This window comes from Chlamydotis macqueenii, chromosome 1 (assembly GCF_036417535.1).
Source record: "Chlamydotis macqueenii isolate bChlMac1 chromosome 1, bChlMac1.mat, whole genome shotgun sequence".
Taxonomy (NCBI): domain Eukaryota; kingdom Metazoa; phylum Chordata; class Aves; order Otidiformes; family Otididae; genus Chlamydotis; species Chlamydotis macqueenii.
Window position 1 is genome coordinate 53,128,999 of NC_141556.1, and position 140,422 is coordinate 53,269,420.

At 50.8% G+C, this 140,422-nt stretch overlaps 4 protein-coding genes across 4 annotated transcripts; all 4 read right to left on the bottom strand.

Moving 5' to 3' along the window:
- Positions 1 to 1,862: 1,862 nt before the first annotated feature.
- LOC147602060 (uncharacterized) lies at positions 1,863 to 15,183 on the bottom strand. Its single transcript, XM_086745103.1, has 10 exons — positions 14,975 to 15,183; positions 14,082 to 14,196; positions 13,643 to 13,816; positions 13,450 to 13,556; positions 12,862 to 12,999; positions 4,000 to 4,135; positions 3,808 to 3,885; positions 3,181 to 3,333; positions 2,204 to 2,371; positions 1,863 to 2,003 (listed from the first exon to the last, which is right to left on the bottom strand). The coding sequence occupies exons 1-10, from the start codon at positions 15,181 to 15,183 to the stop codon at positions 1,863 to 1,865; spliced, it is 1,419 nt and encodes a 472-aa protein (XP_086601229.1).
- Positions 15,184 to 19,749: 4,566 nt separating this feature from the next.
- Positions 19,750 to 33,044, bottom strand: LOC147602061 (uncharacterized). Its single transcript, XM_086745212.1, has 10 exons — positions 32,836 to 33,044; positions 31,958 to 32,072; positions 31,519 to 31,692; positions 31,326 to 31,432; positions 30,738 to 30,875; positions 21,876 to 22,011; positions 21,684 to 21,761; positions 21,057 to 21,209; positions 20,078 to 20,247; positions 19,750 to 19,888 (listed from the first exon to the last, which is right to left on the bottom strand). The coding sequence occupies exons 1-10, from the start codon at positions 33,042 to 33,044 to the stop codon at positions 19,750 to 19,752; spliced, it is 1,419 nt and encodes a 472-aa protein (XP_086601338.1).
- Positions 33,045 to 33,782: 738 nt separating this feature from the next.
- Positions 33,783 to 51,971, bottom strand: LOC147602062 (uncharacterized). Its single transcript, XM_086745312.1, has 20 exons — positions 51,763 to 51,971; positions 51,216 to 51,330; positions 50,775 to 50,948; positions 50,581 to 50,687; positions 50,036 to 50,130; positions 48,714 to 48,890; positions 48,467 to 48,556; positions 46,553 to 46,700; positions 46,117 to 46,231; positions 45,676 to 45,849; positions 45,482 to 45,588; positions 44,894 to 44,949; positions 43,394 to 43,455; positions 43,142 to 43,244; positions 42,932 to 43,022; positions 42,751 to 42,811; positions 41,562 to 41,714; positions 40,583 to 40,752; positions 40,289 to 40,382; positions 33,783 to 33,896 (listed from the first exon to the last, which is right to left on the bottom strand). The coding sequence occupies exons 1-20, from the start codon at positions 51,969 to 51,971 to the stop codon at positions 33,783 to 33,785; spliced, it is 2,415 nt and encodes an 804-aa protein (XP_086601438.1).
- Positions 51,972 to 59,174: 7,203 nt separating this feature from the next.
- Positions 59,175 to 91,022, bottom strand: LOC147602063 (uncharacterized). Its single transcript, XM_086745428.1, has 19 exons — positions 90,814 to 91,022; positions 89,931 to 90,045; positions 89,492 to 89,665; positions 89,298 to 89,404; positions 88,739 to 88,848; positions 87,564 to 87,731; positions 87,332 to 87,406; positions 84,333 to 84,347; positions 73,995 to 74,142; positions 73,560 to 73,674; positions 73,119 to 73,292; positions 72,925 to 73,031; positions 72,335 to 72,472; positions 71,307 to 71,322; positions 66,426 to 66,436; positions 61,109 to 61,169; positions 60,482 to 60,634; positions 59,503 to 59,672; positions 59,175 to 59,313 (listed from the first exon to the last, which is right to left on the bottom strand). The coding sequence occupies exons 1-19, from the start codon at positions 91,020 to 91,022 to the stop codon at positions 59,175 to 59,177; spliced, it is 2,205 nt and encodes a 734-aa protein (XP_086601554.1).
- Positions 91,023 to 140,422: the final 49,400 nt, after the last annotated feature.

The following is a 140,422-nucleotide window of genomic DNA, read 5'->3' on the forward strand; positions in this document are numbered from 1 at the left end:
GACACAGTTCATTAAATACCAAGCTGCAACAGAACACTTGGAATTAGATGCAGGGCAGTGGTTGCACAAGGTGGAAGGCAAAGGTTTCCAGGCTTCATTCATCTTCCCGTGAGCACTCTGTTTTCGGGCACTGGCACTTCCTCTGCTCCAGCAGCTTCTCCTCACCAACTGCATTGGAGGTTCAGCTGCGACTGGGGAAGGGCAGGAAAAGAGAAGGCTGTGTGTTAGCTTTACAGCAGGCTGGGCCAAAGGCAGCACTGGAAAGTGGATCCTGAAAGTACAGCACTAATGCACAGACCCAAATAACGAGAACCAGTCACTTATACATGTCAACAACAAAGTTCCAGCCCATGGGCAACAGACACACCTGGAAGATTGTGTTACACAGAGATACGGATCAGCTTCTTGCGGTTTTTGCCTTATTCCTTGTCCAGCTCTTTCTCCCGTGTCTCTTCTAGACAGCTCTATTTGGCTGTGACCCACCATGCTAGTCTCATGCCATTGACCTTAGTAGCCCTGCTGGGACTCCTGGCCCATGTCTTTTATTCATCATGCTAACTACATCTGTGTCCATCAACATCATCATCTACTACTGCTACATCAACAGCAGGAGCATCAAGAGAAGCCAATCAATTGCAACATACAGCCAACAGATAATGAGCAACATGGAGAAAAAGTATAGGGGAAGAATCATACAGGTTCCAGCAGAGAAAAATAATCACCTCAGCTCCACCAAACAACCCAGAGCTCACCTTTCTTCTTAGTTTACCAACTTTGTTGGCCACCTCAGAACAGCTCTTTCTTCACCTCTGCCCTGGAAACTGAGCTGAGGCTCTCTCTTTCTCCCAGCATACTTCATCAGAATTGTCTGATATCTCTCCAGAAGCCTCTTCAGCCTGCATGGCAAATTAGTAAGGAAAGCATGAAGCAAAGCAAGTTGGCCTTTCTCACGTACTCTTATGTAAGCAGCACAGTCACGGCCTGCTTCATCTGTAAGGTGCTCGACAGGCCAGGAATTACTGAGAAGAGCCAGCCCTCCAGCATCACTTGGAGGGCCCAAAGTCTACCTGGATGGAGGAAGAAAAGACTCGCTTCCCTCCCAGGGGAACTGCAGGCAGTCTGCATTTGCAAGGCCTTTTGAAGCTTTTTAAAACCATAGGCTCATGCACAGGAGCACTGTGCAGGATCGAATGCGGGGCTTGAATTTGCTCACAGACCGTTACGTACGTGCTTTTACATCAGAGTTCAGTAAAGCTTGACTTCTACTCAACGTGACATTTCTTTAAAGCACTAAAAAGCCATGCCTGCTATGTTCTTCCTCCAGCACAGTGTTCCTTCTCCGCATTTCGTCCAGAAGTGCTTCTGACTGGCATTTCAACTTGACCGCCTGCTTCACTTTCTTGCTTTCACTCTGACATTTTCAAAATAGAAAAGATACATCACACGAGGAGCACAGGAACAGGATCCTTATGCAGAAGGTGCAGACAGTGTTCTCCACAAAGAAGGTAACACGACTCTCCCAAGTCCAGTCTCCTCTTGGAACTCTCAACCACAGATCTGCAACTGAAGGTACCAAATCCCTGGTACTGCATGACTGTCTGAAGTGCTGCCTGAGGTCTCAACCTCACAACTGGTCTAAAGCAGACAATACTTAAGCCGGTGCATTATTGTCAACCCCCTAACAAAGACGGCATGAAGTAGGATTTGTGATAGCATAATGGGACAACTCTCAAAGCCGGAAAGCTGGGGAATGGGCCAGCAGGACTTTCAGAGCAGCCTCTACTCAGTAGAACAGAGGAACTGACCTCTCCTAGGCTTTTCAGGAAAACCTCATCTTACAAATTCCTCACAGGATTATGGAGCTAGGCTCTGTAGCTCATGAAGAGGGAAGGCTCCGACAAGCTTCCTGAGGCAGAGGCTGGCAGCTCTTTCTGAAGGGCTTCAATGGTCTTGGCTTGTTGCCGGACTGTGGCTTCCAGCCTGGCCTTTCCAACTTGGAGCCTGAAAAGGAAGTACAGGACTTATGACGGAAGTCCACCAGAGCACAAATCCCAAAAGAGGAATGTGAAAGGACCTCATCTAAGCCAAAAGCATCTTTGAAAATTGTGTAGTATTGTCTCGCTGCGGCGCAAGAAGAGAGTCCTGTTGTTTTCACACAATGGCAGAAAGCGAAGCCTTGCTCCACTGTGTTGGTTCCTTATCGTTGCCTGCGTTCTTCCAGCTCTTGGACACCCGCAGTTCCACAAGGCGAGGTCAGAAGGCCCTGCATGTTCCTGGAAGTGGTTAGCTCCCTCTCCTTATTCTTTATGGCGTCCTTCAGGGACTCGGCATAACACTCAGTCCAGATACGCCGTTCTTTCAATTCCTGCCGCTGTCAGACCGCAACAAGAATCCTCAGTAGCCAGCTTAGCTTTGATAAAAAGGAGTGGACTGCTTTGACTTTCACGTCAACTGCCAAAAGCCATGTTACTTCTTGACCTTCTACACAGGGGCCCCTGTGCTACATCTACATTGATTTCCTACAGTGCTTCCTAAATGCTGCCCCAACACTCCTTGTCCTCCTCTCTCAAGGGCTCCAAACACTTTGCAGCCCCTTGTTGGCTACTCCAACCCAGTTAGAAGCTCCTTCTGCTCCTGAAGTGACTTTTCAACTCCATAACAATGATGATGTCATGAGGGAATACAAGAAAGCACCGCCACAGCACTCCAGTATGCCTACTCTTTCTCCATCAGCACACACTCTGCTTCGCCAAACCCCAGAGAAGCAAATACATGTGCTCCATGAAACTTGAGAAGCAGCTCTCTGAAAGGAATACACACACCCTTGTCCATTTAAGGACAGAGCCACTTCACGGTTAGTGGCCTTTCTAATCGTAGGCGCCGCGCTTCTAAAACAAGGCGAGTCGCTTACATGTTTCTCAAGCTACTCCTGTTGCAAAGGTGCCCAGGGTACTAAGGCCACCTTAGCGCAGCCCTCCGCTGTTGCTTCCAGCGGTGCAAACAGCCAGGCACCAAAGGCAGCGGTGCTGTTCCCTCCCAGCCCCCTCATCACAGCTAGGCGTGTGCTGAACCAGCCTGGGTTACACCAGACCCCCAGGAATGGATCAGTTCCCCACTCTGGTTTGCTCCCAGAAAGGCCGGGGCCCCTGCAAAGAGCCAAGAGACGGGCTTTGTCCATACCTTAGCTTTAGACCTGTCCAGTTGCTTCTGCAGCTGCAGTTTCTGTTCCTGCAGGTGGCTGCTGTAGCGCTTCTTAGCTTTGAGTGAAGCTTCTGCCAGGGAGTTCTTTCTGAAAGCATTGGTAAGCTCCTGCTGCAGCTGCCTGACCCACGTCTAAAGAAATGGTATTCCCTGAGCACGGAGAGATCAGTAAGAAGATGACAACGTGAGGGATGCTTTAACTCATGGGATGATGTCACTAGATCGGTCTTCAGGGTGGCCTGGAGGCTGAGGGAGGTGGTTCTCCCCTTCTACTCTGCTGTCATGAGACCCCACCTGGAGTACTGCATCCAGCTCTGGGGTGGCCTGCAGAGCTGCTCTTCAAAAGGCATATTTGCTCCATTTTTAAAATATTCATATCGCTCCTGTGTTGGGCAAGGCTTTGGATTAAAATACAGCAGATGTGTCACCGATGTGTCACCGAAGAGTTTTCTCTCTTTATGCAGCTCTTCTGCTTCACAACGCGAACAAGAGGAGGTCCAAAATACACTTCAGGTCCAGAATCACTAAAGTCCTCCTAGCAGCACTTGAAAATGAACTCAGTACGAAGAAAAGCTCTCTGTACAGAGATCGGCCTTTAACAGTCACCTGTCTGTAGCCTCGACAATCTGCCTGAGTTGAAGCATCCTTCTTTAGCTGAAGCTCTTCTCTGCCCGGTGCAGAAATCTGAGCGAACAAGAACAGAGAAAGACCGAGAGGGAGGAAAGGAATCCCCAGCAACACGACAGCATCACAGCGCATTTCAGCACTGGGGCTACAGAAGCGTTACTTCTGCATTACCTGTGGAAGAGAAAGTAACTCATTCTCAGAAGAGGAGTCAAAATCTTCCTCTTGCAGAGCTTCTGCTTCTGGCAAGACACACAAAGAAGAGGTACGAAGCGTGCCTCTTTCACTCTGCTTTTCCCTATCGGCTTCACTCCAGAGAAGCTTACAGAAGCTTACACTTAGTCCCAATAGGAAATTACCATTGCCACATTCCTCTGCAATGGACTGCATACAGGGCTATCAGTGCCACTGTGTTAGGCGTCTCTATTGAGCAGGGCTTTCAAAATGGGCCAAGGTACACCTGCCCAAGATAGAGAGGTAGAGGAGTAGACAGATGGAGCAAAATGTCTAGGCTGTATGCCCCATGGGCAACCGCTTGACACTGACTGGATGTGGAGAAGAGACCTATGTGCTGGCCAAGGAGGCCAACAGCATCCTGGCTTGTATGAGGAATAGTCTGGGCAGCAGGGCTAGGGAAGTGATTGTCCCTTTGGACTCGGCACTTGGGAGGCCACACCTTGAACACTGGGTTTAGTTTTGGGCCCCTCACTGCAAGAGGTGGTGGCGAGGTGGGCGTCGCTCTTTTTGCCCAAGAGGGATTTGATAGCAGCACAGGAAATGGCCTCAAGTTGGGCCAGGGGAGGTTTAGCTGCGATCTTAGGAAAGCCTTCATTGCTGGAAGGCTTATGGAGCACTGGAACAGGCTGGCCAGGGAAGTGGTTGAGTCACCGTCCCCGGAGGTGTTCAGAAGATGCATAGATGTGGTGCTTAGGGACACGGTTTAGGGGTGGGCATGGCAGTGTAACATTTGCGGTTGGACTCAATGATCTTCAGGGACTTTTCCCACCACAATGATTCTGGTTCTAGGATTCTACCTCAGAATCAAAAGAGGAGTCCTCATCTTCCTCTTGTTCTGCTCCCGCCGCTGGCAAGGCACCTACGAAAGAGGAAAGAAGCGCGATGCTGCTGTGAGTGCTTATTTCACTCTGCTTTTCCCTGTCCGCTTCAGTCCAGAGAAGCTTACAAAGGTAACCATTAGTCCACCAGGAAATTACCATTGCTGGGCTCCTCTGCAACTGGCTCCCAGCGGGCTCCATAGTGGACTGCATCAGGAAGCACCATGGTTGTTGGCCCAGTTTTTGGACCTTCAGCATCCGACTGTGTAGATTAAAAGACATGCGTAAAAACTGCCACAGACTCATCCCGAACCCACTTCCACTTGCAAAGCTCTTGCTTCAGCCAACACCCATAACGTTGTATCAGGTGACGGAACGAAGGAGAACGGCAAACAGAAGCAGCGTGTTAGGCATCTCTGTGGAGCAGGGCTTTCAAAAGGAACTGAAGAACACCTGCCCAAGAGACAGAGAGGAAGTAGACAGAGGGAGCAAAGCGTCTAGGCTGTATACCCCATGGGCAACCGCTTGACACGGACTGGATGTGGAGAAGAGACCTATGTGGAGGAAAAACAGCAATCCTCACAGCGCCAGCCTGGTAGGATTTCAGAGGATCATAACTGGTGGGAAGCTTTACTGCTTCAATCCTGTACTACAAGTCCAGCTCAAAGGACAGCTGGTAGGAGAGCCGAGTCATTAGCTTGACCTCCTTCATCCCAGTCCAAACTGAGGAGCTTGCCTGCAGCAGCGGCATGGCAAGGTCCCAGTTTGGAGCATGTGGCGGAGGCAGCAGTAGAGAGAAATGAGACCAAAAGCAAGGGAGGCCAGGGAGACCCCAGGGAGTCCTTCTTAGATAGGGAAGAGTGGCTGCAAAGCTGCCTGGTGGAAAGGGATGTGGGGGTGTTGTTTGACGGGTGCCTGAATATGAGGCGGCAGTGTGGCCAGCTGGCCAAGGAGGCCGACAGCATCCTGGCTTGTATGAGAAACAGTGTGGGCAGCGGGGCTAGCGAAGTGATTGTCCCTTTGGACTCGGCACTTGGGAGGCCACACCTTGAACACTGGGTTTAGTTTTGGGCCCCTCACTCGAAGAAAGACATTGCGGTGCTGTAGTTTGTGTACAGAAGAGCAAGGAAGGTGGTGAAGGGTCTGGAGGACAAGTCCTGTGAGCAGCGCTGCAGGGAAGTGGGGTTGTTTAGTCAGGAGAAAGGGAGGCCGAGGGGAGACCTTCTCGCTCTACAACTACCTGACCGGAAGTGGTAGTGAAGTTGGCATCGCTCTCTTTGCCCAAGAGGGATGTGACAGCAGCATAGGAAATGGCCTCAAGTTGGACCAGGGGAGGTTTAGCTGGGATCTTAGGAAAACTTTATTTGCTGGAAGGCTTATGGAGCACTGGAACAGGCTGGCCAGGGAAGTGGTTGAATCATCATCTCCGGAGGTGTTCAGAAGATGCGTGGATGTGGTGCTTAGGGACACGGTTTAGGGGTGGGCATGGTAGAGTAAGGTTTACGATTGGACTCGATGATCTTCAGGGACTTTTCCCACCACAGTGATTCTGGTTCTATGACTCTTCCTCGAAATCAAAAGAAGAGTCCTCATTTTCCTCTTGTTCTGCTTTCACTGCTGGCAAGGCACCTACAAAGGACGTCAGAAGCTTTTCACTCTGCTTTTCCCTGTCCACTTCAGTCTAGAGAAGGTTCTTCTAGACTTCTAGACTTAGACTTAGACACTTTCTTCGAGACTTCGACACTTCTACACTTCACTACTCTTCACTTCTTTCAACAGAATACACATTCGCCGGAACACACATCCACGGAACCGACATCGAGACGGCCAACACCGGCCGGATCGTTCCCCCATCAAGCGAACTGGACTGTCAGGACGCCGCAGCTCTGTGGCGGTAGCTATTACAACTGAAACTCTTTTCCCTCTTTCCTTCCTTTCTCTCCTTTCTCTTCCATTTACAAACTTCTTATCGGGTTAATAAAGTTACCCGGCACTTGACTCCGTTTTGAGTCTTAATTCTGTTCTCGAGAATACGAACAAAACCACGCTCCGGTGTGTGAGAGGTCGGTCCAGCCGCCCCTAGCCTCCCAGACTCGTCTGAGGTCGGCTAGAACGCAAGGGTGCCTTCCTCTCGTCCGAAATCGGAACGTGACATTATTTAATTGGCGTAGTCGGCAGGATTCTCGGAGAAACAGAAAGTGTCCAGTTGCTTTATTAGAAATTCTAGTGTGTGTGTGTGTATGACTGAGACCTACGTTGGTACAAAGCAAGTGCAAAGTCCGGATCCGCGGTTCTGTTTGTCTGCGAGGAAAAGAGCCGGAGAAGGACAGTGATAGAATTGGGCAAAAGACAAGCCCCTTTTGTGAAATTTGAAAGGTGTGTCCTCCTGAGAGTGTGGAGGGGGAATTGTGGTAAAAAAAATTGTGGTGCAGCCCTCCCAGGACGAAATAACTCCTCTTTTGTGACATAAGTGCTTTCGTGAGAAATTTGAAAGGTGTGTCCTCCTGAAAGTGTATGTTGGGGGGGAATTGTGGTAAAATTATGGTGTGGCCCCCCCCCTTTTGTGAAATTTGAAAGGTGTGCCCTCCTGGGAGTGTGTGGGGGGGGAATTGTGGTTAAAATTGTGGTGCGGCCCTCTCAGGACGAAATAACCCCTCTTTGGTGAGATGGGTGCTGGCAAATGTGCAAATGTTTGTGATGAGATCCCCGCAGAAGAATTGTGGAGAGAAAATGACTCGTGTGGAGAGGTGGAGTTGAAGTTAGAAGATAAGGGAATCAGGCAAATCTACCCTCAGGGGGACTTGCAAAAAGCAAAAGAAATTGTAGAGAACCCCCCTCACATGTATCCCCTAGTTAAAACTGAATATGTGTATGAGGGAGAAACCGATAACCATCCCCAAGTTGTTACTAAAGAGGTCCCGTTTACAGCAACTGAGTTGGCAAAATTAAGGAAGGATTTTGCAAGGACTTCAAAGGAATCGGACACAGAGGATGTCTGGAGAGTGTCGTTGTTGGGGGGGGTGGAATCTTGTTGTCAGAAAAGGAAGCGGTAGGATATTGGTGTCCAGGTGTATTTTTAACTACCGGCAATTATCGGGCCCCATGGTCTTTGACACAGAGGGCAGCATATTGGGCTGGGGGGCTGAACCCTTTGGAGAGGGGAGACCCCCTAGCCATCATGGGCACAGTGGGTCAACTGGTGGAGAGTGTGCAGAAGGCTGCTTGTTTGCAAATGATGTATGATAGAGAGCTCAAACCTAACCAGGGCTCTCCAATGATGATGCCTGTGGATCCCGAACAGATGACTCCTCTAATCTGAGGACTTCCTGATTCCCTGAAACCCATTGGGATCCAGCTACAGGGGAAGATACAAAGTACCCCTGTGGCAGACAGACTTACCGGTGCTCTGGAGGGAACAGTGACCCCTGATCATAGAAGGACAGGGAGGAAAGTGTGGACATGGGGAGAAGTAGCCCAAGAACTCATAAATTTTGGGAGGACATACGGTCCTGTTGGTGGATTCGGGCAAAAAACTGAAACCAGAGCTGTAAGAGCCACAGAAAAAGGTGAAGGCTGGCCAGCACTGGTCAAGAGAAGTCACGATTTTAAGTCGGTCTGACTTACTGATCCTGGGAGAGGGAGACCCCTCGGCCGTCAGGAATGGCAGCAACCGGGACTCCAGACAGGTATTCCCCGAGATTTAATGGATGGGCTTCCAACACAGAAATTAGAGAAACTTGTACAAACAGGATCGGGGCAAAAAGTCCATTTTGGAACAACCCCTAGTGCCCCACCATGGATAGACCTTGGGGAAGAAACTGATGCAGAAAAGAGGGTGATGGGAAACTAGTTCCTCCGTTCCCCGAAGGTGGGGGGGGAAACGGAGGGTGGATGTTTATAAAACAACTCACCTTAAATGTGAAAGGGGATTTGTTGATTACAGTGGCTGTAGGGCCACAGAAAAAAAACAGTAACCTTTTTAATTGACACAGGAGCACAAATCACCGCACTGATGCAGAGTGAGGCGGAGCAATGTGGAATTTTGACTTTGTCGAAAAAACTTCTTCCTTCTAAACAAGCAGAAACAGCCCCCCCCGCCCCCCGCCTTGTATTATACTGTGCCTAATTCAATTAATCCAAAGCGTGGTGACTCGCATGCAAGCGGCCACTGTGACTTCACCTGATGGGGTTAAACATATCAGGTTTGTACGGCAAACCAAACACGTAACTGTTAGAATCATATAACTTTGAAGGCAAACCTGGAAACCTACCTAAAACTTTTTTTTTAGGAAAATATTGGGACTCACGGGGTGGGAAAAATATTATTGATATTTAAATCTATGGTTTTGATGATTACTATAGTCATGGTTAATCTATTAATCTTTATTTGTGTTATATGTATGATTTTGAATAGGTTATTTGACATCATTGGATCTGTGAACATCATATCCACAAATTGCTATATGTGACCTGGATTAAGGTATGTTACCTTGGGGTGGTCGATATTAAAAATGAAGAAACCCCTCAACGTATCATACAACAATAGAAACCCATTTTGTGGCCATACGTATATTATAAGCATAACTAAGTCCCTTCACCCCCCCTTCCCTCTTCTTTTTTTTCCCCCTTCAACCTTGGTGAGCGATGCTGAGCCACAGGGTGGTGATAGAGACTGAAAAGGTTACTTAATGTCTCAACATCGCTAGACGATGGAAAGATATGAGATTTTGTTTGGTTGGGGTTTTTTTTTGTTTGTTTTCTTTTGGTTTGTGGTTTTTTTTTTTCTTTTTGGAACCACCATGGGTCCACGGGGTGATATAAAATTGACAGCAAATTTATAGTGTCATTGTTTATTGACTGTGCTCTGAGTTGGAGGCAGGGAAATCCATTTTCCTGCTGTGTATCCAGACCCCCGTTCCGGTGGGCCAGAATTCCACAGCCACAAGCTCCACGAGGACTTGGTCGCCAGCCTCACCAAAAAGCAAAAACTGAACTGTTTTGCCAAAGAAAAGAAATGGTTGCAGAAGTGAACAAAATGCTTAACATTTTGATGGTGCTTTATCTTGAGGCGTTTATGATGTTGTGCATTGCTATAGTTTTGGTGGTTTATCTTTGTTTATCTTATGATTGTCCTTGTAAACAATTACTTGCTTCTTCTGATCCCCCAGAGCCATAAGCCTCAAACTTGGCCTGGGACAAATTTTTAGTTGTAAGATAAATGTTGATATGTTAATGTTCTGGTTTTGTAATTTACTTAGATAAGATATTGTTAATTAAATCGAAGTATCTAGCATTTATATCTCTTTGTACACTAAATGATAAACAATAATGTTCAGAATTGCATATATCTTTTTTTTTTCTTTTATTCTTCTTCTCTTTTTTATTATTTTCTTTCTCCTTTCCTCTATCATTTATGCCACCATGGAACTCCGTCTCTGAGGCAACAATGTTGAGCCACGGGGTGGTGTAAAAGACTGTGTCAAACATTTGTCTCAACATTGTTGAAACAGCAAACCACCACCCGAGCAATGGCTTCCCGTTATTTCGCAAGGCAACTCCTGTTGTCTTGCAAAACGTGAATGGAGAGCTGGTTCCGAGAAATCTAGCCCTATCCCCCCAACCCACCCCCCCCCTCGTAACCCCCCTCCCACCGCCCGCATGTGTATCGCCCGGTAATGCGCATGTGTTGTTTGACGGGTGCCTGAATATAGGCAGCAGTGTGGCCAGCTGGCCAAGGAGGCCAACAGCATCCTGGCTTGTATGAGAAACAGTGTGGGCAGCGGGGCTAGGGAAGTGATTGTCCCTTTGGACTCGGCACTTGGGAGGCCACACCTTGAACACTGCGTTTAGTTTTGGGCCCCTCACTGCAAGAGGTGGTGGTGAGGTGGGCGTCGCTCTCTTTGCCCAAGAGGGATTTGATAGCAGCATAGGAAATGGCCTCAAGATGGGCCAGGGGAGGTTTAGCTGGGTTCTTAGGAAAGCCTTCATTGCTGGAAGGCTTATGGAGCACTGGAACAGGCTGGCCAGGGAAGTGGTTGAGTCACCGTCCCCAGAGGTGTTCAGAAGATGCATAGATGTGGTACTTAGGGACACGGTTTAGGGGTGGGCATGGCAGTGTAACATTTGTGGTTAGACTCAATGATCTTCAGGGACTTTTCCCACCACAATGATTCTGGGTCTAGGATTCTACCTCAGAATCAAAAGAGGAATCCTCATCTTCCTCTTGTTCTGTTCCCGCCGCTGGCAAGTCACCTACGAAAGAGGAAAGAAACGCGATGCTGCTGTGAGTGCTTATTTCACTCTGCTTTTCGCTGTCCGCTTCAGTCCAGAGAAGCTTACAAAGGTAACCATTAGTCCATCAGGAAATTACCATTGCCGGGCTCCTCTGCAACTGGCTCCCAGCGGGCTCCGTGGTGGACATCCGCTGTAACCATGACAATGGTTGGCCGAATACTTGGACCTTCATCATCTGACTGTGTAAATTAAGACAGGCGTGAAAACCAGCACAGCATGGCAAGGTCCCGGTTCGGAGCGTGCGGAGGAAGCTGAAGCAGAGGGAAATGAGACCAAAAGCAAGGGAGGCCAGTGGGGCCCCACTGCCTTCCCTTCAGAGAAGGTACCTCATAATCAGAAGGGGAATCAAACTGTTCCTCCTGCTGTGCTCCTGCTGCTGGCAAGACTCCTAGAGAGGGTGTAAGAAGCACGTTGCTGCTGTTAGCTGCTATTTCAATCTGCCTTTCCACATCTCTCCACCCCTGCATTCCAGTCAGCGTTTACGCGTTCTCCTGCAGGCCACAGTGCATTGTCGTCATCACCTCCTTCATGGTGAAGGATCCTACCTGCTGTGGCCAGTGCAGGTGCGCCCAAGGGAAATTCAGCAGGCTTCCCAGAGCAAGAGCTGTCAAGTACTGCTGCGCCTTCTGTGCCTCCCGCAGAACAATCTCCCGTCCTTTTGCAGCGCCCATATTCTTCCAGTTGCTTTGCAGTGCTATATACAGAAGGGAAGGAAATGCATTCTGTAAAAACACACCCCCCCACACACTTTCATCCACGCTCTACTGAAAGAGCAACAGGCATTCGTGAGCCATCCTACACATATTCCTAGCCATCTGCAGAGAGTTACACCTCCTCTCCATTTCCAGGGCCAGGAAGCTTAAAAAGTCCCCCGGCAGACAGACATCTAAGAACAAGGCTTCTACCTCAGCAGGACGCTATCCTAACGCTGCAGCAACACTTCGTCACCTTTCAAGCCAGGGTGATGTCTCCTCAAACCCAGTCCTGACTTTGAACGGGTTTGGAAATTCCCATGGTTGGTGTGAGGACCTGAGAGGTTACAGACCTCCTAGGTGGGATATCAAGAGCCCAACAAAGACTGCGGTTGCATTCCAGGCACTGCAGGGGTTCAGTACATTGCAGAGGTGTTATCTTCTAACAACCCTGGCAGAGGGTCAGTTGGGGATCTGGAGAGAGACCACTTTCAGGTTTGCCTCGTAAGCAGAACTAGAAACAAAACAAAAAAACCCCAAACAAACAAGAAAAGAAAATTTAAAAACCGTGCGCCTGACCAAGGCTGCTGTGCAAAGTGGTGCATTAGCACAAGACTGGTACTGTGCCAGAAGCCTGGAGGGAAGGAATGACCATCTTGTTTTGCTACAGCAACCCTCAAACATGCTTGAACTCAGAGGATATCATTTAGATCCCCTCTGAAACAAAAGGCAGGTAGTTGCGAGTCAGTTTGGTGGAGTGAAGCTTGGCAGCACACTTGGGAGAATTCTCAGGGAGAACTGTGGGGGAAAGTTTTCCTCAACCTACAAATCCACTCTTGACAGGGAAAGAGATGCATCAGAAGATGTCACTGAGCCCGGCTTCAACAAAGGTCTCAACACTTCATTCAACCCTGCTGATGGCACCAAAAAGGGCCCTACATCAGCACGGACACTCTGTCAGTGCAGCTGCTCTAACGAGGATGTCAACCACTTACTCAGCATATGGAGATACTGTGGCATAATTCGTAACTGTGCAACCAAACACGTCTTTCTGAGAAGGATCAGCACCATGCCGAAGAAGTAGTCGTATGATATTCATATCCCCAACAACAGCAGCAAGCATAAGAATGGTCCTAAAGCATCCAAGAGATGATAGGAAATACATCAGCTTCTGCAGACATTGCACTGCCATTACTTCAGCCCCTCTTTGCTTCCCAAACAACTCGTTTCCCCTCTCCTAGAGCTGGAGTGAAAGCACAGCCAAACACACGGAAGCATCAGAGAATTCAGGATGCTGGGACCGCAGGAGGTCTCCAGGCCAACCACCTGCCCAGAGCAGACAGGGGAGTCTGTGCATGTGCGTCGGCGGCACCACAGCCAACGCTTTCTTGCAGTCCTCAGTGCGGCAATCGTCCCCTGAGGTGAGAGAGCCGCCGGGCGCGGGCCTGCTTTCACAAGTCACGCAGAAGGAGCTCCTTCTGCGCAGCTCCAGGTTCTTTTGCAAAGCTCATTCCGATGCCTCCCATCAGTCCAGCCTGAACAATGCTAAGGAGTCCCGTGCGCACTTTTGACAAAGCCTTCACCTTTCATGCTTATCTTGAGCGTGCACGTCAGCTCCTTTTTGAAGAAGCAACTCAATCATCTCCTGACAGCGCCTCGTGATCGCAACAGCAAGCGGAGTGTACCCGAACTGAAAGAGATATAATCTCCTTAGAATAACAGAGAAAAGTCAAGCAAGTGTTGAGAAGAGGAGCCTTACGCAAAATCCAAGCTTACATCATCCTTAGCATCGATATGGGCATTGTGCTCAAGTAACAGCTCCACTAGCGACTTGCTAGACATGATGGTAGCCAGGTGAAGGGCAGTGTTGCCGCTGGCACAGTGGAGGTCAGGGTTGGCACCGTGCTCCAGCAGAATAGCTGCGCATTCTTTGTGCCGGTGCTCTACTGCCTGGAAACAAGACAAAGGCAGAATAACTTCCAACGTCTACGTTTCTCTCTGTCAGAACTCCCGCATCTTCCCAACACTGGGAAGTACGAGCGTCTGCAAAGATCAGGCAACATATGCCCCATCCCCGCTGACTACAACCTGCCTGTTTCGTAGAATCACAGGATACAATTCTATGCAGACCTATGTAAAGAGTCACGCGAGGTACGTATCGCTCAGCGCGTAATCGATAAGCCCAACGGACAACAGCATAACACATTCCACGTACCTTCATCAGGGGCGACTTCTTATAGTTGTCGCGAGGGTTTAGCTTGCACTTCTGTCCTACCAGAAAGCGAACGACATCTGCATGGCCGTTCGCACAAGCAAGGTGCAGAGGCGTCCTAGGAATTAAAGATATTCAGTTAGCTGTCACAGAGAGACAGCTGAAGACATGGTTTCAGGCTGTGGAACTCGCCACATGGGGCCACAAAGCTCAGCTGCCAAAAGGAAGCCGAAAGCACGCTTTCTTGTTCAGAGCCGGTGGCAGCAGTTGCACACCCAAAGCCTGGGGCTGTCTAGGAGAAGTCCCCAAGAGGGGACAGTTGAGTCAGGAGGCATTTCCTCAGCTGTGTCACTGAACCTGCCCAAGCAGGCTCTTGTGCCAAGGCCTCCAGCAGGACTGCCCAGCCACCCAGGCCAGCAAAAGGAGACCGCGTCTTGGCAGCCTGAAGTCTACGGAGGCTGCATAAGTCTGCGGAGACTGCGCAAGGCCCTGGGTTTTGCCCGGATCAGTCCCGCGCCAGGCGTGCCCAGAGACGCAGGGGATGGGACCTGTAACAGCAAGGGGAAGCCGTGCCCTGCTCAAACAAGCCACTCAGTCTGGCGACAGGAAAGGAGCCGTCTGTGCCTGGCCGAAGGCCTGCTGAGCCGCACACAAGATTCACTACAGGCACCAGGCGGGCAGGGCAGGGCAGGGCAGGGCAGGGCAGGGCAGGGCAGGGCAGGGCAGGGCGGAGCGGAGCACCCGCCGGCTCCGGTCCCAGCTTGGGCAGGCCTCCGGCAAGGCCAGCGCTGTGGAGCCGGCCCTGCTCCGAGGGCGCTTGCGACCCCGCTGGGCTTTGCCGGCTCTTGCAGCCGGGGTGGGTGGAAGCTTTGCTAGGGGCAGTGCCCGGCCCTTACTGCTTGTTGGCGTCGCGCCCGTTGATGCGGAGTCTCTTCAGCCACCAGGGCCGCTGCAGCTGGGCCAGGTCGCCGTCGGCGGCCGCGCTGTGCAGCCCGCCCCGGCCCCTCTGCCGCTGCTCGGAGGCCCCGGCGGCGCCGGGCGCGGGAGCGCTGCCGGACGGCGGCCGCTGCCGCCCCCTCCTGAAGAGTCCGCGGAGGCTCTGCATGCTGCGGCGGGGACGAGGGCGCGGGCCGGCCCGGCGTGAGCAGCCGCAGCAGGCGGCCGGCGGGCTCTGGCGAGCCCCGGGACGGGAAGGGACGGGGAGAGGGCGGAGAGAGGGCGACAAGAGCCGAGAGGGGAGCCCCGAGCGGCGGCCGCGGCTCGCAGCCCCCGACGCTGCCGGCCCGAGACGCGCTGCCGGTCCCGCCGCGGCGGCGACAGCACTGAGCGGCGGCGGCTGCCGGGGGCGGCTTTCCAGCGGCAGCGGGGGGCGTCACAGAGGGCGCGGCGGGGGCGTCACAGGGTGACAGGCTGGCTGGAGGCTCCGTAAGTGTACGCAGACTGCGGAGTCTACGCTGCCTGCGGCGTCGGGGCGCCCCCGCGGCCGGGGGCTGCGGCAGTCGCCGAAGCGGCCCTCGCCTCGCCCGCTCCGCGTTTGCCCTCAGCGCGTGGCCGCGGAGCCTGGGGCTGCGGGTCCCCAAAAGCGGAGCCGGAGGCGGCCAGCGCCTGGCTCGGGCGGGCGGGGACGTCGGGCGGTCTCTCGCCTGGCTCTCGCCCTCACTCGCAGTGACCCCCCCGTCGGGGCTGGTGTGAACGCGCACCCCGCCGGGACGAGGCGCGCGCGCTGCCCTGGCCACATGTCCTGATACCGGGAATTAACTCTCTGCTAAATATTGCTTGATGTAGGGGAGTAACTGTCTGCATATTGCTTGATTCAGGAGGCTCGCTGTCTGCTGGACAACGCCTAACGATCCTGTTTGCATTGAAACTCGCTTAAGCTTGTCAGGGACCGGTATTTGTCCAGAAACTGGTATTTGTCGAGGACTGATACGTCCAGCAAAGGACAGGATAACGGGAGCTGCAATGTTGGTCAGAAGTCGTTAAGAAACTGCTGAAATCACCCAGTGAAAGGAGAGCGTGGGTGAATGACTGAAGTTGATCTGGAGGAAGATAAGACCCCAGAAGAAGTGAACGACCACCAGACACAGATCTGAAATGCTTACGCAAGTGTTTTTGAATAACCCCGCCTCGCTCATGCATATGTATGTCTGTATTGTGCAATCCTATGAATATGTATACCTGCACCGTATACATTTTTGGTAAAATGTTCTGTCGGTGTGTGTGCTTTTGGAGGAGCGATCCCCCACGCACCCGGCGCCAAATAAACATGCCTGCTTTATAAGGCTCTCCGAGTTGTAGAGTTTGATCCGCGCGTCAGTCCCCCGGCGTGCTCTCCTGCCAGGCGGCTCAGCTCCTGCGATCCCGAGGAAAACGTGCGTCAGCTCCTCGGCACACAGTGCCAGGTGCGTGTAGCACGTGAGCCCTGCCCAGGCTCATTTGCTTCGTGTTGGCCATGGGCAAAGGCACCTTCTTTACACTGACACCAACACCCGAATTAGCCCGGCTGGGAAATTTCAAGTCGGGACGGTACAAAGCTCTGCAGATGACACCACAGGCGTTCCTGTTCACGGTTTCAGGGAAGGCTCCGACAAGCTTCCTGAGGCAGAGGCTGGCAGCTCTTTCTGAAGGGCTTCAATGGTTTTGGCTTGTTGCCGGACTGTGGCTTCCAGCCTGGCCTTTCCAACTTGGAGCCTGAAAAGGAAGTACAGGACTTATGACGGAAGTCCACCAGAGCACAAATCTCAGAAGAAGAGTGTGAAAGGACCTCATCTAAGCCAAAAGCATCTTTGAAAATTGTGTAGCATTGTCTCGCTGGGGCGCAAGAAGAGAGTCCTGTTGTTTTCACACAATGGCACAAAGCGAAGCCTTGCTCCACTGTGTTGGTTCCTTACCGTTGCCTGCGTTCTTCCAGCTCTTGGACACCCGCAGTTCCACAAGGCGAGGTCAGAAGGCCCTGCATGTTCCTGAAAGCGGTTAGCTCCCTCTCCTTATTCTTTGTGGCGTCCTTCAGGGACTTGGCATAACCCTCGCTCCGGATGCGCCCGAGTGCTGAGCTGGAGGCAGCAGTGCCATGTGTGTAGGACAGACAGAACTGGCAGCAGCTGTGGGGGTTGTCAGGATAGCAAGAAAAGAAAATGTTCCCTTGCACTTGATTCCTGTGCTCTGTTCAGCTGTTGCTGCAGAACACAGAGGGTGGCTGGGGCAGTGCTATGCCAAGAAAGTCTCCTGCGTGGAGAAAAGACTCTTGCGCTTCCACCGGCTGCTTCTGGCACTGACACTCGCTCTCTGGGGAGAACCAGTGCAAGACATGCAAACCAAAAATATTGGCGTTTGTTTGGATGTATTGTTCCCTTGTGCCACCTGCTACCAGCTAGAGAAGAGATCCTGAGTCAGACCTTTTGAACTGCTTGTGTGGGAGTTCGGAAGCTACCTAATGCCTAGCAGCTACCTGATGGTGGAGAGGAGGAGGAGCGAGGGCCAGAGCCAGTCTGGTCCTGCCTCATGCTGTCTTGTCACTGGAGCTGTCTCCCCCTGCACCCCAGCAAAATCAGGGCAAGTGCTGCGCTCAGGAGTCTTTGAGTGGACTGCTGAGCAGCCAGATTTCTTCCGCTTACACATCACCACGGAGCTCGCTGCTGCCTTGGGAATCATAGAATAGTTAGGGTTAGAAGGGACCTGTAAAGGTCCCTTTCTTGGGACTTTGCAGCAGTGTTCCTTGGCAGAGCTCTCCTTCTCAAGTATGCGAAGAATGGGTGCGGTTTACTGTTTGAAGACACCTTTGGTGTCCTCCAAAGGCCGTTTTGGTTTTAGAGCCAGGACATCTGTTAACTCACGAGTGTGAAGGGTGTTTGCCTGGAGAGGAGGTGGAGCATTATGTCAGTCTGGTTTTGCCAAGTGCACTTTGTGTATTTGTGAAAGAGTGTCTTGTCAAAGTTGCAATGCCTAGCTCCAGCAGCTTCTCCTCACCAACTGCATTGGAGGTTCAGCTGCGACTGGGGAAGGGCAGGAAAAGAGAAGGCTGTGTGTTAGCTTTACAGCAGGCTGGGCCAAAGGCAGCACTGGAAAGTGGATCGTGAAAGTACAACACTAATGCACAGACCCAGATAACGAGAACCAGTCACTCATACGTGTCAACAACAAAGTTCCAGCCCATGGGCTACAGACACACCTGGAAGATTGTGTTACACAGAGATACGGATCAGCTTCTTGCGGTTTTTGCCTTATTCCTTGTCCAGCTCTTTCTCCCGTATCTCTTTTAGACAGCTCTATTTGGCTGTGACCCACCATGCTAGTCTCATGCCATTGACCTTAGTAGCCCTGCTGGGACTCCTGGCTCATGTCTTTTATTCATCATGCTAACTACATCTGTGTCCATCAACATCATCATCTACTACTGCTACATCAACAGCAGGAGCATCAAGAGAAGCCAATCAATTGCAACATACAGCCAACAGATAATGAGCAACATGGAGAAAAAGTATAGGGGAAGAATCATACATGTTCCAGCAGAGAAAAATAATCACCTCAGCTCCACCAAACAACCCAGAGCTCACCTTTCTTCTTAGTTTACCAACTTTGTTGGCCACCTCAGAACAGCTCTTTCTTCACCTCTGCCCTGGAAACTGAGCTGAGGCTCTCTCTTTCTCCCAGCATACTTCATCAGAATTGTCTGATATCTCTCCAGAAGCCTCTTCAGCCTGCATGGCAAATTAGTAAGGAAAGCATGAAGCAAAGCAAGTTGGCCTTTCTCACGTACTCTTATGTAAGCAGCACAGTCACGGCCTGCTTCATCTGTAAGGTGCTCGACAGGCCAGGAATTACTGAGAAGAGCCAGCCCTCCAGCATCACTTGGAGGGCCCAAAGTCTACCTGGATGAAGGAAGAAAAGACTCGCTTCCCTCCCAGGGGAACTGCAGGCAGTCTGCATTTGCAAGGCCTTTTGAAGCTTTTTAAAACCATAGGCTCATGCACAGGAGCACTGTGCAGGATCGAATGCGGGGCTTGAATTTGCTCACAGACTGTTACGTACGTGCTTTTACATCAGAGTTCAGTAAAGCTTGACTTCTACTCAACGTGACATTTCTTTAAAGCACTAAAAAGCCATGCCTGCTATGTTCTTCCTCCAGCACAGTGTTCCTTCTCCGCATTTCGTCCAGAAGTGCTTCTGACTGGCATTTCAACTTGACCGCCTGCTTCACTTTCTTGCTTTCACTCTGACATTTTCAAAATAGAAAAGATACATCACACACGGAACACAGGAACAGGATCCTTATGCAGAAGGTGCCGACAGTGTTCTCCACAAAGAAGGTAACACGACTCTCCCAAGTCCAGTCTCCTCTTGGAACTCTCAACCACAGATCTGCAACTGAAGGTACCAAATCCCTGGTACATGCATGACTGCATGACTACTGAAGTGCTGCCTGAGGTCTCAACCTCACAACTGGTCTAAAGCAGACAATACTTAAGCCGGTGCATTATTATCAACCCCCTAACAAAGACGGCATGAAGTAGGATTTGTGATAGCGTAATGGGACAACTCTCAAAGCCGGAAAGCTGGGGAATGGGCCAGCAGGACTTTCAGAGCAGCCTCTACTCAGTAGAACAGAGGAACTGACCTCTCCTAGGCTTTTCAGGAAAACCTCATCTTACAAATTCCTCACAGGATTATGGAGCTAGGCTCTGTAGCTCATGAAGAGGGAAGGCTCCGACAAGCTTCCTGAGGCAGAGGATGGCAGCTCTTTCTGAAGGGCTTCAATGGTCTTGGCTTGTTGCCGGACTGTGGCTTCCAGCCTGGCCTTTCCAACTTGGAGCCTGAAAAGGAAGTACAGGACGTCCACCAGAGCACAAATCCCAAAAGAGGAATGTGAAAGGACCTCATCTAAGCCAAAAGCATCTTTGAAAATTGTGTAGTATTGTCTCGCTGGGGCGCAAGAAGAGAGTCCTGTTGTTTTCACACAATGGCAGAAAGCGAAGCCTTGCTCCACTGTGTTGGTTCCTTACCGTTGCCTGCGTTCTTCCAGCTCTTGGACACCCGCAGTTCCACAAGGCGAGGTCAGAAGGCCCTGCATGTTCCTGGAAGTGGTTAGTTCCCTCTCTTTATTCTTTGTGATGTCCTTCAGGGACTCGGCATAACACTCAGTCCAGATACGCCGTTCTTTCAATTCCTGCCGCTGTCAGACCGCAACAAGAATCCTCAGTAGCCAGCTTAGCTTTGATAAAAAGGAGTGGACTGCTTTGACTTTCACGTCAACTGCCAAAAGCCATGTTACTTCTTGACCTTCTACACAGGGGCCCCTGTCCTACATCTACATTGATTTCCTACAGTGCTTCCTAAATGCTGCCCCAACACTCCTTGTCCTCCTCTCTCAAGGGCTCCAAACACTTTGCAGCCCCTTGTTGGCTACTCCAACCCAGTTAGAAGCTCCTTCTGCTCCTGAAGTGACTTTTCAACTCCATAACAATGATGATGTCATGAGGGAATACAAGAAAGCACCGCCACAGCACTCCAGTATGCCTACTCTTTCTCCATCAGCACACACTCTGCTTCGCCAAACCCCAGAGAAGCAAATACATGTGCTCCATGAAACTTGAGAAGCAGCTCTCTGAAAGGAATACACACACCCTTGTCCATTTAAGGACAAAGCCACTTCACGGTTAGTGGCCTTTCTAATCGTAGGCGCCGCGCTTCTAAAACAAGGCGAGTCGCTTACATGTTTCTCAAGCTACTCCTGTTGCAAAGGTGCCCAGGGTACTAAGGCCACCTTAGCACAGCCCTCCGCTGTTGCTTCCAGTGGTGCAAACAGCCAGGCACCAAAGGCAGCGGTGCTGTTCCCTCCCAGCCCCCTCATCACAGCTAGGCGTGTGCTGAACCAGCCTGGGTTACACCAGACCCCCAGGAATGGATCAGTTCCCCACTCTGGTTTGCTCCCAGAAAGGCCGGGGCCCCTGCCAAGAGCCAAGAGACGGGCTTTGTCCATACCTTAGCTTTAGACCTGTCCAGTTGCTTCTGCAGCTGCAGTTTCTGTTCCTGCAGGTGGCTGCTGTAGCGCTTCTTAGCTTTGAGTGAAGCTTCTGCCAGGGAGTTCTTTCTGAAAGCGTTGGTAAGCTCCTGCTGCAGCTGCCTGACCCACGTCTAAAGAAATGGTATTCCCTGAGCACGGAGAGATCAGTAAGAAGATGACAACGTGAGGGATGCTTTAACTCCTGGGATGATGTCACTAGATCGGTCTTCAGGGTGGCCTGGAGGCTGAGGGAGGTGGTTCTCCCCTTCTACTCTGCTGTCATGAGACCCCACCTGGAGTACTGCATCCAGCTCTGGGGTGGCCTGCAGAGCTGCTCTTCAAAAGGCATATTTGCTCCATTTTTAAAATATTCATATCGCTCCTGTGTTGGGCAAGGCTTTGGATTAAAATACAGCAGATGTGTCACCGATGTGTCACCGAAGAGTTTTCTCTCTTTATGCAGCTCTTCTGCTTCACAACGCGAACAAGAGGAGGTCCAAAATACACTTCAGGTCCAGAATCACTAAAGTCCTCCTAGCAGCACTTGAAAATGAACTCAGTACGAAGAAAAGCTCTCTGTACGGAGATCGGCCTTTAACAGTCACCTGTCTGTAGCCTCGACAATCTGCCTGAGTTGAAGCATCCTTCTTTAGCTGAAGCTCTTCTCTGCCCGGTGCAGAAATCTGAGCGAACAAGAACAGAGAAAGACCGAGAGGGAGGAAAGGAATCCCCAGCAACACGACAGCATCACAGCGCATTTCAGCACTGGGGCTACAGAAGCGTTACTTCTGCATTACCTGTGGAAGAGAAAAGAACTCATTCTCAGAAGAGGAGTCAAAATCTTCCTCTTGCAGAGCTTCTGCTTCTGGCAAGACACACAAAGAAGAGGTACGAAGCGTGCCTCTTTCACTCTGCTTTTCCCTATCGGCTTCACTCCAGAGAAGCTTACAGAAGCTTACACTTAGTCCCAACAGAAAGTTACCATTGCCACACTCCTCGGCAATGGACTGCATACAGGGCTATCAGTGCCACTGTGTTAGGCGTCTCTATTGAGCAGGGCTTTCAAAATGGGCCAAGGTACACCTGCCCAAGATAGAGAGGTAGAGGAGTAGACAGATGGAGCAAAATGTCTAGGCTGTATGCCCCATGGGCAACCGCTTGACACTGACTGGATGTGGAGAAGAGACCTATGTGCTGGCCAAGGAGGCCAACAGCATCCTGGCTTGTATGAGGATTAGTCTGGGCAGCAGGGCTAGGGAAGTGATTGTCCCTTTGGACTCGGCACTTGGGAGGCCACACCTTGAAAGCTGGGTTTAGTTTTGGGCCCCACACTGCAAGAGGTGGTGGTGAGGTGGGCGTCGCTGTCTTTGCCCAAGAGGGATTTGATAGCAGCATAGGAAATGGCCTCAAGTTGGGCCAGGGGAGGTTTAGCTGGCATCTTAGGAAAGACTTCATTGCTGGAAGGCTTATGGAGCACTGGAACAGGCTGGCCAGGGAAGTGGTTGAGTCACCGTCCCCGGAGGTGTTCAGAAGATGCCTAGATGTGGTACTTAGGGACACGGTTTAGGGGTGGGCATGGCAGTGTAACATTTGCGGTTGGACTCAATGATCTTCAGGGACTTTTCCCACCACAATGATTCTGGGTCTAGGATTCTACCTCAGAATCAAAAGAGGAATCCTCATCTTCCTCTTGTTCTGCTCCCGCCGCTGGCAAGGCACCTACGAAAGAGGAAAGAAGCGCAATGCTGCTGTGAGTGCTTATTTCACTCTGCTTTTCCCTGTCCGCTTCAGTCCAGAGAAGCTTACAAAGGTAACCATTAGTCCACCAGGAAATTACCATTGCTGGGCTCCTCTGCAACTGGCTCCCAGCGGGCTCCATAGTGGACTGCATCAGGAAGCACCATGGTTGTTGGCCCAGTTTTTGGACCTTCAGCATCCGACTGTGTAGATTAAAAGACATGCGTAAAAACTGCCACAGACTCATCCCGAACCCACTTCCACTTGCAAAGCTCTTGCTTCAGCCAACACCCATAACGTTGTATCAGGTGACGGAAAGGAGAACGGCAAACAGAAGCAGCGTGTTAGGCATCTCTGTGGAGCAGGGCTTTCAAAAGGAACTGAAGAACACCTGCCCAAGAGACAGAGAGGAAGTAGACAGAGGGAGCAAAGCGTCTAGGCTGTATACCCCATGGGCAACCGCTTGACACGGACTGGATGTGGAGAAGAGACCTATGTGGAGGAAAAACAGCAATCCTCACAGCGCCAGCCTGGTAGGATTTCAGAGGATCATAACTGGTGGGAAGCTTTACTGCTTCAATCCTGTACTACAAGTCCAGCTCAAAGGACAGCTGGTAGGAGAGCCGAGTCATTAGCTTGACCTCCTTCATCCCAGTCCAAACTGAGGAGCTTGCCTGCAGCAGCGGCATGGCAAGGTCCCAGTTTGGAGCATGTGGCGGAGGCAGCAGTAGAGAGAAATGAGACCAAAAGCAAGGGAGGCCAGGGAGACCCCAGGGAGTCCTTCTTAGATAGGGAAGAGTGGCTGCAAAGCTGCCTGGTGGAAAGGGATGTGGGGGTGTTGTTTGACGGGTGCCTGAATATGAGGCGGCAGTGTGGCCAGCTGGCCAAGGAGGCCAACAGCATCCTGGCTTGTATGAGAAACAGTGTGGGCAGCGGGGCTAGGGAAGTGATTGTCCCTTTGGACTCGGCACTTGGGAGGCCACACCTTGAACACTGGGTTTAGTTTTGGGCCCCTCACTCAAAGAAAGACATTGCGGTGCTGTAGTTTGTGTACAGAAGAGCAAGGAAGGTGGTGAAGGGTCTGGAGGACAAGTCCTGTGAGCAGCGCTGCAGGGAAGTGGGGTTGTTTAGTCAGGAGAAAGGGAGGCCGAGGGGAGACCTTCTCGCTCTACAACTACCTGACCGGAAGTGGTAGTGAAGTTGGCATCGCTCTCTTTGCCCAAGAGGGATGTGACAGCAGCATAGGAAATGGCCTCAAGTTGGACCAGGGGAGGTTTAGCTGGGATCTTAGGAAAACTTTATTTGCTGGAAGGCTTATGGAGCACTGGAACAGGCTGGCCAGGGAAGTGGTTGAATCATCATCTCCGGAGGTGTTCAGAAGATGCGTGGATGTGGTGCTTAGGGACACGGTTTAGGGGTGGGCATGGTAGAGTAAGGTTTACGATTGGACTCGATGATCTTCAGGGACTTTTCCCACCACAGTGATTCTGGTTCTATGACTCTTCCTCGAAATCAAAAGAAGAGTCCTCATTTTCCTCTTGTTCTGCTTTCACTGCTGGCAAGGCACCTACAAAGGACGTCAGAAGCTTTTCACTCTGCTTTTCCCTGTCCACTTCAGTCTAGAGAAGGTTCTTCTAGACTTCTAGACTTAGACTTAGACACTTTCTTCGAGACTTCGACACTTCTACACTTCACTACTCTTCACTTCATTCAACAGAATACACATTCGCCGGAACACACATCCACGGAACCGACATCGAGACGGCCAACACCGGCCGGATCGTTCCCCCATCAAGCGAACTGGACTGTCAGGACGCCGCAGCTCTGTGGCGGTAGCTATTACAACTGAAACTCTTTTCCCTCTTTCCTTCCTTTCTCTCCTTTCTCTTCCATTTACAAACTTCTTATCGGGTTAATAAAGTTACCCGGCACTTGACTCCGTTTTGAGTCTTAATTCTGTTCTCGAGAATACGAACAAAACCACGCTCCGGTGTGTGAGAGGTCGGTCCAGCCGCCCCTAGCCTCCCAGACTCGTCTGAGGTCGGCTAGAACGCAAGGGTGCCTTCCTCTCGTCCGAAATCGGAACGTGACATTATTTAATTGGCGTAGTCGGCAGGATTCTCGGAGAAACAGAAAGTGTCCAGTTGCTTTATTAGAAATTCTAGTGTGTGTGTGTGTATGACTGAGACCTACGTTGGTACAAAGCGAGTGCAAAGTCCGGATCCGCGGTTCTGTTTGTCTGCGAGGAAAAGAGCCGGAGAAGGACAGTGATAGAATTGGGCAAAAGACAAGCCCCTTTTGTGAAATTTGAAAGGTGTGTCCTCCTGAGAGTGTGGAGGGGGAATTGTGGTAAAAAAAAATTGTGGTGCAGCCCTCTCAGGACGAAATAACTCCTCTTTTGTGACATAAGTGCTTTCGTGAGAAATTTGAAAGGTGTGTCCTCCTGAGAGTGTATGTTGGGGGGGAATTGTGGTAAAATTATGGTGTGGGCCCCCCCCTTTTGTGAAATTTGAAAGGTGTGCCCTCCTGGGAGTGTGTGGGGGGGGAATTGTGGTTAAAATTGTGGTGCGGCCCTCTCAGGACGAAATAACCCCTCTTTGGTGAGATGGGTGCTTGCAAATGTGCAAATGTTTGTGATGAGATCCCCGCAGAAGAATTGTGGAGAGAAAATGACTCGTGTGGAGAGGTGGAGTTGAAGTTAGAAGATAAGGGAATCAGGCAAATCTACCCTCAGGGGGACTTGCAAAAAGCAAAAGAAATTGTAGAGAACCCCCCTCACATGTATCCCCTAGTTAAAACTGAATATGTGTATGAGGGAGAAACCGATAACCATCCCCAAGTTGTTACTAAAGAGGTTCCGTTTACAGCAACTGAGTTGGCAAAATTAAGGAAGGATTTTGCAAGGACTTCAAAGGAATCGGACACAGAGGATGTCTGGAGAGTGTCGTTGTTGGGGGGGGTGGAATCTTGTTGTCAGAAAAGGAAGCGGTAGGATATTGGTGTCCAGGTGTATTTTTAACTACCGGCAATTATCGGGCCCCATGGTCTTTGACACAGAGGGCAGCATATTGGGCTGGGGGGCTGAACCCTTTGGAGAGGGGAGACCCCCTAGCCATCATGGGCACAGTGGGTCAACTGGTGGAGAGTGTGCAGAAGGCTGCTTGTTTGCAAATGATGTATGGTAGAGAGCTCAAACCTAACCAGGGCTCTCCAATGATGATGCCTGTGGATCCCGAACAGATGACTCCTCTAATCTGAGGACTTCCTGATTCCCTGAAACCCATTGGGATCCAGCTACAGGGGAAGATACAAAGTACCCCTGTGGCAGACAGACTTACCGGTGCTCTGGAGGGAACAGTGACCCCTGATCATAGAAGGACAGGGAGGAAAGTGTGGACATGGGGAGAAGTAGCCCAAGAACTCATAAATTTTGGGAGGACATACGGTCCTGTTGGTGGATTCGGGCAAAACACTGAAACCAGAGCTGTAAGAGCCACAGAAAAAGGTGAAGGCTGGCCAGCACTGGTCAAGAGAAGTCACGATTTTAAGTCGGTCTGACTTACTGATCCTGGGAGAGGGAGACCCCTCGGCCGTCAGGAATGGCAGCAACCGGGACTCCAGACAGGTATTCCCCGAGATGTAATGGATGGGCTTCCAACACAGAAATTAGAGAAACTTGTACAAACAGGATCGGGGCAAAAAGTCAATTTTGGAACAACCCCTAGTGCCCCACCATGGATAGACCTTGGGGAAGAAACTGATGCAGAAAAGAGGGTGATGGGAAACTAGTTCCTCCGTTCCCCGAAGGTGGGGGGGGAAACGGAGGGTGGATGTTTATAAAACAACTCACCTTAAATGTGAAAGGGGATTTGTTGATTACAGTGGCTATAGGGCCACAGAAAAAAAACAGTAACCTTTTTAATTGACACAGGAGCACAAATCACCGCACTGATGCAGAGTGAGGCGGAGCAATGTGGAATTTTGACTTTGTCGAAAAAACTTCTTCCTTCTAAACAAGCAGAAACAGCCCCCCCCGCCCCCCGCCTTGTATTATACTGTGCCTAATTCAATTAATCCAAAGCGTGGTGACTCGCATGCAAGCGGCCACTGTGACTTCACCTGATGGGGTTAAACATATCAGGTTTGTACGGCAAACCAAACACGTAACTGTTAGAATCATATAACTTTGAAGGCAAACCTGGAAACCTACCTAAAACTTTTTTTTTTAGGAAAATATTGGGACTCACGGGGTGGGAAAAATATTATTGATATTTAAATCTATGGTTTTGATGATTACTATAGTCATGGTTAATCTATTAATCTTTATTTGTGTTATATGTATGATTTTGAATAGGTTATTTGACATCATTGGATCTGTGAACATCATATCCACAAATTGCTATATGTGACCTGGATTAAGGTATGTTACCTTGGGGTGGTCGATATTAAAAATGAAGAAACCCCTCAACGTATCATACAACAATAGAAACCCATTTTGTGGCCATACGTATATTATAAGCATAACTAAGTCCCTTCACCCCCCCTTCCCTCTTCTTTTTTTTCCCCCTTCAACCTTGGTGAGCGATGCTGAGCCACAGGGTGGTGATAGAGACTGAAAAGGTTAATTAATGTCTCAACATCGCTAGACGATGGAAAGATATGAGATTTTGTTTGGTTGGGGTTTTTTTTTGTTTGTTTTCTTTTGGTTTGTGGTTTTTTTTTTTCTTTTTGGAACCACCATGGGTCCACGGGGTGATATAAAATTGACAGCAAATTTATAGTGTCATTGTTTATTGACTGTGCTCTGAGTTGGAGGCAGGGAAATCCATTTTCCTGCTGTGTATCCAGACCCCCGTTCCGGTGGGCCAGAATTCCACAGCCACAAGCTCCACGAGGACTTGGTCGCCAGCCTCACCAAAAAGCAAAAACTGAACTGTTTTGCCAAAGAAAAGAAATGGTTGCAGAAGTGAACAAAATGCTTAACATTTTGATGGTGCTTTATCTTGAGGCGTTTATGATGTTGTGCATTGCTATAGTTTTGGTGGTTTATCTTTGTTTATCTTATGATTGTCCTTGTAAACAATTACTTGCTTCTTCTGATCCCCCAGAGCCATAAGCCTCAAACTTGGCCTGGGACAAATTTTTAGTTGTAAGATAAATGTTGATATGTTAATGTTCTGGTTTTGTAATTTACTTAGATAAGATATTGTTAATTAAATCGAAGTATCTAGCATTTATATCTCTTTGTACACTAAATGATAAACAATAATGTTCAGAATTGCATATATCTTTTTTCTTTCTTTTATTCTTCTTCTCTTTTTTATTATTTTCTTTCTCCTTTCCTCTATCATTTATGCCACCATGGAACTCCGTCTCTGAGGCAACAATGTTGAGCCACGGGGTGGTGTAAAAGACTGTGTCAAACATTTGTCTCAACATTGTTGAAACAGCAAACCACCACCCGAGCAATGGCTTCCCGTTATTTTGCAAGGCAACTCCTGTTGTCTTGCAAAACGTGAATGGAGAGCTGGTTCCGAGAAATCTAGCCCTATCCCCCCAACCCACCCCCCCCCTCGTAACCCCCCTCCCACCGCCCGCATGTGTATCGCCCGGTAATGCGCATGTGTTGTTTGACGGGTGCCTGAATATGAGGCAGCAGTGTGGCCAGCTGGCCAAGGAGGCCAACAGCATCCTGGCTTGTATGAGAAACAGTGTGGGCAGCGGGGCTAGGGAAGTGATTGTCCCTTTGGACTCGGCACTTGGGAGGCCACACCTTGAACACTGGGTTTAGTTTTGGGCCCCTCACTGCAAGAGGTGGTGGTGAGGTGGGCGTCGCTCTCTTTGCCCAAGAGGGATTTGATAGCAGCATAGGAAATGGCCTCAAGATGGGCCAGGGGAGGTTTAGCTGGGTTCTTAGGAAAGCTTTCATTGCTGGAAGGCTTATGGAGCACTGGAACAGGCTGGCCAGGGAAGTGGTTGAGTCACCGTCCCCGGAGGTGTTCAGAAGATGCATAGATGTGGTACTTAGGGACACGGTTTAGGGGTGGGCATGGCAGTGTAACATTTGTGGTTAGACTCAATGATCTTCAGGGACTTTTCCCACCACAATGATTCTGGGTCTAGGATTCTACCTCAGAATCAAAAGAGGAATCCTCATCTTCCTCTTGTTCTGCTCCCGCCGCTGGCAAGTCACCTACGAAAGAGGAAAGAAACGCGATGCTGCTGTGAGTGCTTATTTCACTCTGCTTTTCCCTGTCCGCTTCAGTCCAGAGAAGCTTACAAAGGTAACCATTAGTCCATCAGGAAATTACCATTGCCGGGCTCCTCTGCAACTGGCTCCCAGCGGGCTCCGTGGTGGACATCCGCTGTAACCATGACAATGGTTGGCCGAATACTTGGACCTTCATCATCTGACTGTGTAAATTAAGACAGGCGTGAAAACCAGCACAGCATGGCAAGGTCCCGGTTCGGAGCGTGCGGAGGAAGCTGAAGCAGAGGGAAATGAGACCAAAAGCAAGGGAGGCCAGTGGGGCCCCACTGCCTTCCCTTCAGAGAAGGTACCTCATAATCAGAAGGGGAATCAAACTGTTCCTCCTGCTGTGCTCCTGCTGCTGGCAAGACTCCTAGAGAGGGTGTAAGAAGCACGTTGCTGCTGTTAGCTGCTATTTCAATCTGCCTTTCCACATCTCTCCACCCCTGCATTCCAGTCAGCGTTTACGCGTTCTCCTGCAGGCCACAGTGCATTGTCGTCATCACCTCCTTCATGGTGAAGGATCCTACCTGCTGTGGCCAGTGCAGGTGCGCCCAAGGGAAATTCAGCAGGCTTCCCAGAGCAAGAGCTGTCAAGTACTGCTGCGCCTTCTGTGCCTCCCGCAGAACAATCTCCCGTCCTTTTGCAGCGCCCATATTCTTCCAGTTGCTTTGCAGTGCTATATACAGAAGGGAAGGAAATGCATTCTGTAAAAACACACCCCCCCACACACTTTCATCCACGCTCTACTGAAAGAGCAACAGGCATTCGTGAGCCATCCTACACATATTCCTAGCCATCTGCAGAGAGTTACACCTCCTCTCCATTTCCAGGGCCAGGAAGCTTAAAAAGTCCCCCGGCAGACAGACATCTAAGAACAAGGCTTCTACCTCAGCAGGACGCTATCCTAACGCTGCAGCAACACTTCGTCACCTTTCAAGCCAGGGTGATGTCTCCTCAAACCCAGTCCTGACTTTGAACGGGTTTGGAAATTCCCATGGTTGGTGTGAGGACCTGAGAGGTTACAGACCTCCTAGGTGGCATATCAAGAGCCCAACAAAGACTGCGGTTGCATTCCAGGCACTGCAGGGGTTCAGTACATTGCATAGGTGTTATCTTCTAACAACCCTGGCAGAGGGTCAGTTGGGGATCTGGAGAGAGACCACTTTCAGGTTTGCCTCGTAAGCAGAACTAGAAACAAAACAAAAAAACCCCAAACAAACAAGAAAAGAAAATATAAAAACCGTGTGCCTGACCAAGGCTGCTGTGCAAAGTGGTGCATTAGCACAAGACTGGTACTGTGCCAGAAGCCTGGAGGGAAGGAATGACCATCTTGTTTTGCTACAGCAACCCTCAAACATGCTTGAACTCAGAGGATATCATTTAGATCCCCTCTGAAACAAAAGGCAGGTAGTTGCGAGTCAGTTTGGTGGAGTGAAGCTTGGCAGCACACTTGGGAGAATTCTCAGGGAGAACTGTGGGGGAAAGTTTTCCTCAACCTACAAATCCACTCTTGACAGGGAAAGAGATGCATCAGAAGATGTCACTGAGCCCGGCTTCAACAAAGGTCTCAACACTTCATTCAACCCTGCTGATGGCACCAAAAAGGGCCCTACATCAGCACGGACACTCTGTCAGTGCAGCTGCTCTAACGAGGATGTCAACCACTTACTCAGCATATGGAGATACTGTGGCATAATTCGTAACTGTGCAACCAAACACGTCTTTCTGAGAAGGATCAGCACCATGCCGAAGAAGTAGTCGTATGATATTCATATCCCCAACAATAGCAGCAAGCATAAGAATGGTCCTAAAGCATCCAAGAGATGATAGGAAATACATCAGCTTCTGCAGACATTGCACTGCCATTACTTCAGCCCCTCTTTGCTTCCCAAACAACTCGTTTCCCCTCTCCTAGAGCTGGAGTGAAAGCACAGCCAAACACACGGAAGCATCAGAGAATTCAGGATGCTGGGACCGCAGGAGGTCTCCAGGCCAACCACCTTCCCAGAGCAGACAGGGGAGTCTGTGCATGTGCGTCGGTGGCACCACAGCCAACGCTTTCTTGCAGTCCTCAGTGCGGCAATCGTCCCCTGAGGTGAGAGAGCCGCCGGGCGCGGGCCTGCTTTCACAAGTCACGCAGAAGGAGCTCCTTCTGCGCAGCTCCAGGTTCTTTTGCAAAGCTCATTCCGATGCCTCCCATCAGTCCAGCCTGAACAATGCTAAGGAGTCCCGTGCGCACTTTTGACAAAGCCTTCACCTTTCATGCTTATCTTGAGCGTGCACGTCAGCTCCTTTTTGAAGAAGCAACTCAATCATCTCCTGACAGCGCCTCGTGATCGCAACAGCAAGCGGAGTGTACCCGAACTGAAAGAGATATAATCTCCTTAGAATAACAGAGAAAAGTCAAGCAAGTGTTGAGAAGAGGAGCCTTACGCAAAATCCAAGCTTACATCATCCTTAGCATCGATATGGGCATTGTGCTCAAGTAACAGCTCCACTAGCGACTTGCTAGACATGATGGTAGCCAGGTGAAGGGCAGTGTTGCCGCTGGCACAGTGGAGGTCAGGGTTGGCACCGTGCTCCAGCAGAATAGCTGCGCATTCTTTGTGCCGGTGCTCTACTGCCTGGAAACAAGACAAAGGCAGAATAACTTCCAACGTCTACGTTTCTCTCTGTCAGAACTCCCGCATCTTCCCAACACTGGGAAGTACGAGCGTCTGCAAAGATCAGGCAACATATGCCCCATCCCCGCTGACTACAACCTGCCTGTTTCGTAGAATCACAGGATACAATTCTATGCAGACCTATGTAAAGAGTCACGCGAGGTACGTATCGCTCAGCGCGTAATCGATAAGCCCAACGTACAACAGCATAACACATTCCACGTACCTTCATCAGGGGCGACTTCTTATAGTTGTCGCGAGGGTTTAGCTTGCACTTTTGTCCTACCAGAAAGCGAACGACATCTGCATGGCCGTTCGCACAAGCAAGGTGCAGAGGCGTCCTAGGAATTAAAGATATTCAGTTAGCTGTCACAGGGAGACAGCTGAAGACATGGTTTCAGGCTGTGGAACTCGCCACATGGGGCCACAAAGCTCAGCTGCCAAAAGGAAGCCGAAAGCACGCTTTCTTGTTCAGAGCCGGTGGCAGCAGTTGCACACCCAAAGCCTGGGGCTGTCTAGGAGAAGTCCCCAAGAGGGGACAGTTGAGTCAGGAGGCATTTCCTCAGCTGTGTCACTGAACCTGCCCAAGCAGGCTCTTGTGCCCAGGCCTCCAGCAGGACTGCCCAGCCACCCAGGCCAGCAAAAGGAGACCGCGTCTTGGCAGCCTGAAGTCTACGGAGGCTGCATAAGTCTGCGGAGACTGCGCAAGGCCCTGGGTTTTCCCCGGATCAGTCCCGCGCCAGGCGTGCCCAGAGACGCAGGGGATGGGACCTGTAACAGCAAGGGGAAGCCGTGCCCTGCTCAAACAAGCCACTCAGTCTGGCGACAGGAAAGGAGCCGTCTCTGCCTGGCCGAAGGCCTGCTGAGCCGCACACAAGATTCACTACAGGCACCAGGCGGGCAGGGCAGGGCAGGGCAGGGCAGGGCAGGGCAGGGCGGAGCGGAGCACCCGCCGGCTCCGGTCCCAGCTTGGGCAGGCCTCCGGCAAGGCCAGCGCTGTGGAGCCGGCCCTGCTCCGAGGGCGCTTGCGACCCCGCTGGGCTTTGCCGGCTCTTGCAGCCGGGGTGGGTGGAAGCTTTGCTAGGGGCAGTGCCCGGCCCTTACTGCTTGTTGGCGTCGCGCCCGTTGATGCGGAGTCTCCTCAGCCACCAGCGCCGCTGCAGCTGGGCCAGGTCGCCGTCGGCGGCCGCGCTGTGCAGCCCGCCCCGGCCCCTCTGCCGCTGCTCGGAGGCCCCGGCGGCGCCGGGCGCGGGAGCGCTGCCGGACGGCGGCCGCTGCCGCCCCCTCCTGAAGAGTCCGCGGAGGCTCTGCATGCTGCGGCGGGGACGAGGGCGCGGGCCGGCCCGGCGTGAGCAGCCGCAGCAGGCGGCCGGCGGGCTCTGGCGAGCCCCGGGACGGGAAGGGACGGGGAGAGGGCGGAGAGAGGGCGACAAGAGCCGAGAGGGGAGCCCCGAGCGGCGGCCGCGGCTCGCAGCCCCCGACGCTGCCAGCCCGAGACGCGCTGCCGGTCCCGCCGCGGCGGCGACAGCACTGAGCGGCGGCGGCTGCCGGGGGCGGCTTTCCAGCGGCAGCGGGGGGCGTCACAGAGGGCGCGGCGGGGGCGTCACAGGGTGACAGGCTGGCTGGAGGCTCCGTAAGTGTACGCAGACTGCGGAGTCTACGCTGCCTGCGGCGTCGGGGCGCCCCCGCGGCCGGGGGCTGCGGCAGTCGCCGAAGCGGCCCTCGCCTCGCCCGCTCCGCGTTTGCCCTCAGCGCGTGGCCGCGGAGCCTGGGGCTGCGGGTCCCCAAAAGCGGAGCCGGAGGCGGCCAGCGCCTGGCTCGGGCGGGCGGGGACGTCGGGCGGTCTCTCGCCTGGCTCTCGCCCTCACTCGCAGTGACCCCCCCGTCGGGGCTGGTGTGAACGCGCACCCCGCCGGGACGAGGCGCGCGCGCTGCCGTGGCCACATGTCCTGATACCGGGAATTAACTCTCTGCTAAATATTGCTTGATGTAGGGGAGTAACTGTCTGCATATTGCTTGATTCAGGAGGCTCGCTGTCTGCTGGACAACGCCTAACGATCCTGTTTGCCTTGAAACTCGCTTAAGCTTGTCAGGGACCGGTATTTGTCCAGAAACTGGTATTTGTCGAGGACTGATACGTCCAGCAAAGGACAGGATAACGGGAGCTGCAATGTTGGTCAGAAGTCGTTAAGAAACTGCTGAAATCACCCAGTGAAAGGAGAGCATGGGTGAATGACTGAAGTTCATCTGGAGGAAGATAAGACCCCAGAAGAAGTGAACGACCACCAGACACAGATCTGAAATGCTTACGCAAGTGTTTTTTAATAACCCCGCCTCGCTCATGCATATGTATGTCTCCATGTGCAATCCTATGAATATGTATACCTGCACCGTATACATTTTTGGTAAAATGTGCTGTCGGTGTGTGTGCTTTTGGAGGAGCGATCCCCCACGCACCCGGCGCCGAATAAACATGCCTGCTTTATAAGGCTCTCCGAGTTGTAGAGTTTGATCCGCGCGTCATTCCCCCGGCGTACTCTCCTGCCAGGCGGCTCAGCTCCTGCGATCCCGAGGAAAACGTGCGTCAGCTCCCCGGCACACAGTGCCAGGTGCGTGTAGCACGTGAGCCCTGCCCAGGCTCATTTGCTTCGTGTTGGCCATGGGCAAAGGCACCTTCTTTACACTGACACCAACACCCGAATTAGCCCGGCTGGGAAATTTCAAGTCGGGACGGTACAAAGCTCTGCAGATGACACCACAGGCGTTCCTGTTCACGGTTTCAGGGAAGGCTCCGACAAGCTTCCTGAGGCAGAGGCTGGCAGCTCTTTCTGAAGGGCTTCAATGGTTTTGGCTTGTTGCCGGACTGTGGCTTCCAGCCTGGCCTTTCCAACTTGGAGCCTGAAAAGGAAGTACAGGACTTATGACGGAAGTCCACCAGAGCACAAATCTCAGAAGAAGAGTGTGAAAGGACCTCATCTAAGCCAAAAGCATCTTTGAAAATTGTGTAGCATTGTCTCGCTGGGGCGCAAGAAGAGAGTCCTGTTGTTTTCACACAATGGCAGAAAGCGAAGCCTTGCTCCACTGTGTTGGTTCCTTATCGTTGCCTGCGTTCTTCCAGCTCTTGGACACCCGCAGTTCCACAAGGCGAGGTCAGAAGGCCCTGCATGTTCCTGGAAGCGGTTAGCTCCCTCTCCTTATTCTTTGTGGCGTCCTTCAGGGACTCGGCATAACCCGCGCTCCGGATGCGCCCGAGTGCTGAGCTGGAGGCAGCAGTGCCATGTGTGTAGGACAGACAGAACTGGCAGCAGCTGTGGGGGTTGTCAGGATAGCAAGAAAAGAAAATGTTCCCTTGCACTTGATTCCTGTGCTCTGTTCAGCTGTTGCTGCAGAACACAGAGGGTGGCTGGGGCAGTGCTATGCCAAGAAAGTCTCCTGCGTGGAGAAAAGACTCTTGCGCTTCCACCGGCTGCTTCTGGCACTGACACTCGCTCTCTGGGGAGAACCAGTGCAAGACATGCAAACCAAAAATATTGGCGTTTGTTTGGATGTATTGTTCCCTTGTGCCACCTGCTACCAGCTAGAGAAGAGATCCTGAGTCAGACCTTTTGAACTGCTTGTGTGGGAGTTCGGAAGCTACATAATGCCTAGCAGCTACCTGATGGTGGAGAGGAGGAGGAGCGAGGGCCAGAGCCAGTCTGGTCCTGCCTCATGCTGTCTTGTCACTGGAGCTGTCTCCCCCTGCACCCCAGCAAAATCAGGGCAAGTGCTGCGCTCAGGAGTCTTTGAGTGGACTGCTGAGCAGCCAGATTTCTTCCGCTTACACATCACCACGGAGCTCGCTGCTGCCTTGGGAATCATAGAATAGTTAGGGTTAGAAGGGACCTTGCAGCAGTGTTCCTTGGCAGAGCTCTCCTTCTCAAGTATGCGAAGAATGGGTGCGGTTTACTGTTTGAAGACACCTTTGGTGTCCTCCAAAGGCCGTTTTGGTTTTAGAGCCAGGACATCTGTTAACTCACGAGTGTGAAGGGTGTTTGCCTGGAGAGGAGGTGGAGCATTATGTCAGTCTGGTTTTGCCAAGTGCACTTTGTGTATTTGTGAAAGAGTGTCTTGTCAAAGTTGCAATGCCTAGCTAGCTACCTGCTTGTGTTTGCAGAGGTGGGGTCTGGGCCACGTGGACCTCCATAGCTGTCAGCTTCCACTGCAGCCCAGCCAGACCTGAAGCATGATGGTTCTTCTCCACTTGCAGGTCTCAAACTGCGCTGTGGGAAACAGAAGTCCCAAAAGTATAAAAATGCATCTGAATGTCAGCTTGGCAAGCTCTTAGCGGAAAGCCCAATGAGAGACTAGAACAACTCTGGCGAGTTGACCCTGCAGAGCTATGATACAGCTGGTGTTGCCTGGTGAGCAACCAGTGTCACAGGGGTCCTCTCGCTCTGCCTGAGGCTATGGCATAATTGTTGTCAGTGGTTTACGAAGCTGTCCCTCTTAGTTGCTTGTGGCTTCCCTCATGCTGCCTTCTGCATTGCACTGACAAAAGCATTTCTGCAGCAGCAAAGGGAACTACCTAGGGAAACTGTTTCAGCTGAGGGAGAGAGGGAGACTCATTTCTTTCTGCTGTAGCCCTCATTTCCAGAGTGGTGGCACTGCATGGCTTGGCCCAGCCACCCAGAGGGTGGCACACCAATGCCTCTAGGGCACTTTCTCAGCAGCTTTCCTGAAGGTGTGCAGAAGAGATGAGGACCTGCTGGCTGGGGAGTTCGAGAAGTCCCCAAAGGCTCTTTCCTCATGACCTGGGCTTGGAAATCAAGATTTGCCTGGCTAACTCTATGGCCATTCTTCACTGGCGGCAACACACATCACAAGATGACTTGGTGTCTGAGAAGGCTGTTGCCATCCTTGTGCCTGGAGACGCTGGATACAGTCTGCAGTTGTTTTGTCTGTTGCATGTAGCCCAAGGAAGACTACGGTTACAGCTCAGGTCAGACACGCGCATTAGAGCGGGCAGGACGTCTAGCCCAATAAAACAGTGCCTGCAGCGTGAAACTTCCGTGTCACTGGAGATATTTGGGCCTTGAAAGCACAGCATCCTTGAGGCTGGAAGGGACCTCATCTCATCCATCTAGTCTGTCCACGCCCTGCTCCAAGCAGAGTCAGCCAGGGCAGGTGGTGCAGGTCCACGTCCAGTTTGGAGCATCTCCAGGCATGGAGACTCCACAACCTCTCTGTGGCACAAATAAGCCACCAGCAGGCTGAGCCAGGGTGTCCAGCCCCACCCCAGGCCCCTGGGCCTCCAGCCCATAGGCCCAAGATGCTCACTGAGGCATAGGCAGAAGCCTCCAGGCCCTGCCTGAGCTCTGTCATGGCGTCGCTGGCTCCAGCTCTGTCTCAGCTGTGCCTGTGCCTGGCCGCGGACCACGCTGGTGTGTTGGATATCTGGAGAATCAAGGACACTTAGCGAACAATCCAGACCAAAAGGAGTTGTTATGTTTGTGAGCAGCAGGCTTCAAGGACATCGCGGAGGCCGTCTGTGAGAAAGTGATGAAGCAACCTTGAAAGGAGGAGGAAAGGCTGGTGTACGTGACTGAAAGCAGAACGTGAAGCAGGATGCAGGTGGAGAGGACCGTGCGCATGAACAAAGAGACTTAACGAATCATATTTTAGCTAAGAGCGCGTGCATGATGTAGTTAGCCAATTAGTAAAGAGCTTGTGCATGATAGGGAATTAGAAGGGCTATATTAACCGGGATGTATCAACAATAAAGCGGCATTTCCTTGATCATATTGGTCGTGTGCAGTGTCCGTGACTTCCGCGTCAACACTGGTGCAGGCCCCAGCCCACAGGCTGTCTTCCCGGCCTGCCCTTGGCCTCCCCGCAGCCTTGCTTGGCCATCACTGGGCTGTGTCTGACCCTGCTTGCCACCCGTGGGTCTGAACCCCAGCCCGGCCTGGCCTGAATTCCTGGCTTGCCCGCAGAGCTGCTGCCTCTGCAGGCACTTGTTTGTCCTCTGGGCTGTCTGCTGCCCCGGCTGCCCGCCCTGGCCCAACCCTGCTCCCCTCTCTCGGATAGGCCGAGGCTGGGCCCTGCCCTGCTGCCATGGGAGCCCCTTTGGCTCCCCGTCCCCGAGGGAGCAGCACAGCACCCTGCTTCCTGGCACCGCTCTCCCACCACCCTCAGAAAAGAAAAGGTTTTTCCTTAGGTTGAGGAGGGATTCCGCCTGCTCCAGCTTGTGCCCACTCCTTCACACCCTTCCCCTTGGCGAGCTCCAAATCCATCGGATCTCTGTGCGATCTGCAAAGCTTCCCTGGCTACCAGAAGCTCACCCAGCACCTTCTGCCCTGAGCACCAGGAGGATTGCTCTGAAAAGGCAGCAAGAGTCTGGTAACTGATGATTACCAGTAGCTCAGTGCTAGTCCCTGCTCTGAGCACAATCATGGTTCAAGCCTCTGCAGAGGAAAAGGACACAGACGCATGCTCCCTCTCGGAGACGTCTGCAGGACTGATTTTCATTCAGAGCGAGGGCAGAGAGAGACGTGCCAAGGGCCTGCATGGGAAGAGAGCCTGAACGAGCCTTCAAAAGCAGGACTCTCCTCATCCAAATCCGCTAGGCCTGAAGCGCTGCAATTGGGCAGCAGAACTAAGACACGTACTAGATGACACAGTTCATTAAATACCAAGCTGCAACAGAACACTTGGCATTAGATGCAGGGCAGTGGTTGCACAAGGTGGAAGGCGAAGGTTTCCAGGCTTCGTTCATCTTCCCGTGAGCACTCTGTTTTCGGGCACTGGCACTTCCTCTGCTCCAGCAGCTTCTCCTCACCAACTGCATTGGAGGTTCAGCTGCGACTGGGGAAGGGCAGGAAAAGAGAAGGCTGTGTGTTAGCTTTACAGCAGGCTGGGCCAAAGGCAGCACTGGAAAGTGGATCCTGAAAGTACAGCACTAATGCACAGACCCAGATAACGAGAACCAGTCACTCATACGTGTCAACAACAAAGTTCCAGCCCATGGGCTACAGACACACCTGGAAGATTGTGTTACACAGAGATACGGATCAGCTTCTTGCGGTTTTTGCCTTATTCCTTGTCCAGCTCTTTCTCCCGTATCTCTTTTAGACAGCTCTATTTGGCTGTGACCCACCATGCTAGTCTCATGCCATTGACCTTAGTAGCCCTGCTGGGACTCCTGGCCCATGTCTTTTATTCATCATGCTAACTACATCTGTGTCCATCAACATCATCATCTACTACTGCTACATCAACAGCAGGAGCATCAAGAGAAGCAATCAATTGCAACATACAGCCAACAGATAATGAGCAACATGGAGAAAAAGTATAGGGGAAGAATCATACAGGTTCCAGCAGAGAAAAATAATCACCTCAGCTCCACCAAACAACCCAGAGCTCACCTTTCTTCTTAGTTTACCAACTTTGTTGGCCACCTCAGAACAGCTCTTTCTTCACCTCTGCCCTGGAAACTGAGCTGAGGCTCTCTCTTTCTCCCAGCATACTTCATCAGAATTGTCTGATATCTCTCCAGAAGCCTCTTCAGCCTGCATGGCAAATTAGTAAGGAAAGCATGAAGCAAAGCAAGTTGGCCTTTCTCACGTACTCTTATGTAAGCAGCACAGTCACGGCCTGCTTCATCTGTAAGGTGCTCGACAGGCCAGGAATTACTGAGAAGAGCCAGCCCTCCAGCATCACTTGGAGGGCCCAAAGTCTACCTGGATGGAGGAAGAAAAGACTCGCTTCCCTCCCAGGGGAACTGCAGGCAGTCTGCATTTGCAAGGCCTTTTGAAGCTTTTTAAAACCATAGGCTCATGCACAGGAGCACTGTGCAAGATCGAATGCGGGGCTTGAATTTGCTCACAGACCGTTACGTACGTGCTTTTACATCAGAGTTCAGTAAAGCTTGACTTCTACTCAACGTGACATTTCTTTAAAGCACTAAAAAGCCATGCCTGCTATGTTCTTCCTCCAGCAGAGTGTTCCTTCTCCGCATTTCGTCCAGAAGTGCTTCTGACTGGCATTTCAACTTGACCGCCTGCTTCACTTTCTTGCTTTCACTCTGACATTTTCAAAATAGAAAAGATACATCACACAAGGAGCACAGGAACAGGATCCTTATGCAGAAGGTGCAGACAGTGTTCTCCACAAAGAAGGTAACACGACTCTCCCAAGTCCAGTCTCCTCTTGGAACTCTCAACCACAGATCTGCAACTGAAGGTACCAAATCCCTGGTACTGCATGACTGTCTGAAGTGCTGCCTGAGGTCTCAACCTCACAACTGGTCTAAAGCAGACAATACTTAAGCCGGTGCATTATTTTCAACCCCCTAACAAAGACGGCATGAAGTAGGATTTGTGATAGCGTAATGGGACAACTCTCAAAGCCGGAAAGCTGGGGAATGGGCCAGCAGGACTTTCAGAGCAGCCTCTACTCAGTAGAACAGAGGAACTGACCTCTCTTGGCTTTTCAGGAAAACCTCATCTTACAAATTCCTCACAGGATTATGGAGCTAGGCTCTGTAGCTCATGAAGAGGGAAGGCTTCGACAAGCTTACTGAGGCAGAGGCTTGCAGCTCTTTCTGAAGGGCTTCAATGGTCTTGGCTTGTTGCCGGACTGTGGCTTCCAGCCTGACCTTTCCAACCTGGAGCCTGAAAAGGAAGTACAGGACTTATCATGGAAGTCCACCAGAGCACAAATCCCAAAAGAGGAATGTGAAAGGACCTCATCTAAGCCAAAAGCATCTTTGAAAATTGTGTAGCATTGTCTCACTGGGATGCAAGAAGAGAGTCCTGTTGTTTTCACACAATGGCAGAAAGCGAAGCCTTGCTCCACTGTGTTGGTTCCTTACCGTTGCCTGCGTTCTTCCAGCTCTTGGACAGCCGCAGTTCCACAAGACACGGCCAGAAGGTCCTGCATGTTCCTGAAAGTGGTTAGCTCCCTCTCCTTATTCTTTATGGCGTCCTTCAGGGACTCGGCATAACACTCAGTCCAGATACGCCATTCTTTCAATTCCTGCAGCTGTCAAACCACAACAAGAATCCTCAGTAGCCAGCTTAGCTTTGATAAAAAGGAGTGGACTGCTTTGACTCTCACGTCAACTGCCAAAAGCCATGTTACTTCTTGACCTTCTACACAGGGGCCCCTGTCCTACATCTACATTGATTTCCTACAGTGCTTCCTAAATGCTGCCCCAACACTCCTTGTCCTCCTCTCTCAAGGGCTCCAAACACTTTGCAGCCCCTTGTTGGCTACTCCAACCCAGTTAGAAGCTCCTTCTGCTCCTGAAGTGACTTTTCAACTCCATAACAATGATGATGTCATGAGGGAATACAAGAAAGCACCGCCACAGCACTCCAGTATGCCTACTCTTTCTCCATCAGCACACACTCTGCTTCGCCAAACCCCAGAGAAGCAAATACATGTGCTCCATGAAACTTGAGAAGCAGCTCTCTGAAAGGAATACACACACCCTTGTCCATTTAAGGACAGAGCCACTTCACGGTTAGTGGCCTTTCTAATTGTAGGCGCCGCGCTTCTAAAACAAGGCGAGTCGCTTACATGTTTCTCAAGCTACTCCTGTTGCAAAGGTGCCCAGGGTACTAAGGCCACCTTAGCGCAGCCCTCCGCTGTTGCTTCCAGCGGTGCAAACAGTCAGGCACCAAAGGCAGCGGTGCTGTTCCCTCCCAGCCCCCTCACCACAGCTAGGCGTGTGCTGAACCAGCCTGGGTTACACCAGACCCCCAGGAATGGATCAGTTCCCCACTCTGGTTTGCTCCCAGAAAGGCCGGGCCCCCTGCCAAGAGCCAAGAGACGGGCTTTGTCCATACCTTAGCTTTAGACCTGTCCAGTTGCTTCTGCAGCTGCAGTTTCTGTTCCTGCAGGTGGCTGCTGTAGCGCTTCTTAGCTTTGAGTGAAGCTTCTGCCAGGGAGTTCTTTCGGAGAGCGTTGGTAAGCTCCTGCTGCAGCTGCCTGACCCACGTCTAAAGAAATGGTATTCCGTGAGCATGGAGAGATCAATAAGAAGATGACAACGTGAGAGATGCTTTTACTCATGGGATGATGTCACTAGATCGGTCTTCAGGGTGGCCTGGAGGCTGAGGGAGGTGGTTCTCCCCTTCTACTCTGCTGTCATGAGACCCTACCTGGAGTACTGCATCCAGCTCTGGGGTACCCTGTACAAGGAAAACATGGAGCGGTTAGAGTGGGTCCAGAGGAGGGTCACAAAAACGATCAGACGGCTGGAACAGCTCTGCCATGAACAAAGGCGGAGAGAGTTGGGGTTGTTCAGCCTGGGGAAGAGCAGGCTCTGTGGAGAACTACTTGTAGCCTTTCAATGTAGAAAGATGGAGAGAGACTTTTTGCCAATGCCTGTAGTGACAGGACAAAGGGCAAGGGTTTTAAACTGAAAGAGTGTAGATTGGTACTGGACATAAGGAAGAAATTGTTTGCAACGAGGGTGGTGTGACACTGCAGCACGTTGCCCAGAGAAGTTGTAGATGCTCCATCCCTGGAAGTGGTTGAAGGCCAGTTGGAGGAGGCTTTGAGTAACCTGATGCAGTGGAAGATGGCAGGGGGTTGGACTAGACAATCCTTAAAGGACCTTTCCAACCCAAGCCATTCCATGCTTCTAGGACTCAGGGAATTCAAAGAGAAGAGATTTTGGCTGCCACCAGCAGGGATGTGGAGGCATCTTTCTCAGCTGAGCATATCCAAATGATCAGCAGCTCTTTATGAAGCTTTCTCTTTCCTAAAAGACAAAAAAGGCTTAAGTATTTCTCTCCTTGGAACACAGGCTGCAAGTCTGCACATGAGCTTTTCCCAAGGCCGCAGTTTTCTCTCTTTATGCAGCTCTTCTGCTTCACAACGCAAACAAAAGGAGGGCCAAAATACACTCCAGGTGCAGAATCACTAAATCCTCCTAGCAGCACTTGAAAATGAACTCAGTAAGAAGAAAAGCTCTCTGTACAGTGATAGAGTCTAGTTGCCCTAATAGGTATCAGCCTTTAGCAGAGTCACCTGTCTGTAGCCTCGACAATCTGCCTGAGTTGAAGCATCCTTCTTTAGCTGAAGCTCTTCTCTGCCCGGTGCAGAAATCTGAGCGAACAAGAACAGAGAAAGACCGAGAGGGAGGAAAGGAATCCCCAGCTACACGACAGCATCACGGCGCATTTCAGCACTGGGGCTACAGAAGCGTAACTTCTGCATTACCTGTGGAAGAGAAAGTAACTCATTCTCAGAAGAGGAGTCAAAATCTTCCACTTGCAGAGCTTCTGCTGCTGGCAAGATACCTAAAAAGGAAGTAAGAAGTGAGATGCTGCTGCGAGTGCTTATTTCACTCCACTTTTCCCTATCCGCTTCAGTCCAGAGAAGATTTCATAGGCAAACATTTCGTCCATAGGAAAATTACCATTGCCGCGCTTGTCTGCAACTGGCTCCGAGCAGGCTCCGTGGTGGACTTCTGCTGTAACCACCACGCTGGCTGGCACAATTCTTGGATCTTCAGCATTGCACTGTGTAGATTAAAAGACATGCGTGAAAACCAGCACAGCATAGCAAGGTGCCAGCTAGGAGAATGTGGAGAACGCCGAAGCAGAGGGAAATGAGACCAAAAGCAAGGGAGGCCAGTGGGGCCCCACTGCCTTCCCTTCAGAGAACGTACCTCATAATCAGAAGGGGAATCAAACTGTTCCTCCTGCTGTGCTCCTGCTGCTGGCAAGACTCCTAGAAAGGGTGTAAGAAGCACATTGCTGCTATTTAGCTGCTATTTCAATCTGCCTTTCCACATCTCTCCACCCCTGCATTCCAGTCAGCGTTTTAGTGTTCTCCTGCAGGCCACAGTGCATTGTCGTCATCACCTCCTTCATGGTGAAGGATCCTACCTGCTGTGGCCAGTGCAGGTGCGCCCAAGGGAAATTCAGCAGGCTTCCCAGAGCAAGAGCTGTCAAGTACTGCTACGCCTTCTGTGCCTCCCGCAGAACAATCTCCTGTCCTTTTGCAGCGCACATGTTCCTCCAGTTGCTTTGCAGTGCTATATACAGAAGGGAAGGAAATGCACTCTGTAAAAACACCCCCCCCGCACTCACATCCACTCTCTACAGAAAGAGCAACAGCCATTTGTGAGTGAACCTACACATATTCCTAGCCATCTGCAGAGAGTTACACCACCACCCCACCCCTCCACATTACTGCATTTCTAGAATAGTGGAAACTGAAACTCTCACCACAGGCGTGTTCACGCACAGGTGCCTATTCTTGTCTATAGAGTAACACACCCCTGCTGGCTACAGTCTCATCTGACAAACCTCCTCTCCATTTCCAGGGCCAGTGAGCTTAAAAAGCCCCCCTAGCAGACAGACATCTCACAACAAGGCTTCTACCTCAGCAGGACGCTATCCTAATGCTGCAGCAACTCTTCGTCACCCTTAAAGCCAGAGTGACGTCTCCTCAAACCCAGTCCTGACTTTGAAGGGGTTTGGAAATTCCCATGGTTGGTCCGAGGACCTGAGAGGTTACAGAGCTCCTAGGTGGGATATCAAGAGCCCAACAAAGACTGCGGTTGCATTCCAGGCACTGCAGGGGTTCAGTACATTGCATAGGTGTTATCTTCTAACAACCCTGGCAGAGGGTCAGTTGGGGATCCGGAGAGAGACCACTTTCAGGTTTGCCTCATAAGCAGAACTAGAAACAAAACAAAAAAACCCCAAACAAACAAGAAAGGAAAATATAAAAACCGTGTGCCTGACCAAGGCTGCTGTGCAAAGTGGTGCATTAGCACAAGACTGGTACTGTGCCAGAAGCCTGGAGGGAAGGAATGACCATCTTGTTTTGCTACAGCAACCCTCAAACATGCTTGAACTCAGAGGATATCATTTAGATCCCCTCTGAAACAAAAGGCAGGTAGTTGCGAGTCAGTTTGGTGGAGTGAAGCTTGGCAGCACACTTGGGAGAATTCTCAGAGAGAACTGTGGGGGAAAGTTTTCCTCAGCCTACAAATCCACTCTTGACAGGGAAAGAGATGCATCAGAAGACGTCACTGAGCCAGGCTTCAACAAAGGTCTCAACACTTCATTCAACCCTGCTGATGGCACCAAAAAGGGCCCTACATCAGCACGGACACTCTGACAATGCAGCTGCTCTAACGAGGATGTCAACCACTTACTCAGCATATGGAGATACTGTGGCATAATTCGTAACTGTGCAACCAAACACGTCTTTCTGAGAAGGATCAGCACCATGCCGAAGAAGTAGTCGTATGATATTCATATCCCCAACAACAGCAGCAAGCATAAGAATGGTCCTAAAGCATCCAAGAGATGATAGGAAATACATCAGCTTCTGCAGACATTGCACTGCCATTACTTCAGCCCCTCTTTGCTTCCCATACAACTCATTTCCCCTCTCCTAGAGCCAGAGTGAAGGCACAGCCAAACACACGGAAGCATTGGAGAATTCAGGTTGGTGGGACCCCAGGAGGTCTCCAGGCCAACCACCTGCCCAGAGCAGACAGGGGAGGCTGTGTGTGTGCGTCAGTGGCACCACAGCCAACGCTTTCTTGCAGTCCTCAGTGAGGAAATCGTCCCCTGAGGTGAGAGAGCCGCCGGGTGCGGGCCTGCTTTCACAAGTCACGCAGAACGAGCTCCTTCCGCGCAGCTCCAGGTTCTTTTGCAAAGCTCATTCCTATGCCTCCCATCAGTCCAGCCTGAACAATGCTAAGGAGTCCCGTGCGCACTTTTAACAAAGCCTTCACCTCTCATGCTTATCTTGAGCGTGCACGTCAGCTCCTTTTTGAAGAAGCAACTCAATCATCTCTTGACAGCGCCTCGTGATCGCAACAGCAAGCGGAGTGTACCCGAACTGAAAGGAGATATAATCTCCTTAGAATAACAGAGAAAAGTCAAGCAAGTGTTGGGAAGAGGAGCCTTACGTAAAATCCAAGCTTACATCATCCTTAGCATCAATATGGGCATTGTACTCAAGTAACAGCTCCACTAGCGACTTGCTAGACATGATGGTAGCCAGGTGAAGGGCAGTGTTGCCGCTGGCACCGTGGAGGTCAGGGTTGGCACCGTGCTCCAGCAGAATAGCCGCGCATTCTTTGTGCCGGTGCTCTACTGCCTGGAAACAAGACACAAAGGCAGAATAACTTCCAACGTCTACGTTTCTCTCTGTCAGAACTCCCGCATCTTCCCAACACTGGGAAGTACGAGCGTCTGCAAAGATCAGGCAACATATGCCCCATCCTCGCTGACTACAACCTGCCTGTTTCGTAGAATCACAGGATACAATTCTATGCAGACCTATGTAAAGAGTCACGTGAGGTATGTATCGCTCAGCGCGTAATCGATAAGCCCAACGGACAACAGCATAACACATTCCACGTACCTTCATCAGGGGCGACTTCTTATAGTTGTCGCGAGGGTTTAGCTTGCACTTCTGTCCTACCAGAAAGCGAACGACATCTGCATGGCCGTTCGCACAAGCAAGGTGCAGAGGCGTCCTAGGAATTAAAGATCTTCAGTTAGCTGTCACAGGGAGACAGCTGAAGACATGGTTTCAGGCTGTGGAACTCGCCACATAGGCCCACAAGGCTCAACTGCCAAAAGGAAGCCGAAAGCAAGCTTTCTCGTTGCAGAGCCGGTGACAGCAGTTGCCCACCCGAAGCCTGGGGATGTCTAGGAGTAGTCCCCAAGAGGGGACAGTTGAGTCTGGAGGCATTTCCTCAGCTGTGTCACTGAACCTGCCCAAGCAGGCTCTTGTGCCCAGGCCTCCAGGAGGACTGCCCAGCCACCCAGGCCAGCAAAAGGAGAGCGGCCCTTACTGCTTGTTGGCGTCGCGCCCATTGATGCGGAGTCTTTTCAGCCACCAGTGGCGCTGCAGCTGGGCCAGGTCGCCGCTGGCCGCCGTGGTGTGCAACCCGGCCAGACTGCCGCTGCGCTGCCGCAGCGATCCCACCGCTGGCAGGCCACCTACAAAAGAGGAAAGAAGCGCGATGCTGCTGTGAGTGCTTATTTCACTCTGCTTTTCCCTGTCCGCTTCAGTCCAGAGAAGCTTACAAAGGTAATCATTAGTCCATCAGGAAATTACCATTGCTGGGCTCCTCTGCCAATGGCTCCCAGCGGGCTCCGTGGTGGAATTTCTCTGGAAGCACCATGGTGGTTGGCCCAGATCTTGGACCTTCAGCATCCGACTGTGTAGATTAAAAGACATGCGTGAAAACTGGCACAGACTCTTTCTCAACCCACTTCCACTTGCAAAGCTCTTGCTTCAGCCAACACCCATAACGTGGTATCAGGTGACGGAAAGAAGGAGAACGGCAAACAGAAGCAGCGTGTTAGGCATCTCTGTGGAGCAGGGCTTTCAAAAGGAACTGAAGAACACCTGCCCAAGAGACAGAGGGGAAGCAGACAGAGGGAGCAAAGCGTCTAGGCTGTATACCCCATGGGCAACCGCTTGACACGGACTGGATGTGGAGAAGAGACCTATGTGGAGGAAAAACAGTAATCCTCACAGCGCCAACCTGGTAGGATTTCAGAGGATCATAACTGGTGGGAAGCTTTACTGCTTCAATCCTGTACTACAAGTCCAGCTCAAAGGACAGCTGGTAGGAGAGCCGAGTCATTAGCTTGACCTCCTTCATCCCAGTCCAAACTGAGGAGCTTGCCTGCAGCAGCGGCATGGCAAGGTCCCAGTTTGGAGCATGTGGCGGAGGCAGCAGTAGAGAGAAATGAGACCAAAAGCAAGGGAGGCCAGGGAGACCCCAGGGAGTCCTTCTTAGATAGGGAAGAGTGGCTGCAAAGCTGCCTGGTGGAAAGGGATGTGGGGGTGTTGTTTGACGGGTGCCTGAATATGAGGCAGCAGTGTGGCCAGCTGGCCAAGGAGGCCACCAGCATCCTGGCTTGTATGAGAAATAGTGTGGGCAGCGGGGCTAGGGAAGTGATTGTCCCTTTGGACTCGGCACTTGGGAGGCCACATCTTGAGCACTGGGTTTAGTTTTGGGCCCCTCACTGCAAGAGGTGGTGGCGAGGTGGGCGTCGCTCTCTTTGCCCAAGAGGGATTTGATAGCAGCATAGGAAATGGCCTCAAGTTGGGCCAGGGGAGGTTTAGCTGGGATCTTAGGAAAGCTTTCATTGCTGGAAGGCTTATGGAGCACTGGAACAGGCTGGCCAGGGAAGTGGTTGAGTCACCGTCCCCGGAGGTGTTCAGAAGATGCATAGATGTGGTGCTTAGGGACACGGTTTAGGGGTGGGCATGGCAGTGTAACATTTGCGGTTAGACTCAATGATCTTCAGGGACTTTTCCCACCACAATGATTCTGGTTCTAGGATTCTACCTCAGAATCAAAAGAGGAGTCCTCATCTTCCTCTTCTTCTGCTCCCCCCTCTGGCAAGGCACCTACAAAAGAGGAAAGAAGCGCGATGATGCTGTGAGTGCTTATTTCACTCTGCTTTTCCCTGTCTGCTTCAGTCCAGAGAAGCTTACAAAGGCAACCATTAGTCCATCAGGAAATTACCATTGCCGGGCTCCTCTGCAACTGGCTCCCAGCTTGCTCCGTGGTGGACATCCGCTGTAACCATGACAATGGTTGGCCGACTACTTGGACCTTCAGCATCTGACTGTGTAAATTAAGACAGGCGTGAAAACCTGCACAGCATGGCAAGGTCCCGGTTCGGAGTGTGCGGAGGACGCCGAAGCAGAGGGAAATGAGATCAAAAGCAAGGGAGGCCAGTGGGGCCCCACTGCCTTCCCTTCAGAGAAGGTACCTCATAATCAGAAGGGGAATCAAACTGTTCCTCCTGCTGTGCTCCTGCTGCTGGCAAGACTCCTAGAAAGGGTGTAAGAAGCACGTTTCTGCTGTTAGCTGCTATTTCAATCTGCCTTTCCACATCTCTCCACCCCTACATTCCAGTCAGCGTTTTAGTGTTCTCCTGCAGGCCACAGTGCATTGTCGTCATCACCTCCTTCATGGTGAAGGATCCTACCTGCTGTGGCCAGTGCAGGTGCGCCCAAGGGAAATTCAGCAGGCTTCCCAGAGCAAGAGCTGTCAAGTACTGCTGCGCCTTCTGTGCCTCCCACAGAACAATCTCCTGTCCTTTTGCAGTGCAAATGTTCCTCCAGTTGCTTTGCAGTGCTATATACAGAAAGGAAGGAAATGCATTCTGTAAAAACACACCCCCACACTCTCATCCACGCTCTACTGAAAGAGCAACAGCCATTTGTGAGTGAACCTACACATATTCCTAGCCATCTGCAGAGAGTTACACCACCACCCCACCCCTCCACATTACTGCATTTCTAGAATAGTGGAAACTGAAACTCTCACCACAGGCGTGTTCACGCACAGGTGCCTATTCTTGTCTATAGAGTAACACACCCCTGCTGGCTACAGTCTCATCTGACAAACCTCCTCTCCATTTCCAGGGCCAGTGAGCTTTAAAAGCCCGCCTGGCAGACAGACATCTCACAACAAGGCTTCTACCTCAGCAGGACGCTATCCTAATGCTGCAGCAACACTTCGTCACCCTTGAAGCCAGGGTGACGTCTCCTCAAACCCAGTCCTGACTTTGAAGGGGTTTGGAAATTCCCATGGTTGGTCCGAGGACCTGAGAGGTTACAGAGCTCCTAGGTGGGATATCAAGAGCCCAACAAAGACTGCGGTTGCATTCCAGGCACTGCAGGGGTTCAGTACATTGCATAGGTGTTATCTTCTAACAACCCTGGCAGAGGGTCAGTTGGGGATCCGGAGAGAGACCACTTTCAGGTTTGCCTCGTAAGCAGAACTAGAAACAAAACAAAAAAACCCCAAACAAACAAGAAAAGAAAATATAAAAACCGTACGCCTGACCAAGGCTGCTGTGCAAAGTGGTGCATTAGCACAAGACTGATACTGTGCCAGAAGCCTGGAGGGAAGGAATGACCATCTTGTTTTGCTACAGCAACCCTCAAACATGCTTGAACTCAGAGGATATCATTTAGATCCCCTCTGAAACAAAAGGCAGGTAGTTGCGAGTCAGTTTGGTGGAGTGAAGCTTGGCAGCACACTTGGGAGAATTCTCAGAGAGAACTGTGGGGGAAAGTTTTCCTCAGCCTACAAATCCACTCTTGACAGGGAAAGAGATGCATCAGAAGATGTCACTGAGCCAGGCTTCAACAAAGGTCTCAACACTTCATTCAACCCTGCTGATGGCACCAAAAAGGGCCCTACATCAGCACGGACACTCTGACAATGCAGCTGCTCTAATGAGGATGTCAACCACTTACTCAGCATATGGAGATACTGCGGCATAATTCGTAACTGTGCAACCAAACACGTCTTTCTGAGAAGGATCAGCACCATGCCGAAGAAGTAGTCGTATGATATTCATATCCCCAACAACAGCAGCAAGCATAAGAATGGTCCTAAAGCATCCAAGAGATGATAGGAAATACATCAGCTTCTGCAGACATTGCACTGCCATTACTTCAGCCCCTCTTTGCTTCCCATACAACTCATTTCCCCTCTCCTAGAGCCGGAGTGAAAGCACAGCCAAACACACGGAAGCATTGGAGAATTCAGGTTGGTGGGACCCCAGGAGGTCTCCAGGCCAACCACCTGCCCAGAGCAGACAGGGGAGGCTGTGTGTGTGCGTCAGTGGCACCACAGCCAACGCTTTCTTGCAGTCCTCAGTGCGGCAATCGTCCCCTGAGGTGAGAGAGCCGCCGGGTGCAGGCCTGCTTTCACAAGTCACGCAGAACGAGCTCCTTCTGCGCAGCTCCAGGTTCTTTTGCAAAGCTCATTCCTATGCCTCCCATCAGTCCAGCCTGAACAATGCTAAGGAGTCCCGTGTGCACTTTTGACAAAGCCTTCACCTTTCATGCTTATCTTGAGCGTGCACGTCAGCTCCTTTTTGAAGAAGCAACTCAATCATCTCTTGACAGCGCCTCGTGATCGCAACAGCAAGCGGAGTGTACCCGAACTGAAAGGAGATATAATCTCCTTAGAATAACAGAGAAAAGTCAAGCAAGTGTTGGGAAGAGGAGCCTTACGCAAAATCCAAGCTTACATCATCCTTAGCATCAATATGGGCATTGTGCTCAAGTAACAGCTCCACTAGCGACTTGCTAGACATGATGGTAGCCAGGTGAAGGGCAGTGTTGCCGCTGGCACAGTGGAGGTCAGGGTTGGCACCGTGCTCCAGCAGAATAGCCGCGCATTCTTTGTGCCGGTGCTCTACTGCCTGGAAACAAGACACAAAGGCAGAATAACTTCCAACGTCTACGTTTCTCTCTGTCAGAACTCCCGCATCTTCCCAACACTGGGAAGTACGAGCGTCTGCAAAGATCAGGCAACATATGCCCCATCCCCGCTGACTACAACCTGCCTGTTTCGTAGAATCATAGGATACAATTCTATGCAGACCTATGTAAAGAGTCACGCGAGGTACGTATCGCTCAGCACGTAATCGATAAGCCCAACGGACAACAGCATAACACATTCCACGTACCTTCATCAGGGGCGACTTCTTATAGTTGTCGCGAGGGTTTAGCTTGCACTTCTGTCCTACCAGAAAGCGAACGACATCTGCATGGCCGTTCGCACAAGCAAGGTGCAGAGGCGTCCTAGGAATTAAAGAGAGACTGCGCAAGGCCCTGGGTTTTGCCCCGATCAGTCCCGCGCCAGGCGTGCCCAGAGACGCAGGGGATGGGACTTGTAACAGCAAGGGGAAGCCGTGCCCTGCTCAAACAAGCCACTCAGTCTGGCGACAGGAAAGGAGCCGTCTCTGCCTGGCCGAAGGCCTGCTGAGCCGCACACAAGATTCACTACAGGCACCAGGCGGGCAGGGCAGGGCAGGGCAGGGCAGGGCAGGGCAGGGCAGGGCAGGGCGGAGCGGAGCACCCGCCGGCTCCGGTCCCAGCTTGGGCAGGCCTCCGGCAAGGCCAGCGCTGTGGAGCCGGCCCTGCTCCGAGGGCGCTTGCGACCCCGCTGGGCTTTGCCGGCTCTTGCAGCCGGGGTGGGTGGAAGCTTTGCTAGGGGCAGTGCCCGGCCCTTACTGCTTGTTGGCGTCGCGCCCGTTGATGCGGAGTCTCTTCAGCCACCAGCGCCGCTGCAGCTGGGCCAGGTCGCCGTCGGCGGCCGCGCTGTGCAGCCCGCCCCGGCCCCTCTGCCGCTGCTCGGAGGCCCCGGCGGCGCCGGGCGCGGGAGCGCTGCCGGACGGCGGCCGCTGCCGCCCCCTCCTGAAGAGTCCGCGGAGGCTCTGCATGCTGCGGCGGGGACGAGGGCGCGGGCCGGCCCGGCGTGAGCAGCCGCAGCAGGCGGCCGGCGGGCTCTGGCGAGCCCCGGGACGGGAAGGGACGGGGAGAGGGCGGAGAGAGGGCGACAAGAGCCGAGAGGGGAGCCCCGAGCGGCGGCCGCGGCTCGCAGCCCCCGACGCTGCCAGCCCGAGACGCGCTGCCGGTCCCGCCGCGGCGGCGACAGCACTGAGCGGCGGCGGCTGCCGGGGGCGGCTTTCCAGCGGCAGCGGGGGGCGTCACAGAGGGCGCGGCGGGGGCGTCACAGGGTGACAGGCTGGCTGGAGGCTCCGTAAGTGTACGCAGACTGCGGAGTCTACGCTGCCTGCGGCGTCGGGGCGCCCCCGCGGCCGGGGGCTGCGGCAGTCGCCGAAGCGGCCCTCGCCTCGCCCGCTCCGCGTTTGCCCTCAGCGCGTGGCCGCGGAGCCTGGGGCTGCGGGTCCCCAAAAGCGGAGCCGGAGGCGGCCAGCGCCTGGCTCGGGCGGGCGGGGACGTCGGGCGGTCTCTCGCCTGGCTCTCGCCCTCACTCGCAGTGACCCCCCCGTCGGGGCTGGTGTGAACGCGCACCCCGCCGGGACGAGGCGCGCGCGCTGCCGTGGCCACATGTCCTGATACCGGGAATTAACTCTCTGCTAAATATTGCTTGATGTAGGGGAGTAACTGTCTGCATATTGCTTGATTCAGGAGGCTCGCTGTCTGCTGGACAACGCCTAACGATCCTGTTTGCCTTGAAACTCGCTTAAGCTTGTCAGGGACCGGTATTTGTCCAGAAACTGGTATTTGTCGAGGACTGATACGTCCAGCAAAGGACAGGATAACGGGAGCTGCAATGTTGGTCAGAAGTCGTTAAGAAACTGCTGAAATCACCCAGTGAAAGGAGAGCGTGGGTGAATGACTGAAGTTGATCTGGAGGAAGATAAGACCCCAGAAGAAGTGAACGACCACCAGACACAGATCTGAAATGCTTACGCAAGTGTTTTTTAATAACCCCGCCTCGCTCATGCATATGTATGTCTGTATTGTGCAATCCTATGAATATGTATACCTGCACCGTATACATTTTTGGTAAAATGTGCTGTCGGTGTGTGTGCTTTTGGAGGAGCGATCCCCCACGCACCCGGCGCCGAATAAACATGCCTGCTTTATAAGGCTCTCCGAGTTGTAGAGTTTGATCCGCGCGTCAGTCCCCCGGCGTGCTCTCCTGCCAGGCGGCTCAGCTCCTGCGATCCCGAGGAAAACGTGCGTCAGCTCCTCGGCACACAGTGCCAGGTGCGTGTAGCACGTGAGCCCTGCCCAGGCTCATTTGCTTCGTGTTGGCCATGGGCAAAGGCACCTTCTTTACACTGACACCAACACCCGAATTAGCCCGGCTGGGAAATTTCAAGTCGGGACGGTACAAAGCTCTGCAGATGACACCACAGGCGTTCCTGTTCACGGTTTCAGGGAAGGCTCCGACAAGCTTCCTGAGGCAGAGGCTGGCAGCTCTTTCTGAAGAGCTTCAATGGTCTTGGCTTGTTGCCGGACTGTGGCTTCCAGCCTGGCCTTTCCAACTTGGAGCCTGAAAAAGAAGTAGAGGCCTTCTCCCAGAAGTCCACCAGAGCACAAATCTCAGAAGAAGAGTGTGAAAAGACCTCATCTAAGCCAAAAGCATCTTTGAAAATTGTGTAGCATTGTCTCGCTGGGGCGCAAGAAGAGAGTCCTGTTGTTTTCACACAATGGCACAAAGCGAAGCCTTGCTCCACTGTGTTGGTTCCTTATCGTTGCCTGCGTTCTTCCAGCTCTTGGACACCCGCAGTTCCACAAGGCGAGGTCAGAAGGCCCTGCATGTTCCTGGAAGCGGTTAGCTCCCTCTCCTTATTCTTTGTGGCGTCCTTCAGGGACTCGGCATAACCCTCGCTCCGGATGCGCCCGAGTGCTGAGCTGGAGGCAGCAGTGCCATGTGTGTAGGACAGACAGAACTGGCAGCAGCTGTGGGGGTTGTCAGGATAGCAAGAAAAGAAAATGTTCCCTTGCACTTGATTCCTGTGCTCTGTTCAGCTGTTGCTGCAGAACACAGAGGGTGGCTGGGGCAGTGCTATGCCAAGAAAGTCTCCTGCGTGGAGAAAAGACTCTTGCGCTTCCACCGGCTGCTTCTGGCACTGACACTCGCTCTCTGGGGAGAACCAGTGCAAGACATGCAAACCAAAAATATTGGCGTTTGTTTGGATGTATTGTTCCCTTGTGCCACCTGCTACCAGCTAGAGAAGAGATCCTGAGTCAGACCTTTTGAACTGCTTGTGTGGGAGTTCGGAAGCTACATAATGCCTAGCAGCTACCTGATGGTGGAGAGGAGGAGGAGCGAGGGCCAGAGCCAGTCTGGTCCTGCCTCATGCTGTCTTGTCACTGGAGCTGTCTCCCCCTGCACCCCAGCAAAATCAGGGCAAGTGCTGCGCTCAGGAGTCTTTGAGTGGACTGCTGAGCAGCCAGATTTCTTCCGCTTACACATCACCATGGAGCTTGCTGCTGCCTTGGGAATCATAGAATAGTTAGGGTTAGAAGGGACCTTGCAGCAGTGTTCCTTGGCAGAGCTCTCCTTCTCAAGTATGCGAAGAATGGGTGCGGTTTACTGTTTGAAGACACCTTTGGTGTCCTCCAAAGGCCGTTTTGGTTTTAGAGCCAGGACATCTGTTAACTCACGAGTGTGAAGGGTGTTTGCCTGGAGAGGAGGTGGAGCATTATGTCAGTCTGGTTTTGCCAAGTGCACTTTGTGTATTTGTGAAAGAGTGTCTTGTCAAAGTTGCAATGCCTAGCTAGCTACCTGCTTGTGTTTGCAGAGGTGGGGTCTGGGCCACGTGGACCTCCATAGCTGTCAGCTTCCACTGCAGCCCAGCCACACCTGAAGCATGATGGTTCTTCTCCACTTGCAGGTCTCAAACTGCGCTGTGGGAAACAGAAGTCCCAAAAGTATAAAAATGCATCTGAATGTCAGCTTGGCAAGCTCTTAGCGGAAAGCCCAATGAGAGACTAGAACAACTCTGGCGAGTCGACCCTGCAGAGCTATGATACAGCTGGTGTTGCCTGGTGAGCAACCAGTGTCACAGGGGTCCTCTCGCTCTGCCTGAGGCTATGGCATAATTGTTGTCAGTGGTTTACGAAGCTGTCCCTCTTAGTTGCTTGTGGCTTCCCTCATGCTGCCTTCTGCATTGCACTGACAAAAGCATTTCTGCAGCAGCAAAGGGAACTACCTAGGGAAACTGTTTCAGCTGAGGGAGAGAGGGAGACTCATTTCTTTCTGCTGTAGCCCTCATTTCCAGAGTGGTGGCACTGCATGGCTTGGCCCAGCCACCCAGAGGGTGGCACACCAATGCCTCTAGGGCACTTTCTCAGCAGCTTTCCTGAAGGTGTGCAGAAGAGATGAGGAACTGCTGGCTGGGGAGTTCGAGAAGTCCCCAAAGGTTCTTTCCTCATGACCTGGGCTTGGAAATCAAGATTTGCCTGGTTAACTCTATGGCCATTCTTCACTGGCGGCAACACACATCACAAGATGACTTGGTGTCCGAGAAGGCTGTTGCCATCCTTGTGCCTGGAGACGCTGGATACAGTCTGCAGTTGTTTTGTCTGTTGCATGTAGCCCAAGGAAGACTACGGTTACAGCTCAGGTCAGACACGCGCATTAGAGCGGGCAGGACGTCTAGCCCAATAAAACAGTGCCTGCAGCGTGAAACTTCCGTGTCACTGGAGATATTTGGGCCTTGAAAGCACAGCATCCTTGAGGCTGGAAGGGACCTCATCTCATCCATCTAGTCTGTCCACGCCCTGCTCCAAGCAGAGTCAGCCAGGGCAGGTGGTGCAGGTCCACGTCCAGTTTGGAGCATCTCCAGGCATGGAGACTCCACAACCTCTCTGTGGCACAAATAAGCCACCAGCAGGCTGAGCCAGGGTGTCCAGCCCCACCCCAGGCCCCTGGGCCTCCAGCCCATAGGCCCAAGATGCTCACTGAGGCATAGGCAGAAGCCTCCAGGCCCTGCCTGAGCTCTGCCATGGCGTCGCTGGCTCCAGCTCTGTCTCAGCTGTGCCTGTGCCTGGCCGCGGACCACGCTGGTGTGTTGGATATCTGGAGAATCAAGGACACTTAGCGAACAATCCAGACCAAAAGGAGTTGTTATGTTTGTGAGCAGCAGGCTTCAAGGACATCGCGGAGGCCGTCTGTGAGAAAGTGATGAAGCAACCTTGAAAGGAGGAGGAAAGGCTGGTGTACGTGACTGAAAGCAGAACGTGAAGCAGGATGCAGGTGGAGAGGACCATGCGCATGAACAAAGAGACTTAACGAATCATATTTTAGCTAAGAGCGCGTGCATGATGTAGTTAGCCAATTAGTAAAGAGCTTGTGCATGATAGGGAATTAGAAGGGCTATATTAACCGGGATGTATCAACAATAAAGCGGCATTTCCTTGATCATATTGGTCGTGTGCAGTGTCCGTGACTTCCGCGTCAACACTGGTGCAGGCCCCAGCCCGCAGGCTGTCTTCCCGGCCTGCCCTTGGCCTCCCCGCGGCCTTGCTTGGCCATCACTGGGCTGTGTCTGACCCTGCTTGCCACCCGTGGGTCTGAACCCCAGCCCGGCCTGGCCTGAATTCCTGGCTTGCCCGCAGAGCTGCTGCCTCTGCAGGCACTTGTTTGTCCCTCTGGGCTGTCTGCTGCCCTGGCTGCCCGCCCTGGCCCAACCCTGCTCCCCTCTCTCGGATAGGCCGAGGCTGGGCCCTGCCCTGCTGCCATGGGAGCCCCTTTGGCTCCCCGTCCCCGAGGGAGCAGCACAGCACCCTGCTTCCTGGCACCGCTCTCCCACCACCCTCAGAAAAGAAAAGGTTTTTCCTTAGGTTGAGGAGGGATTCCGCCTGCTCCAGCTTGTGCCCACTCCTTCACACCCTTCCCCTTGGCGAGCTCCAAATCCATCGGATCTCTGTGCGATCTGCAAAGCTTCCCTGGCTACCAGAAGCTCACCCAGCACCTTCTGCCCTGAGCACCAGGAGGATTGCTCTGAAAAGGCAGCAAGAGTCTGGTAACTGATGATTACCAGTAGCTCAGTGCTAGTCCCTGCTCTGAGCACAATCATGGTTCAAGCCTCTGCAGAGGAAAAGGACACAGACGCGTGCTCCCTCTCGGAGACGTCTGCAGGACTGATTTTCATTCAGAGCGAGGGCAGAGAGAGACGTGCCAAGGGCCTGCATGGGAAGAGAGCCTGAACGAGCCTTCAAAAGCAGGACTCTCCTCATCCAAACCCGCTAGGCCTGAAGCGCTGCAATTGGGCAGCAGAACTAAGACACGTACTAGATGACACAGTTCATTAAATACCAAGCTGCAACAGAACACTTGGAATTAGATGCAGGGCAGTGGTTGCACAAGGTGGAAGGCAAAGGTTTCCAGGCTTCGTTCATCTTCCCGTGAGCACTCTGTTTTTGGGCACTGGCACTTCCTCTGCTCCAGCAGCTTCTCCTCACCAACTGCATTGGAGGTTCAGCTGTGACTGGGGAAGGGCAGGAAAAGAGAAGGCTGTGTGTTAGCTTTACAGCAGGCTGGGCCAAAGGCAGCACTGGAAAGTGGATCCTGAAAGTACAGCACTAATGCACAGACCCAGATAACGAGAACCAGTCACTCATACGTGTCAACAACAAAGTTCCAGCCCATGGGCTACAGACACACCTGGAAGATTGTGTTACACAGAGATACGGATCAGCTTCTTGCGATTTTTGCCTTATTCCTTGTCCAGCTCTTTCTCCCGTATCTCTTTTAGACAGCTCTATTTGGCTGTGACCCACCATGCTAGTCTCATGCCATTGACCTTAGTAGCCCTGCTGGGACTCCTGGCCCATGTCTTTTATTCATCATGCTAACTACATCTGTGTCCATCAACATCATCATCTACTACTGCTACATCAACAGCAGGAGCATCAAGAGAAGCCAATCAATTGCAACATACAGCCAACAGATAATGAGCAACATGGAGAAAAAGTATAGGGGAAGAATCATACAGGTTCCAGCAGAGAAAAATAATCACCTCAGCTCCACCAAACAACCCAGAGCTCACCTTTCTTCTTAGTTTACCAACTTTGTTGGCCACCTCAGAACAGCTCTTTCTTCACCTCTGCCCTGGAAACTGAGCTGAGGCTCTCTCTTTCTCCCAGCATACTTCATCAGAATTGTCTGATATCTCTCCAGAAGCCTCTTCAGCCTGCATGGCAAATTAGTAAGGAAAGCATGAAGCAAAGCAAGTTGGCCTTTCTCACGTACTCTTATGTAAGCAGCACAGTCACGGCCTGCTTCATCTGTAAGGTGCTCGACAGGCCAGGAATTACTGAGAAGAGCCAGCCCTCCAGCATCACTTGGAGGGCCCAAAGTCTACCTGGATGGAGGAAGAAAAGACTCGCTTCCCTCCCAGGGGAACTGCAGGCAGTCTGCATTTGCAAGGCCTTTTGAAGCTTTTTAAAACCATAGGCTCATGCACAGGAGCACTGTGCAGGATCGAATGCGGGGCTTGAATTTGCTCACAGACCGTTACGTACGTGCTTTTACATCAGAGTTCAGTAAAGCTTGACTTCTACTCAACGTGACATTTCTTTAAAGCACTAAAAAGCCATGCCTGCTATGTTCTTCCTCCAGCACAGTGTTCCTTCTCCGCATTTCGTCCAGAAGTGCTTCTGACTGGCATTTCAACTTGACCGCCTGCTTCACTTTCTTGCTTTCACTCTGACATTTTCAAAATAGAAAAGATACATCACACAAGGAGCACAGGAACAGGATCCTTATGCAGAAGGTGCCGACAGTGTTCTCCACAAAGAAGGTAACACGACTCTCCCAAGTCCAGTCTCCTCTTGGAACTCTCAACCACAGATCTGCAACTGAAGGTACCAAATCCCTGGTACTGCATGACTGTCTGAAGTGCTGCCTGAGGTCTCAACCTCACAACTGGTCTAAAGCAGACAATACTTAAGCCGGTGCATTATTATCAACCCCCTAACAAAGACGGCATGAAGTAGGATTTGTGATAGCGTAATGGGACAACTCTCAAAGCCGGAAAGCTGGGGAATGGGCCAGCAGGACTTTCAGAGCAGCCTCTACTCAGTAGAACAGAGGAACTGACCTCTCCGAGGCTTTTCAGGAAAACCTCATCTTACAAATTCCTCACAGGATTATGGAGCTAGGCTCTGTAGCTCATGAAGAGGGAAGGCTCCGACAAGCTTCCTGAGGCAGAGGCTGGCAGCTCTTTCTGAAGGGCTTCAATGGTCTTGGCTTGTTGCCGGACTGTGGCTTCCAGCCTGGCCTTTCCAACTTGGAGCCTGAAAAGGAAGTACAGGACGTCCACCAGAGCACAAATCCCAAAAGAGGAATGTGAAAGGACCTCATCTAAGCCAAAAGCATCTTTGAAAATTGTGTAGTATTGTCTCGCTGCGGCGCAAGAAGAGAGTCCTGTTGTTTTCACACAATGGCAGAAAGCGAAGCCTTGCTCCACTGTGTTGGTTCCTTACCGTTGCCTGCGTTCTTCCAGCTCTTGGACACCCGCAGTTCCACAAGGCGAGGTCAGAAGGCCCTGCATGTTCCTGGAAGTGGTTAGCTCCCTCTCTTTATTCTTTGTGATGTCCTTCAGGGACTCGGCATAACACTCAGTCCAGATACGCCGTTCTTTCAATTCCTGCCGCTGTCAGACCGCAACAAGAATCCTCAGTAGCCAGCTTAGCTTTGATAAAAAGGAGTGGACTGCTTTGACTCTCACGTCAACTGCCAAAAGCCATGTTACTTCTTGACCTTCTACACAGGGGCCCCTGTCCTACATCTACATTGATTTCCTACAGTGCTTCCTAAATGCTGCCCCAACACTCCTTGTCCTCCTCTCTCAAGGGCTCCAAACACTTTGCAGCCCCTTGTTGGCTACTCCAACCCAGTTAGAAGCTCCTTCTGCTCCTGAAGTGACTTTTCAACTCCATAACAATGATGATGTCATGAGGGAATACAAGAAAGCACCGCCACAGCACTCCAGTATGCCTACTCTTTCTCCATCAGCACACACTCTGCTTCGCCAAACCCCAGAGAAGCAAATACATGTGCTCCATGAAACTTGAGAAGCAGCTCTCTGAAAGGAATACACACACCCTTGTCCATTTAAGGACAGAGCCACTTCACGGTTAGTGGCCTTTCTAATCGTAGGCGCCGCGCTTCTAAAACAAGGCGAGTCGCTTACATGTTTCTCAAGCTACTCCTGTTGCAAAGGTGCCCAGGGTACTAAGGCCACCTTAGCGCAGCCCTCCGCTGTTGCTTCCAGCGGTGCAAACAGCCAGGCACCAAAGGCAGCGGTGCTGTTCCCTCCCAGCCCCCTCATCACAGCTAGGCGTGTGCTGAACCAGCCTGGGTTACACCAGACCCCCAGGAATGGATCAGTTCCCCACTCTGGTTTGCTCCCAGAAAGGCCAGGGCCCCTGCCAAGAGCCAGGAGACGGGCTTTGTCCATACCTTAGCTTTAGACCTGTCCAGTTGCTTCTGCAGCTGCAGTTTCTGTTCCTGCAGGTGGCTGCTGTAGCGCTTCTTAGCTTTGAGTGAAGCTTCTGCCAGGGAGTTCTTTCGGAGAGCGTTGGTAAGCTCCTGCTGCAGCTGCCTGACCCACGTCTAAAGAAATGGTATTCCCTGAGCACAGAGAGATCAGTAAGAAGATGACAACGTGAGGGATGCTTTAACTCATGGGATGATGTCACTAGATCGGTCTTCAGGGTGGCCTGGAGGCTGAGGGAGGTGGTTCTCCCCTTCTACTCTGCTGTCATGAGACCCCACCTGGAGTACTGCATCCAGCTCTGGGGTGGCCTGCAGAGCTGCTCTTCAAAAGGCATATTTGCTCCATTTTTAAAATATTCATATCGCTCCTGTGTTGGGCAAGGCTTTGGATTAAAATACAGCAGATGTGTCACCGATGTGTCACCGAAGAGTTTTCTCTCTTTATGCAGCTCTTCTGCTTCACAACGCGAACAAGAGGAGGTCCAAAATACACTTCAGGTCCAGAATCACTAAAGTCCTCCTAGCAGCACTTGAAAATGAACTCAGTAAGAAGAAAAGCTCTCTGTACAGAGATCAGCCTTTAACAGTCACCTGTCTGTAGCCTCGACAATCTGCCTGAGTTGAAGCATCCTTCTTTAGCTGAAGCTCTTCTCTGCCCGGTGCAGAAATCTGAGCGAACAAGAACAGAGAAAGACCGAGAGGGAGGAAAGGAATCCCCAGCAACACGACAGCATCACAGTGCATTTCAGCACTGGGGCTACAGAAGCGTAACTTCTGCATTACCTGTGGAAGAGAAAAGAACTCATTCTCAGAAGAGGAGTCAAAATCTTCCTCTTGCAGAGCTTCTGCTTCTGGCAAGACACACAAAGAAGAGGTACGAAGCGTGCTTCTTTCACTCTGCTTTTCCCTATCGGCTTCACTCCAGAGAAGCTTACAGAAGCTTACACTTAGTCCCAACAGAAAGTTACCATTGCCACATTCCTCTGCAATGGACTGCATACAGGGCTATCAGGGCCACTGTGTTAGGCGTCTCTATTGAGCAGGGCTTTCAAAATGGGCCAAGGTACACCTGCCCAAGATAGAGAGGTAGAGGAGTAGACAGATGGAGCAAAATGTCTAGGCTGTATGCCCCATGGGCAACCGCTTGACACTGACTGGATGTGGAGAAGAGACCTATGTGCTGGCCAAGGAGGCCAACAGCATCCTGGCTTGTATGAGGAATAGTCTGGGCAGCAGGGCTAGGGAAGTGATTGTCCCTTTGGACTCGGCACTTGGGAGGCCACACCTTGAACACTGGGTTTAGTTTTGGGCCCCTCACTGCAAGAGGTGGTGGCGAGGTGGGCGTCGCTCTCTTTGCCCAAGAGGGATTTGATAGCAGCATAGGAAATGGCCTCAAGATGGGCCAGGGGAGGTTTAGCTGGGATCTTAGGAAAGCTTTATTTGCTGGAAGGCTTATGGAGCACTGGAACAGGCTGGCCAGGGAAGTGGTTGAATCATCATCTCCGGAGGTGTTCAGAAGATGCGTGGATGTGGTGCTTAGGGACGTGGTTTAGGGTTGGGCATGGCAGTGTAACATTTGTGGTTAGACTCAATGATCTTCAGGGACTTTTCCCACCACAATGATTCTGGTTCTATGACTCTTCCTCGAAATCAAAAGAGGAGTCCTCATTTTCCTCTTGTTCTGCTTTCACTGCTGGCAAGGCACCTACAAAGGACGTCAGAAGCTTTTCACTCTGCTTTTCCCTGTCCACTTCAGTCTAGAGAAGGTTCTTCTAGACTTCTAGACTTAGACTTAGACACTTTCTTCGAGACTTCGACACTTCTACACTTCACTACTCTTCACTTCATTCAACAGAATACACATTCGCCGGAACACACATCCATGGAACCGACATCGAGACGGCCAACACTGGCCGGATTGTTCCCCCATCGAGCGAACTGGACTGTCAGGATGCCGCAGCTCTGTGGCGGTAGCTATTACAACTGAAACTCTTTTCCCTCTTTTCTTCCTTTCTCTCCCTTCTCTTCCATTTACAAACTTCTTATCGGGTTAATAAAGTTACCCGGCACTTGACTCCGTTTTGAGTCTTAATTCTGTTCTCGAGAATACGAACAAAACCACGCTCCGGTGTGTGAGAGGTCGGTCCAGCCGCTCTGAGCCTCCCAGACTCGTCTGAGGTCGGCTAGAACGCAAGGGTGCCTTCCTCTCGTCCGAAATTGAAACGTGACATTATTTAATTGGCGTAGTCGGCAGGATTCTCGGAGAAACAGAAAGTGTCCAGTTGCTTTATTAGAAATTCTAGTGTGTGTGTGTGTATGACTGAGACCTACGTTGGTACAAAGCGAGTGCAAAGTCCGGATCCGCGGTTCTGTTTGTCTGCGAGGAAAAGAGCCGGAGAAGGACAGTGACAGAATTGGGCAAAAGACAAGCCCCTTTTGTGAAATTTGAAAGGTGTGTCCTCCTGAGAGTGTGGAGGGGGAATTGTGGTAAAAAAAAATTGTGGTGCAGCCCTCTCAGGACGAAATAACTCCTCTTTCATGACATAAGTGCTTTCGTGAGAAATTTGAAAGGTGTGTCCTCCTGAGAGTGTATGTTGGGGGGGAATTGTGGTAAAATTATGGTGTGCCCCCCCCCCTTTTGTGAAATTTGAAAGGTGTGCCCTCCTGGGAGTGTGTGGGGGGGAATTGTGGTTAAAATTGTGGTGCGGCCCTCTCAGGACGAAATAACCCCTCTTTGGTGAGATGGGTGCTTGCAAATGTGCAAATGTTTGTGATGAGATCCCCGCAGAAGAATTGTGGAGAGAAAATGACTCGTGTGGAGAGGTGGAGTTGAAGTTAGAAGATAAGGGAATCAGGCAAATCTACCCTCAGGGGGACTTGCAAAAAGCAAAAGAAATTGTAGAGAACCCCCCTCACATGTATCCCCTAGTTAAAACTGAATATGTGTATGAGGGAAAAACCAATAACCATCCTCAAGTTGTTACTAAAAAGGTTCCGTTTACAGCAACTGAGTTGGCAAAATTAAGGAAGGATTTTGCAAGGACTTCAAAGGAATCGGACACAGAGGATGTCTGGAGAGTGTCGTTGTTGGGGGGGGGTGGAATCTTGTTGTCAGAAAAGGAAGCGGAAGGATATTGGTGTCCAGGTGTATTTTTAACTACCGGCAATTATCGGGCCCCATGGTCTTTGACACAGAGGGCAGCATATTGGGCTAGGGGGCTGAACCCTTTGGAGAGGGGAGACCCCCTAGCCATCATGGGCACAGTGGGTCAACTGGTGGAGAGTGTGCAGAAGGCTGCTTGTTTGCAAATGATGTATGATAGAGAGCTCAAACCTAACCAGGGCTCTCCAATGATGATGCCTGTGGATCCCGAACAGATGACTTCTCTAATCTGAGGACTTCCTGATTCCCTGAAACCCATTGGGATCCAGCTACAGGGGAAGATACAAAGTACCCCTGTGGCAGACAGACTTACCGGTGCTCTGGAGGGAACAGTGACCCCTGATCATAGAAGGACAGGGAGGAAAGTGTGGACATGGGAGAAGTAGCCCAAGAACTCATAAATTTTGGGAGGACATACGGTCCTGTTGGTGGATTCGGGCAAAAAACTGAAACCAGAGCTGTAAGAGCCACAGAAAAAGGTGAAGGCTGGCCAGCACTGGTCAAGAGAAGTCACGATTTTAAGTCGGTCCGACTTACTGATCCTGGGAGAGGGAGACCCCTCGGCCGTCAGGAATGGCAGCAACTGGGACTCCAGACAGGTATTCCCCGAGATTTAATGGATGGGCTTCCAACACAGAAATTAGAGAAACTTGTACAAACAGGATCGGGGCAAAAAGTCAATTTTGGAACAACCCCTAGTGCCCCACCATGGATAGACCTTGGGGAAGAAACTGATGCAGAAAAGAGGGTGATGGGAAACTAGTTCCTCCGTTCCCCGAAGGTGGGGGGGGAAACGGAGGGTGGATGTTTATAAAACAACTCACCTTAAATGTGAAAGGGGATTTGTTGATTACAGTGGCTGTAGGGCCACAGAAAAAAAAACAGTAACCTTTTTAATTGACACAGGAGCACAAATCACCGCACTTGTTACATGACAATCGTATGCATGTGTTGCAGTGTACGGGACTTGAATGATATACAGTATTGCATTTGGGGTTTTAAACTTTTCTTGGTGACGGGATTGACTTTGTCTGTAGAACAGTGTTATTGTCTTTTTGGTACCAAATAACTCCTTTGTAAAATATGGGAAAACACATATCTTCTATGTCTACCTCAATGGTAGGGGAAATATTAATGAAATCTCCAGTGGGATGTGTTCTTAAACATTGGGAGGATATAAGGGGAGACCCAATAACTAGAAAAAAAAAATTGATACAATATTTTACAGTTGATGTTATCTTGTAGAAGGGAAGGAAAGTGAGATGTGGTCCCCGATGTTGATTTGTTCTTTACTTTGGGAAATCATCCCGAGTGGCAGAAAGATTGCAGATACGTCCCCAAGGATCCGATGGTTTTGGCATTAAAAAAAAAAAAAAAAAGAAAAAGGAAAAAGGTTGAAAAGATCCTGGCTTGTAGTATAGAAAATGATGTTTAAAATGTGGAACTGAAGAGGGAAACATAGAATTCATGTGTTAAATTTCTGTGTTAAATTTCTGTATTATCTTTATGTGTGGTCTGAAAGTGTTGATGCAGGTTTAACAAATGAAACAGTAGAAAAAGGGGCCAGAACACCGAACCCCTGGTGGGAGCTGTAGAGTGGGACAGTTGAATTATGAGGGTTTCAGTCCTATTGCAGGGAGAACTGGGAGCCGACAAGACCAGATAGAACAAGGAGCGGCTCAAGCCTTGCCCCCCTACCACTTTGACAAGCAGTAGGGGAACAAACCGGGGATGAGATCGGGGTGTGGTAGAGGAATGGATAAAATAACTGCAATAGGAGAGAGATTGGGAATATCAGTGTGCAAAGTGTGAAGCATGGTGGCACTGGAAAAATGAATGTCCTTATTCTGAAAAAGAAACAAAAAACTGGCAGCACAGCAGATGCCTTTGTCAGAGGTGCAAAGAGGACTGGGGGAGAATTCCGCAGCAGAACCCCTGGTTACAATCCAGCTGGGGACCCAAACCATGGTTTTTCTATTTTGATACTGGAGCTATTCATTTTTAAGTACTTGCAGAAGAAAATTGAGTAAAAAGCATGTAGACAAAATTGGTGCCACAGGGAAAGCTGAAAATAAATTTTTCATTCAGTCCTTAACTTTAAGGTGGGTAAAAATGGGGAACTGGCCAATTTTTATATATACCAGAGTGTCCTGTTGCCTTATTGGGGAGAGATTTATTGAGCAAATTGAAAGCACAAATTAATTTTTAAAACTGTGAAATTCAATTAAATACACCCTAATCAAAAGCCAGAGAGGCAAGAATTTTTATGTTACAGACAACTTCAGAGCCATATGAAATCCCTCAAGAAGTGGACAATGCAGTAACCCTTTGGTGTGGGCTGCCGAACTTCCCGGACATTCAAAAGCAGCAGAACTGGTAAAGATTTTTCTAAAGGAAAGCACCAAACCGGTAAGACAAAAAGAGTACCCTTAAAATTAGAAGCTAGAAGAGGCCTTGAGAAAATGATTGATTTTTTTTTTTTTTAAAATATCGACTATTAGTTGAATGTGAATCAGAATTCAATACTCCCATTTTACGTGTGAAAAAGCCAGAAAGTGAGGAATATAGGTTAGTACAAGATTTTAATAGCAATAAATTTAATAGTTCAAGATATTCACCCCTTAGTGGCAAACCTGTATCCTTGTTGACAGCTTTAAAAGAAAATCACAAGTGGTTCACTGTATTGAACTTATAGGATGCCTTTTTCTGTATTCTTCTTGACAAAAATAGTCAGGCATATTTTGCCTTTGAACTGCAAAATCCCACAACTGGGAAGAAGACTCAGCTCACCTGGGCAGTGCTACCTCAAGGATTTAAAAATAGCCCAATGATCTTTGGAAATCAATTGGCTAAGGAATTAGAAACATGCAAAATAATTTATCCTGAAAGACTGGTGTTGCAATATGTAGATGATATTTTAATAGCCACAGAAACCAGAGAAGAATATTTCCACTTGACTACTAACCTGCTAAATTTCTTGGGCCAAAGTGATAACAGATTTTCCAAGAAGAAAGCACAGATTGGAAAAGAGACTGTCATGTATTTGGGATTTGAAATCACACAGGGACAAAGACAACTTGGAAATGAGAGAAAAGAGGCAATTTGCCAAATGCTGGAGCCAAAAGGAGCTAAGGAGCTGCGAACATTTCTGGGAATGGCTGGCTGGTGTCACCTGTGGATTAAAGGAATTGAAGGAGGGACCCCTTGTGTGAGAACCTGAAGCTTGAAAGGCATTCCAGAATGTAAAGGTAGCTCTGATGTTCACTCCTGCTCTAGGGTTGCCCGATTTAACCAAACCCTTTGAACTGTTTGTTCATGAAAGACAACATTTGGCCCTCAGAAGAATCCTTTCTCAGAAAAATGGAGAATGAAGAAGACCGGTTGGTTATTTCTCCAAACAATTGGACAATGTTAGCTAAGGACGACCAGGTTGTCTATGGGCTGTAGCAGCAACTGTCCTCCTGAATTAAGAAGCTTGTAAGCTGACAACGGGACACCCAAGAACAGCTTATGTACCGCATATGGTACTTTCTGTTCTGGAACAGAAAGGAGGACACTGGTTATCCCCAAGCAGGATGCTCAAACATCAAATTGTCCTGTTGGAACAAGATGATGTCAAATCGAAAACAACTACAACAATAAATCCTGCCATCTTTTTAAGTTCAATAGAAGAAGAAGTTCTAAGTCATGACTGTCTACAGACCATCAAACAAGTTTATTCCAGCAGAAGTAACAGAAGAGTGAACATACCTGACCCAGAATTCGAGATATGTACTGATGGAAGCAGCCTCGTGAGAAATGGAAGAAGATTGGCTGGATATGCAAGAACAATAACAAACTCTGTTATTGATGCAAAGCCGCTCTCAGTGAACACCTCAGCACAAAAGGCTGAATTGATAACTAGCCCTCATAAAAGCCCTAAAATGGACAGAACATAAAAAGTGAATATATGGACTGATTTAAAGTATGCTTTTGGAGTAGTACATGCCCATGGAGCCACATGGAAAGAAAGAGGAATGCTGACAGCACAAGGAACATCCATTAAACACCAAGAAGAAATTCTGCAATTGCTCCAAGTGGTGCAGAAACACAAAGAAGTTGCAATAATGCACTGCAAAGCCACCAATTTGGGAATTTCCCAGTGAATATTGGAAATAAATTAGTCAATAAAAAGGCAAAGAAGAGAGCAGAAAAAGGCATCATGACAATAATACCAGTTAAAGAAGTGAAATTTGAACAACAAACCCCAAATTACAGTAAGGTTGATTTGGAATTAGCTAAATCAATTCAAATAAATATGAAAAATGATCATTAGTCCTAAAAATCAAGTTGTGGTCTCACCACAATCAAAGCTAAAAGCATAGAAAAATTCATTGGGAAATAGAGGCAATGATCAGTGATTTAAGAAGACAGGTGATTAGTGTTAGGATGATAAAGCTAATAAAATCAGTAACAAAAAGTGTGAAACTTGTTTAAAGAATAACCCGAGAAATATTAAATAACCACCCCCAGGAACCATATATATGGGAAACTTGCCTGAAAATTATTGGCAGATTGATTTTTTTCAGAATTGCCACAACAAAATGGATATAGATATCTATTGGTATTAGTAAATATGGCCAAAAGATTTTTTCCTGTTGCACCAATAGGCAAGAGAAGTGGCTAAAAATATGTTAAAAGAAATAATATAATGGTTTGGAATCCCCAAAAGAATATAATCAAATAGAGGTCCTCATTTTGTGTCTGAAATTATTCAAATATTGAGCAAAATTCTGGGAATCAAATTGAATTTACACACTCCTTGAAGGCCACAATCTAATAGACAAGTAAAATTTGTCAGAAAATATCTTTGAAATGGCCTCAAGCTCTTCCTTAAGCACTTCCGAGAATCAAGATTCAATCCAGATCTAGGACTAAAATTAGTCCATATGTTAATGTATGGAAAATCTTATCAGACTCTAACCCTTGTTCAAAATGTGACTGCTACTGGGGATAATGAAATGGAATTGTATTTGATATCCCTTGGAAGAACTCTGATATGGATATGGAACTGCACAGAGCCTCTTTCTTTAGATTCCCCAGTTCGTAATTTTTAACCAGGAGATTATGTGTACCTGAAAATTTGGGAATCGGAAACGCTTCAATAAAAATGGAAAGAACCATATCAGGTGCTTCTAGCAATATATACAGCCCCTAAATTTGAAGATATTGATTCTTGGATTCATTATTTGAGAGTCAAGAAGCACAGCCTCCAAAACAGAAACAATGGATTTCTAAAGAAACATGTCATTTAAAGTTAACAGTCTCTCATTTTTAATGAGTTAGACAAAATCATATCAAAAATAATGAAATCTATCAAAAGAATTTTATGAGTAATGTTAATAATACTTTTTGTTTTACTGATTATGGAGATTAGTTATAAGTAAATGAGACTTATTGAAAAAATAACACGGTAACACACTGATGCAGACTGAGGCGGAGCAATGTGGAATTTTGACTTTGTCGAAAAAACTTCTTCCTTCTAAACAAGCAGAAACAGCTCCCCCCACCCCGCGCCTTGTATTATACTGTGCCTAATTCAATTAATCCAAAGCGTGGTAACTCGCATGCAAGCGGCCACTGTGACTTCACCTGATGGTGTTAAACATATCAGGTTTGTACGGCAAACCAAACACGTAACTGTTAGAATCATATAACTTTGAAGGCAAACCTGGAAACCTACCTAAAACTTTTTTTTTTTAGGAAAATATTGGGACTCACGGGGTGGGAAAAATATTATTGATATTTAAATCTATGGTTTTGATGATTACTATAGTCATGGTTAATCTATTAATCTTTATTTGTGTTATATGTATGATTTTGAATAGGTTATTTGACATCATTGGATCTGTGAACATCATATCCACAAATTGCTATATGTGACCTGGATTAAGGTATGTTACCTTGGGGTGGTCGATATTAAAAATGAAGAAACCCCTCAACGTATCATACAACAATATAAACCCATTTTGTGGCCATACGTATATTATAAGCATAACTAAGTCCCTTCACCCCCCCTTCCCTCTTCTTTATTTTCCCCCTTCAACCTTGGTGAGCGATGCTGAGCCACAGGGTGGTGATAGAGACTGAAAAGGTTAATTAATGTCTCAACATCGCTAGACGATGGAAAGATACGAGATTTTGTTTGGTTGGGGTTTTTTTTTGTTTGTTTTCTTTTGTTGTTTTTTTTTTTTTTTGGAACCACCATGGGTCCACGGGGTGATATAAAATTGACAGCAAATTTATAGTGTCATTGTTTATTGACTGTGCTCTGAGTTGGAGGCAGGGAAATCCATTTTCCTGCTGTGTATCCAGACCCCCGTTCCGGTGGGCCAGAATTCCACAGCCACAAGCTCCACGAGGACTTGGTCGCCAGCCTCACCAAAAAGCAAAAACTGAACTGTTTTGCCAAAGAAAAGAAATGGTTGCAGAAGTGAACAAAATGCTTAACATTTTGATGGTGCTTTATCTTGAGGCGTTTATGATGTTGTGCATTGCTATAGTTTTGGTGGTTTATCTTTGTTTATCTTATGATTGTCCTTGTAAACAATTACTTGCTTCTTCTGATCCCCCAGAGCCATAAGCCTCAAACTTGGCCTGGGACAAATTTTTAGTTGTAAGATAAATGTTGATATGTTAATGTTCTGGTTTTGTAATTTACTTAGATAAGATATTGTTAATTAAATTGAAGTATCTAGCATTTATATCTCTTTGTACACTAAATGATAAACAATAATGTTCAGAATTGCATATATCTTTTTTTTTTCTTTTATTCTTCTTCTCTTTTTTATTATTTTCTTTCTCCTTTCCTCTATCATTTATGCCACCATGGAACTCCGTCTCTGAGGCAACAATGTTGAGCCACGGGGTGGTGTAAAAGACTGTGTCAAACATTTGTCTCAACATTGTTGAAACAGCAAACCACCACCCGAGCAATGGCTTCCCGTTATTTTGCAAGGCAACTCCTGTTGTCTTGCAAAACGTGAATGGAGAGCTGGTTCCGAGAAATCTAGCCCTATCCCCCCAACCCACCCGCCCCCTCGTAACCCCCCTCCCACCGCCCGCATGTGTATCGCCCGGTAATGCGCATACATATCACCCGGTAATGTGCATGCATATCGCCGGTAATGGATCACCCAGTAATGGGCATGCATATCACCACCAGGTGAGGGGTGTGGCTAGGAAAACCAGCTCTCGAAATACAATGAAAAACAACCAACATAAAACTGGAAACATTTTTTTCAACAGAAGACTTAGACTTAGACACTACTTCGAGACTTCTTCTAGACTTCTAGACTTAGACTTAGACACTTTCTTCGAGACTTTGACACTTCTTCTACACTTCACTACTCTTCACTTCATTCAACAGAATACATATTCGTTGGAACACACATCCACGGAACTGACATCGCTGCGCCTTCTGTGCCTCCCGCAGAACAATCTCCCGTCCTTTCACAGCGCATATTCCTCCAGTTGCTTTGCAGTGCTGTATACAGAAAGGAAGGAAATGCATTCTGTAAAAACACCCCCCCGCACTCTCATCCACGCTCTACTGAAAGAGCAACAGCCATTCGTGAGTGAACCTACACATATTCCTAGCCATCTGCAGAGAGTTACACCACCACCCCACCCCTCCACATTACTGCATTTCTAGAATAGTGGAAACTGAAACTCTCACCACAGGCGTGTTCATGCACAGGTGCCTATTCTTGTCTATAGAGTAACACACCCCTGCTGGCTACAGTCTCATCTGACAAACCTCCTCTCCATTTCCAGGGCCAGTGAGCTTAAAAAGCCCCCCTAGCAGACAGACATCTCACAACAAGGCTTCTACCTCAGCAGGACGCTATCCTAACGCTGCAGCAACTCTTCGTCACCCTTCAAGCCAGGGTGACGTCTCCTCAAACCCAGTCCTGACTTTGAACGGGTCTGGAAATTCCCATGGTTGGTCCGAGGACCTGAGAGGTTACAGACCTTCTAGGTGGCATATCAAGAGCCCAACAAAGACTGCGGTTGCATTCCAAGCACTGCAGGGGTTCAGTACATTGCATAGGTGTTATCTTCGAACAGCCCTGGCAAAGGGTCAGTTGGGGATCCAGAGAGAGACCACTTTCAGGTTTGCCTCATAAGCAGAACTAGAAACAAAACAAAAAACCCCAAACAAACAAGAAAAGAAAATATAAAAACCGTGCGCCTGCCCAAGGCTGCTGTGCAAAGTGGTGCATTAGCACAAGACTGGTACTGTGCCAGAAGCCTGGAGGGAAGGAATGACCATCTTGTTTTGCTACAGCAACACTCAAACATGCTTTTACTCAGAGGATATCATTTAGATCCCCTCTGAAACAAAAGGCAGGTAGTTGCGAGTCAGTCTGGTGGAGTGGAGCTTGTCAGAACATTTGGGAGAATTCTCAGGGAGAACTGTGGGGGAAAGTTTTCCTCAACCTACAAATCCACTCTTGACAAGGAAAGAGATGCATCAGAAGACATCACTGAGCCCAGCTTCAACAAAGGTCTCAACACTTCATTCAAACCCGCAGATGGCACCAAAAAGGGCCCTACATCAGCACGGACACTCTGACAATGCAGCTGCTCTAATGAGGACGTCAGCCACTTACTCAGCATATGGAGACAGTCTGGCATAATCCATAGCCGAGTAGCCAAACATGTCTTCCTGAGAAGGATCAGCACCGTGCCGAAGAAGTAGTCGTATGACATTCATATCCCCAGCAATAGCAGCAAGCATAAGAATGGTCCTAAAGCATCCAAGAGATGATAGGAAATACATCAGCTTCTGCAGACATTGCACTGCCATTACTTCAGCCCCTCTTTGCTTCCCAAACAACTCGTTTCCCCTCTCCTAGAGCCAGAGTGAAAGCACAGCCAAACACATGGAAGCGTTGGAGAATTCAGGCTTGGGGAACCGCAGGAGGTCTCCAGGCCAACCACCTGTGCCCAGAGCACACATGGGAGTCCGTGCATGTGCGTGTGCGGCACCACAGCTAACGCTTTCTTGCAGTCCTCAGTGCGGCAATCGTCCCCTGAGGTGAGAGAGCCGCCGGGTGCAGGCCTGCTTTCACAAGACACGCAGAAGGAGCTCCTTCTGCGCAGCTCCAGGTTCTTTTGCAAAGCTCATTCCTATGCCTCCCATCAGTCCAGCCTGAACAATGCTAAGGAGTCCCGTGCGCACTTTTGACAAAGCCTTCACCTTTCATGCTTATCTTGAGCGTGCACGTCAGCTCCTTTTTGAAGAAGCAACTCAGTCATCTCTTGACAGCGCCTCGTGATCGCAACAGCAAGCGGAGTGTACCCGAACTGAAAGGAGATATAATCTCCTTAGAATAACAGAGAAAAGTCAAGCAAGTGTTGGGAAGAGGAGCCTTACGCAAAATCCAAGCTTACATCATCCTTAGCATCGATATGGGCATTGTGCTCAAGTAACAGCTCCACTAGCGACTTGCTAGACATGATGGTAGCCAGGTGAAGGGCAGTGTTGCCGCTGGCACCGTGGAGGTCAGGGTTGGCACCGTGCTCCAGCAGAATAGCCGCGCATTCTTTGTGCAGGTGCTCTACTGCCTGGAAACAAGACACAAAGGCAGAATAACTTCCAACGTCTACGTTTCTCTCTGTCAGAACTCCCGCATCTTCCCAACACTGGGAAGTACGAGCGTCTGCAAAGATCAGGCAACATATGCCCCATCCCCGCTGACTACAACCTGCCTGTTTCGTAGAATCATAGGATACAATTCTATGCAGACCTATGTAAAGAGTCACGCGAGGTACGTATCGCTCAGCGCGTAATCGATAAGCCCAACGTACAACAGCATAACACATTCCACATACCTTCATCAGGGGCGACTTCTTATAGTTGTCGCGAGGGTTTAGCTTGCACTTCTGTCCTACCAGAAAGCGAACGACATCTGCATGGCCGTTTGCACAAGCAAGGTGCAGAGGCGTCCTAGGAATTAAAGATATTCAGTTAGCTGTCACAGGGAGACAGCTGAAGACATGGTTTCAGGCTGTGGAACTCGCCACATGGGGCCACAAAGCTCAGCTGCCAAAAGGAAGCCGAAAGCAAGCTTTCTTGTTCAGAGCCGGTGGCAGCAGTTGCACACCCAAAGCCTGGGGCTGTCTAGGAGAAGTCCCCAAGAGGGGACAGTTGAGTCAGGAGGCATTTCCTCAGCTGTGTCACTGAACCTGCCCAAGCAGGCTCTTGTGCCCAGGCCGCCAGCAGGACTGCCCAGCCACGCAGGCCAGCAAAAGGAGACCGGCCCTTACTGCTTGTTGGCGTCGCGCCCGTTGATGCGGAGTCTTTTCAGCCACCAGTGCCGCTGCAGCTGGGCCAGGTCGCCGCTGGCCGCCGTGGTGTGCAACCCGGCCAGACTGCCGCTGCGCTGCCGCAGCGATCCCACCGCTGGCAGGCCACCTACAAAAGAGGAAAGAAGCGCGATGCTGCTGTGAGTGCTTATTTCACTCTGCTTTTCCCTGTCCGCTTCAGTCCAGAGAAGCTTACAAAGGTAACCATTAGTCCATCAGGAAATTACCATTGCCGGGCTCCTCTGCAACTGGCTTCCAGCGGGCTCCGTGGTGGAATTTCTCTGGAAGCACCATGGTGGTTGGCCCAGATCTTGGACCTTCAGCATCCGACTGTGTAGATTAAAAGACATGCGTGAAAACTGGCACAGACTCTTTCTCAACCCACTTCCACTTGCAAAGCTCTTGCTTCAGCCAACACCCATAACGTGGCATCAGGTGACGGAAAGAAGGAGAACGGCAAACAGAAGCAGCGTGTTAGGCATCTCTGTGGAGCAGGGCTTTCAAAAGGAACTGAAGAACACCTGCCCAAGAGACAGAGAGGAAGTAGACAGAGGGAGCAAAGCGTCTAGGCTGTATACCCCATGGGCAACCGCTTGACACGGACTGGATGTGGAGAAGAGACCTATGTGGAGGAAAAGCAGCAAACCTCACAGCGCCAGCCTGGTAGGATTTCAGAGGATCATAACTGGTGGGAAGCTTTACTGCTTCAATCCTGTACTACAAGTCCAGCTCAAAGGACAGCTGGTAGGAGAGCCGAGTCATTAGCTTGACCTCCTTCATCCCAGTCCAAACTGAGGAGCTTGCCTGCAGCAGCGGCATGGCAAGGTCCCAGTTTGGAGCATGTGGCGGAGGCAGCAGTAGAGAGAATTGAGACCAAAAGCAAGGGAGGCCAGGGAGACCCCAGGGAGTCCTTCTTAGATAGGGAAGAGTGGCTGCAAAGCTGCCTGGTGGAAAGGGATGTGGGGGTGTTGTTTGACGGGTGCCTGAATATGAGGCAGCAGTGTGGCCAGCTGGCCAAGGAGGCCACCAGCATCCTGGCTTGTATGAGAAATAGTGTGGGCAGCGGGGCTAGGGAAGTGATTGTCCCTTTGGACTCGGCACTTGGGAGGCCACACCTTGAACACTGGGTTTAGTTTTGGGCCCCTCACTGCAAGAGGTGGTGGAGAGGTGGGCGTCGCTGTCTTTGCCCAAGAGGGATTTGATAGCAGCATAGGAAATGGCCTCAAGATGGGCCAGGGGAGGTTTAGCTGGGTTCTTAGGAAAGCCTTCATTGCTGGAAGGCTTATGGAGCACTGGAACAGGCTGGCCAGGGAAGTGGTTGAGTCACCGTCCCCGGAGGTGTTCAGAAGATGCGTAGATGTGGTGCTTAGGGACACGGTTTAGGGGTGGGCATGGCAGTGTAACATTTGCGGTTAGACTCAATAATCTTCAGGGACTTTTCCCACCACAATGATTCTGGTTCTAGGATTCTACCTCAGAATCAAAAGAGGAATCCTCATCTTCCTCTTGTTCTGCTCCCGCCGCTGGCAAGTCACCTACGAAAGAGGAAATAAATGCGATGCTGCTGTGAGTGCTTATTTCACTCTGCTTTTCCCTGTCCGCTTCAGTCCAGAGAAGCTTACAAAGGTAACCATGAGTCCATCAGGAAATTACCATTGCCAGGCTCCTCTGCAACTGGCTCCCAGCGGGCTCCGTGGTGGAATTTCTCTGGAAACACCATGGTGGTTGGCCCAGATCTTGGACCTTCAGCATCCGACTGTGTAGATTAAAAGACATGCGTGAAAACTGGCACAGACTCTTTCTCAACCCACTTCCACTTGCAAAGCTCTTGCTTCAGCCAACACCCATAACGTGGTATCAGGTGACGGAGAGAAGGAGAACGGCAAACAGAAGCAGCGTGTTAGGCATCTCTGTGGAGCAGGGCTTTCAAAAGGAACTGAAGAACACCTGCCCAAGAGACAGAGAGGAAGTAGACAGAGGGAGCAAAGCGTCTAGGCTGTATACCCCATGGGCAACCGCTTGACACGGACTGGATGTGGAGAAGAGACCTATGTGGAGGAAAAACAGCAATCCTCACAGCGCCAGCCTGGTAGGATTTCAGAGGATCATAACTGGTGGGAAGCTTTACTGCTTCAATCCTGTACTACAAGTCCAGCTCAAAGGACAGCTGGTAGGAGAGCCGAGTCATTAGCTTGACCTCCTTCATCCCAGTCCAAACTGAGGAGCTTGCCTGCAGCAGCGGCATGGCAAGGTCCCAGTTTGGAGCATGTGGCGGAGGCAGCAGTAGAGAGAATTGAGACCAAAAGCAAGGGAGGCCAGGGAGACCCCAGGGAGTCCTTCTTAGATAGGGAAGAGTGGCTGCAAAGCTGCCTGGTGGAAAGGGATGTGGGGGTGTTGTTTGACGGGTGCCTGAATATGAGGCAGCAGTGTGGCCAGCTGGCCAAGGAGGCCACCAGCATCCTGGCTTGTATGAGAAATAGTGTGGGCAGCGGGGCTAGGGAAGTGATTGTCCCTTTGGACTCGGCACTTGGGAGGCCACACCTTGAACACTGGCTTTAGTTTTGGGCCCCTCACTGCAAGAGGTGGTGGCGAGGTGGGCGTCGCTGTCTTTGCCCAAGAGGGATTTGATAGCAGCATAGGAAATGGCCTCAAGATGGGCCAGGAGAGGTTTAGCTGGGTTCTTAGGAAAGCCTTCATTACTGGAAGGCTTATGGAGCACTGGAACAGGCTGGCCAGGGAAGTGGTTGAGTCACCGTCCCCGGAGGTGTTCAGAAGATGCGTAGATGTGGTACTTAGGGACACGGTTTAGGGGTGGGCATGGCAGTGTAACATTTGCGGTTAGACTCAATAATCTTCAGGGACTTTTCCCAACACAAAGATTCTGGTTCTAGGATTCTACCTCAGAATCAAAAGAGGAATCCTCATCTTCCTCTTGTTCTGCTCCCGCCGCTGGCAAGTCACCTACGAAAGTGGAAATAAATGCGATGCTGCTGTGAGTGCTTATTTCACTCTGCTTTTCCCTGTCCGCTTCAGTCCAGAGAAGCTTACAAAGGTAACCATTAGTCCATCAGGAAATTACCATTGCTGGGCTCCTCTGCAACTGGCTCCCAGCGGGCTCCGTGGTGGAATTTCTCTGGAAACACCATGGTGGTTGGCCCAGATCTTGGACCTTCAGCATCCGACTGTGTAGATTAAAAGACATGCGTGAAAACTGGCACAGACTCTTTCTCAACCCACTTCCACTTGCAAAGCTCTTGCTTCAGCCAACACCCATAACGTGGTATCAGGTGACGGAAAGAAGGAGAACGGGAAACAGAAGCAGCGTGTTAGGCATCTCTGTGGAGCAGGGCTTTCAAAAGGAACTGAAGAACACCTGCCCAAGAGACAGAGAGGAAGTAGACAGAGGGAGCAAAGCGTCTAGGCTGTATACCCCATGGGCAACCGCTTGAAACGGACTGGATGTGGAGAAGAGACCTATGTGGAGGAAAAACAACAATCGTCACAGCGCCAGCCTGGTAGGATTTCAGAGGATCATAACTGGTGGGAAGCTTTACTGCTTCAATCCTGTACTACAAGTCCAGCTCAAAGGACAGCTGGTAGGAGAGCCGAGTCATTAGCTTGACCTCCTTCATCCCAGTCCAAACTGAGGAGCTTGCCTGCAGCAGCGGCATGGCAAGGTCCCAGTTTGGAGCATGTGGCGGAGGCAGCAGTAGAGAGAAATGAGACCAAAAGCAAGGGAGGCCAGGGAGACCCCAGGGAGTCCTTCTTAGATAGGGAAGAGTGGCTGCAAAGCTGCCTGGTGGAAAGGGATGTGGGGGTGTTGTTTGACGGGTGCCTGAATATGAGGCAGCAGTGTGGCCAGCTGGCCAAGGAGGCCACCAGCATCCTGGCTTGTATGAGAAATAGTGTGGGCAGCGGGGCTAGGGAAGTGATTGTCCCTTTGGACTCGGCACTTGGGAGGCCACACCTTGAACACTGGGTTTAGTTTTGGGCCCCTCACTGCAAGAGGTGGTGGCGAGGTGTGCATCGCTCTTTTTGCCCAAGAGGGATTTGATAGCAGCATAGGAAATGGCCTCAAGATGGGCCAGGGGAGGTTTAGCTGGGTTCTTAGGAAAGCCTTCATTGCTGGAAGGCTTATGGAGCACTGGAACAGGCTGGCCAGGGAAGTGGTTGAGTCACCGTCCCCGGAGGTGTTCAGAAGATGCATAGATGTGGTACTTAGGGACACGGTTTAGGGGTGGGCATGGCAGTGTAACATTTGCGGTTAGACTCAATGATCTTCAGGGACTTTTCCCACCACAATGATTCTGGTTCTAGGATTCTACCTCAGAATCAAAAGAGGAATCCTCATCTTCCTCTTGTTCTGCTCCCGCCGCTGGCAAGTCACCTACGAAAGAGGAAATAAATGCGATGCTGCTGTGAGTGCTTATTTCACTCTGCTTTTCCCTGTCCGCTTCAGTCCAGAGAAGCTTACAAAGGTAACCATTAGTCCATCAGGAAATTACCATTGCCGGGCTCCTCTGCAACTGGCTCCCAGCGGGCTCCGTGGTGGAATTTCTCTGGAAACACCATGGTGGTTGGCCCAGATCTTGGACCTTCAACATCCGACTGTGTAGATTAAAAGACATGCGTGAAAACTGGCACAGACTCTTTCTCAACCCACTTCCACTTGCAAAGCTCTTGCTTCAGCCAACACCCATAACGTGGTATCAGGTGACGGAGAGAAGGAGAACGGCAAACAGAAGCAGCGTGTTAGGCATCTCTGTGGAGCAGGGCTTTCAAAAGGAACTGAAGAACACCTGCCCAAGAGACAGAGAGGAAGTAGACAGAGGGAGCAAAGCGTCTAGGCTGTATACCCCATGGGCAACCGCTTGACACGGACTGGATGTGGAGAAGAGACCTATGTGGAGGAAAAACAGCAATCCTCACAGCGCCAGCCTGGTAGGATTTCAGAGGATCATAACTGGTGGGAAGCTTTACTGCTTCAATCCTGTACTACAAGTCCAGCTCAAAGGACAGCTGGTAGGAGAGCCGAGTCATTAGTTTGACCTCCTTCATCCCAGTCCAAACTGAGGAGCTTGCCTGCAGCAGCGGCATGGCAAGGTCCCAGTTTGGAGCATGTGGCGGAGGCAGCAGTAGAGAGAAATGAGACCAAAAGCAAGGGAGGCCAGGGAGACCCCAGGGAGTCCTTCTTAGATAGGGAAGAGTGGCTGCAAAGCTGCCTGGTGGAAAGGGATGTGGGGGTGTTGTTTGACGGGTGCCTGAATATGAGGCAGCAGTGTGGCCAGCTGGCCAAGGAGGCCACCAGCATCCTGGCTTGTATGAGAAATAGTGTGGGCAGCGGGGCTAGGGAAGTGATTGTCCCTTTGGACTCGGCACTTGGGAGGCCACACCTTGAACACTGGGTTTAGTTTTGGGCCCCTCACTGCAAGAGGTGGTGGCGAGGTGGGCGTCGCTGTCTTTGCCCAAGAGGGATTTGATAGCAGCATAGGAAATGGCCTCAAGATGGGCCAGGGGAGGTTTAGCTGGGTTCTTAGGAAAGCCTTCATTGCTGGAAGGCTTATGGAGCACTGGAACAGGCTGGCCAGGGAAGTGGTTGAGTCACCGTTCCCGGAGGTGTTCAGAAGATGCGTAGATGTGGTACTTAGGGACACGGTTTAGGGGTGGGCATGGCAGTGTAACATTTGCGGTTAGACTCAATGATCTTCAGGGACTTTTCCCACCACAATGATTCTGGTTCTAGGATTCTACCTCAGAATCAAAAGAGGAATCCTCATCTTCCTCTTGTTCTGCTCCCGCCGCTGGCAAGTCACCTACGAAAGAGGAAAGAAACGCGATGCTGGTGTGAGTGCTTATTTCACTCTGCTTTTCCCTGTCCGCTTCAGTCCAGAGAAGCTTACAAAGGTAACCATTAGTCCATCAGGAAATTACCATTGCCGGGCTCCTCTGCAACTGGCTCCCAGCGGGCTCCATGGTGGAATTTCTCTGGAAGCACCATGGTGGTTGGCCCAGATCTTGGACCTTCAGCATCCGACTGTGTAGATTAAAAGACATGCGTGAAAACTGGCACAGACTCTTTCTCAACCCACTTCCACTTGCAAAGCTCTTGCTTCAGCCAACACCCATAACGTGGCATCAGGTGACGGAAAGAAGGAGAACGGCAAACAGAAGCAGCGTGTTAGGCATCTCTGTGGAGCAGGGCTTTCAAAAGGAACTGAAGAACACCTGCCCAAGAGACAGAGAGGAAGTAGACAGAGGGAGCAAAGCGTCTAGGCTGTATACCCCATGGGCAACCGCTTGACACGGACTGGATGTGGAGAAGAGACCTATGTGGAGGAAAAACAGCAATCCTCACAGCGCCAGCCTGGTAGGATTTCAGAGGATCATAACTGGTGGGAAGCTTTACTGCTTCAATCCTGTACTACAAGTCCAGCTCAAAGGACAGCTGGTAGGAGAGCCGAGTCATTAGCTTGACCTCCTTCATCCCAGTCCGAACTGAGGAGCTTGCCTGCAGCAGCGGCATGGCAAGGTCCCAGTTTGGAGCATGTGGCGGAGGCAGCAGTAGAGAGAAATGAGACCAAAAGCAAGGGAGGCCAGGGAGACCCCAGGGAGTCCTTCTTAGATAGGGAAGAGTGGCTGCAAAGCTGCCTGGTGGAAAGGGATGTGGGGGTGTTGTTTGACGGGTGCCTGAATATGAGGCAGCAGTGTGGCCAGCTGGCCAAGGAGGCCACCAGCATCCTGGCTTGTATGAGAAATAGTGTGGGCAGCGGGGCTAGGGAAGTGATTGTCCCTTTGGACTCGGCACTTGGGAGGCCACACCTTGAACACTGGGTTTAGTTTTGGGCCCCTCACTGCAAGAGGTGGTGGCGAGGTGGGCGTCGCTCTCTTTGCCCAAGAGGGATGTGATAGCAGCATAGGAAATGGCCTCAAGTTGGGCCAGGGGAGGTTTAGCTGGGATTTTAGGAAAGCTTTCATTGCTGGAAGGCTTATGGAGCACTGGAACAGGCTGGCCAGGGAAGTGGTTGAGTCACCGTCCCCGGAGGTGTTCAGAAGATGCATAGATGTGGTGCTTAGGGACACGGTTTAGGGGTGGGCATGGCAGTGTAACATTTGCGGTTAGACTCAATGATCTTCAGGGACTTTTCCCACCACAATGATTCTGGTTCTAGGATTCTACCTCAGAATCAAAAGAGGAATCCTCATCTTCCTCTTGTTCTGCTCCCGCCGCTGGCAAGTCACCTACGAAAGAGGAAAGAAACGCGATGCTGGTGTGAGTGCTTATTTCACTCTGCTTTTCCCTGTCCGCTTCAGTCCAGAGAAGCTTACAAAGGTAACCATTAGTCCATCAGGAAATTACCATTGCCGGGCTCCTCTGCAACTGGCTCCCAGCGGGCTCCGTGGTGGAATTTCTCTGGAAGCACCATGGTGGTTGGCCCAGATCTTGGACCTTCAACATCCGACTGTGTAGATTAAAAGACATGCGTGAAAACTGGCACAGACTCTTTCTCAACCCACTTCCACTTGCAAAGCTCTTGCTTCAGCCAACACCCATAACGTGGTATCAGGTGACGGAAAGAGGGAGAACGGCAAACAGAAGCAGCGTGTTAGGCATCTCTGTGGAGCAGGGCTTTCAAAAGGAACTGAAGAACACCTGCCCAAGAGACAGAGAGGAAGTAGACAGAGGGAGCAAAGCGTCTAGGCTGTATACCCCATGGGCAACCGCTTGACACGGACTGGATGTGGAGAAGAGACCTATGTGGAGGAAAAACAGCAGTCGTCACAGCGCCAGCCTGGTAGGATTTCAGAGGATCATAACTGGTGGGAAGCTTTACTGCTTCAATCCTGTACTACAAGTCCAGCTCAAAGGACAGCTGGTAGGAGAGCCGAGTCATTAGCTTGACCTCCTTCATCCCAGTCCAAACTGAGGAGCTTGCCTGCAGCAGCGGCATGGCAAGGTCCCAGTTTGGAGCATGTGGCGGAGGCAGCAGTAGAGAGAAATGAGACCAAAAGCAAGGGAGGCCAGGGAGACCCCAGGGAGTCCTTCTTAGATAGGGAAGAGTGGCTGCAAAGCTGCCTGGTGGAAAGGGATGTGGGGGTGTTGTTTGACGGGTGCCTGAATATGAGGCAGCAGTGTGGCCAGCTGGCCAAGGAGGCCACCAGCATCCTGGCTTGTATGAGAAATAGTGTGGGCAGCGGGGCTAGGGAAGTGATTGTCCCTTTGGACTCGGCACTTGGGAGGCCACACCTTGAACACTGGGTTTAGTTTTGGGCCCCTCACTGCAAGAGGTGGTGGCGAGGTGTGCATCGCTCTTTTTGCCCAAGAGGGATTTGATAGCAGCATAGGAAATGGCCTCAAGATGGGCCAGGGGAGGTTTAGCTGGGTTCTTAGGAAAGCCTTCATTGCTGGAAGGCTTATGGAGCACTGGAACAGGCTGGCCAGGGAAGTGGTTGAGTCACCGTCCCCGGAGGTGTTCAGAAGATGCATAGATGTGGTACTTAGGGACACGGTTTAGGGGTGGGCATGGCAGTGTAACATTTGCGGTTAGACTCAATGATCTTCAGGGACTTTTCCCACCACAATGATTCTGGTTCTAGGATTCTACCTCAGAATCAAAAGAGGAATCCTCATCTTCCTCTTGTTCTGCTCCCGCCGCTGGCAAGTCACCTACGAAAGAGGAAATAAATGCGATGCTGCTGTGAGTGCTTATTTCACTCTGCTTTTCCCTGTCCGCTTCAGTCCAGAGAAGCTTACAAAGGTAACCATTAGTCCATCAGGAAATTACCATTGCCGGGCTCCTCTGCAACTGGCTCCCAGCGGGCTCCGTGGTGGAATTTCTCTGGAAACACCATGGTGGTTGGCCCAGATCTTGGACCTTCAACATCCGACTGTGTAGATTAAAAGACATGCGTGAAAACTGGCACAGACTCTTTCTCAACCCACTTCCACTTGCAAAGCTCTTGCTTCAGCCAACACCCATAACGTGGTATCAGGTGACGGAGAGAAGGAGAACGGCAAACAGAAGCAGCGTGTTAGGCATCTCTGTGGAGCAGGGCTTTCAAAAGGAACTGAAGAACACCTGCCCAAGAGACAGAGAGGAAGTAGACAGAGGGAGCAAAGCGTCTAGGCTGTATACCCCATGGGCAACCGCTTGACACGGACTGGATGTGGAGAAGAGACCTATGTGGAGGAAAAACAGCAATCCTCACAGCGCCAGCCTGGTAGGATTTCAGAGGATCATAACTGGTGGGAAGCTTTACTGCTTCAATCCTGTACTACAAGTCCAGCTCAAAGGACAGCTGGTAGGAGAGCCGAGTCATTAGTTTGACCTCCTTCATCCCAGTCCAAACTGAGGAGCTTGCCTGCAGCAGCGGCATGGCAAGGTCCCAGTTTGGAGCATGTGGCGGAGGCAGCAGTAGAGAGAAATGAGACCAAAAGCAAGGGAGGCCAGGGAGACCCCAGGGAGTCCTTCTTAGATAGGGAAGAGTGGCTGCAAAGCTGCCTGGTGGAAAGGGATGTGGGGGTGTTGTTTGACGGGTGCCTGAATATGAGGCAGCAGTGTGGCCAGCTGGCCAAGGAGGCCACCAGCATCCTGGCTTGTATGAGAAATAGTGTGGGCAGCGGGGCTAGGGAAGTGATTGTCCCTTTGGACTCGGCACTTGGGAGGCCACACCTTGAACACTGGGTTTAGTTTTGGGCCCCTCACTGCAAGAGGTGGTGGCGAGGTGGGCGTCGCTGTCTTTGCCCAAGAGGGATTTGATAGCAGCATAGGAAATGGCCTCAAGATGGGCCAGGGGAGGTTTAGCTGGGTTCTTAGGAAAGCCTTCATTGCTGGAAGGCTTATGGAGCACTGGAACAGGCTGGCCAGGGAAGTGGTTGAGTCACCGTTCCCGGAGGTGTTCAGAAGATGCGTAGATGTGGTACTTAGGGACACGGTTTAGGGGTGGGCATGGCAGTGTAACATTTGCGGTTAGACTCAATGATCTTCAGGGACTTTTCCCACCACAATGATTCTGGTTCTAGGATTCTACCTCAGAATCAAAAGAGGAATCCTCATCTTCCTCTTGTTCTGCTCCCGCCGCTGGCAAGTCACCTACGAAAGAGGAAAGAAACGCGATGCTGGTGTGAGTGCTTATTTCACTCTGCTTTTCCCTGTCCGCTTCAGTCCAGAGAAGCTTACAAAGGTAACCATTAGTCCATCAGGAAATTACCATTGCCGGGCTCCTCTGCAACTGGCTCCCAGCGGGCTCCATGGTGGAATTTCTCTGGAAGCACCATGGTGGTTGGCCCAGATCTTGGACCTTCAGCATCCGACTGTGTAGATTAAAAGACATGCGTGAAAACTGGCACAGACTCTTTCTCAACCCACTTCCACTTGCAAAGCTCTTGCTTCAGCCAACACCCATAACGTGGCATCAGGTGACGGAAAGAAGGAGAACGGCAAACAGAAGCAGCGTGTTAGGCATCTCTGTGGAGCAGGGCTTTCAAAAGGAACTGAAGAACACCTGCCCAAGAGACAGAGAGGAAGTAGACAGAGGGAGCAAAGCGTCTAGGCTGTATACCCCATGGGCAACCGCTTGACACGGACTGGATGTGGAGAAGAGACCTATGTGGAGGAAAAACAGCAATCCTCACAGCGCCAGCCTGGTAGGATTTCAGAGGATCATAACTGGTGGGAAGCTTTACTGCTTCAATCCTGTACTACAAGTCCAGCTCAAAGGACAGCTGGTAGGAGAGCCGAGTCATTAGCTTGACCTCCTTCATCCCAGTCCGAACTGAGGAGCTTGCCTGCAGCAGCGGCATGGCAAGGTCCCAGTTTGGAGCATGTGGCGGAGGCAGCAGTAGAGAGAAATGAGACCAAAAGCAAGGGAGGCCAGGGAGACCCCAGGGAGTCCTTCTTAGATAGGGAAGAGTGGCTGCAAAGCTGCCTGGTGGAAAGGGATGTGGGGGTGTTGTTTGACGGGTGCCTGAATATGAGGCAGCAGTGTGGCCAGCTGGCCAAGGAGGCCACCAGCATCCTGGCTTGTATGAGAAATAGTGTGGGCAGCGGGGCTAGGGAAGTGATTGTCCCTTTGGACTCGGCACTTGGGAGGCCACACCTTGAACACTGGGTTTAGTTTTGGGCCCCTCACTGCAAGAGGTGGTGGCGAGGTGGGCGTCGCTCTCTTTGCCCAAGAGGGATGTGATAGCAGCATAGGAAATGGCCTCAAGTTGGGCCAGGGGAGGTTTAGCTGGGATTTTAGGAAAGCTTTCATTGCTGGAAGGCTTATGGAGCACTGGAACAGGCTGGCCAGGGAAGTGGTTGAGTCACCGTCCCCGGAGGTGTTCAGAAGATGCATAGATGTGGTGCTTAGGGACACGGTTTAGGGGTGGGCATGGCAGTGTAACATTTGCGGTTAGACTCAATGATCTTCAGGGACTTTTCCCACCACAATGATTCTGGTTCTAGGATTCTACCTCAGAATCAAAAGAGGAATCCTCATCTTCCTCTTGTTCTGCTCCCGCCGCTGGCAAGTCACCTACGAAAGAGGAAAGAAACGCGATGCTGGTGTGAGTGCTTATTTCACTCTGCTTTTCCCTGTCCGCTTCAGTCCAGAGAAGCTTACAAAGGTAACCATTAGTCCATCAGGAAATTACCATTGCCGGGCTCCTCTGCAACTGGCTCCCAGCGGGCTCCGTGGTGGAATTTCTCTGGAAGCACCATGGTGGTTGGCCCAGATCTTGGACCTTCAACATCCGACTGTGTAGATTAAAAGACATGCGTGAAAACTGGCACAGACTCTTTCTCAACCCACTTCCACTTGCAAAGCTCTTGCTTCAGCCAACACCCATAACGTGGTATCAGGTGACGGAAAGAGGGAGAACGGCAAACAGAAGCAGCGTGTTAGGCATCTCTGTGGAGCAGGGCTTTCAAAAGGAACTGAAGAACACCTGCCCAAGAGACAGAGAGGAAGTAGACAGAGGGAGCAAAGCGTCTAGGCTGTATACCCCATGGGCAACCGCTTGACACGGACTGGATGTGGAGAAGAGACCTATGTGGAGGAAAAACAGCAGTCGTCACAGCGCCAGCCTGGTAGGATTTCAGAGGATCATAACTGGTGGGAAGCTTTACTGCTTCAATCCTGTACTACAAGTCCAGCTCAAAGGACAGCTGGTAGGAGAGCCGAGTCATTAGCTTGACCTCCTTCATCCCAGTCCAAACTGAGGAGCTTGCCTGCAGCAGCGGCATGGCAAGGTCCCAGTTTGGAGCATGTGGCGGAGGCAGCAGTAGAGAGAAATGAGACCAAAAGCAAGGGAGGCCAGGGAGACCCCAGGGAGTGCTTCTTAGATAGGGAAGAGTGGCTGCAAAGCTGCCTGGTGGAAAGGGATGTGGGGGTGTTGTTTGATGGGTGCCTGAATATGAGGCAGCAGTGTGGCCAGCTGGCCAAGGAGGCCACCAGCATCCTGGCTTGTATGAGAAATAGTGTGGGCAGCGGGGCTAGGGAAGTGATTGTCCCTTTGGACTCGGCACTTGGGAGGCCACACCTTGAACACTGGGTTTAGTTTTGGGCCCCTCACTGCAAGAGGTGGTGGCGAGGTGTGCATCGCTCTTTTTGCCCAAGAGGGATTTGATAGCAGCATAGGAAATGGCCTCAAGATGGGCCAGGGGAGGTTTAGCTGGGTTCTTAGGAAAGCCTTCATTGCTGGAAGGCTTATGGAGCACTGGAACAGGCTGGCCAGGGAAGTGGTTGAGTCACCGTCCCCGGAGGTGTTCAGAAGATGCATAGATGTGGTACTTAGGGACACGGTTTAGGGGTGGGCATGGCAGTGTAACATTTGCGGTTAGACTCAATGATCTTCAGGGACTTTTCCCACCACAATGATTCTGGGTCTAGGATTCTACCTCAGAATCAAAAGAGGAGTCCTCATCTTCCTCTTGTTCTGCTCCCGCCGCTGGCAAGTCACCTACGAAAGAGGAAAGAAGCGCGATGCTGCTGTGAGTGCTTATTTCACTCTGCTTTTCCCTGTCCGCTTCAGTCCAGAGAAGCTTACAAAGGTAACCATTAGTCCATCAGGAAATTACCATTGCCGGGCTCCTCTGCAACTGGCTCCCAGCGGGCTCCGTGGTGGACATCCGCTGTAACCATGACAATGGTTGGCCGAATACTTGGACCTTCAGCATCTGACTGTGTAAATTAAGACATGCGTGAAAACCAGCACAGCATGGCAAGCTCCCGGTTCGGAGCGTGCGGAGGAAGCCGAAGCAGAGGGAAATGAGACCAAAAGCAAGGGAGGCCAGTGAGGCCCCACTGCCTTCCCTTCAGAGAAGGTACCTCATAATCAGAAGGGGAATCAAACTGTTCCTCCTGCTGTGCTCCTGCTGCTGGCAAGACTCCTAGAGAGGGTGTAAGAAGCACATTGCTGCTGTTAGCTGCTATTTCAATCTGCCTTTCCACATCTCTCCACCCCTGCATTCCAGTCAGCGTTTACGCGTTCTCCTGCAGGCCACAGTGCATTGTCGTCATCACCTCCTTCATGGTGAAGGATCCTACCTGCTGTGGCCAGTGCCGGTGCGCCCAAGGGAAATTCAGCAGGCTTCCCAGAGCAAGAGCTGTCAAGTACTGCTGCGCCTTCTGTGCCTCCCGCAGAACAATCTCCCGTCCTTTTGCAGCGCACATGTTCCTCCAGTTGCTTTGCAGTGCTATATACAGAAAGAAAGGAAATGCATTCTGTAAAAACACACCCCCCCACACACTCTCATCCACGCTCTACTGAAAGAGCAACAGGCATTCGTGAGACATCCTACACATATTCCTAGCCATCTGCAGAGAGTTACACCTCCTCTCCAGTTCCAGGGCCAGGAAGCTTAAAAAGTCCCCCGGCAGACAGACATCTAAGAACAAGGCTTCTACCTCAGCAGGATGCTATCCTAACGCTGCAGCAACTCTTTGTCACCCTTCAAGCCAGGGTGACGTCTCCTCAAACCCAGTCCTGACTTTGAACGGGTTTGGAAATTCCCATGGTTGGTCTGAGGACCTGAGAGGTTACAGACCTCCTAGGTGGGATATCAAGAGCCCAACAAAGACTGCGGTTGCATTCCAGGCACTGCAGGGGTTCAGTACATTGCACAGGTGTTATCTTCTAACAACCCTGGCAGAGGGTCAGTTGGGGATCTGGAGAGAGACCACTTTCAGGTTTGCCTCGTAAGCAGAACTACAAACAAAACAAAAAAACCCCAAACAAACAAGAAAAGAAAATATAAAAACCGTGCGCCTGACCAAGGCTGCTGTGCAAAGTGGTGCATTAGCACAAGACTGGTACTGTGCCAGAAGCCTGGAGGGAAGGAATGACCATCTTGTTTTGCTACAGCAACCCTCAAATATGCTTTTACTCTGAGGATATCATTTAGATCCCCTCTGAAACAAAAGGCAGGTAGTTGCAAGTCAGTCTGGTGGAGTGGAGTGGAGCTTGGCAGCACACTTGGGAGAATTCTCAGGGAGAACTGTGGGGGAAAGTTTTCCTGAACCTACAAATCCACTCTTGACAAGGAAAGAGATGCATCAGAAGACATCACTGAGCCCGGCTTCAACAAAGGTCTCAACACTTCATTCAAACCCGCAGATGGCACCAAAAAGGGCCCTACATCAGCACGGACACTCTGACAATGCAGCTGCTCTAACGAGGACGTCAACCACTTACTCAGCATATGGAGACAGTCTGGCATAATCCATAGCCGTGTACGCAAACATGTCTTCCTGAGAAGGATCAGCACCGTGCCGAAGAAGAAGTCGTATGACATTCATATCCCCAACAACAGCAGCAAGCATAAGAATGGTCCTAAAGCATCCAAGAGTTGATAGGAAATACATCAGCTTCTGCAGACATTGCACTGCCATTACTTCAGCCCCTCTTTGCTCCCCAAACAACTCGTTTCCTCTCTCCTAGAGCTGGAGTGAAAGCACAGCCAAACACATGGAAGTGTTGGAGAATTCAGGCTTGGGGACCGCAGGAGGTCTCCAGGCCAACCACCTGCCCAGAGCAGACAGGGGAGTCTGTGCATGTGCGTCGGAGGCACCACAGCCAACGCTTTCTTGCAGTCCTCGGTGCGGCAATCGTCCCCTGAGGTGAGAGAGCCGCCGGGTGCAGGCCTGCTTTCACAAGTCACGCAGAAGGAGCTCCTTCCGCGCAGCTCCAGGTTCTTTTGCAAAGCTCATTCCTATGCCTCCCATCAGTCCAGCCTGAACAATGCTAAGGAGTCCCGTGCGCACTTTTGACAAAGCCTTCACCTTTCATGCTTATCTTGAGCGTGCACGTCAGCTCCTTTTTGAAGAAGCAACTCAGTCATCTCTTGACAGCGCCTCGTGATCGCAACAGCAAGCGGAGTGTACCCGAACTGAAAGGAGATATAATCTCCTTAGAATAACAGAGAAAAGTCAAGCAAGTGCTGGGAAGAGGAGCCTTACGCAAAATCCAAGCTTACATCATCCTTAGCATCGATATGGGCATTGTGCTCAAGTAACAGCTCCACTAGCGACTTGCTAGACATGATGGTAGCCAGGTGAAGGGCAGTGTTGCCGCTGGCACCGTGGAGGTCAGGGTTGGCACCGTGCTCCAGCAGAATAGCCGCGCATTCTTTGTGCAGGTGCTCTACTGCCTGGAAACAAGACACAAAGGCAGAATAACTTCCAACGTCTACGTTTCTCTGTCAGAACTCCCGCATCTTCCCAACACTGGGAAGTACGAGTATCTGCAAAGATCAGGCAACATATGCCCCATCCCCGCTGACTACAACCTGCCTGTTTCGTAGAATCACAGGATACAATTCTATGCAGACCTATGTAAAGAGTCACGCGAGGTACGTATCGCTCAGCGCGTAATCGATAAGCCCAACGGACAACAGCATAACACATTCCACGTACCTTCATCAGGGGCGACTTCTTATAGTTGTCGCGAGGGTTTAGCTTGCACTTCTGTCCTACCAGAAAGCGAACGACATCTGCATGGCCGTTCGCACAAGCAAGGTGCAGAGGCGTCCTAGGAATTAAAGATATTCAGTTAGCTGTCACAGAGAGACAGCTGAAGACATGGTTTCAGGCTGTGGAACTCGCCACATGGGGCCACAAAGCTCAGCTGCCAAAAGGAAGCCGAAAGCAAGCTTTCTTGTTCAGAGCTGGTGGCAGCAGTTGCACACCCAAAGCCTGGGGCTGTCTAGGAGAAGTCCCCAACAGGGGACAGTTGAGTCAGGAGGCATTTCCTCAGCTGTGTCACTGAACCTGCCCGAGCAGGCTCTTGTGCCCAGGCCTCCAGCAGGACTGCCCAGCCACCCAGGCCAGCAAAAGGAGACCGCGTCTTGGCAGCCTGCAGTCTACGGAGGCTGCATAAGTCTGCGGAGACTGCGCAAGGCCCTGGGTTTTCCCCGGATCAGTCCCGTGCCAGGCGTGCCCAGAGACGCAGGGGATGGGACCTGTAACAGCAAGGGGAAGCCGTGCCCTGCTCAAACAAGCCACTCAGTCTGGCGACAGGAAAGGAGCCGTCTGTGCCTGGCCGAAGGCCTGCTGAGCCGCACACAAGATTCACTACAGGCACCAGGCGGGCAGGGCAGGGCAGGGCAGGGCAGGGCAGGGCAGGGCAGGGCGGAGCGGAGCACCCGCCGGCTCCGGTCCCAGCTTGGGCAGGCCTCCGGCAAGGCCAGCGCTGTGGAGCCGGCCCTGCTCCGAGGGCGCTTGCGACCCCGCTGGGCTTTGCCGGCTCTTGCAGCCGGGCTGGGTGGAAGCTTTGCTAGGGGCAGTGCCCGGCCCTTACTGCTTGTTGGCGTCGCGCCCGTTGATGCGGAGTCTCTTCAGCCACCAGCGCCGCTGCAGCTGGGCCAGGTCGCCGTCGGCGGCCGCGCTGTGCAGCCCGCCCCGGCCCCTCTGCCGCTGCTCGGAGGCCCCGGCGGCGCCGGGCGCGGGAGCGCTGCCGGACGGCGGCCGCTGCCGCCCCCTCCTGAAGAGTCCGCGGAGGCTCTGCATGCTGCGGCGGGGACGAGGGCGCGGGCCGGCCCGGCGTGAGCAGCCGCAGCAGGCGGCCGGCGGGCTCTGGCGAGCCCCGGGACGGGAAGGGACGGGGAGAGGGCGACAAGAGCCGAGAGGGGAGCCCCGAGCGGCGGCCGCGGCTCGCAGCCCCCGACGCTGCCAGCCCGAGACGCGCTGCCGGTCCCGCCGCGGCGGCGACAGCACTGAGCGGCGGCGGCTGCCGGGGGCGGCTTTCCAGCGGCAGCGGGGGGCGTCACAGAGGGCGCGGCGGGGGCGTCACAGGGTGACAGGCTGGCTGGAGGCTCCGTAAGTGTACGCAGACTGTGGAGTCTACGCTGCCTGCGGCGTCGGGGCGCCCCCGCGGCCGGGGGCTGCGGCAGTCGCCGAAGCGGCCCTCGCCTCGCCCGCTCCGCGTTTGCCCTCAGCGCGTGGCCGCGGAGCCTGGGGCTGCGGGTCCCCAAAAGCGGAGCCGGAGGCGGCCAGCGCCTGGCTCGGGCGGGCGGGGACGTCGGGCGGTCTCTCGCCTGGCTCTCGCCCTCACTCGCAGTGACCCCCCCGTCGGGGCTGGTGTGAACGCGCACCCCGCCGGGACGAGGCGCGCGCGCTGCCGTGGCCACATGTCCTGATACCGGGAATTAACTCTCTGCTAAATATTGCTTGATGTAGGGGAGTAACTGTCTGCATATTGCTTGATTCAGGAGGCTCGCTGTCTGCTGGACAACGCCTAACGATCCTGTTTGCCTTGAAACTCGCTTAAGCTTGTCAGGGACCGGTATTTGTCCAGAAACTGGTATTTGTCGAGGACTGATACGTCCAGCAAAGGACAGGATAACGGGAGCTGCAATGTTGGTCAGAAGTCGTTAAGAAACTGCTGAAATCACCCAGTGAAAGGAGAGCATGGGTGAATGACTGAAGTTGATCTGGAGGAAGATAAGACCCCAGAAGAAGTGAACGACCACCAGACACAGATCTGAAATGCTTACGCAAGTGTTTTTTAATAACCCCGCCTCGCTCATGCATATGTATGTCTGTATTGTGCAATCCTATGAATATGTATACCTGCACCGTATACATTTTTGGTAAAATGTGCTGTCGGTGTGTGTGCTTTTGGAGGAGCGATCCCCCACGCACCCGGCGCCGAATAAACATGCCTGCTTTATAAGGCTCTCCGAGTTGTAGAGTTTGATCCGCGCGTCAGTCCCCCGGCGTGCTCTCCTGCCAGGCGGCTCAGCTCCTGCGATCCCGAGGAAAACGTGCGTCAGCTCCTCGGCACACAGTGCCAGGTGCGTGTAGCACGTGAGCCCTGCCCAGGCTCATTTGCTTCGTGTTGGCCATGGGCAAAGGCACCTTCTTTACACTGACACCAACACCCGAATTAGCCCGGCTGGGAAATTTCAAGTCGGGACGGTACAAAGCTCTGCAGATGACACCACAGGCGTTCCTGTTCACGGTTTCAGGGAAGGCTCCGACAAGCTTCCTGAGGCAAAGGCTGGCAGCTCTTTCTGAAGGGCTTCAATGGTCTTGGCTTGTTGCCGGACTGTGGCTTCCAGCCTGGCCTTTCCAACTTGGAGCCTGAAAAAGAAGTAGAGGCCTTCTCCCAGAAGTCCACCAGAGCACAAATCTCAGAAGAAGAGTGTGAAAGGACCTCATCTAAGCCAAAAGCATCTTTGAAAATTGTGTAGCATTGTCTCGCTGGGGCGCAAGAAGAGAGTCCTGTTGTTTTCACACAATGGCACAAAGCGAAGCCTTGCTCCACTGTGTTGGTTCCTTACCGTTGCCTGCGTTCTTCCAGCTCTTGGACACCCGCAGTTCCACAAGGCGAGGTCAGAAGGCCCTGCATGTTCCTGAAAGCGGTTAGCTCCCTCTCCTTATTCTTTGTGGCGTCCTTCAGGGACTCGGCATAACCCGCGCTCCGGATGCGCCCGAGTGCTGAGCTGGAGGCAGCAGTGCCATGTGTGTAGGACAGACAGAACTGGCAGCAGCTGTGGGGGTTGTCAGGATAGCAAGAAAAGAAAATGTTCCCTTGCACTTGATTCCTGTGCTCTGTTCAGCTGTTGCTGAAGAACACAGAGGGTGGCTGGGGCAGTGCTATGCCAAGAAAGTCTCCTGCGTGGAGAAAAGACTCTTGCGCTTCCACCGGCTGCTTCTGGCACTGACACTCGCTCTCTGGGGAGAACCAGTGCAAGACATGCAAACCAAAAATATTGGCGTTTGTTTGGATGTATTGTTCCCTTGTGCCACCTGCTACCAGCTAGAGAAGAGATCCTGAGTCAGACCTTTTGAACTGCTTGTGTGGGAGTTCGGAAGCTACCTAATGCCTAGCAGCCACCTGATGGTGGAGAGGAGGAGGGGCGAGGGCCAGAGCCAGTCTGGTCCTGCCTCATGCTGTCTTGTCACTGGAGCTGTCTCCCCCTGCACCCCAGCAAAATCAGGGCAAGTGCTGCGCTCAGGAGTCTTTGAGTGGACTGCTGAACAGCCAGATTTCTTCCGCTTGCACATCACCACGGAGCTTGCTGCTGCTTTGGGAACCATAGAATAGTTAGGGTTAGAAGGGACCTGTAAAGGTCCCTTTCTTGGGACTTTGCAGCAGTGTTCCTTGGCAGAGCTCTCCTTCTGAAGTATGCGAAGAATGGGTGCGGTTTACTGTTTGAAGACACCTTTGGTGTCCTCCAAAGGCCGTTTTGGTTTTAGAGCCAGGACATCTGTTAACTCACGAGTGTGAAGGGTGTTTGCCTGGAGAGGAGGTGGAGCATTATGTCAGTCTGGTTTTGCCAAGTGCACTTTGTGTATCTGTGAAAGAGTGTCTTGTCAAAGTTGCAATGCCTAGCTCCAGCAGCTTCTCCTCACCAACTGCATTGGAGGTTCAGCTGCGACTGGGGAAGGGCAGGAAAAGAGAAGGCTGTGTGTTAGCTTTACAGCAGGCTGGGCCAAAGGAAGCACTGGAAAGTGGATCCTGAAAGTACAACACTAATGCACAGACCCAGATAACGAGAACCAGTCACTCATACGTGTCAACAACAAAGTTCCAGCCCATGGGCTACAGACACACCTGGAAGATTGTGTTACACAGAGATACGGATCAGCTTCTTGCGGTTTTTGCCTTATTCCTTGTCCAGCTCTTTCTCCCATATCTCTTTTAGACAGCTCTATTTGGCTGTGACCCACCATGCTAGTCTCAAGCCATTGACCTTAGTAGCCCTGCTGGGACTCCTGGCCCATGTCTTTTATTCATCATGCTAACTACATCTGTGTCCATCAACATCATCATCTACTACTGCTACATCAACAGCAGGAGCATCAAGAGAAGCCAATCAATTGCAACATACAGCCAACACAGGGCTTCCAACACAGAAATTAGAGAAACTTGTACAAACAGGATCGGGGCAAAAAGTCAATTTTGGAACAACCCCTAGTGCCCCACCATGGATAGACCTTGGGGAAGAAACTGATGCAGAAAAGAGGGTGATGGGAAACTAGTTCCTCCGTTCCCCGAAGGTGGGGGGGGAAACGGAGGGTGGATGTTTATAAAACAACTCACCTTAAATGTGAAAGGGGATTTGTTGATTACAGTGGCTGTAGGGCCACAGAAAAAAAACAGTAACCTTTTTAATTGACACAGGAGCACAAATCACCGCACTTGTTACATGACAATCGTATGCATGTGTTGCAGTGTACGGGACTTGAATGATATACAGTATTGCATTTGGGGTTTTAAACTTTTCTTGGTGACGGGATTGACTTTGTCTGTAGAACAGTGTTATTGTCTTTTTGGTACCAAATAACTCCTTTGTAAAATATGGGAAAACACATATCTTCTATGTCTACCTCAATGGTAGGGGAAATATTAATGAAATCTCCAGTGGGATGTGTTTTTAAACATTGGGAGGATATAAGGGGAGACTCAATAACTAGAAAAAAGAAATTGATACAATATTTTACAGTTGATGTTATCTTGTCGAAGGGAAGGAAAGTGAGATGTGGTCCCCGATGTTGATTTGTTCTTTACTTTGGGAAATCATCCCGAGTGGCAGAAAGATTGCAGATACGTCCCCAAGGATCCGATGGTTTTGGCATTAAAAAAAAAAAAAAAAAAGAAAAAGGAAAAAGGTTGAAAAGATCCTGGCTTGTAGTATAGAAAGTGATGTTTAAAATGTGGAACTGAAGAGGGAAACATAGAATTCATGTGTTAAATTTCTGTGTTAAATTTCTGTATTATCTTTATGTGTGGTCTGGAAGTGTTGATGCAGGTTTAACAAATGAAACAGTAGAAAAAGGGGCCAGAACACCGAACCCCTGGTGGGAGCTGTAGAGTGGGACAGTTGAATTATGAGGGTTTCAGTCCTATTGCAGGGAGAACTGGGAGCCGACAAGACCAGATAGAACAAGGAGCGGCTCAAGCCTTGCCCCCCTACCACTTTGACAAGCAGTAGGGGAACAAACCGGGGATGAGATCGGGGTGTGGTAGAGGAATGGATAAAATAACTGCAATAGGAGAGAGATTGGGAATATCAGTGTGCAAAGTGTGAAGCATGGTGGCACTGGAAAAATGAATGTCCTTATTCTGAAAAAGAAACAAAAAACTGGCAGCACAGCAGATGCCTTTGTCAGAGGTGCAAAGAGGACTGGGGGAGAATTCCGCAGCAGAACCCCTGGTTACAATCCAGCTGGGGACCCAAACCATGGTTTTTCTATTTTGATACTGGAGCTATTCATTTTTAAGTACTTGCAGAAGAAAATTGAGTAAAAAGCATGTAGACAAAATTGGTGCCACAGGGAAAGCTGAAAATAAATTTTTCATTCAGTCCTTAACTTTAAGGTGGGTAAAAATGGGGAACTGGCCAATTTTTATATATACCAGAGTGTCCTGTTGCCTTATTGGGGAGAGATTTATTGAGCAAATTGAAAGCACAAATTAATTTTTAAAACTGTGAAATTCAATTAAATATACCCTAATCAAAAGCCAGAGAGGCAAGAATTTTTATGTTACAGACAACTTCAGAGCCATATGAAATCCCTCAAGAAGTGGACAATGCAGTAACCCTTTGGTGTGGGCTGCCGAACTTCCCGGACATTCAAAAGCAGCAGAACTGGTAAAGATTTTTCTAAAGGAAAGCACCAAACCGGTAAGACAAAAAGAGTACCCTTAAAATTAGAAGCTAGAAGAGGCCTTGAGAAAATGATTGATTTTTTTTTTTTTTAAAATATCGACTATTAGTTGAATGTGAATCAGAATTCAATACTCCCATTTTACGTGTGAAAAAGCCAGAAAGTGAGGAATATAGGTTAGTACAAGATTTTAATAGCAATAAATTTAATAGTTCAAGATATTCACCCCTTAGTGGCAAACCTGTATCCTTGTTGACAGCTTTAAAAGAAAATCACAAGTGGTTCACTGTATTGAACTTATAGGATGCCTTTTTCTGTATTCTTCTTGACAAAAATAGTCAGGCATATTTTGCCTTTGAACTGCAAAATCCCACAACTGGGAAGAAGACTCAGCTCACCTGGGCAGTGCTACCTCAAGGATTTAAAAATAGCCCAATGATCTTTGGAAATCAATTGGCTAAGGAATTAGAAACATGCAAAATAATTTATCCTGAAAGACTGGTGTTGCAATATGTAGATGATATTTTAATAGCCACAGAAACCAGAGAAGAATATTTCCACTTGACTACTAACCTGCTAAATTTCTTGGGCCAAAGTGATAACAGATTTTCCAAGAAGAAAGCACAGATTGGAAAAGAGACTGTCATGTATTTGGGATTTGAAATCACACAGGGACAAAGACAACTTGGAAATGAGAGAAAAGAGGCAATTTGCCAAATGCTGGAGCCAAAAGGAGCTAAGGAGCTGCGAACATTTCTGGGAATGGCTGGCTGGTGTCACCTGTGGATTAAAGGAATTGAAGGAGGGACCCCTTGTGTGAGAACCTGAAGCTCGAAAGGCATTCCAGAATGTAAAGGTAGCTCTGATGTTCACTCCTGCTCTAGGGTTGCCCGATTTAACCAAACCCTTTGAACTGTTTGTTCATGAAAGACAACATTTGGCCCTCAGAAGAATCCTTTCTCAGAAAAATGGAGAATGAAGAAGACCGGTTGGTTATTTCTCCAAACAATTGGACAATGTTAGCTAAGGACGACCAGGTTGTCTATGGGCTGTAGCAGCAACTGTCCTCCTGAATTAAGAAGCTTGTAAGCTGACAACGGGACACCCAAGAACAGCTTATGTACCGCATATGGTACTTTCTGTTCTGGAACAGAAAGGAGGACACTGGTTATCCCCAAGCAGGATGCTCAAACATCAAATTGTCCTGTTGGAACAAGATGATGTCAAATCGAAAACAACTACAACAATAAATCCTGCCATCTTTTTAAGTTCAATAGAAGAAGAAGTTCTAAGTCATGACTGTCTACAGACCATCAAACAAGTTTATTCCAGCAGAAGTAACAGAAGAGTGAACATACCTGACCCAGAATTCGAGATATGTACTGATGGAAGCAGCCTCGTGAGAAATGGAAGAAGATTGGCTGGATATGCAATAACAATAACAAACTCTGTTATTGATGCAAAGCCGCTCTCAGTGAACACCTCAGCACAAAAGGCTGAATTGATAACTAGCCCTCATAAAAGCCCTAAAATGGACAGAACATAAAAAGTGAATATATGGACTGATTTAAAGTATGCTTTTGGAGTAGTACATGCCCATGGAGCCACATGGAAAGAAAGAGGAATGCTGACAGCACAAGGAACATCCATTAAACACCAAGAAGAAATTCTGCAATTGCTCCAAGTGGTGCAGAAACACAAAGAAGTTGCAATAATGCACTGCAAAGCCACCAATTTGGGAATTTCCCAGTGAATATTGGAAATAAATTAGTCAATAAAAAGGCAAAGAAGAGAGCAGAAAAAGGCATCATGACAATAATACCAGTTAAAGAAGTGAAATTTGAACAACAAACCCCAAATTACAGTAAGGTTGATTTGGAATTAGCTAAATCAATTCAAATAAATATGAAAAATGATCATTAGTCCTAAAAATCAAGTTGTGGTCTCACCACAATCAAAGCTAAAAGCATAGAAAAATTCATTGGGAAATAGAGGCAATGATCAGTGATTTAAGAAGACAGGTGATTAGTGTTAGGATGATAAAGCTAATAAAATCAGTAACAAAAAGTGTGAAACTTGTTTAAAGAATAACCCGAGAAATATTAAATAACCACCCCCAGGAACCATATATATGGGAAACTTGCCTGAAAATTATTGGCAGATTGATTTTTTCAGAATTGCCACAACAAAATGGATATAGATATCTATTGGTATTAGTAAATATGGCCAAAAGATTTTTTCCTGTTGCACCAATAGGCAAGAGAAGTGGCTAAAAATATGTTAAAAGAAATAATATAATGGTTTGGAATCCCCAAAAGAATATAATCAAATAGAGGTCCTCATTTTGTGTCTGAAATTATTCAAATATTGAGCAAAATTCTGGGAATCAAATTGAATTTACACACTCCTTGAAGGCCACAATCTAATAGACAAGTAAAATTTGCCAGAAAATATCTTTAAAATGGCCTCAAGCTCTTCCTTAAGCACTTCCGAGAATCAAGATTCAATCCAGATCTAGGACTAAAATTAGTCCATATGTTAATGTATGGAAAATCTTATCAGACTCTAACCCTTGTTCAAAATGTGACTGCTACTGGGAATAATGAAATGGAATTGTATTTGATATCCCTTGGAAGAACTCTGATATGGATATGGAACTGCACAGAGCCTCTTTCTTTAGATTCCCCAGTTCGTAATTTTTAACCAGGAGATTATGTGTACCTGAAAATTTGGGAATCGGAAACGCTTCAATAAAAATGGAAAGAACCATATCAGGTGCTTCTAGCAATATATACAGCCCCTAAATTTGAAGATATTGATTCTTGGATTCATTATTTGAGAGTCAAGAAGCACAGCCTCCAAAACAGAAACAATGGATTTCTAAAGAAACATGTCATTTAAAGTTAACAGTCTCTCATTTTTAATGAGTTAGACAAAATCATATCAAAAATAATGAAATCTATCAAAAGAATTTTATGAGTAATGTTAATAATACTTTTTGTTTTACTGATTATGGAGATTAGTTATAAGTAAATGAGACTTATTGAAAAAATAACACGGTAACACACTGATGCAGACTGAGGCGGAGCAATGTGGAATTTTGACTTTGTCGAAAAAACTTCTTCCTTCTAAACAAGCAGAAACAGCTCCCCCCGCCCCGCGCCTTGTATTATACTGTGCCTAATTCAATTAATTCAAAGCGTGGTGACTCGCATGCAAGCGGCCACTGTGACTTCACCTGATGGGGTTAAACATATCAGGTTTGTACGGCAAACCAAACACGTAACTGTTAGAATCATATAACTTTGAAGGCAAACCTGGAAACCTACCTAAAACTTTTTTTTTTAGGAAAATATTGGGACTCACGGGGTGGGAAAAATATTATTGATATTTAAATCTATGGTTTTGATGATTACTATAGTCATGGTTAATCTATTAATCTTTATTTGTGTTATATGTATGATTTTGAATAGGTTATTTGACATCATTGGATCTGTGAACATCATATCCACAAATTGCTATATGTGACCTGGATTAAGGTATGTTACCTTGGGGTGGTCGATATTAAAAATGAAGAAACCCCTCAACGTATCATACAACAATATAAACCCATTTTGTGGCCATACGTATATTATAAGCATAACTAAGTCCCTTCACCCCCCTTCCCTCTTCTTTTTTTTCCCCCTTCAACCTTGGTGAGCGATGCTGAGCCACAGGGTGGTGATAGAGACTGAAAAGGTTAATTAATGTCTCAACATCGCTAGACGATGGAAAGATATGAGATTTTGTTTGGTTGGGGTTTTTTTTTTGTTTGTTTTCTTTTGTTGTTTTTTTTTTTTTTTAAACCACCATGGGTCCACGGGGTGATATAAAATTGACAGCAAATTTATAGTGTCATTGTTTATTGACTGTGCTCTGAGTTGGAGGCAGGGAAATCCATTTTCCTGCTGTGTATCCAGACCCCCGTTCCGGTGGGCCAGAATTCCACAGCCACAAGCTCCACGAGGACTTGGTTGCCAGCCTCACCAAAAAGCAAAAACTGAACTGTTTTGCCAAAGAAAAGAAATGGTTGCAGAAGTGAACAAAATGCTTAACATTTTGATGGTGCTTTATCTTGAGGCGTTTATGATGTTGTGCATTGCTATAGTTTTGGTGGTTTATCTTTGTTTATCTTATGATTGTCCTTGTAAACAATTACTTGCTTCTTCTGATCCCCCAGAGCCATAAGCCTCAAACTTGGCCTGGGACAAATTTTTAGTTGTAAGATAAATGTTGATATGTTAATGTTCTGGTTTTGTAATTTACTTAGATAAGATATTGTTAATTAAATCGAAGTATCTAGCATTTATATCTCTTTGTACACTAAATGATAAACAATAATGTTCAGAATTGCATATATCTTTTTTTTTTCTTTTATTCTTCTTCTCTTTTTTATTATTTTCTTTCTCCTTTCCTCTATCATTTATGCCACCATGGAACTCCGTCTCTGAGGCAACAATGTTGAGCCACGGGGTGGTGTAAAAGACTGTGTCAAACATTTGTCTCAACATTGTTGAAACAGCAAACCACCACCCGAGCAATGGCTTCCCGTTATTTTGCAAGGCAACTCCTGTTGTCTTGCAAAACGTGAATGGAGAGCTGGTTCCGAGAAATCTAGCCCTATCCCCCCAACCCACCCGCCCCCTCGTAACCCCCCTCCCACCGCCCGCATGTGTATCGCCCGGTAATGCGCATACATATCACCCGGTAATGTGCATGCATATCGCCGGTAATGGATCACCCAGTAATGGGCATGCATATCACCACCAGGTGAGGGGTGTGGCTAGGAAAACCAGCTCTCGAAATACAATGAAAAACAACCAACATAAAACTGGAAACATTTTTTTCAACAGAAGACTTAGACTTAGACACTACTTCGAGACTTCTTCTAGACTTCTAGACTTAGACTTAGACACTTTCTTCGAGACTTTGACACTTCTTCTACACTTCACTACTCTTCACTTCATTCAACAGAATACATATTCGTTGGAACACACATCCACGGAACTGACATCGCTGCGCCTTCTGTGCCTCCCGCAGAACAATCTCCCGTCCTTTCACAGCGCATATTCCTCCAGTTGCTTTGCAGTGCTGTATACAGAAAGGAAGGAAATGCATTCTGTAAAAACACCCCCCCGCACTCTCATCCACGCTCTACTGAAAGAGCAACAGCCATTCGTGAGTGAACCTACACATATTCCTAGCCATCTGCAGAGAGTTACACCACCACCCCACCCCTCCACATTACTGCATTTCTAGAATAGTGGAAACTGAAACTCTCACCACAGGCGTGTTCATGCACAGGTGCCTATTCTTGTCTATAGAGTAACACACCCCTGCTGGCTACAGTCTCATCTGACAAACCTCCTCTCCATTTCCAGGGCCAGTGAGCTTAAAAAGCCCGCCTGGCAGACAGACATCTCACAACAAGGCTTCTACCTCAGCAGGACGCTATCCTAACGCTGCAGCAACTCTTCGTCACCCTTCAAGCCAGGGTGACGTCTCCTCAAACCCAGTCCTGACTTTGAACGGGTCTGGAAATTCCCATGGTTGGTCCGAGGACCTGAGAGGTTACAGACCTTCTAGGTGGCATATCAAGAGCCCAACAAAGACTGCGGTTGCATTCCAAGCACTGCAGGGGTTCAGTACATTGCATAGGTGTTATCTTCGAACAGCCCTGGCAAAGGGTCAGTTGGGGATCCAGAGAGAGACCACTTTCAGGTTTGCCTCATAAGCAGAACTAGAAACAAAACAAAAAACCCCAAACAAACAAGAAAAGAAAATATAAAAACCGTGCGCCTGCCCAAGGCTGCTGTGCAAAGTGGTGCATTAGCACAAGACTGGTACTGTGCCAGAAGCCTGGAGGGAAGGAATGACCATCTTGTTTTGCTACAGCAACCCTCAAACATGCTTTTACTCAGAGGATATCATTTAGATCCCCTCTGAAACAAAAGGCAGGTAGTTGCGAGTCAGTCTGGTGGAGTGGAGCTTGTCAGAACATTTGGGAGAATTCTCAGGGAGAACTGTGGGGGAAAGTTTTCCTCAACCTACAAATCCACTCTTGACAAGGAAAGAGATGCATCAGAAGACATCACTGAGCCCAGCTTCAACAAAGGTCTCAACACTTCATTCAAACCCGCAGATGGCACCAAAAACGGCCCTACATCAGCACGGACACTCTGACAGTGCAGCTGCTCTAATGAGGACGTCAGCCACTTACTCAGCATATGGAGACAGTCTGGCATAATCCATAGCCGTGTAGCCAAACATGTCTTCCTGAGAAGGATCAGCACCGTGCCGAAGAAGTAGTCGTATGACATTCATATCCCCAGCAATAGCAGCAAGCATAAGAATGGTCCTAAAGCATCCAAGAGATGATAGGAAATACATCAGCTTCTGCAGACATTGCACTGCCATTACTTCAGCCCCTCTTTGCTTCCCAAACAACTCGTTTCCTCGCTCCTAGAGCCAGAGTGAAAGCACAGCCAAACACATGGAAGCGTTGGAGAATTCAGGCTTGGGGGACCGCAGGAGGTCTCCAGGCCAACCACCTGTGCCCAGAGCACACATGGGAGTCCGTGCATGTGCGTGTGCGGCACCACAGCTAACGCTTTCTTGCAGTCCTCGGTGCGGCAATTGTCCCCTGAGGTGAGAGAGCCGCCGGGTGCAGGCCTGCTTTCACAAGTCACGCAGAAGGAGCTCCTTCTGCGCAGCTCCAGGTTCTTTTGCAAAGCTCATTCCTATGCCTCCCATCAGTCCAGCCTGAACAATGCTAAGGAGTCCCGTGCGCACTTTTGACAAAGCCTTCACCTCTCATGCTTATCTTGAGCGTGCACGTCAGCTCCTTTTTGAAGAAGCAACTCAGTCATCTCTTGACAGCGCCTCGTGATCGCAACAGCAAGCGGAGTGTACCCCAACTGAAAGGAGATATAATCTCCTTAGAATAACAGAGAAAAGTCAAGCAAGTGCTGGGAAGAGGAGCCTTACGCAAAATCCAAGCTTACATCATCCTTAGCATCGATATGGGCATTGTGCTCAAGTAACAGCTCCACTAGCGACTTGCTAGACATGATGGTAGCCAGGTGAAGGGCAGTGTTGCCGCTGGCACCGTGGAGGTCAGGGTTGGCACCGTGCTCCAGCAGAATAGCCGCGCATTCTTTGTGCCGGTGCTCTACTGCCTGGAAACAAGACACAAAGGCAGAATAGCTTCCAACGTCTACGTTTCTCTCTGTCAGAACTCCCGCATCTTCCCAACACTGGGAAGTACGAGCGTCTGCAAAGATCAGGCAACATATGCCCCATCCCCGCTGACTACAACCTGCCTGTTTCGTAGAATCATAGGATACAATTCTATGCAGACCTATGTAAAGAGTCACGCGAGGTACGAATCGCTCAGCACGTAATCGATAAGCCCAACGTACAACAGCATAACACATTCCACGTACCTTCATCAGGGGCGACTTCTTATAGTTGTCGCGAGGGTTTAGCTTGCACTTCTGTCCTACCAGAAAGCGAACGACATCTGCATGGCCGTTTGCACAAGCAAGGTGCAGAGGCGTCCTAGGAATTAAAGATATTCAGTTAGCTGTCACAGGGAGACAGCTGAAGACATGGTTTCAGGCTATGGAACTCGCCACATGGGGCCACAAAGCTCAGCTGCCAAAAGGAAGCCGAAAGCAAGCTTTCTTGTTCAGAGCCGGTGGCAGCAGTTGCACACCCAAAGCCTGGGGCTGTCTAGGAGAAGTCCCCAAGAGGGGACAGTTGAGTCAGGAGGCATTTCCTCAGCTGTGTCACTGAACCTGCCCAAGCAGGCTCTTGTGCCCAGGCCGCCAGCAGGACTGCCCAGCCACGCAGGCCAGCAAAAGGAGACCGGCCCTTACTGCTTGGTGGCGTCGCGCCCGTTGATGCGGAGTCTTTTCAGCCACCAGTGCCGCTGCAGTTGGGCCAGGTCGCCGCTGGCCGCCGTGCTGTGCAACCCGGCCAGACTGCCGCTGCGCTGCCGCAGCGATCCCACCGCTGGCAGGCCACCTACAAAAGAGGAAAGAAGCGCGATGCTGCTGTGAGTGCTTATTTCACTCTGCTTTTCCCTGTCCGCTTCAGTCCAGAGAAGCTTACAAAGGTAACCATTAGTCCATCAGGAAATTACCATTGCCGGGCTCCTCTGCAACTGGCTCCCAGCGGGCTCCGTGGTGGAATTTCTCTGGAAGCACCATGGTGGTTGGCCCAGATCTTGGACCTTCAGCATCCGACTGTGTAGATTAAAAGACATGCGTGAAAACTGGCACAGACTCTTTCTCAACCCACTTCCACTTGCAAAGCTCTTGCTTCAGCCAACACCCATAACGTGGTATCAGGTGACGGAAAGAAGGAGAACGGCAAACAGAAGCAGCGTGTTAGGCATCTCTGTGGAGCAGGGCTTTCAAAAGGAACTGAAGAACACCTGCCCAAGAAACAGAGAGGAAGTAGACAGAGGGAGCAAAGCGTCTAGGCTGTATACCCCATGGGCAACCGCTTGACACGGACTGGATGTGGAGAAGAGACCTATGTGGAGGAAAAACAGCAATCCTCACAGCGCCAGCCTGGTAGGATTTCAGAGGATCATAACTGGTGGGAAGCTTTACTGCTTCAATCCTGTACTACAAGTCCAGCTCAAAGGACAGCTGGTAGGAGAGCCGAGTCATTAGCTTGACCTCCTTCATCCCAGTCCAAACTGAGGAGCTTGCCTGCAGCAGCGGCATGGCAAGGTCCCAGTTTGGAGCATGTGGCGGAGGCAGCAGTAGAGAGAAATGAGACCAAAAGCAAGGGAGGCCAGGGAGACCCCAGGGAGTCCTTCTTAGATAGGGAAGAGTGGCTGCAAAGCTGCCTGGTGGAAAGGGATGTGGGGGTGTTGTTTGACGGGTGCCTGAATATGAGGCAGCAGTGTGGCCAGCTGGCCAAGGAGGCCACCAGCATGCTGGCTTGTATGAGAAATAGTGTGGGCAGCGGGGCTAGGGAAGTGATTGTCCCTTTGGACTCGGCACTTGGGAGGCCACACCTTGAACACTGGCTTTAGTTTTGGGCCCCTCACTGCAAGAGGTGGTGGCGAGGTGGGCGTCGCTGTCTTTGCCCAAGAGGGATTTGATAGCAGCATAGGAAATGGCCTCAAGATGGGCCAGGGGAGGTTTAGCTGGGTTCTTAGGAAAGCCTTCATTGCTGGAAGGCTTATGGAGCACTGGAACAGGCTGGCCAGGGAAGTGGTTGAGTCACCGTCCCCGGAGGTGTTCAGAAGATGCATAGATGTGGTACTTAGGGACACGGTTTAGGGGTGGGCATGGCAGTGTAACATTTGCGGTTAGACTCAATGATCTTCAGGGACTTTTCCCACCACAATGATTCTGGGTCTAGGATTCTACCTCAGAATCAAAAGAGGAGTCCTCATCTTCCTCTTGTTCTGCTCCCGCCGCTGGCAAGTCACCTACTAAAGAGGAAATAAATGCGATGCTGCTGTGAGTGCTTATTTCACTCTGCTTTCCCCTGTCCGCTTCAGTCCAGAGAAGCTTACAAAGGTAACCATTAGTCCATCAGGAAATTACCATTGCCGGGCTCCTCTGCAACTGGCTCCCAGCGGGCTCCGTGGTGGAATTTCTCTGGAAACACCATGGTGGTTGGCCCAGATCTTGGACCTTCAGCATCCGACTGTGTAGATTAAAAGACATGCGTGAAAACTGGCACAGACTCTTTCTCAACCCACTTCCACTTGCAAAGCTCTTGCTTCAGCCAACACCCATAACGTGGTATCAGGTGACGGAGAGAAGGAGAACGGCAAACAGAAGCAGCGTGTTAGGCATCTCTGTGGAGCAGGGCTTTCAAAAGGAACTGAAGAACACCTGCCCAAGAGACAGAGAGGAAGTAGACAGAGGGAGCAAAGCGTCTAGGCTGTATACCCCATGGGCAACCGCTTGACACGGACTGGATGTGGAGAAGAGACCTATGTGGAGGAAAAACAGCAATCCTCACAGCGCCAGCCTGGTAGGATTTCAGAGGATCATAACTGGTGGGAAGCTTTACTGCTTCAATCCTGTACTACAAGTCCAGCTCAAAGGACAGCTGGTAGGAGAGCCGAGTCATTAGCTTGACCTCCTTCATCCCAGTCCAAACTGAGGAGCTTGCCTGCAGCAGCGGCATGGCAAGGTCCCAGTTTGGAGCATGTGGCGGAGGCAGCAGTAGAGAGAAATGAGACCAAAAGCAAGGGAGGCCAGGGAGACCCCAGGGAGTCCTTCTTAGATAGGGAAGAGTGGCTGCAAAGCTGCCTGGTGGAAAGGGATGTGGGGGTGTTGTTTGACGGGTGCCTGAATATGAGGCAGCAGTGTGGCCAGCTGGCCAAGGAGGCCACCAGCATGCTGGCTTGTATGAGAAATAGTGTGGGCAGCGGGGCTAGGGAAGTGATTGTCCCTTTGGACTCGGCACTTGGGAGGCCACACCTTGAACACTGGCTTTAGTTTTGGGCCCCTCACTGCAAGAGGTGGTGGTGAGGTGGGCGTCGCTGTCTTTGCCCAAGAGGGATTTGATAGCAGCATAGGAAATGGCCTCAAGATGGGCCAGGGGAGGTTTAGCTGGGTTCTTAGGAAAGCCTTCATTGCTGGAAGGCTTATGGAGCACTGGAACAGGCTGGCCAGGGAAGTGGTTGAGTCACCGTCCCCGGAGGTGTTCAGAAGATGCATAGATGTGGTACTTAGGGACACGGTTTAGGGGTGGGCATGGCAGTGTAACATTTGCGGTTAGACTCAATGATCTTCAGGGACTTTTCCCACCACAATGATTCTGGTTCTAGGATTGTACCTCAGAATCAAAAGAGGAGTCCTCATCTTCCTCTTGTTCTGCTCCCGCCGCTGGCAAGTCACCTACGAAAGAGGAAAGAAGCGCGATGCTGCTGTGAGTGCTTATTTCACTCTGCTTTTCCCTGTCCGCTTCAGTCCAGAGAAGCTTACAAAGGTAACCATTAGTCCATCAGGAAATTACCATTGCCGGGCTCCTCTGCAACTGGCTCCCAGCGGGCTCCGTGGTGGAATTTCTCTGGAAGCACCATGGTGGTTGGCCCAGATCCTGGACCTTCAGCATCCGACTGTGTAGATTAAAAGACATGCGTGAAAACTGGCACAGACTCTTTCTCAACCCACTTCCACTTGCAAAGCTCTTGCTTCAGCCAACACCCATAACGTGGCATCAGGTGACGGAAAGAAGGAGAACGGCAAACAGAAGCAGCGTGTTAGGCATCTCTGTGGAGCAGGGCTTTCAAAAGGAACTGAAGAACACCTGCCCAAGAGACAGAGAGGAAGTAGACAGAGGGAGCAAAGCGTCTAGGCTGTATACTCCATGGGCAACCGCTTGACACGGACTGGATGTGGAGAAGAGACCTATGTGGAGGAAAAACAGCAATCCTCACAGCGCCAGCCTGGTAGGATTTCAGAGGATCATAACTGGTGGGAAGCTTTACTGCTTCAATCCTGTACTACAAGTCCAGCTCAAAGGACAGCTGGTAGGAGAGCCGAGTCATTAGCTTGACCTCCTTCATCCCAGTCCAAACTGAGGAGCTTGCCTGCAGCAGCGGCATGGCAAGGTCCCAGTTTGGAGCATGTGGCGGAGGCAGCAGTAGAGAGAAATGAGACCAAAAGCAAGGGAGGCCAGGGAGACCCCAGGGAGTCCTTCTTAGATAGGGAAGAGTGGCTGCAAAGCTGCCTGGTGGAAAGGGATGTGGGGGTGTTGTTTGACGGGTGCCTGAATATGAGGCAGCAGTGTGGCCAGCTGGCCAAGGAGGCCACCAGCATCCTGGCTTGTATGAGAAATAGTGTGGGCAGCGGGGCTAGGGAAGTGATTGTCCCTTTGGACTCGGCACTTGGGAGGCCACACCTTGAACACTGGCTTTAGTTTTGGGCCCCTCACTGCAAGAGGTGGTGGCGAGGTGGGCGTCGCTGTCTTTGCCCAAGAGGGATTTGATAGCAGCATAGGAAATGGCCTCAAGATGGGCCAGGGGAGGTTTAGCTGGGTTCTTAGGAAAGCCTTCATTGCTGGAAGGCTTATGGAGCACTGGAACAGGCTGGCCAGGGAAGTGGTTGAGTCACCGTCCCCGGAGGTGTTCAGAAGATGCGTAGATGTGGTACTTAGGGACAGGGTTTAGGGGTGGGCATGGCAGTGTAACATTTGCGGTTAGACTCAATGATCTTCAGGGACTTTTCCCACCACAATGATTCTGGTTCTAGGATTCTACCTCAGAATCAAAAGAGGAATCCTCATCTTCCTCTTGTTCTGCTCCCGCCGCTGGCAAGTCACCTACGAAAGAGGAAATAAATGCGATGCTGGTGTGAGTGCTTATTTCACTCTGCTTTCCCCTGTCCGCTTCAGTCCAGAGAAGCTTACAAAGGTAACCATTAGTCCATCAGGAAATTACCATTGCCGGGCTCCTCTGCAACTGGCTCCCAGCGGGCTCCGTGGTGGAATTTCTCTGGAAGCACCATGGTGGTTGGCCCAGATCTTGGACCTTCAGCATCCGACTGTGTAGATTAAAAGACATGCGTGAAAACTGGCACAGACTCTTTCTCAACCCACTTCCACTTGCAAAGCTCTTGCTTCAGCCAACACCCATAACGTGGTATCAGGTGACGGAGAGAAGGAGAACGGCAAACAGAAGCAGCGTGTTAGGCATCTCTGTGGAGCAGGGCTTTCAAAAGGAACTGAAGAACACCTGCCCAAGAGACAGAGAGGAAGTAGACAGAGGGAGCAAAGCGTCTAGGCTGTATACCCCATGGGCAACCGCTTGACACGGACTGGATGTGGAGAAGAGACCTATGTGGAGGAAAAACAGCAATCCTCACAGCGCCAGCCTGGTAGGATTTCAGAGGATCATAACTGGTGGGAAGCTTTACTGCTTCAATCCTGTACTACAAGTCCAGCTCAAAGGACAGCTGGTAGGAGAGCCGAGTCATTAGCTTGACCTCCTTCATCCCAGTCCAAACTGAGGAGCTTGCCTGCAGCAGCGGCATGGCAAGGTCCCAGTTTGGAGCATGTGGCGGAGGCAGCAGTAGAGAGAAATGAGTCCAAAAGCAAGGGAGGCCAGGGAGACCCCAGGGAGTCCTTCTTAGATAGGGAAGAGTGGCTGCAAAGCTGCCTGGTGGAAAGGGATGTGGGGGTGTTGTTTGACGGGTGCCTGAATATGAGGCAGCAGTGTGGCCAGCTGGCCAAGGAGGCCACCAGCATCCTGGCTTGTATGAGAAATAGTGTGGGCAGCGGGGCTAGGGAAGTGATTGTCCCTTTGGACTCGGCACTTGGGAGGCCACACCTTGAACACTGGGTTTAGTTTTGGGCCCCTCACTGCAAGAGGTGGTGGCGAGGTGGGCGTCGCTGTCTTTGCCCAAGAGGGATTTGATAGCAGCATAGGAAATGGCCTCAAGATGGGCCAGGGCAGGTTTAGCTGGGTTCTTAGGAAAGCCTTCATTGCTGGAAGGCTTATGGAGCACTGGAACAGGCTGGCCAGGGAAGTGGTTGAGTCACCGTCCCCGGAGGTGTTCAGAAGATGCATAGATGTGGTACTTAGGGACACGGTTTAGGGGTGGGCATGGCAGTGTAACATTTGCGGTTAGACTCAATGATCTTCAGGGACTTTTCCCACCACAATGATTCTGGTTCTAGGATTGTACCTCAGAATCAAAAGAGGAGTCCTCATCTTCCTCTTGTTCTGCTCCCGCCGCTGGCAAGTCACCTACGAAAGAGGAAAGAAGCGCGATGCTGCTGTGAGTGCTTATTTCACTCTGCTTTTCCCTGTCCGCTTCAGTCCAGAGAAGCTTACAAAGGTAACCATTAGTCCATCAGGAAATTACCATTGCCGGGCTCCTCTGCAACTGGCTCCCAGCGGGCTCCGTGGTGGAATTTCTCTGGAAGCACCATGGTGGTTGGCCCAGATCCTGGACCTTCAGCATCCGACTGTGTAGATTAAAAGACATGCGTGAAAACTGGCACAGACTCTTTCTCAACCCACTTCCACTTGCAAAGCTCTTGCTTCAGCCAACACCCATAACGTGGCATCAGGTGACGGAAAGAAGGAGAACGGCAAACAGAAGCAGCGTGTTAGGCATCTCTGTGGAGCAGGGCTTTCAAAAGGAACTGAAGAACACCTGCCCAAGAGACAGAGAGGAAGTAGACAGAGGGAGCAAAGCGTCTAGGCTGTATACTCCATGGGCAACCGCTTGACACGGACTGGATGTGGAGAAGAGACCTATGTGGAGGAAAAACAGCAATCCTCACAGCGCCAGCCTGGTAGGATTTCAGAGGATCATAACTGGTGGGAAGCTTTACTGCTTCAATCCTGTACTACAAGTCCAGCTCAAAGGACAGCTGGTAGGAGAGCCGAGTCATTAGCTTGACCTCCTTCATCCCAGTCCAAACTGAGGAGCTTGCCTGCAGCAGCGGCATGGCAAGGTCCCAGTTTGGAGCATGTGGCGGAGGCAGCAGTAGAGAGAAATGAGACCAAAAGCAAGGGAGGCCAGGGAGACCCCAGGGAGTCCTTCTTAGATAGGGAAGAGTGGCTGCAAAGCTGCCTGGTGGAAAGGGATGTGGGGGTGTTGTTTGACGGGTGCCTGAATATGAGGCAGCAGTGTGGCCAGCTGGCCAAGGAGGCCACCAGCATCCTGGCTTGTATGAGAAATAGTGTGGGCAGCGGGGCTAGGGAAGTGATTGTCCCTTTGGACTCGGCACTTGGGAGGCCACACCTTGAACACTGGGTTTAGTTTTGGGCCCCTCACTGCAAGAGGTGGTGGCGAGGTGGGCGTCGCTGTCTTTGCCCAAGAGGGATTTGATAGCAGCATAGGAAATGGCCTCAAGATGGGCCAGGGCAGGTTTAGCTGGGTTCTTAGGAAAGCCTTCATTGCTGGAAGGCTTATGGAGCACTGGAACAGGCTGGCCAGGGAAGTGGTTGAGTCACCGTCCCCGGAGGTGTTCAGAAGATGCATAGATGTGGTACTTAGGGACACGGTTTAGGGGTGGGCATGGCAGTGTAACATTTGCGGTTAGACTCAATGATCTTCAGGGACTTTTCCCACCACAATGATTCTGGTTCTAGGATTGTACCTCAGAATCAAAAGAGGAGTCCTCATCTTCCTCTTGTTCTGCTCCCGCCGCTGGCAAGTCACCTACGAAAGAGGAAAGAAGCGCGATGCTGCTGTGAGTGCTTATTTCACTCTGCTTTTCCCTGTCCGCTTCAGTCCAGAGAAGCTTACAAAGGTAACCATTAGTCCATCAGGAAATTACCATTGCCGGGCTCCTCTGCAACTGGCTCCCAGCGGGCTCCGTGGTGGAATTTCTCTGGAAGCACCATGGTGGTTGGCCCAGATCCTGGACCTTCAGCATCCGACTGTGTAGATTAAAAGACATGCGTGAAAACTGGCACAGACTCTTTCTCAACCCACTTCCACTTGCAAAGCTCTTGCTTCAGCCAACACCCATAACGTGGCATCAGGTGACGGAAAGAAGGAGAACGGCAAACAGAAGCAGCGTGTTAGGCATCTCTGTGGAGCAGGGCTTTCAAAAGGAACTGAAGAACACCTGCCCAAGAGACAGAGAGGAAGTAGACAGAGGGAGCAAAGCGTCTAGGCTGTATACTCCATGGGCAACCGCTTGACACGGACTGGATGTGGAGAAGAGACCTATGTGGAGGAAAAACAGCAATCCTCACAGCGCCAGCCTGGTAGGATTTCAGAGGATCATAACTGGTGGGAAGCTTTACTGCTTCAATCCTGTACTACAAGTCCAGCTCAAAGGACAGCTGGTAGGAGAGCCGAGTCATTAGCTTGACCTCCTTCATCCCAGTCCAAACTGAGGAGCTTGCCTGCAGCAGCGGCATGGCAAGGTCCCAGTTTGGAGCATGTGGCGGAGGCAGCAGTAGAGAGAAATGAGACCAAAAGCAAGGGAGGCCAGGGAGACCCCAGGGAGTCCTTCTTAGATAGGGAAGAGTGGCTGCAAAGCTGCCTGGTGGAAAGGGATGTGGGGGTGTTGTTTGACGGGTGCCTGAATATGAGGCAGCAGTGTGGCCAGCTGGCCAAGGAGGCCACCAGCATCCTGGCTTGTATGAGAAATAGTGTGGGCAGCGGGGCTAGGGAAGTGATTGTCCCTTTGGACTCGGCACTTGGGAGGCCACACCTTGAACACTGGGTTTAGTTTTGGGCCCCTCACTGCAAGAGGTGGTGGCGAGGTGGGCGTCGCTGTCTTTGCCCAAGAGGGATTTGATAGCAGCATAGGAAATGGCCTCAAGATGGGCCAGGGCAGGTTTAGCTGGGTTCTTAGGAAAGCCTTCATTGCTGGAAGGCTTATGGAGCACTGGAACAGGCTGGCCAGGGAAGTGGTTGAGTCACCGTCCCCGGAGGTGTTCAGAAGATGCGTAGATGTGGTACTTAGGGACACGGTTTAGGGGTGGGCATGGCAGTGTAACATTTGCGGTTAGACTCAATGATCTTCAGGGACTTTTCCCACCACAATGATTCTGGTTCTAGGATTCTACCTCAGAATCAAAAGAGGAGTCCTCATCTTCCTCTTGTTCTGCTCCCGCCGCTGGCAAGTCACCTACGAAAGAGGAAAGAAGCGCGATGCTGCTGTGAGTGCTTATTTCACTCTGCTTTTCCCTGTCCGCTTCAGTCCAGAGAAGCTTACAAAGGTAACCATTAGTCCATCAGGAAATTACCATTGCCGGGCTCCTCTGCAACTGGCTCCCAGCGGGCTCCGTGGTGGAATTTCTCTGGAAGCACCATGGTGGTTGGCCCAGATCCTGGACCTTCAGCATCCGACTGTGTAGATTAAAAGACATGCGTGAAAACTGGCACAGACTCTTTCTCAACCCACTTCCACTTGCAAAGCTCTTGCTTCAGCCAACACCCATAACGTGGTATCAGGTGACGGAGAGAAGGAGAACGGCAAACAGAAGCAGCGTGTTAGGCATCTCTGTGGAGCAGGGCTTTCAAAAGGAACTGAAGAACACCTGCCCAAGAGACAGAGAGGAAGTAGACAGAGGGAGCAAAGCGTCTAGGCTGTATACCCCATGGGCAACCGCTTGACACGGACTGGATGTGGAGAAGAGACCTATGTGGAGGAAAAACAGCAGTCGTCACAGCGCCAGCCTGGTAGGATTTTAGAGGATCATAACTGGTGGGAAGCTTTACTGCTTCAATCCTGTACTACAAGTCCAGCTCAAAGGACAGCTGGTAGGAGAGCCGAGTCATTAGCTTGACCTCCTTCATCCCAGTCCAAACTGAGGAGCTTGCCTGCAGCAGCGGCATGGCAAGGTCCCAGTTTGGAGCATGTGGCGGAGGCAGCAGTAGAGAGAAATGAGACCAAAAGCAAGGGAGGCCAGGGAGACCCCAGGGAGTCCTTCTTAGATAGGGAAGAGTGGCTGCAAAGCTGCCTGGTGGAAAGGGATGTGGGGGTGTTGTTTGACGGGTGCCTGAATATGAGGCAGCAGTGTGGCCAGCTGGCCAAGGAGGCCACCAGCATCCTGGCTTGTATGAGAAATAGTGTGGGCAGCGGGGCTAGGGAAGTGATTGTCCCTTTGGACTCGGCACTTGGGAGGCCACACCTTGAACACTGGGTTTAGTTTTGGGCCCCTCACTGCAAGAGGTGGTGGTGAGGTGGGCGTCGCTGTCTTTGCCCAAGAGGGATTTGATAGCAGCATAGGAAATGGCCTCAAGATGGGCCAGGGGAGGTTTAGCTGGGTTCTTAGGAAAGCCTTCATTGCTGGAAGGCTTATGGAGCACTGGAACAGGCTGGCCAGGGAAGTGGTTGAGTCACCGTCCCCGGAGGTGTTCAGAAGATGCGTAGATGTGGTACTTAGGGACACGGTTTAGGGGTGGGCATGGCAGTGTAACATTTGCGGTTAGACTCAATGATCTTCAGGGACTTTTCCCACCACAATGATTCTGGTTCTAGGATTCTACCTCAGAATCAAAAGAGGAATCCTCATCTTCCTCTTGTTCTGCTCCCGCCGCTGGCAAGTCACCTACGAAAGAGGAAATAAATGCGATGCTGCTGTGAGTGCTTATTTCACTCTGCTTTTCCCTGTCCGCTTCAGTCCAGAGAAGCTTACAAAGGTAACCATTAGTCCATCAGGAAATTACCATTGCCGGGCTCCTCTGCAACTGGCTCCCAGCGGGCTCCGTGGTGGACATCCGCTGTAACCATGACAATGGTTGGCCGAATACTTGGACCTTCAGCATCTGACTGTGTAAATTAAGACATGCGTGAAAACCAGCACAGCATGGCAAGCTCCCGGTTCGGAGCGTGCGGAGGAAGCCGAAGCAGAGGGAAATGAGACCAAAAGCAAGGGAGGCCAGTGAGGCCCCACTGCCTTCCCTTCAGAGAAGGTACCTCATAATCAGAAGGGGAATCAAACTGTTCCTCCTGCTGTGCTCCTGCTGCTGGCAAGACTCCTAGAGAGGGTGTAAGAAGCACATTGCTGCTGTTAGCTGCTATTTCAATCTGCCTTTCCACATCTCTCCACCCCTGCATTCCACTCAGCGTTTTAGTGTTCTCCTGCAGGCCACAGTGCATTGTCGTCATCACCTCCTTCATGGTGAAGGATCCTACCTGCTGTGGCCAGTGCCGGTGCGCCCAAGGGAAATTCAGCAGGCTTCCCAGAGCAAGAGCTGTCAAGTACTGCTGCGCCTTCTGTGCCTCCCGCAGAACAATCTCCCGTCCTTTTGCAGCGCACATGTTCCTCCAGTTGCTTTGCAGTGCTATATACAGAAAGAAAGGAAATGCATTCTGTAAAAACACACCCCCCCACACACTCTCATCCACGCTCTACTGAAAGAGCAACAGGCATTCGTGAGACATCCTACACATATTCCTAGCCATCTGCAGAGAGTTACACCTCCTCTCCATTTCCAGGGCCAGGAAGCTTAAAAAGTCCCCCGGCAGACAGACATCTCACAACAAGGCTTCTACCTCAGCAGGATGCTATCCTAACGCTGCAGCAACTCTTTGTCACCCTTCAAGCCAGGGTGACGTCTCCTCAAACCCAGTCCTGACTTTGAATGGGTTTGGAAATTGCCATGGTTGGTCTGAGGACCTGAGAGGTTACAGACCTCCTAGGTGGCATATCAAGAGCCCAACAAAGACTGCGGTTGCATTCCAGGCACTGTAGGGGTTCAGTACATTGCACAGGTGTTATCTTCTAACAACCCTGGCAGAGGGTCAGTTGGGGATCTGGAGAGAGACCACTTTCAGGTTTGCCTCGTAAGCAAAACTACAAACAAAACAAAAAAACCCCAAACAAACAAGAAAAGAAAATATAAAAACCGTGCGCCTGACCAAGGCTGCTGTGCAAAGTGGTGCATTAGCACAAGACTGGTACTGTGCCAGAAGCCTGGAGGGAAGGAATGACCATCTTGCTTTGCTACAGCAACCCTGAAATATGCTTTTACTCAGAGGATATCATTGAGATCCCCTCTGAAACAAAAGGCAGGTAGTTGCAAGTCAGTCTGGTGGAGTGGAGTGGAGCTTGGCAGCACACTTGGGAGAATTCTCAGGGAGAACTGTGGGGGAAAGTTTTCCTCAACCTACAAATCCACTCTTGACAAGGAAAGAGATGCATCAGAAGACATCACTGAGCCCGGCTTCAACAAAGGTCTCAACACTTCATTCAAACCCGCAGATGGCACCAAAAAGGGCCCTACATCAGCACGGACACTCTGACAATGCAGCTGCTCTAACGAGGACGTCAGCCACTTACTCAGCATATGGAGACAGTCTGGCATAATCCATAGCCGTGTATGCAAACATGTCTTCCTGAGAAGGATCAGCACCGTGCCGAAGAAGAAGTCGTATGACATTCATATCCCCAACAACAGCAGCAAGCATAAGAATGGTCCTAAAGCATCCAAGAGTTGATAGGAAATACATCAGCTTCTGCAGACATTGCACTGCCATTACTTCAGCCCCTCTTTGCTCCCCAAACAACTCGTTTCCTCTCTCCTAGAAGCAGAGTGAAAGCACAGCCAAACACATAGAAGCGTCAGAGAATGCAGGTTGGTCGGACCGCAGGAGGTCTCCAGGCCAACCACCTGCCCAGAGCAGACAGGGGAGTCTGTGCATGTGCGTCGGAGGCACCACAGCCAACTCTTTCTTGCAGTCCTCGGTGCGGCAATCGTCCCCTGAGGTGAGAGAGCCGCCGGGTGCAGGCCTGCTTTCACAAGTCACGCAGAAGGAGCTCCTTCCGCGCAGCTCCAGGTTCTTTTGCAAAGCTCATTCCTATGCCTCCCATCAGTCCAGCCTGAACAATGCTAAGGAGTCCCGTGCGCACTTTTGACAAAGCCTTCACCTTTCATGCTTATCTTGAGCGTGCACGTCAGCTCCTTTTTGAAGAAGCAACTCAGTCATCTCTTGACAGCGCCTCGTGATCGCAACAGCAAGCGGAGTGTACCCGAACTGAAAGGAGATATAATCTCCTTAGAATTACAGAGAAAAGTCAAGCAAGTGCTGGGAAGAGGAGCCTTACGCAAAATCCAAGCTTACATCATCCTTAGCATCGATATGGGCATTGTGCTCAAGTAACAGCTCCACTAGCGACTTGCTAGACATGATGGTAGCCAGGTGAAGTGCAGTGTTGCCGCTGGCACCATGGAGGTCAGGGTTGGCACCGTGCTCCAGCAGAATAGCCGCGCATTCTTTGTGCAGGTGCTCTACTGCCTGGAAACAAGACACAAAGGCAGAATAACTTCCAACGTCTACGTTTCTCTGTCAGAACTCCCGCATCTTCCCAACACTGGGAAGTACGAGCGTCTGCAAAGATCAGGCAACATATGCCCCATCCCCGCTGACTACAACCTGCCTGTTTCGTAGAATCATAGGACACAATTCTATGCGGACCTATGTAAAGAGTCACGCGAGGTATGTATCGTTCAGCGCGTAATCGATAAGCCCAACGTACAACAGCATAACACATTCCACGTACCTTCATCAGGGGCGACTTCTTATAGTTGTCGCAAGGGTTTAGCTTGCACTTCTGTCCTACCAGAAAGCGAACGACATCTGCATGGCCGTTCGCACAAGCAAGGTGCAGAGGCGTCCTAGGAATTAAAGATATTCAGTTAGCTGTCACAGGGAGACAGCTGAAGACATGGTTTCAGGCTGTGGAACTCGCCACATGGGGCCACAAAGCTCAGCTGCCAAAAGGAAGCCGAAAGCAAGCTTTCTTGTTCAGAGCCGGTGGCAGCAGTTGCACACCCAAAGCCTGGGGCTGTCTAGGAGAAGTCCCCAACAGGGGACAGTTGAGTCAGGAGGCATTTCCTCAGCTGTGTCACTGAACCTGCCCGAGCAGGCTCTTGTGCCCAGGCCTCCAGCAGGACTGCCCAGCCACCCAGGCCAGCAAAAGGAGACCGCGTCTTGGCAGCCTGCAGTCTACGGAGGCTGCATAAGTCTGCGGAGACTGTGCAAGGCCCTGGGTTTTCCCCGGATCAGTCCCGTGCCAGGCGTGCCCAGAGACGCAGGGGATGGGACCTGTAACAGCAAGGGGAAGCCGTGCCCTGCTCAAACAAGCCACTCAGTCTGGCGACAGGAAAGGAGCCGTCTGTGCCTGGCCGAAGGCCTGCTGAGCCGCACACAAGATTCACTACAGGCACCAGGCGGGCAGGGCAGGGCAGGGCAGGGCAGGGCAGGGCAGGGCAGGGCAGGGCAGGGCGGAGCGGAGCACCCGCCGGCTCCGGTCCCAGCTTGGGCAGGCCTCCGGCAAGGCCAGCGCTGTGGAGCCGGCCCTGCTCCGAGGGCGCTTGCGACCCCGCTGGGCTTTGCCGGCTCTTGCAGCCGGGCTGGGTGGAAGCTTTGCTAGGGGCAGTGCCCGGCCCTTACTGCTTGTTGGCGTCGCGCCCGTTGATGCGGAGTCTCTTCAGCCACCAGCGCCGCTGCAGCTGGGCCAGGTCGCCGTCGGCGGCCGCGCTGTGCAGCCCGCCCCGGCCCCTCTGCCGCTGCTCGGAGGCCCCGGCGGCGCCGGGCGCGGGAGCGCTGCCGGACGGCGGCCGCTGCCGCCCCCTCCTGAAGAGTCCGCGGAGGCTCTGCATGCTGCGGCGGGGACGAGGGCGCGGGCCGGCCCGGCGTGAGCAGCCGCAGCAGGCGGCCGGCGGGCTCTGGCGAGCCCCGGGACGGGAAGGGACGGGGAGAGGGCGGAGAGAGGGCGACAAGAGCCGAGAGGGGAGCCCCGAGCGGCGGCCGCGGCTCGCAGCCCCCGACGCTGCCAGCCCGAGACGCGCTGCCGGTCCCGCCGCGGCGGCGACAGCACTGAGCGGCGGCGGCTGCCGGGGGCGGCTTTCCAGCGGCAGCGGGGGGCGTCACAGAGGGCGCGGCGGGGGCGTCACAGGGTGACAGGCTGGCTGGAGGCTCCGTAAGTGTACGCAGACTGCGGAGTCTACGCTGCCTGCGGCGTCGGGGCGCCCCCGCGGCCGGGGGCTGCGGCAGTCGCCGAAGCGGCCCTCGCCTCGCCCGCTCCGCGTTTGCCCTCAGCGCGTGGCCGCGGAGCCTGGGGCTGCGGGTCCCCAAAAGCGGAGCCGGAGGCGGCCAGCGCCTGGCTCGGGCGGGCGGGGACGTCGGGCGGTCTCTCGCCTGGCTCTCGCCCTCACTCGCAGTGACCCCCCCGTCGGGGCTGGTGTGAACGCGCACCCCGCCGGGACGAGGCGCGCGCGCTGCCGTGGCCACATGTCCTGATACCGGGAATTAACTCTCTGCTAAATATTGCTTGATGTAGGGGAGTAACTGTCTGCATATTGCTTGATTCAGGAGGCTCGCTGTCTGCTGGACAACGCCTAACGATCCTGTTTGCCTTGAAACTCGCTTAAGCTTGTCAGGGACCGGTATTTGTCCAGAAACTGGTATTTGTCGAGGACTGGTACGTCCAGCAAAGGACAGGATAACGGGAGCTGCAATGTTGGTCAGAAGTCGTTAAGAAACTGCTGAAATCACCCAGTGAAAGGAGAGCATGGGTGAATGACTGAAGTTGATCTGGAGGAAGATAAGACCCCAGAAGAAGTGAACGACCACCAGACACAGATCTGAAATGCTTACGCAAGTGTTTTTTAATAACCCCGCCTCGCTCATGCATATGTATGTCTGTATTGTGCAATCCTATGAATATGTATACCTGCACCGTATACATTTTTGGTAAAATGTGCTGTCGGTGTGTGTGCTTTTGGAGGAGCGATCCCCCACGCACCCGGCGCCGAATAAACATGCCTGCTTTATAAGGCTCTCCGAGTTGTAGAGTTTGATCCGCGCGTCAGTCCCCCGGCGTGCTCTCCTGCCAGGCGGCTCAGCTCCTGCGATCCCGAGGAAAACGTGCGTCAGCTCCTCGGCACACAGTGCCAGGTGCGTGTAGCACGTGAGCCCTGCCCAGGCTCATTTGCTTCGTGTTGGCCATGGGCAAAGGCACCTTCTTTACACTGACACCAACACCCGAATTAGCCCGGCTGGGAAATTTCAAGTCGGGACGGTACAAAGCTCTGCAGATGACACCACAGGCGTTCCTGTTCACGGTTTCAGGGAAGGCTCCGACAAGCTTCCTGAGGCAGAGGCTGGCAGCTCTTTCTGAAGGGCTTCAATGGTTTTAGCTTGTTGCCGGACTGTGGCTTCCAGCCTGGCCTTTCCAACTTGGAGCCTGAAAAGGAAGTACAGGACTTATGACGGAAGTCCACCAGAGCACAAATCTCAGAAGAAGAGTGTGAAAGGACCTCATCTAAGCCAAAAGCATCTTTGAAAATTGTGTAGCATTGTCTCGCTGGGGCGCAAGAAGAGAGTCCTGTTGTTTTCTCACAATGGCAGAAAGCGAAGCCTTGCTCCACTGTGTTGGTTCCTTATCGTTGCCTGCGTTCTTCCAGCTCTTGGACACCCGCAGTTCCACAAGGCGAGGTCAGAAGGCCCTGCATGTCCCTGGAAGCGGTTAGCTCCCTCTCCTTATTCTTTGTGGCGTCCTTCAGGGACTCGGCATAACCCGCGCTCCGGATGCGCCCGAGTGCTGAGCTGGAGGCAGCAGTGCCATGTGTGTAGGACAGACAGAACTGGCAGCAGCTGTGGGGGTTGTCAGGATAGCAAGAAAAGAAAATGTTCCCTTGCACTTGATTCCTGTGCTCTGTTCAGCTGTTGCTGCAGAACACAGAGGGTGGCTGGGGCAGTGCTATGCCAAGAAAGTCTCCTGCGTGGAGAAAAGACTCTTGCGCTTCCACCGGCTGCTTCTGGCACTGACACTCGCTCTCTGGGGAGAACCAGTGCAAGACATGCAAACCAAAAATATTGGCGTTTGTTTGGATGTATTGTTCCCTTGTGCCACCTGCTACAAGCTAGAGAAGAGATCCTGAGTCAGACCTTTTGAACTGCTTGTGTGGGAGTTCGGAAGCTACCTAATGCCTAGCAGCTACCTGATGGTGGAGAGGAGGAGGAGCGAGGGCCAGAGCCAGTCTGGTCCTGCCTCATGCTGTCTTGTCACTGGAGCTGTCTCCCCCTGCACCCCAGCAAAATCAGGGCAAGTGCTGCGCTCAGGAGTCTTTGAGTGGACTGCTGAGCAGCCAGATTTCTTCCGCTTACACATCACCACGGAGCTCGCTGCTGCCTTGGGAATCATAGAATAGTTAGGGTTAGAAGGGACCTGTAAAGGTCCCTTTCTTGGGACTTTGCAGCAGTGTTCCTTGGCAGAGCTCTCCTTCTCAAGTATGTGAAGAATGGGTGCGGTTTACTGTTTGAAGACACCTTTGGTGTCCTCCAAAGGCCGTTTTGGTTTTAGAGCCAGGACATCTGTTAACTCACGAGTGTGAAGGGTGTTTGCCTGGAGAGGAGGTGGAGCATTATGTCAGTCTGGTTTTGCCAAGTGCACTTTGTGTATTTGTGAAAGAGTGTCTTGTCAAAGTTGCAATGCCTAGCTAGCTACCTGCTTGTGTTTGCAGAGGTGGGGTCTGGGCCACGTGGACCTCCATAGCTGTCAGCTTCCACTGCAGCCCAGCCAGACCTGAAGCATGATGGTTCTTCTCCACTTGCAGGTCTCAAACTGCGCTGTGGGAAACAGAAGTCCCAAAAGTATAAAAATGCATCTGAATGTCAGCTTGGCAAGCTCTTAGCGGAAAGCCCAATGAGAGACTAGAACAACTCTGGCGAGTTGACCCTGCAGAGCTATGATACAGCTGGTGTTGCCTGGTGAGCAACCAGTGTCACCAGGGGTCCTCTCGCTCTGCCTGAGGCTATGGCATAATTGTTGTCAGTGGTTTACGAAGCTGTCCCTCTTAGTTGCTTGTGGCTTCCCTCATGCTGCCTTCTGCATTGCACTGACAAAAGCATTTCTGCAGCAGCAAAGGGAACTACCTAGGGAAACTGTTTCAGCTGAGGGAGAGAGGGAGACTCATTTCTTTCTGCTGTAGCCCTCATTTCCAGAGTGGTGGCACTGCATGGCTTGGCCCAGCCACCCAGAGGGTGGCACACCAATGCCTCTAGGGCACTTTCTCAGCAGCTTTCCTGAAGGTGTGCAGAAGAGATGAGGACCTGCTGGCTGGGGAGTTCGAGAAGTCCCCAAAGGCTCTTTCCTCATGACCTGGGCTTGGAAATCAAGATTTGCCTGGCTAACGCTATGGCCATTCTTCACTGGCGGCAACACACATCACAAGATGACTTGGTGTCTGAGAAGGCTGTTGCCATCCTTGTGCCTGGAGACGCTGGATACAGTCTGCAGTTGTTTTGTCTGTTGCATGTAGCCCAAGGAAGACTACGGTTACAGCTCAGGTCAGACATGCGCATTAGAGCGGGCAGGACGTCTAGCCCAATAAAACAGTGCCTGCAGCGTGAAACTTCCGTGTCACTGGAGATATTTGGGCCTTGAAAGCACAGCATCCTTGAGGCTGGAAGGGACCTCATCTCATCCATCTAGTCTGTCCACGCCCTGCTCCAAGCAGAGTCAGCCAGGGCAGGTGGTGCAGGTCCACGTCCAGTTTGGAGCATCTCCAGGCATGGAGACTCCACAACCTCTCTGTGGCACAAATAAGCCACCAGCAGGCTGAGCCAGGGTGTCCAGCCCCACCCCAGGCCCCTGGGCCTCCAGCCCATAGGCCCAAGATGCTCACTGAGGCATAGGCAGAAGCCTCCAGGCCCTGCCTGAGCTCTGTCATGGCGTCGCTGGCTCCAGCTCTGTCTCAGCTGTGCCTGTGCCTGGCCGCGGACCACGCTGGTGTGTTGGATATCTGGAGAATCAAGGACACTTAGCGAACAATCCAGACCAAAAGGAGTTGTTATGTTTGTGAGCAGCAGGCTTCAAGGACATCGCGGAGGCCGTCTGTGAGAAAGTGATGACGCAACCTTGAAAGGAGGAGGAAAGGCTGGTGTACGTGACTGAAAGCAGAACGTGAAGCAGGATGCAGGTGGAGAGGACCGTGCGCATGAACAAAGAGACTTAACGAATCATATTTTAGCTAAGAGCGCGTGCATGATGTAGTTAGCCAATTAGTAAAGAGCTTGTGCATGATAGGGAATTAGAAGGGCTATATTAACCGGGATGTATCAACAATAAAGCGGCATTTCCTTGATCATATTGGTCGTGTGCAGTGTCCGTGACTTCCGCGTCAACACTGGTGCAGGCCCCAGCCCACAGGCTGTCTTCCCGGCCTGCCCTTGGCCTCCCCGCGGCCTTGCTTGGCCATCACTGGGCTGTGTCTGACCCTGCTTGCCACCCGTGGGTCTGAACCCCAGCCCGGCCTGGCCTGAATTCCTGGCTTGCCCGCAGAGCTGCTGCCTCTGCAGGCACTTGTTTGTCCCTCTGGGCTGTCTGCTGCCCCGGCTGCCCGCCCTGGCCCAACCCTGCTCCCCTCTCTCGGATAGGCCGAGGCTGGGCCCTGCCCTGCTGCCATGGGAGCCCCTTTGGCTCCCCGTCCCCGAGGGAGCAGCACAGCACCCTGCTTCCTGGCACCGCTCTCCCACCACCCTCAGAAAAGAAAAGGTTTTTCCTTAGGTTGAGGAGGGATTCCGCCTGCTCCAGCTTGTGCCCACTCCTTCACACCCTTCCCCTTGGCGAGCTCCAAATCCATCGGATCTCTGTGCGATCTGCAAAGCTTCCCTGGCTACCAGAAGCTCACCCAGCACCTTCTGCCCTGAGCACCAGGAGGATTGCTCTGAAAAGGCAGCAAGAGTCTGGTAACTGATGATTACCAGTAGCTCAGTGCTAGTCCCTGCTCTGAGCACAATCATGGTTCAAGCCTCTGCAGAGGAAAAGGACACAGACGCGTGCTCCCTCTCGGAGACGTCTGCAGGACTGATTTTCATTCAGAGCGAGGGCAGAGAGAGACGTGCCAAGGGCCTGCATGGGAAGAGAGCCTGAACGAGCCTTCAAAAGCAGGACTCTCCTCATCCAAACCCGCTAGGCCTGAAGCGCTGCAATTGGGCAGCAGAACTAAGACACGTACTAGATGACACAGTTCATTAAATACCAAGCTGCAACAGAACACTTGGAATTAGATGCAGGGCAGTGGTTGCACAAGGTGGAAGGCAAAGGTTTCCAGGCTTCGTTCATCTTCCCGTGAGCACTCTGTTTTTGGGCACTGGCACTTCCTCTGCTCCAGCAGCTTCTCCTCACCAACTGCATTGGAGGTTCAGCTGTGACTGGGGAAGGGCAGGAAAAGAGAAGGCTGTGTGTTAGCTTTACAGCAGGCTGGGCCAAAGGCAGCACTGGAAAGTGGATCCTGAAAGTACAGCACTAATGCACAGACCCAGATGACGAGAACCAGTCACTCATACGTGTCAACAACAAAGTTCCAGCCCATGGGCTACAGACACACCTGGAAGATTGTGTTACACAGAGATACGGATCAGCTTCTTGCGGTTTTTGCCTTATTCCTTGTCCAGCTCTTTCTCCCGTATCTCTTTTAGACAGCTCTATTTGGCTGTGACCCACCATGCTAGTCTCATGCCATTGACCTTAGTAGCCCTGCTGGGACTCCTGGCCCATGTCTTTTATTCATCATGCTAACTACATCTGTGTCCATCAACATCATCATCTACTACTGCTACATCAACAGCAGGAGCATCAAGAGAAGCCAATCAATTGCAACATACAGCCAACAGATAATGAGCAACATGGAGAAAAAGTATAGGGGAAGAATCATACAGGTTCCAGCAGAGAAAAATAATCACCTCAGCTCCACCAAACAACCCAGAGCTCACCTTTCTTCTTAGTTTACCAACTTTGTTGGCCACCTCAGAACAGCTCTTTCTTCACCTCTGCCCTGGAAACTGAGCTGAGGCTCTCTCTTTCTCCCAGCATACTTCATCAGAATTGTCTGATATCTCTCCAGAAGCCTCTTCAGCCTGCATGGCAAATTAGTAAGGAAAGCATGAAGCAAAGCAAGTTGGCCTTTCTCACGTACTCTTATGTAAGCAGCACAGTCACGGCCTGCTTCATCTGTAAGGTGCTCGACAGGCCAGGAATTACTGAGAAGAGCCAGCCCTCCAGCATCACTTGGAGGGCCCAAAGTCTACCTGGATGGAGGAAGAAAAGACTCGCTTCCCTCCCAGGGGAACTGCAGGCAGTCTGCATTTGCAAGGCCTTTTGAAGCTTTTTAAAACCATAGGCTCATGCACAGGAGCACTGTGCAGGATCGAATGCGGGGCTTGAATTTGCTCACAGACCGTTACGTACGTGCTTTTACATCAGAGTTCAGTAAAGCTTGACTTCTACTCAACGTGACATTTCTTTAAAGCACTAAAAAGCCATGCCTGCTATGTTCTTCCTCCAGCACAGTGTTCCTTCTCCGCATTTCGTCCAGAAGTGCTTCTGACTGGCATTTCAACTTGACCGCCTGCTTCACTTTCTTGCTTTCACTCTGACATTTTCAAAATAGAAAAGATACATCACACAAGGAGCACAGGAACAGGATCCTTATGCAGAAGGTGCCGACAGTGTTCTCCACAAAGAAGGTAACACGACTCTCCCAAGTCCAGTCTCCTCTTGGAACTCTCAACCACAGATCTGCAACTGAAGGTACCAAATCCCTGGTACTGCATGACTGTCTGAAGTGCTGCCTGAGGTCTCAACCTCACAACTGGTCTAAAGCAGACAATACTTAAGCCGGTGCATTATTGTCAACCCCCTAACAAAGACGGCATGAAGTAGGATTTGTGATAGCGTAATGGGACAACTCTCAAAGCCGGAAAGCTGGGGAATGGGCCAGCAGGACTTTCAGAGCAGCCTCTACTCAGTAGAACAGAGGAACTGACCTCTCCTAGGCTTTTCAGGAAAACCTCATCTTACAAATTCCTCACAGGATTATGGAGCTAGGCTCTGTAGCTCATGAAGAGGGAAGGCTCCGACAAGCTTCCTGAGGCAGAGGCTGGCAGCTCTTTCTGAAGGGCTTCAATGGTCTTGGCTTGTTGCCGGACTGTGGCTTCCAGCCTGGCCTTTCCAACTTGGAGCCTGAAAAGGAAGTACAGGACTTATGACGGAAGTCCACCAGAGCACAAATCCCAAAAGAGGAATGTGAAAGGACCTCATCTAAGCCAAAAGCATCTTTGAAAATTGTGTAGCATTGTCTCGCTGGGGCGCAAGAAGAGAGTCCTGTTGTTTTCACACAATGGCAGAAAGCGAAGCCTTGCTCCACTGTGTTGGTTCCTTACCGTTGCCTGCGTTCTTCCAGCTCTTGGACAGCCGCAGTTCCACAAGGCGAGGTCAGAAGGCCCTGCATGTTCCTGGAAGTGGTTAGCTCCCTCTCTTTATACTTTGTGATGTCCTTCAGGGACTCGGCATAACACTCAGTCCAGATACGCCGTTCTTTCAATTCCTGCCGCTGTCAGACCGCAACAGGAATCCTCAGTAGCCAGCTTAGCTTTGATAAAAAGGAGTGGACTGCTTTGACTCTCACGTCAACTGCCAAAAGCCATGTTACTTCTTGACCTTCTACACAGGGGCCCCTGTCCTACATCTACATTGATTTCCTACAGTGCTTCCTAAATGCTGCCCCAACACTCCTCCTCCTCCTCTCTCAAGGGCTCCAAACACTTTGCAGCTCCTTGTTGGCTACTCCAACCCAGTTAGAAGCTCCTTCTGCTCCTGAAGTGACTTTTCAACTCCATAACAATGATGATGTCATGAGGGAATACAAGAAAGCACCGCCACAGCACTCCAGTATGCCTACTCTTTCTCCATCAGCACACACTCTGCTTCGCCAAACCCCAGAGAAGCAAATACATGTGCTCCATGAAACTTGAGAAGCAGCTCTCTGAAAGGAATACACACACCCTTGTCCATTTAAGGACAGAGCCACTTCACGGTTAGTGGCCTTTCTAATCGTAGGCACTGCGCTTCTAAAACAAGGCGAGTCGCTTACATGTTTCTCAAGCTACTCCTGTTGCAAAGGTGCCCAGGGTACTAAGGCCACCTTAGCGCAGCCCTCCGCTGTTGCTTCCAGCGGTGCAAACAGCCAGGCACCAAAGGCAGCGGTGCTGCTCCCTCCCAGCCCCCTCATCACAGCTAGGCGTGTGCTGAACCAGCCTGGGTTACACCAGACCCCCAGGAATGGATCAGTTCCCCACTCTGGTTTGCTCCCAGAAAGGCCGGGGCCCCTGCCAAGAGCCAAGAGACGGGCTTTGTCCATACCTTAGCTTTAGACCTGTCCAGTTGCTTCTGCAGCTGCAGTTTCTGTTCCTGCAGGTGGCTGCTGTAGCGCTTCTTAGCTTTGAGTGAAGCTTCTGCCAGGGAGTTCTTTCTGAAAGCGTTGGTAAGCTCCTGCTGCAGCTGCCTGACCCACGTCTAAAGAAATGGTATTCCCTGAGCACGGAGAGATCAGTAAGAAGATGACAACGTGAGGGATGCTTTAACTCATGGGATGATGTCACTAGATCGGTCTTCAGGGTGGCCTGGAGGCTGAGGGAGGTGGTTCTCCCCTTCTACTCTGCTGTCATGAGACCCCACCTGGAGTACTGCATCCAGCTCTGGGGTGGCCTGCAGAGCTGCTCTTCAAAAGGCATATTTGCTCCATTTTTAAAATATTCATATCGCTCCTGTGTTGGGCAAGGCTTTGGATTAAAATACAGCAGATGTGTCACCGATGTGTCACCGAAGAGTTTTCTCTCTTTATGCAGCTCTTCTGCTTCACAACGCGAACAAGAGGAGGTCCAAAATACACTTCAGGTCCAGAATCACTAAAGTCCTCCTAGCAGCACTTGAAAATGAACTCAGTAAGAAGAAAAGCTCTCTGTACAGAGATCAGCCTTTAACAGTCACCTGTCTGTAGCCTCGACAATCTGCCTGAGTTGAAGCATCCTTCTTTAGCTGAAGCTCTTCTCTGCCCGGTGCAGAAATCTGAGCGAACAAGAACAGAGAAAGACCGAGAGGGAGGAAAGGAATCCCCAGCAACACGACAGCATCACAGCGCATTTCAGCACTGGGGCTACAGAAGCGTTACTTCTGCATTATCTGTGGAAGAGAAAAGAACTCATTCTCAGAAGAGGAGTCAAAATCTTCCTCTTGCAGAGCTTCTGCTTCTGGCAAGACACACAAAGAAGAGGTACGAAGAGTGCCTCTTTCACTCTGCTTTTCCCTATCGGCTTCACTCCAGAGAAGCTTACAGAAGCTTACACTTAGTCCCAACAGGAAGTTACCATTGCCACACTCCTCGGCAATGGACTGCATACAGGGCTATCAGGGCCACTGTGTTAGGCGTCTCTATTGAGCAGGGCTTTCAAAATGGGCCAAGGTACACCTGCCCAAGATAGAGAGGTAGAGGAGTAGACAGATGGAGCAAAATGTCTAGGCTGTATGCCCCATGGGCAACCGCTTGACACTGACTGGATGTGGAGAAGAGACCTATGTGCTGGCCAAGGAGGCCAACAGCATCCTGGCTTGTATGAGGAATAGTCTGGGCAGCAGGGCTAGGGAAGTGATTGTCCCTTTGGACTCGGCACTTGGGAGGCCACACCTTGAACACTGGGTTTAGTTTTGGGCCCCTCACTGCAAGAGGTGGTGGCGAGGTGTGCATCGCTCTTTTTGCCCAAGAGGGATTTGATAGGAGCATAGGAAATGGCCTCAAGTTGGGCCAGGGGAGGTTTAGCTGGGATCTTAGGAAAGCTTTCATTGCTGGAAGGCTTATGGAGCACTGGAACAGGCTGGCCAGGGAAGTGGTTGAGTCACCATCCCCGGAGGTGTTCAGAAGATGCGTGGATGTGGTGCTTAGGGCCACGGTTTAGGGGTGGGCATGGTAGAGTAAGGTTTACGATTGGACTCGATGATCTTCAGGGACTTTTCCCACCACAGTGATTCTGGTTCTATGACTCTTCCTCGAAATCAAAAGAAGAGTCCTCATTTTCCTCTTGTTCTGCTTTCACTGCTGGCAAGGCACCTACAAAGGACGTCAGAAGCTTTTCACTCTGCTTTTCCCTGTCCGCTTCAGTCTAGAGAAGGTTCTTCTAGACTTCTAGACTTAGACTTAGACACTTTCTTCGAAACTTCGACACTTCTACACTTCACTACTCTTCACTTCATTCAACAGAATACACATTCACCGGAACACACATCCACGGAACCGACATCGAGACGGCCAACACCGGCCGGATCGTTCCCCCATCGAGCAAACTGGACTGTCAGGACGCCGCAGCTCTGTGGCGGTAGCTATTACAACTGAAACTCTTTTCCCTCTTTCCTTCCTTTCTCTCCCTTCTCTTCCATTTACAAACTTCTTATCGGGTTAATAAAGTTACCCGGCACTTGACTCCGTTTTGAGTCTTAATTCTGTTCTCGAGAATACGAACAAAACCACGCTCCGGTGTGTGAGAGGTCGGTCCAGCTGCCCCTAGCCTCCCAGACTCATCTGAGGTCGGCTAGAACGCAAGGGTGCCTTCCTCTCATCCGAAATCGGAACGTGACATTATTTAATTGGCGTAGTCGGCAGGATTCTCGGAGAAACAGAAAGTGTCCAGTTGCTTTATTAGAAATTCTAGTGTGTGTGTGTGTATGACTGAGACCTACGTTGGTACAAAGCGAGTGCAAAGTCCGGATCCGCGGTTCTGTTTGTCTGCGAGGAAAAGAGCCGGAGAAGGACAGTGATAGAATTGGGCAAAAGACAAGCCCCTTTTGTGAAATTTGAAAGGTGTGTCCTCCTGAGAGTGTGGAGGGGGAATTGTGGTAAAAAAAAATTGTGGTGCAGCCCTCTCAGGACGAAATAACTCCTCTTTCGTGACATAAGTGCTTTCGTGAGAAATTTGAAAGGTGTGTCCTCCTGAGAGTGTATGTTGGGGGGGAATTGTGGTAAAATTATGGTGTGCCCCCCCCCCTTTTGTGAAATTTGAAAGGTGTGCCCTCCTGGGAGTGTGTGGGGGGGGAATTGTGGTTAAAATTGTGGTGCGGCCCTCTCAGGACGAAATAACCCCTCTTTGGTGAGATGGGTGCTTGCAAATGTGCAAATGTTTGTGATGAGATCCCCGCAGAAGAATTGTGGAGAGAAAATGACTCGTGTGGAGAGGTGGAGTTGAAGTTAGAAGATAAGGGAATCAGGCAAATCTACCCTCAGGGGGACTTGCAAAAAGCAAAAGAAATTGTAGAGAACCCCCCTCACATGTATCCCCTAGTTAAAACTGAATATGTGTATGAGGGAGAAACCAATAACCATCCTCAAGTTGTTACTAAAGAGGTTCCGTTTACAGCAACTGAGTTGGCAAAATTAAGGAAGGATTTTGCAAGGACTTCAAAGGAATCGGAAACAGAGGATGTCTGGAGAGTGTCGTTGTTGGGGGGGGGTGGAATCTTGTTGTCAGAAAAGGAAGCGGAAGGATATTGGTGTCCGGGTGTATTTTTAACTACCGGCAATTATCGGGCCCCATGGTCTTTGACACAGAGGGCAGCATATTGGGCTAGGGGGCTGAACCCTTTGGAGAGGGGAGACCCCCTAGCCATCATGGGCACAGTGGGTCAACTGGTGGAGAGTGTGCAGAAGGCTGCTTGTTTGCAAATGATGTATGATAGAGAGCTCAAACCTAACCAGGGCTCTCCAATGATGATGCCTGTGGATCCCGAACAGATGACTTCTCTAATCTGAGGACTTCCTGATTCCCTGAAACCCATTGGGATCCAGCTACAGGGGAAGATACAAAGTACCCCTGTGGCAGACAGACTTACCGGTGCTCTGGAGGGAACAGTGACCCCTGATCATAGAAGGACAGGGAGGAAAGTGTGGACATGGGAGAAGTAGCCCAAGAACTCATAAATTTTGGGAGGACATACGGTCCTGTTGGTGGATTCGGGCAAAAAACTGAAACCAGAGCTGTAAGAGCCACAGAAAAAGGTGAAGGCTGGCCAGCACTGGTCAAGAGAAGTCACGATTTTAAGTCGGTCCGACTTACTGATCCTGGGAGAGGGAGACCCCTCGGCCGCCAGGAATGGCAGCAACCGGGACTCCAGACAGGTATTCCCCGAGATTTAATGGATGGGCTTCCAACACAGAAATTAGAGAAACTTGTACAAACATGATCGGGGCAAAAAGTCAATTTTGGAACAACCCCTAGTGCCCCACCATGGATAGACCTTGGGGAAGAAACTGATGCAGAAAAGAGGGTGATGGGAAACTAGTTCCTCCGTTCCCCGAAGGTGGGGGGGGAAACGGAGGGTGGATGTTTATAAAACAACTCACCTTAAATGTGAAAGGGGATTTGTTGATTACAGTGGCTGTAGGGCCACAGAAAAAAACAGTAACCTTTTTAATTGACACAGGAGCACAAATCACCGCACTGATGCAGACTGAGGCGGAGCAATGTGGAATTTTGACTTTGTCGAAAAAACTTCTTCCTTCTAAACAAGCAGAAACAGCTCCCCCCGCCCCCCGCCTTGTATTATACTGTGCCTAATTCAATTAATCCAAAGCGTGGTAACTCGCATGCAAGCGGCCACTGTGACTTCACCTGATGGGGTTAAACATATCAGGTTTGTACGGCAAACCAAACACGTAACTGTTAGAATCATATACCTTTGAAGGCAAACCTGGAAACCTACCTAAAACTTTTTTTTTTTAGGAAAATATTGGGACTCACGGGGTGGGAAAAATATTGATATTTAAATCTATGGTTTTGATGATTACTATAGTCATGGTTAATCTATTAATCTTTATTTGTGTTATATGTATGATTTTGAATAGGTTATTTGACATCATTGGATCTGTGAACATCACATCCACAAATTGCTATATGTGACCTGGATTAAGGTATGTTACCTTGGGGTGGTCGATATTAAAAATGAAGAAACCCCTCAACGTATCATACAACAATATAAACCCATTTTGTGGCCATACGTATATTATAAGCATAACTAAGTCCCTTCACCCCCCCTTCCCTCTTCTTTTTTTTCCCCCTTCAACCTTGGTGAGCGATGCTGAGCCACAGGGTTGTGATAGAGACTGAAAAGGTTAATTAATGTTTCAACATCGCTAGATGATGGAAAGATATGAGATTTTGTTTGGTTGGGGTTTTTTTTTGTTTGTTTTCTTTTGGTTTGTGTTTTTTTTTTTTTTTTGGAACCACCATGGGTCCACGGGGTGATATAAAATTGACAGCAAATTTATAGTGTCATTGTTTATTGACTGTGCTCTGAGTTGGAGGCAGGGAAATCCATTTTCCTGCTGTGTATCCAGACCCCAGTTCCGGTGGGCCAGAATTCCACAGCCACAAGCTCCACGAGGACTTGGTCCCCAACCTCACCAAAAAGCAAAAACTGAACTGTTTTGCCAAAGAAAAGAAATGGTTGCAGAAGTGAACAAAATGCTTAACATTTTGATGGTGCTTTATCTTGAGGCGTTTATGATGTTGTGCATTGCTATAGTTTTGGTGGTTTATCTTTGTTTATCTTGTTAATTAAATCGAAGTATCTAGCATTTATATCTCTTTGTACACTAAATGATAAACAATAATGTTCAGAATTGTATATATCTTTTTTTTTTCTTTTATTCTTCTTCTCTTTTTTATTATTTTCTTTCTCCTTTCCTCTATCATTTATGCCACCATGGAACTCCGTCTCTGAGGCAACAATGTTGAGCCACGGGGTGGTGTAAAAGACTGTGTCAAACATTTGTCTCAACATTGTTGAAACAGCAAACCACCACCCGAGCAATGGCTTCCCGTTATCTTGCAAGGCAACTCCTGTTGTCTTGCAAAACGTGAATGGAGAGCTGGTTCCGAGAAATCTAGCCCTATCCCCCCAACCCACCCCTCCCCCGGTTACCCCCCCCCACCGCCCGCATGTGTATCGCCCGGTAATGCGCATACATATCACCCGGTAATGTGCATGCATATCGCCGGTAATGGATCACCCGGTAATGGGCATGCATATCACCACCAGGTGAGGGGTGTGGCTAGGAAAACCAGCTCTCGAAATACAATGAAAAACAACCAACATAAAACTGGAAACATTTTTTTCAACAGAAGACTTAGACTTAGACACTACTTCGAGACTTCTTCTAGACTTCTAGACTTAGACACTTTCTTCGAGACTTTGACACTTCTTCTACACTTCACTACTCTTCACTTCATTCAACAGAATACATATTCGTTGGAACACACATCCACGGAACTGACATCGCTGCGCCTTCTGTGCCTCCCGCAGAACAATCTCCCGTCCTTTCACAGCGCATATTCCTCCAGTTGCTTTGCAGTGCTGTATACAGAAAGGAAGGAAATGCATTCTGTAAAAACACCCCCCCGCACTCTCATCCACGCTCTACTGAAAGAGCAACAGCCATTCGTGAGTGAACCTACACATATTCCTAGCCATCTGCAGAGAGTTACACCACCACCCCACCCCTCCACATTACTGCATTTCTAGAATAGTGGAAACTGAAGCTCTCACCACAGGCGTGTTCACGTACAGGTGCCTATTCTTGTCTATAGAGTAACACACCCCTGCTGGCTACAGTCTCATCTGACAAACCTCCTCTCCATTTCCAGGGCCAGTGAGCTTAAAAAGCCCCCCTGGCAGACTTACATCTCACAACAAAGCTTATACCTCAGCAGGACGCTATCCTAATGCTGCAGCAACTCTTTGTCACCCTTCAAGCCAGGGTGACGTCTCCTCAAACCCAGTCCTGACTTTGAACGGGTTTGGAAATTCCCATGGTTGGTGTGAGGACCTGAGAGGTTACAGACCTCCTAGGTGGCATATCAAGAGCCCAACAAAGACTGCGGTTGCATTCCAGGCACTGCAGGGGTTCAGTACATTGCATAGGTGTTATCTTCGAACAGCCCTGGCAGAGGGTCAGTTGGGGATCTGGAGAGAGACCACTTTCAGGTTTGCCTCATAAGCAGAACTAGAAACAAAACAAAAAAACCCCAAACAAACAAGAAAAGAAAATATAAAAACCGTGCGCCTGACCAAGGCTGCTGTGCAAAGTGGTGCATTAGCACAAGACTGATACTGTGCCAGAAGCCTGGAGGGAAGGAATGACCATCTTGCTTTGCTACAGCAACCCTCAAACATGCTTGAACTCAGAGGATATCATTTAGATCCCCTCTGAAACAAAAGGCTGGTAGTTGCGAGTCAGTCTGGTGGAGTGGAGCTTGTCAGAACATTTGGGAGAATTCTCAGGGAGAACTGTGGGGGAAAGTTTTCCTCAACCTACAAATCCACTCTTGACAAGGAAAGAGATGCATCAGAAGACGTCACTGAGCCCAGCTTCAACAAAGGTCTCAACACTTCATTCAAACCCGCAGATGGCACCAAAAAGGGCCCTACGTCAGCACGGACACTCTGACAGTGCAGCTGCTCTAACGAGGACGTCAACCACTTACTCAGCATATGGAGACAGTCTGGCATAATCCATAGCCGTGTAGCCAAACATGTCTTCCTGAGAAGGATCAGCACCGTGCCGAAGAAGTAGTCGTATGATATTCGTATCCCCAACAACAGCAGCAAGCATAAGAATGGTCCTAAAGCATCCAAGAGATGATAGGAAATACATCAGCTTCTGCAGACATTGCACTGCCATTACTTCAGCCCCTCTTTGCTTCCCAAACAACTCATTTCCTCTCTCCTAGAGCTGTAGTGAAAGCACAGCCAAACACATGGAAGTGTTGGAGAATTCAGGCTTGGGGACCGCAGGAGGTTTCCAGGCCAACCACCTGTGCCCAGAGCACACATGGGAGTCTGTGCATGTGCGTGTGCGGCACCACAGCCAACGCTTTCTTGCAGTCCTCGGTGCGGCAATCGTCCCCTGAGGTGAGAGAGCCGCCGGGTGCAGGCCTGCTTTCACAAGTCACGCAGAAGGAGCTCCTTCCGCGCAGCTCCAGGTTCTTTTGCAAAGCTCATTCCGATGCCTCCCATCAGTCCAGCCTGAACAATGTTAAGGAGTCTCGTGCGCACTTTTGACAAAGCCTTCACCTTTCATGCTTATCTTGAGCGTGCACGTCAGCTCCTTTTTGAAGAAGCAACTCAATCATCTCTTGACTGCGCCTCGTGATCGCAACAGCAAGCGGAGTGTACCCCAACTGAAAGGAGATATAATCTCCCTTAGAATAACAGAGAAAAGTCAAGCAAGTGCTGGGAAGAGGAGCCTTACGCAAAATCCAAGCTTACATCATCCTTAGCATCGATATGGGCATTGTGCTCAAGTAACAGCTCCACTAGCGACTTGCTAGACATGATGGTAGCCAGGTGAAGGGCAGTGTTGCCGCTGGCACCGTGGAGGTCAGGGTTGGCACCGTGCTCCAGCAGAATAGCCGCGCATTCTTTGTGCCGGTGCTCTACTGCCTGGAAACAAGACACAAAGGCAGAATAACTTCCAGCGTCTACGTTTCTCTCTGTCAGAACTCCCGCATCTTCCCAACACTGGGAAGTACGAGCGTCTGCAAAGATCAGGCAACATATGCCCCATCCCCGCTGACTACAACCCGCCTGTTTCGTAGAATCATAGGATACAATTCTATGCGGACCTATGTAAAGAGTCACGCGAGGTACGTATCGCTCAGCGCGTAATCGATAAGCCCAACGTACAACAGCATAACACATTCCACGTACCTTCATCAGGGGCGACTTCTTATAGTTGTCGCGAGGGTTTAGCTTGCACTTCTGTCCTACCAGAAAGCGAACGACATCTGCATGGCCGTTCGCACAAGCAAGGTGCAGAGGCGTCCTAGGAATTAAAGATATTCAGTTAGCTGTCACAGGGAGACAGCTGAAGACATGGTTTCAGGCTGTGGAACTCGCCACATGGGGACACAAAGCTCCGCTGCCAAAAGGAAGCCGAAAGCAATCTTTCTTGTTCAGAGCCGGTGGCAGCAGTTGCACACCCAAAGCCTGGGGCTGTCTAGGAGAAGTCCCCAACAGGGGACAGTTGAGTCAGGAGGCATTTCCTCAGCTGTGTCACTGAACCTGCCCGAGCAGGCTCTTGTTCCCAGGCCTCCAGCAGGACTGCCCAGCCACCCAGGCCAGCAAAAGGAGACCGGCCCTTACTGCTTGCTGGCGTCGCGCCCGTTGATGCAGAGTCTTTTCAGCCACCAGTGGCGCTGCAGCTGGGCCAGGTCGCCGCTGGCCGCCGTGGTGTGCAACCCGGCCAGACTGCCGCTGTGCTGCCGCAGCGATCCCACCGCTGGCAGGCCACCTACAAAAGAGGAAAGAAGCGCGATGCTGCTGTGAGTGCTTATTTCACTCTGCTTTTCCCTGTCCGCTTCAGTCCAGAGAAGCTTACAAAGGTAACCATTAGTCCATCAGGAAATTACCATTGCCGGGCTCCTCTGCAATTGGCTCCCAGCGGGCTCCGTGGTGGAATTCCTCTGGAAGCACCATGGTGGTTGGCCCAGATCCTGGACCTTCAGCATCCGACTGTGTAGATTAAAAGACATGTGTGAAAACTGGCACAGACTCTTTCTCAACCCACTTCCACTTGCAAAGCTCTTGCTTCAGCCAACACCCATAACGTGGTATCAGGTGACGGAAAGAAGGAGAACGGCAAACAGAAGCAGCGTGTTAGGCATCTCTGTGGAGCAGGGCTTTCAAAAGGAACTGAAGAACACCTGCCCAAGAGACAGAGAGGAAGTAGACAGAGGGAGCAAAGCGTCTAGGCTGTATACCCCATGGGCAACCGCTTGACACGGACTGGATGTGGAGAAGAGACCTATGTGGAGGAAAAACAGCAATCCTCACAGCGCCAGCCTGGTAGGATTTCAGAGGATCATAACTGGTGGGAAGCTTTACTGCTTCAATCCTGTACTACAAGTCCAGCTCAAAGGACAGCTGGTAGGAGAGCCGAGTCATTAGCTTGACCTCCTTCATCCCAGTCCAAACTGAGGAGCTTGCCTGCAGCGGCGGCATGGCAAGGTCCCAGTTTGGAGCATGTGGCGGAGGCAGCAGTAGAGAGAAATGAGACCAAAAGCAAGGGAGGCCAGGGAGACCCCAGGGAGTCCTTCTTAGATAGGGAAGAGTGGCTGCAAAGCTGCCTGGTGGAAAGGGATGTGGGGGTGTTGTTTGACGGGTGCCTGAATATAGGCAGCAGTGTGGCCAGCTGGCCAAGGAGGCCACCAGCATCCTGGCTTGTATGAGAAATAGTGTGGGCAGCGGGACTAGGGAAGTGATTGTCCCTTTGGACTCGGCACTTGGGAGGCCACACCTTGAACAGTGGGTTTAGTTTTGGGCCCCTCACTGCAAGAGGTGGTGGCGAGGTGGGCGTCGCTCTCTTTGCCCAAGAGGGATTTGATAGCAGCATAGGAAATGGCCTCAAGTTGGGCCAGGGGAGGTTTAGCTGGGATCTTAGGAAAGCTTTCATTGCTGGAAGGCTTATGGAGCACTGGAACAGGCTGGCCAGGGAAGTGCTTGAGTCACCGTCCCCGGAGGTGTTCAGAAGATGCGTAGATGTGGTGCTTAGGGACAGGGTTTAGGGGTGGGCATGGCAGTGTAACATTTGTGGTTAGACTCAATGATCTTCAGGGACTTTTCCCACCACAATGATTCTGGGTCTAGGATTCTACCTCAGAATCAAAAGAGGAGTCCTCATCTTCCTCTTGTTCTGCTCCCGCCGCTGGCAAGTTAGCTACAAAAGACGAAAGAAGTGCAATGCTGCTGTGAGTGCTTATTTCACTCTGCTTTTCCCTGTCCGCTTCAGTCTAGAGAAGCTTACAAAGGTAACCATAAGTCCATCAGGAAATTACCATTGCCGGGCTCCTCTGCAACTGGCTCCCAGCAGGCTCCATGGTGGACATCCGCTGTAACCATGACAATGGTTGGCCGAATACTTGGACCTTCATCATCCGACTGTGTAAATTAAGACAGGCGTGAAAACCAGCACAGCATGGCAAGGTCCCGGTTCGGAGCGTGCGGAGGAAGCCGAAGCAGAGGGAAATGAGACCAAAAGCAAGGGAGGCCAGTGGGGCCCCACTGCCTTCCCTTCAGAGAAGGTACCTCATAATCAGAAGGGGAATCAAACTGTTCCTCCTGCTGTGCTCCTGCTGCTGGCAAGACTCCTAGAAAGGGTGTAAGAAGCACGTTGCTGCTGTTAGCTGCTATTTCAATCTGCCTTTCCACATCTCTCCACCCCTGCATTCCAGTCAGCGTTTACGTTTTCTCCTGCAGGCCACAGTGCATTGTCGTCATCACCTCCTTCATGGTGAAGGATCCTACCTGCTGTGGCCAGTGCAGGTGCGCCCAAGGGAAATTCAGCAGGCTTCCCAGAGCAAGAGCTGTCAAGTACTGCTGCGCCTTCTGTGCCTCCCGCAGAACAATCTCCCGTCCTTTTGCAGCGCCCATATTCTTCCAGTTGCTTTGCAGTGCTATATACAGAAGGGAAGGAAATGCATTCTGTAAAAACACACCCCCCCACACACTCTCATCCACGCTCTACTGAAAGAGCAACAGGCATTCGTGAGCCATCCTACACATATTCCTAGCCATCTGCAGAGAGTTACACCTCCTCTCCATTTCCAGGGCCAGGAAGCTTAAAAAGTCCCCCGGCAGACAGACATCTCACAACAAGGCTTCTACCTCAGCAGGACGCTATCCTAACGCTGCAGCAACACTTCGTCACCTTTCAAGCCAGGGTGACGTCTCCTCAAACCCAGTCCTGACTTTGAACGGGTTTGGAAATTCCCATGGTTGGTGTGAGGACCTGAGACATTACAGAGCTTTGAAGTGGGATATAACGAGGCCAACAAAGACTGCGGTTGCATTCCAAGCACTGCAGGGGTTCAGTACATTGCATAGGTGTTATCTTCTAACAACCCTGGCAGAGGGTCAGTTGGGGATCTGGAGAGAGACCACTTTCAGGTTTGCCTCGTAAGCAGAACTAGAAACAAAACAAAAAAACCCCAAACAAACAAGAAAAGAAAATATAAAAACCGTGCGCCTGACCAAGGCTGCTGTGCAAAGTGGTGCATTAGCACAAGACTGATACTGTGCCAGAAGCCTGGAGGGAAGGAATGACCATCTTGCTTTGCTACAGCAACCCTCAAACATGCTTGAACTCAGAGGATATCATTTAGATCCCCTCTGAAACAAAAGGCAGGTAGTTGCGAGTCAGTCTGGTGGAGTGGAGCTTGGCAGCACACTTGGGAGAATTCTCAGGGAGAACTGTGGGGGAAAGTTTTCCTCAACCTACAAATCCACTCTTGACAGGGAAAGAGATGCATCAGAAGACGTCACTGAGCCCGGCTTCAACAAAGGTCTCAACACTTCATTCAACCCTGCTGATGGCACCAAAAAGGGCCCTACATCAGCACGGACACTCTGACAGTGCAGCTGCTCTAACGAGGATGTCAACCACTTACTCAGCATATGGAGATACTGTGGCATAATTCGTAACTGTGCAACCAAACACGTCTTTCTGAGAAGGATCAGCACCATGCCGAAGAAGTAGTCGTATGATATTCATATCCCCAACAACAGCAGCAAGCATAAGAATGGTCCTAAAGCATCCAAGAGATGATAGGAAATACATCAGCTTCTGCAGACATTGCACTGCCATTACTTCAGCCCCTCTTTGCTCCCCAAACAACTCGTTTCCCCTCTCCTAGAGCTGGAGTGAAAGCACAGCCAAACACATGGAAGTGTCAGAGAATGCAGGTTGGTGGGACCGCAGGAGGTCTCCAGGCCAACCACCTGCCCAGAGCACACATGGGAGTCTGTGCATGTGCGTGTGCGGCACCACAGCCAACACTTTCTTGCAGTCCTCGGTGCAGCAATCGTCCCCTGAGGTGAGAGAGCCGCCGGGTGCGGACCTGCTTTCACAAGTCACGCAGAAGGAGCTCCTTCTGCACAGCTCCAGGTTCTTTTGCAAAGCTCATTCCGATGCCTCCCATCAGTCCAGCCTGAACAATGCTAAGGAGTCCCGTGTGCACTTTTGACAAAGCCTTCACCTTTCATGCTTATCTTGAGCGTGCACGTCAGCTCCTTTTTGAAGAAGCAACTCAGTCATCTCTTGACAGCGCCTCGTGATCGCAACAGCAAGCGGAGTGTACCCCAACTGAAAGAGATATAATCTCCTTAGAATAACAGAGAAATGTCAAGCAAGTGTTGAGAAGAGGAGCCTTACGCAAAATCCAAGCTTACATCATCCTTAGCATCGATATGGGCATTGTGCTCAAGTAACAGCTCCACTAGCGACTTGCTAGACATGATGGTAGCCAGGTGAAGGGCAGTGTTGCCGCTGGCACCGTGGAGGTCAGGGTTGGCACCGTGCTCCAGCAGAATAGCCGCGCATTCTTTGTGCCGGTGCTCTACTGCCTGGAAACAAGACACAAAGGCAGAATAACTTCCAGCGTCTACGTTTCTCTCTGTCAGAACTCCCGCATCTTCCCAACACTGGGAAGTACGAGCGTCTGCAAAGATCAGGCAACATATGCCCCATCCCCGCTGACTACAACCTGCCTGTTTCGTAGAATCACAGGATACAATTCTATGCAGACCTATGTAAAGAGTCACGCGAGGTATGTATCGCTCAGCGCGTAATCGATAAGCCCAACGGACAACAGCATAACACATTCCACGTACCTTCATCAGGGGCGACTTCTTATAGTTGTCGCAAGGGTTTAGCTTGCACTTCTGTCCTACCAGAAAGCGAACGACATCTGCATGGCCGTTTGCACAAGCAAGGTGCAGAGGCGTCCTAGGAATTAAAGATATTCAGTTAGCTGTCACAGGGAGACAGCTGAAGACATGGTTTCAGGCTGTGGAACTCGCCACATGGGGCCACAAAGCTCAACTGCTGATAGGAAGCCGAAAGCAATCTTTCTTGTTCAGAGCCGGTGGCAGGAGTTGCACACCCAAAGCCTGGGGCTGT

Excerpts from the sequence above, each read along its gene's own strand:
- LOC147602060 (XM_086745103.1), bottom strand. The coding sequence starts at position 15,183 with ATGCAGAGCCTCCGCGGACTCTTCAGGAGGGGGCGGCAGCGGCCGCCG. Across the intron at positions 14,197-14,974 it reads GGGCGCGACGCCAACAAGCA|GACGCCTCTGCACCTTGCTT; the intron begins GTAAGGGCCGGG and ends TTTAATTCCTAG. Across the intron at positions 2,372-3,180 it reads TGGACAGGTCTAAAGCTAAG|CGGCAGGAATTGAAAGAACG; the intron begins GTATGGACAAAG and ends GCGGTCTGACAG.
- LOC147602061 (XM_086745212.1), bottom strand. The coding sequence starts at position 33,044 with ATGCAGAGCCTCCGCGGACTCTTCAGGAGGGGGCGGCAGCGGCCGCCG. Across the intron at positions 20,248-21,056 it reads TGGACAGGTCTAAAGCTAAG|CGGCAGGAATTGAAAGAACG; the intron begins GTATGGACAAAG and ends GCGGTCTGACAG. Across the intron at positions 19,889-20,077 it reads CTGGAAGAACGCAGGCAACG|GCTCCAAGTTGGAAAGGCCA; the intron begins GTAAGGAACCAA and ends CTTCCTTTTCAG.
- LOC147602062 (XM_086745312.1), bottom strand. The coding sequence starts at position 51,971 with ATGCAGAGCCTCCGCGGACTCTTCAGGAGGGGGCGGCAGCGGCCGCCG. Across the intron at positions 48,891-50,035 it reads TTCTCAGAAAGACGTGTTTG|AATGCATTTCCTTCCTTTCT; the intron begins GTTGCACAGTTA and ends GTGTTTTTACAG. Across the intron at positions 43,245-43,393 it reads ATTCCCCTTCTGATTATGAG|TGCAATGCTGAAGATCCAAG; the intron begins GTACGTTCTCTG and ends TAATCTACACAG.
- LOC147602063 (XM_086745428.1), bottom strand. The coding sequence starts at position 91,022 with ATGCAGAGCCTCCGCGGACTCTTCAGGAGGGGGCGGCAGCGGCCGCCG. Across the intron at positions 89,405-89,491 it reads ATATCGATGCTAAGGATGAT|TTCGGGTACACTCCGCTTGC; the intron begins GTAAGCTTGGAT and ends ATCTCCTTTCAG. Across the intron at positions 73,293-73,559 it reads AGAAGTCGCCCCTGATGAAG|GCAGTAGAGCACCTGCACAA; the intron begins GTATGTGGAATG and ends TCTTGTTTCCAG.